Raw genomic sequence first — 144179 nt, forward strand, 5'->3', positions numbered from 1 at the left:
TAAACTGCAACTCAGGTCTGCCAAGTATTAGGGTTAAGAATTTTGTGTTTGTTTATTTCTGAGTCACATAAATTCTGATTTAAGAATGGGCTCAGCTGCTAATGCATAAAGATTGGAGTGAGTTCAAAGAGTTTTCAGCTCAACAAGTTTTAAGTTTGTTAGATAGTAGGTTGTGTACAGTACTGAAATTTTGTTTGTAATATTTTTTATTCTGTGTGTTCTCATCATAGTAAATAACGGGTGGATATTTACTGAAAACCTGTACAGACTTTTAAGAGCAAAAGGTACCAGTTTTCAGAAGGAAGACCTAGAAAATTGCAAACTATGTCACCACTTTCAGAGTAACTGTCTTTGAACTGTGTGTTTGTGAACATAAGTGGATCTTTCAAAACTGAATAATTTATTCCAATGCTAAAAGTAGCTCAAAGAAGAATGAAGCATATTAGAAAATTACAAACTTTTATTACAGGAAGTGTTTTCTTTGATAGATAACTGTCCTTTAGTGGCTGAAGTAAATTGCTATCAGTCATCATGTTTTTAAGAGAAATCCAAATATTTTACTTAAATTTGAAAAGTTTACATTTACATCAGCTTTATTAAAGAAAAAAATCTTCTTGGCTAACACTGCTCAAATATATGATATGTCATCTATGTCATAGCAAAGTTTTAAAGACAGTTTTTTTAAATACCTGATCCAGATTTGTTCATGCTATGATTTCTTAGAATTTATATTTGGCCTGTAAAGTGATAAAGAATGATCTACTCAGTCTTTGAAAATTAAATTTTTACACATCTTCTCTTTTTCTCTTTTGATTAACTTTAAGCACAATTCTTGCACAAGACTTGGACCACACAATATCATCCCCACCAATAATTTAATTGCATGGTACTGGGAAGAGGCTGAATATGATTAAGGCTTCATCACTTCCATGAAATACACCATCTTGCATTTCTTAACATCCTGCAAGGTATAATTATAAATAACTTAGGACCTGTTTCTCCAATAAAGAACCAGACTGCATTCAATGGTAGAATTATTTTTTTTTTTGTCATGTGTGATTGTTTATTTATCATTGGGGTAGCTTTCCCAGACCTTAGAATAATATATTGAAAATTCTTCTGTGGCAGTAAGGATCACAGAAGTTGTAATGGAGGCACTTTTATGCACAATCCATTTTAAGACCCTAAACTGTAGCTATGTAGTTTTCTTAAAATCTCTATGATTGAATATACCACTGTTAAGATATTCACTGTGAATATCTTGAAACAATAACAAATGCTAATTTGGAAATTTATATTTCAAAGGTTCAAAAATATGTTTTAAGCATACTTTCACTTCATCCTTTCTATGTGCTGCATGAAAAAGGAACTACCTACACTAACTCCTTGAAAAACCTCATAATAAATAAGATTGGATCAAATTTGATTGGTTAGTTGGTTTGGTTTTGTGTCAATGTATAATAAAATATATATACACCAGGGGAAAATAACTACAGAATTGTGCTCTGGGGAAGATCACGCACTTCAGAAAAGGGAATTGCAAAATACTGCACCTGGAAAATAAGCCCAGGTACCAGTTTATGCTGGTGGCTGCACAGCTGAAAAGGTTTGAAGGACCTTGGGACATTGGTGCAAAGAGGAGCCAACAATGTGCCCTTTTGTCATAGGCAGCTAACTGTACCCTTGACGGCATTAGGAAGAGCATTGTCAGCATGCCAAGGGAGGTGATCCCTGTCCTTTACTTAGCAGTGATTAGGCCAAATGTTGAGTGCCTGGATCTTCAGTAAAACAGAGACACAGGAGACAGTCTGTGAAAGTCCCTGAAGATTATTAAGAATCCTGAGCATCTCTCCTAGAAAGGACATCTGAGAAAGCTGGGGCTATTCACCCTGGAAATAGAAAGGCCCAGAAAGGATCTCATCAATGTGTGCAAATACTTGGAGGGAGCATGCAAAGAAGACTTCCAGGTTTTTTCAGTGGTTTCCAGTGATGGGATCAGAGGCAATGGACACAAAATAGAAAATAGTACATCTGACATCTGAACATCAGAAGACGCATTTGCACTGTGGGGGTAGCCTAGAACAAGCAAGGTCGGCCAGGAAGGTTGTGGAGTCCCCGTCCTTGAAGATATTCAAGAGCTCTACTTGAATACGGGAATTAAAACAGACCCTATCCAGCAGCTCCTTCCAGCTTTAACCTGTAACTCTGTAATTATGAAAATATAACTAAATGCTATAATGCAGCAACTTTACTGTTCACTACTAAGTAAAATATAACAGCATTTTACTAATCTTTATAAAAAATTCCTACATGATACCTTTTCCATTTATGGTTTGGGAAAATATAATCTAGTGATTCTACACACACACGCATACCTTTCAGAGGGCCTGTGGAGTTTTCCAGAACTTCTAAACTACCATTTGGACTGTAACTTGGTTTTCAATGTTCACTTTTTCCTATCAAATAAGGCTTGGTACTTTATGCTCTACTTCTAGTGTTTGGAAAAGCTGCCTTCTGTTTTCTGATATTGCAATGTTAATCAGCAGGAAGGGATTTTTGTAGGTGAAGGGGGAAACATTTTCTTCTTGGGAGACTTCTTCAAAGGAGAAATCAAACCTCTAAAATTGTACAGAAGTAAAAACATTACGATCTGTGGTTTTTTTGGTTTTTGGGTTATTGTTTAAAATACAAGTAAATTAATTAGATTTTTGTCTTGGGTATGTCACTTTGAAATTTGCTTTTGTGTTGCTTTTAGTCCTTGGTCAGACTGTTAATGAAGATGGGCATTCTTGCCTTATGATTTATACAGATTAGAATTCGTCTATTTCTGTATACTACTAGTAATATTTCATAGCAAAACAGCCTATTAATTTGCATTTCTAGAACTTTTTGGGTGTTGAAAATGTAAATGATTTCCCCAAGAATGAATTCCATTAAGATCCTTTTGATTTCTTTTCCAGTTAAATTTTTTTTCCCTTATTGGTCATGGATACACACATAGAAAGTATTTCTTGATAAGAGAAAAACAGGTTTGATGAATACTTTCTAACTCTGAGAGGGAAAACTATTATTTTCTAAAGAAAATAATAAAGCTTGCTTGCTAAACTTTATTTCTGCTAGTTGGCTTGCTGACTTTTTCATCCTATGCAGTACTGAGCAAAATAGCCTCCAAGAATTTGCAGTACCTCGACTTATTTGAGGAAAAAAAACCGATTTCTTTGAACAAAAAACGCTAAAGGAATGGTTCACTATGGTCTTGCACAATGGATCCACCTGTCAAATTCTGAAAATTTCAAGACATTCATAAACCAAAAAAGGCTAAATACTGTGATGACTTATTGTTCTATTTGAAGAAGTCTCAATTACTCAGATTCACCTGTTTCTTTCTGGTTATTACAGCCTGTGTATCTACAGTATACGCAAATAAAGACAGCTTCACTGCAAAATTTTGCTTTAATTTATCTTGGTTTAGTGTGTTATTGTGAAACAGTAAAAGCATAATGTATATTAAAAAGTAAGATTTTGCACTGTGTTTCACATTCAGCTCAGCAGAGATAACAGCAGTCCCAAGGACTTCTGAGAATCCAGGGCATGCTGGAAACTAGCTTGAGGCCCACCGTACTCAGATGGTTTGAATGCCTACAGCCAGTGGTGAAATGTAGGACCTGAGTCATCTACCAGCAAGAAATAAAATTATTTTTTCGTAATTACTTGACTCTTTAACATGGTCTAATCAGATCACTAGACAAATGCTGTAAATTTCAAGTACTAGTATTGCTCCAAGAGAATGCCTACAGATGGTAAATCATATGCACTCGTCTAGCTGTGACACTATTATCTTCTTAGGTCTCACTGCAAATATAAGTGGGATATGATAAAATGGTAATCAAGCATTTCATAGTGTGCCCAGCACGTCCACAGTTGTTCATATGCACCATTATGATTGTTACAGAGATTTTTGACAGTAGGTTCTCACCTCCACCAGAAAGATTTACTGGCACAGATTACCAGGTAATTATGTTATCTGGTAGCTCAAATCGATGCCTCACAAGAGAGACCCAGAACTAAAAAATCTCTTGGCAATTATAATCTTACAATATAAACTCCCTTTTCCCTCATGCAATGGTCTGGACCAACAGCAGTATTAGGATCTGGAGTCTTTTCAGTCTTCCTTGGTTTGCTCTTTCATTACCAAGGGGTCATGTCATGATCATCTTCTTTCAGGTTGCTTTCAATGAGGGTTTTCATCAGTTATATAGTCCCTGTTATAACAAGGTTGTTACAGTTTATGGGCTGTTCAGTCTAGATATTAATTTTTAAGCAATATTTAAGCTACAGCTTAGTCTATTCTAACTATTATTAGATTGTAAGCTCCAAGTTTCACTGTGATCCTTCTTTGACTTAAACATAGCTATATAGTTCAAATTGAGTTCAACTTGCTGCCTAACATTGCTACCTACTTATGTCAAGCAAGCACTTTGCTATTTTCAAGTAATATACAATTTTCCATAATGATCCTGTCAAACTATGTCATAATCTCAAGAGGTGCAGACTTCCATCTACACATTTCTATTAAGAGGTAATTTGGAAACAAAGAGCTGGGGCTGTGTTCAACGTGTAGTGCCCACTTAGTTTCCCTACTTCCACCTTAGTCTCTTAATGCACTGAGCAAGAGACAATATAACAAAAGGGGGTAGAAAAAATATTTTTTTTCCATCACTTTACTGCAAGAAAGGGCTATTTTTTATACTGTAAAACCTTATTGACAACACTTTATAACCTATCTAATCTTAGACCTTCTCTGAATAGATTAAATACTGAAGACTGTTTGCACAAAAATCACCTTTTTTCTAAAATGTTGAAATAACCGTCCCATCACTTCCAAAGTGACAGAGTTTTGTAAGAAAATAAATATATTTTTATTACTTTGATGATGATAGACATTTCTTAACCACTGCTGAGCTATACAAAGGGACAGTATCCTCAGATGTTAACACTCCATGTAAAATGCGGAAGCACTTCTAGCTTATCAAGATAAAAATAAGCTGAAATTACTCATTTAATGTATGTGAATAAAATTACTCCTAATCAAAATGAACTGCCCACATCAAGAGCCCAAATCAACAATACAAAAAAATTGAACTAAAAATAATTATGACAGCTATCCTTTTTCTCTATGGAGCATAAATATTTAGTACAGTAAACAGCTAAATATGAGCATGCCTTCACAATGACGCAGTTTGAATCTAACTTTCTTCTCCAGTCAATCTGAATTTTATCTCTGGGAGTTTAGAGGAAATTCTGCTGCATTCCACAAAACCTTTTATCTGAAACTCTTCCATTTTCCTAGATTCTAAATAAATGTTTCCTGTTAGCAAGACTTAAACATTTCATTTTGCATTTTGAAATATGTCTTCTGCTTCTTTGCTTTCAGTGTTACAATCATTAATACCAGTATTGAAATTAATCCTTAATCACAGAATCATTTAGGTGGGAAAAGACCTCTCAGATCATTGAGCCCACCTTTGGCCACTCACCATCTTGTCAGCTAGAACATGAAACTAAGTGCCACATCAAGTTGTTTCTTGAACACTGCCTGGGATGATGACTTTATAACCTCCCTGGGCAGCCCATTTTAATGCTTAACAACCCTTTCCATGAAGATATCCAATCTAAACCTCCTTAAGTTGAGAAATGACCCAGAATTTTTGGAGTTGCCAATATTTGTTCAGGAGGAAATTTTCTCATTGTATTATTGTAGTTTGAATTGTATCAAGATATGGTGTATTCTGTTTCTGTTCAATATAAACAAGTATCATCCCCTAAATTTTGTTTCTATTTATTAAACTAAAACATTTTTTCTTCAGATGTAGTATAAAATTCTTAAACCTTGCCCACAGTTAAACCAATAGCAAAAGTTCTACTGAGGGTGGCAGACTAAGCATTGCACCATAAGGACTTTGTAGATAGATACTGCAGGATATTGTGTATGGATATAATAACCTTCATCAATGCACAAGTTCTATAAATAAATAAATATAAATAAATATACTATTTATATTATATACATACATATCTTTTAATATGTTCACATCATGTATATGCCCACACAAATAAGAGATTTCTGAAACAAATTAAAATTAAACAAATAACAAAACTCTGGATGTTTTAAGGACTCCTATATATTAGGCAGAGAAAGAAAAAAAAGAAAAAGACAAAATCCTATAGTCCTAATCCAACTGAAGATTAGAATCAGAGAAAGGGAAAACAAAGAAACAAACAACAAAAAAAGACGTTAAAAAAAGAGACTCTCCTTGAAACTGGGATTTCCAGAGTTTTATTCCTAGGAAAAATGAAATGAAGTTTGGCAATGCCTAAGCCAGAAGACTCCAGTCAGTGCCTTTTTATTCTGGCAGAGGGAGAATGTGACCGAGCAGCACCCCCAGGGCAGTGAGCGGCAGGTCCAGCACTCGGGCTCCCTGCCTTTGTGCAAGCCAGAGGCCTGAGTGCCAGCACAGGGCTTCCCTCCAGCTTCCCCTGCTCAAAGTGGGTTATGGTTCTGTGGCTCCCTGCCTTGTAGGCTTATGTTCATTTTGTTTTTTCCTCTGCTAGCAGAGAATGAAACTGACAAGACCATTCCAGGAGGGCAGCCAAGAAGATGTCAGTGTATTTTTCCTAGCTGGGCATAAAAGTGATGGTAATGATACGATGATTTTTCGTCTCTGAAAATTTCCCATGCACACTTTGTTCATAAAGAAGCTTTTTCTGTTTTAAAAACATGTCAGTGGAATAGAAGGGTAAATTAAAGATTTTGAAGTAGAGGGACAGGCAGTTGTTCCCTACATGAATTAAATATTAAAGAAATTATTACAAGTCCTTGTGTTTTGAAGAACTCAGGCCTCACACTGCTGGGCTTTGTTGTTTTAAAAGAGAAAATAATTGCCTTATTTGCAGTCTTTATTATATCAGGCAACTAAATTGCATGATGAAGACATACTTATAAAATAAATATTAACAATTTATAAATTGTTAAATTTATAAAATTTAAGAATTACAGACATCCTGGTCTGCATTTCATAATACGTCCAGCACCCCAGTTTTTCCTAAAAACAGCCTTTTTACATTGGCCAAGACAATTCACATAAGGGGCATCATTGCTTTGTAGCTTTAGCCCTTTGAGACACTTTGAGTTCTGTGAGTTCTGTGAAATTTCTCCTAAGAAGGGAAACACAGCTGGTTTGCTGCTTTCCAGACTTACATGAAGCCAGTGAAACAGGCTGTAAATGGGTATTGGTGTTTGTCAGGAGACAAAAATCTAAGCAACATACCAGTTATTTCTTTCATCCTCTTCTCCCTTGCCATTTAACTAAGTTCAGAAACAGCTTCTCTTATGTTTTTTGCAACCCAAATTGGTGGCAATTTATCACTGCATTTTTTATTGCATAACTACAATTGAAGATCACCTCAGCTAGCTCTGTCAAGGCCATTTTAAGCAATAAAAAATATATACACTGGCATTTTGGAGAGAGTTATGGTTAGATTCAGTGTTTTTTAAAATTAGTTTTATTTTCCTTAATCATAACTTCATGTTAATTTTTAATTTTCTCCTGCCAATTACCGCTGTGGTGAAACTGGAAATGACAATTATAGGACTGAGCAATTTGTCTTCATTCCATATGTTCTTCATATCTTCAGTGCATTTAAGGATCCTATTATGTACTAGCTATTGACTTCTTTAAGAGTGTTTATTTATACATTTGCAAGATATTTTCTTGAATTTCTGTCCTGTTTTCTGATTAGTGTTAACACAATATTTTGTAGAAATAAATTTTTATTGATTCACAATCTTTTCAAAGATAGGTGTTTTGCCTTTGAAGACCTTTAGTTCAGTGTCTCTTATAATGGTTCTTTCTTATGCACTTTGCAATTTATCCATGTTTTGTAATAGAATTCCCCTTTGCTGGAATATACAGTGAAACATACTAAAACCACATATTTTAATCACACTTCTATGTATAATTATACATTCCATGACATGAAACATTGTGGTATACATACCAGTTAAAAAAATTTGGAATAATCACCTACTCATTTTCATAACCCTTATGGTCTTCCTTATTGGCTCAGATCTACTTTATTTTCTGGAGTGAATTGCACTGGTATATTCCAATGCATTAACTTACATTGTTGTAACATTACAAAATAATGCAGGCATAATGGCCATGGATTTCATTTTGGTAAGCAAGGAAATGAGTCAGATAGATAGCACAGTGGCCCATCAAAGGGGAGGGGTGGCTTTACAGTAATCAAATTTTAGGAAGAGGTAATAAAAATAAAGTAAGACAGTTGCATTCAAAAGTTTCAACTAATTGTTTGAGGCTAGGGTATTTTCAGGTGTAAAAATTCAAAAAATACTCAAGGACATACAAAAGCTAAAATCTAATTTCTGCTTTGAATCAGAACAGGTATTGGAATATTGTCCCTCTTCTTAAAAATCAACCATAATCTCCATACTGTAGAATTTATCTTCTATATAGCTGTTTATAGAGAAAGGAAGATATGCCAAAGAAGAATTTGACATTTTAGAACAGGCTGATGCTATAATTTGATGAGCAAGAATCTTGCCTGCTATGTGGGATGGAGTCTGTGGGAGCCTAATCTGTCATAAACAAGCAGATTGGTTACTCCCACACCCAAGTTAAATGTTCTAGCCAGTGGGTTATTGTCTGGGCATTGGGTAGGCTGAGAGAGTATCTATCACAACCTTCTCACAAAGAAAAACACATTCTCCAAAAGTGTCATTTTGATTATACATCAGAAAAGTAAGAAAATATTTTGAAACTATATTATTTCTCTCTTCTTTTATGAAACTGAAAAATATTTTTCTGATCAGGACTACAAAATAATACAATTCTCACATTCTTTCCTCAGTTTGTCAATTGTGAAATCGAGTGAAAAATAATCTAGGTTACTAAAGTTTATTTTGGGAATAACCACCATGAAATACAAGTAGAAATAAAAAAGCCAACCAAACAAGCAGTTCTGCTGGCCCTGCTTCCATCTGCAGGCAAAGGGAAAAAAAATCTTGAGTGGGCATTTATTTATAATTAAGTGCATCTATCTAAATATAAAGAGATACATTTCTATAAAGTATATACAAAAAAAAAATCCACAAACAGGTATTTTTGTAACCTGATACATACAGAAATTCCTTGAAATCAGTAGAGAATTCACTTCTTGGGGTTTATCCACATGAAACATATCTAGATATAGGGATGGATACTTAAAAATGGATATACATGGATATCTAAAAATGGATGTCATGAAAACCTCTAACTTTCCCTAGTTAAATCAAATGATTGATTTATTTTAACACTAAAGATCATCATATCACCATCTGTGAGCTTTGACCATTGAAATTAGATGGTATCATATTTTAATCAGATATGATTCTGTCTATCTTAACAAATAGTGTGGCCCAATATCATAGAGTGAAATAGTTATTTCAGAGGACAACACATCTACACTATATTTTTGGACATTTTTTGCTTCAGTTTAGCTGTAGTCTGCTCCTGTAGACTAGATGACCATAAACAGCTGGAACACATTGGATGATGTTCAAGGCATTTTTTAGCCTAGCCTCATTCAAAAAAAGAAACTGTTTTACACCCTCAACAAGAGCAGCTTTGTGAAGCCAAAGCTCAGGCTGTGAGGACTGCTGGGAGAGTAACTCCAAAAGTGATTGCCATTCTTTATAAATGACAATCATAGATACACTCAAGATAAGGAAAGAAGAATGACATGACTTAGTCCCTAAGTTAAAGGTTTCCTCATATTTAGAGAAATGCTGCGTTTAGTGAAGATAGAGGACAAGCTTGCTGCTGAGATAAGGAACTCAAGGATTAATCCTCAGTTTCAGGAATTTCTGAACTCTTTAGAGAAGGAAAATCCACCAGTCTCTGCTGATGGGAACACTCACATAGCAAAAATGATGCTATGTGGAAATGGGATTTTTCTTCCCCCATCCTTCAGTTGGAGTGGGATTTAAAATTCAAATAAAAATGCTATAAAAAGCCTGCTTTTGAAGTGAATTTCTCCATCATTCCCATTTACCAGCAACCAGTTCACATTGCAGAGCAGTTCCAGAGTTTGAGAGAGGAGTCTTCTTATATGAAATTGTAATGAAAGTGTCTGAAAGTGAACTGACTGAAGAATTACAGTTATCAGTACTTAGCTATTATGTATTTAGTCATAAGAAGATGAAAAATAGTAAACTGATAAAGCTCTTCCTCTACCCAGGGCTGGAGTAAAAGAAGTTAAAGGAAAGCCAAGGCCCCAAGGCTACCCTTAGAAGTTTTAAAACTAATGGAGATACTCAGCAGTTAAAAAACAAAGCAAAACAAAACAAAACAAAACAAAAAAACTCCAACAAAAACAAACAAAACCAAACAATACTTTACTTGAGGGATATTTTTCAACAACAACTAAAATTCTGTCTAAGAAAATGAAAAAGCATTAATAACAGTGAGAAAAATACTGCTCAGCTGTTCAAAAACTCATTTCACCTGTCATGTTGTTTTGTGACACCAGTCGTAAGTGGGCATTCATCTGTATCACCTAATAGACTTCCCTTTTTCCTTTCGTATTCCACACATCTTTTTGGCATGTGTGATAAATTTACTTGTCTGTTGTTATTCAAACATATCTTGAAGATATATTTTGTCTTTGAGTCTTTGAAAAAAGCTTCAAGAAAATCAAATTCTCTAGCCCACAAAACATATGATACTTGCATTATATATTCTGTTTCTAATGTACTCTTAAGATTTAGGTTACTGTAGAATCTGAGATTGTTGTTCAAAAATGAATATATTAAATTTTAAAATACCTTTGCTAGGTAGGTATTATGCAGAAAGTGGTGGTAGAAACTTGAATATGATTTCTGTGACACGATTCTGTGATAGAACATACTCCAAATCTGGGAAGTATAGATAACGCCATAAAGGTTTACTTCATGCTCGTTGTGCTCCACAGATTGAAGTCTAATTATTCCTGAAAGCCCACCTTTCTTTAAAAGATTTTGACCTTTTTACTGATAGAGCTAGATAGCTTGATAATTATGCTGGGAAAAGTACACTCTTTCAGATATGTTTCATGTTCTGAAGCATAGTCATAATATGTTACACTATTCCTATGCCATCCTAGATGTCAGCAGCCTTTGTTTGCATTTTCTTGGAGGATGTAAAGGAGGTTTTGTGGTAGATCTATTTATTCAATTTCCTTTTTGTGGAAACGATCTGTTTAAACTGTAGATCTGAGGTGGAGTCAAGCTTGTCAATATTCAGAGCAGTAAGAGAAGGCAATGAGCACAACCTGGAAAAAAAAAATCAGACTAGATGCAGGCAACACTTCTTTCACCATACAGATAGTCCATCAGTGGTGCCAGTTAGCAGAAAGGTTTGTGCAGTCTCTGTCCTTCATGGTGTTGAAGACCCAAGAGGTTGAAGCCCTGAGAAACCTGGTCTGAACTCTAACTGACAGCTTTGAGCAGGATGACGAATTCAAGATGTCCTAAGGTTACTTCAAACCTGAATTATTACATGATTCAAAGTTTTTGCTTTGTTTTAAAGTCACATAATTGAAATAGTATATCTATCTTTTAAATTAAGGCACACCACAGAAAGCTTGTATGGAGATAAAAATACTAAGTGCACCTTCTATTTCTTTAAAAACATAGAACTGATCAGAAAGCTAGATTAGCTGCAGAAAAGTCTGTGATGTGGGATGCTGCTGATACGGTTTTGATAAAGGATCATGAGAACAAATAAAGTCCAGTTGCAAATCATCACTAAAAAATTGATTTTCTAGACAATAGTAAAAAAAGGAATGCTGATGAAGCTCCCAAAGAGATGTTCAGCCATCTATGTAGCCTTATTGGCTATGAGACCTGATTTCTTCTTCTTCTATCTTAACATATCAGCAATAAAAAAATAAGCAACTACTTAGGAGAAAAGATTTCCCTGTGCTGACTAGTGAAAAAAAGAGAAAAATAGAGATAATTTGAGGCAATTAGAATACACAGAGAAGAAAGCATCAAAATCTATCAGTTTGCTTATCAAATTTGTAAGAGAAGTTGAAGATAAGACTTGGAAGGAACCCAGTGATCTCTAGTTTGAAAGATTTCTATAAAAAAACCATTTACTATCTCTTTTTTTAATGCCTATTCTAATGAAAATTACTAAAAACTTTGCAGTACATTGGAGGTGCCAAAAGCATTTGGCTTAATCAGCTAGAATCATTGTTACTCATAGAGATTGAAGTGCACTGAGAACGATGTGTGTAAATAAGGTGGCATTTTAATATCAACATCAAGTAGAAAGAAAGTGGAAAATGTCTGCAATGAATGTGGTAAAGACACTAACTGAAGAAATTAGCTCTTCATAGCCCCTAAAACCATAAAAAGACTAACTGAGGGATGGAGGAACAAAAAAACAGTCAAAAAGCAGATTGATAGCCTTATCATCAAGGAGCAACGCCATAAATGAGAAAAAATATAAAAAACTTGACTCTCTGAGCAGACATACCAGATATGTTGAAACCCAACTAAGACATAGTTCTGCTTAATTATAGTAGGCATAAGGTTAGTGACAAAGAAATTGCACATCAGGAGTCATTGAGTGCCACTGTATTCATACTTTGAAGTGAAATAGTTATTCATCCCTCTTGCAGGGATTTCAATTTCCTCTGAGAACCTGCTACTCCAGTTGGTGAGTAAGGGTATTTACTCAATGAGCTGGTGAGCAGCAACAGCCATCGATTGATGACCAGCAGTTATAAAGGTGTAGAACAAGAGAAAATGGCCTGATTTTCAACAATTAAAACATATATATTCAAATGTAATGAGTAAAAACCCTTTTCCAAAAAATTGAAAAAGTTATATTCTACATAGCAAAAGAATTTTTTATCTTCTCACTGATGGCTTTTGCAACTTTGTGAACATCTGGAATAGCTGATATATATTATTAATCTTCTTTGAAGCATAGGGATGGACTGCAGCTTTATAAATCTGAACTTTATAAATTATGATGAATATTATTTGTGTTAAGAAAATACAATTACGCAATCCTAAATGTTGGATTCAGATAAGTACTTTGTAGTTTTGCAAGTTTGTGTTTGTGTGTTAATTTTTTGTTACTCAAAAAAGATCTTCATTAAATGTAGACTATGAGTCTGTCCAATATAGGTGATGCCATCTGTGCTATGCAGATGTCAATGAAAGGACTCTGCTTTGTGGGAAACCATCCTAGCTCTGAAAAATCTCAATCCTTGGAAATTGAGGGTAAATTGAGGGAAAGAAATAGTGTTTCGCACTTTTACAGACTCCTCTTTGCTTTCCCTCTGAGGCTTATGAAATAGGATCCTTTTGTTTGCAAAGTTTGCTCCACATACAGGTTTTTTACTGAATGACCAGTAATGAAACTGCTAAGGAAAAGAGTTAGAAAATTATTCAGTCTATTCTGGAATACAATTTTCTTGCATTGGATTCCTAACAGCAAATTGTTGAATTCTGAACTAATCACTACCTGCTCTATTTTATTCAGTAGAGGAAGTTACATCCAGGAGAGATTCTTCTTGGCTCAAGATGACTGTCAAAACTTAATGAGACAGATTGTCCTTTGCAGGTGTCTTTTTTCACTAAGCTGCAGGAAGTACCTAGGGTTATTATTTTAGCCTTAGATAACTAATTGTTTGATGTCTAAGCTTAGGTAAGATAAATCCTATCTGCAATGCCTTTCTCATTTATTTACATTGCATTTCGGGGTAAATATTTTCATACGAATGAGTAAAAATAAACCCATTGTAAGCTGTGGCATAATATAAATTCTCATGAAGGCACTGAGAATCTTACACTTGCTGTCTGTGAGATTTGGATTAGACAAATAATTTCCTCCTTTGATGGAGTCCCTGGAGGATTCTCATTAATCTAATTATATGTGGAGTTTGTAGGCTCTAGACATTCTCTCCTTAAATCCATCTTTTCCTTTATGTACATGCCAAGCACAGACTCTAGAGATGAGTTTCAACCATACAGTTTTAGCTGCCTTACAATCATGTGGACTAAGCTAGTCATCTAGGCTTATTCAGTATCAACACAGATACATGTTCATGCCCAGAGGGCAGCCCCTCTTGGATAAGAGCCTTAGGGATAATTTGCCTTCTGGAAGTGCCTGCCTTATTACACAACAGAAGCAGGGCAAACAATTTACATTATTTTTCATAGCTTCACAGATGCTTAACAGATAAATAGAAGAGGCAGACTGGCTCATTCTCAATGCTACAAAATGAAATATTGTGTTATGGTGCAAACTGAAGCGAGACTGCAAACTTAAATTGAACTGATTGTGGGTGAACTTTTTTAGAAAAAATTCTGATACTTGTAAAATATCTTTTTACTCCCAAGAAAATGATGACTGAGTTTTCATGACATTTTCACTATTTGAACAATACAGCAAAAGAGCAAATTGCCAGCTACAGGAATATTCTGAAACACCTCAGTTCTGTTGCTTCAGCCAGCTTGCATTCAGGTGATTGTTCACCTAACAACATCTCAACACCTCTTGTTTTTGTAGTCACTATAAATGAAGGAAGAAGTAATGTGACAATATGGTTTAATGAACATTTTCAATGCACCACTTAAGTGGTTGATTGGCTTTTCAACTAATTGCATTCCAGTCTGGTTCTAGAACGTTCTGGTTCTAGTCCATCAACAAGAGTAGAAAACCCTCACAGATCTAAATAAAATGAAAGCTTTATTTGCAAAAAGCCAAAGTAAGCCTTGGCAAAAATAAGGAGATTTATTCTGTTTTCATAATAATCTTGGTTACTTATTCTACTGAAGGAAGCACTTGCAGCACAAGATGTCGTGCTGGTCAATGATTACTTAGCAAAGACTACCTAATAGAAATTCTATCATACTAATCCCTTTCACTCTTTGTATATAAGAAATGCTGTCTCAACAGAAGTAGATAAATTCTGTTTTATATTGCAGAGGTAGAAAAGTATTTCCTATTGTCCTTGAAAGTAGCTTTATGTGAATGTAGGACTTAGTGTGTGCTTGAGCTCACAGATTTGACCCTTAAAATCTGGTTAGAATTGGTCCCCTGGACTTGACTGTTTCCAATACTGAAGGAGATATTGAAGTTATTCTGGGCTGCAGTTTGTCAAAGCTCACTCTTTCCTTATCTCAGCAGCCTTTCCACTTGGATCTTTACAACATGTTTTTGTATGGGCGCTACATAATCACAGTCTGGTCTGTGTTTGCCTAGTTAGTTGTCTGACTGTTTGCACCTCAAACAATTGCTGCAGAACTAGACAATTTCAATCACATTTTCCTTTAAATTTGGCAAACGCTTGGTCTTCAAAAGGTTATTAAGTTTCTGTACTTTTTGTGAAAGATGACAGCAAAATAAAGGATATACTCCCAGCTGAGCTGTTCTTGAGAGAAAAGCTGCAGTATAAACACAACCTTTATTCAATGTCATATAATCCACACAGAAAAGAAATCATGGACACTTCAGATAAAGGGAGAGCTTTAAATTGGACTCCTCTTAGGCACCGGCATAAGGATCAAATCCATGGAAACCAGGATTCATTAGCTGAGCACTCACAAAATTACCTCTTCTTTTTCTCCTCCTGGTTTTCTCATCATGTCCTTGGGCTTCAGTTTGAGTGGCTTTATTTTTTGATTGTGTGCCGCTTTTGTTTGGATTTGTTTTTTTTGTTTTCTTTTTAGTTTTCCTACTTTAACGTTGTTTAAAGGGTATTTTGCAGTTTTCAGCATGAAGCTTATTATTCCTCCAAGTAAGGGGAAATTTTTTCCAGATGTAAAATGCATTATTATTATGCACTTTTTTAGCTCAAATGAGCCATTTCCCCCATTAATTAATTTATACATATATGGCACGTATATGTACATGGATCCAAGGTCTTACTATATGCTATGCTGTGATCCCACATTTCTGAGTCAAAAGAATGGAATATTAAATGAAGAATTAGTAAGAACTGAACAGTCCTTAACCAGTATATCCATTAACTTTGTTTCATAAACCAGATTTCCTGGGGGAATGGGGGAGGCAAAATTGTTGGGGGTTTTTTTTGGCTGAAAATCACATTTTACACATAGGAAACATGATTTTGAGAAACACATTGAAGAATGCAAGGAAAAATGTGCTTCAATTCAAAGTTTCAAAGAAAAAATTGTTAAAATATTTCTTCAAACTAATTTTGAAATTACGTGCCATTTCTAAAATTAATTTAGTAACTAAATGTATAATGACATAAAAATGTCCTTTAGTGAGAAATTTCAAAATCTCATATTTTGAGGCTCGGAATAAAAAGTCATTGGAAAATGTACACATTTCATGCAATGGAAACTCATTTTGAATTGCAACTTTTTGTAATTTATTTTTTTAATAATTCAAATACTGATAGAAAATCACCCAATTTTTGAAGGAAATCACCTAATTATGAAAGAGAAATGAGGTTCAATAGGTCTTGTAGTTTGCTTCCTTAACCTGCAGTAGGATCACTGAAGGAATATTGCCCCTGAAAGTAATTTTGGTGGTGTTTTTCTCAAGCTTGTAAAGAGAAGAATTTAAATTGTTAAAATATTCAAAGTCATATATTAAAGAATAAGTTGGAAGCCACAGGAAAGTGGTTTAAGTCTAAGAATACATAAAGATAAAACTGGTAGGATACAATTCAGTCCTGGAAAGTTAATTTATCTGGGCTTTAAAGGGACTATATAGAGGAATAATTCTCAGAGAATGTAGAAAAAGAGTCCTCCTAAAATATGACATAGGTAGTTATCTAGCTGAAATGAAAAAATCTTCCATGGAGAAAGATCACATTACTTCTCCATCCCAAATCTCTTTATCCCATGGATGTAGCTGTACTAAAGGAGCTCCAGAGCTAATTACTCATTCAGGGATATTACCTGGGATTTACCTGACTGCCATGGCTTTTCAAACATCATGCAGATTGGCTTGACAACTACATCAGTCAATTCCTTCAGGACTTTGGGCTGCATATCATGGAGTGCCACAGACTTATGTATGTTCATCTTCCTCAAGTGGTGATGAACCTGATGTTCTCTTACACAGGAGGGACTTGGCTCCCTTAGTCTCTATCTTGCAGATATACATCAGAAGCATTAATCAGTTCCACTTAATTATGTATTGGACAGCCTGTAAGAATAGTTAAAAGAAGGTACCTTTAATTTGTACTGACTCAAATGAAACAATTTGAAAAACAGAGAATTGAGTTCTCCTGTTACTAGAAATATCTAAATTAAATTCTTTCCAGATTTCACAACTCAGTAAAAATGACATCAATTTCTGGCTAGCTTATACAATAAATTTTTTCTAGTTTGAAAAAAATACCTAATTTTGTCTAATGCTATCTTCATAGGAAGCAATGATAGTTAAAAAAGGGCAGCCAAACCGCCCAAAAAATTTTAGCAAATGATCACCCCCTACATCTGCCAGTCTGCCTTGTATTTTTAAGCATATTATGCATTCCTAAGCAATTTTCAGTATAGACTACAGCAGTTTGCAGCACACAGCATGCAGCAAACTTTCAGCATGCAGCAAACTTTCAGCACTTGTTCCCCCAGGTAGTTCTCAAAAAAGATGTTTATCTGCCACATTACAGCCAAAAATTCTTTTGTAAATATGATGAATCTAAACATATTTATAATTTTGACTGGAATTAGACAAGTAATTTGTTTAAAACAATGGCTAAGACAAACTATAGATCATCCTTTACCTACATCCCTTACATGTAGATTGCCAACCAAAGTCAGACCAAGAAATTTTTCTTTATCAACCTTTTTTGTTAATTCAACTTTCTTTACTATCTTTATTAGAATTCATTAGGTCATTTAGTGAATTTTGTGCAAGTCTCATAATGACTAATGATTCATGTGCTCAGAGAATGAATGGTCTCCTAAATTACCTTTTTTTGCCTTTCAAAAATAATTTCACTTTGTGATTTAACTACTTCTCCTAGTCATCAAATAAAAGGAAACCTTAATGCTCATATGAAACATATTTAAATCAAGCAACTGTTCATGAGTAAAAAAGACCATTAAGCAGTTGAGTCAAATTCCACGTTCTAATTTGGTAAGCACTGTCTTGATCAAGATAGTATACTATTTTACAATGTCTTACCTATAATTTCCATTGAAAAATTACTTGAAATCAAGTGTGAAATCACCAGGGTTATGTCATGCTATGAAATTTGGATGATAATGTGGTTCTGAGGTATAGAAAATTCTAATATTTATTGTTGACCTATGATCCCAGTACAGCACCTAAAGTGTGAGCTCAGCCCTCTTCTCTACAGACAAACTTGTCCTATTAAGGCTCTGCCTGCTTGTCTGGCTTTAGTCCTATATTTCCAAACACTGTCTTATAGAGTAACTATCTAAGAGCTGAGAAGGCTGTTGAGATTATTTCTACTGTACTACTTCCACTCAATGTAGGTTTTCTGATGTGAAGTCGCTTTCAGAATTACCTGTTCCTAAAAATATGGGGCAATGACAGAGTTTAATGCTTACAAAACTGTTTTGATGATTAATATAAACATAATTTTTCTCAAAGTCACAGTGCTTTCTCAGCCTATTGTTGTATTGAAGAAGTTAAGCAGCTAAGACATTCAGAGTGGCTTATAATACTTTATACATGACTTTTGTCAGCTTTATTATAGTATGTGCTGTAAATCCTTTGGCATAGCCATGGTCTAGTAGGCCATCTCATTGCTGAAACGCCTCTAAATATGTATTTACATGAGAGCATATTAGTTCCAAAGAAGCAATTATGGCCAAGGAAGTTAATAACCCATGTTTAAAAAGTCCAGAAATTCTTACATTCTTCTCAGTTAATTCAGATGTTACATTTCTGTAAAGTAACTAATTTTCTTCTCAATTAACCATTCTTTTTAACTAACCTCTCATTGAATTAATACAGTAGCATGTTAAATTTAAGTTGTGTCATCCCAGCTGCTGCCGAAGGTAATGAAAACATCCCAACTAAATTTTTTTAAAACTGAACACTGTGAACAACATAAATTTCTGGGGCAAAAAAAAATCACATATATAAACCAGAGACAGGAGTGTCATACTGTAAAGCTACAATTGAAAAATGCTGTTTTAGCAGGACTGTAGATAAGAAACAGAATCATGGAATTGTAGAATTGTTTGGATGGGAAGCGACCTAAGGATAATCTAGTTCCACCCGCCCTGCCATGGATAGGGACACCTTTCAGAAGATGAGGTTGCTGAAAGCCCCATTCAACCTAGTCTTGAACACTTCCAGAGATTGGGCATCCACAGCTTCTCTGGGCAACCTGTTTGACTGCCTCATCTCTCTGACAGCAAATAATTTCTTTTTATTATCTATCCTATCTATCCTACCCTCTTTCAGTCTGAATCCATTCCCTCTTGTCCTGTCACTACATGCTCTTGCCAATCCTCTAACTTTCCATCTTTTTGCATCTTACTTCTTTTAAGATTGTAAAAAGACAGTAGCTAAACATTCAAAATTAAAATCACTATCCACATGTCAGATACATCAATGATAACCTACATACATTTGTTAGACTATCAACTTTAAAATTATTTGTATAATACAAATTTCAAACCTTTATCATAAATTTTCAAGCATGCAATAAACAGCTTTTGTTCAACATTTATTTATATTTTTTCAGTTTTCTTTTAGTCTGCTATTTTTCCACAAGGAAAATTAAACACAGATTCTTCATGGAGTTTTTCTTTATATTTTGAAAAGAAAAAAATCCTGTGCCTTATCTGTCTTCTCATACTTAAACACGTGGAAGAAAATCAAAATCTGCTATAGATATAACCAACACAGAAAAAGAAGATTTTTTATATGGTTCAGAGTGAAGCAGGCCCATTTTCAGATGAACAAACTTTTGCCTGGAATAACCATTTATCTGCATAATTCAGAGCAGTTTACAATTATTTCTGAGCACTTTGTTTCATCTAAAAGAAATTTACATTTTCATCGGCACATGAAGCTGATAATTAGTATCCATAACTGATGTAGATCTTAGCCAGAGCTTTTATACAACATGATATTCTCTTTTCATGGGATCACACCCTGGGAAATGCATTTTTACCAACATTTTCTGATTGATATGTCTAGGTTTCTGAGTAGTTTTTATTTTTTTTTTTTTTTTCCCCACATAAACTATCATTTGTAACCATTTTCACGCTTGGCAGTTTTGCATCCTGTTTTTCCTGAAAGTCTCCATTCAGACTCACCCTGGATGTTTGCCAGAACCAAAACAATTCTCATTCTACTTAAAATGCTTGCCCTCGTATACATACATGTCTGTAATAGGTAATAGATCTGAATTTAACTTTTCAGGACGATGAGCTAGGCATATCTGTCTCTCTGATCCATTAGACACTGGGGAACACAGATCACCGTAGGAGACACACTCCATTGATGCCTTCCCATTTTGCTAATACTCAGCTTTTAACTGACATCAGCACCGTGTGGTAAAATTGCTTCCAACCTCATTTAAACAGCTGCACGTTTGAACAGACTTAAATGATGGGTTTTAGTAAATTGGTGAAGCATAAGTTTGCGTATGCATAAATTAACCTGGCCAAAAGCCAGCTTTTAAGAAATCCATTCTTACTTAGCTGCTGAAAATAAATGCCTTCTGTGCACGGGTAAGGGAAAGAAGGTAGGAGCAGTAAGGGAGCTCTTACTTAACGTCCTATTGATTTCAGCCTCCCAGATGATGCACACCATTGGTGTGCCCACGCCTGTGGATTGAGCAGACCAGTGCTGACCTACTACCTCTGACCTCACAGCTGCTCGGGCTTTACTTTCTCAGTGCTCACTGAACTGAAAGAACGCTTTGGAGCTCCTGCCTGATTTTCACAGCCTTCCTATGGCAGTACAATATCCACTGCTGTTTCCCTTTCATTGAAGCGTATCTTTCATATTTCCCCCCTTTTCTCACTCACAGTAGTCTACACAGGCTTCATTATAATTTCTTTCTTTTTTCCACAGAAATTACTCTTTTGCAGCATTAATATAAACTATCCTCCAAAGATTTCTGCAGGCTGCTTATATAAATCAAAACATATGAAATCTCAAAAAATGAAAGACCGCCCTGAAATCTTACTGGAGAATCTTGAAAGCATTTCTCTTCTTCTGCCCCCCTCCTCCCGCTTTTGTTTGTGGATTTTTTTTTTAAGTTTTTTTTTTTATATTAAATTGTTCTTCAAATTGAGTTTATTTGGTAAATGAGGCCGAATCAAAGACTGCCTTGTAAATAGTAGTTGAAACAGATTGTGATTTACTTCCTTTTACCCCTAAACTTTCAGTGGCTTTAACACATATTTGTGAAAATTAACTTCTTAAATACCGTTTTTTTTCCTTTTTCCTGGAAATGCTAGATGCTCCATCTAGTGGACTAATTGAGCACGATTGTAACTTATCACAGGTGGAATCCTTTAAAGTGTCAAGAAAAAAAAATAACCTTATTGTAATAAATAAGAAGAAGGGGTGAAAAAGATAAAAATGCAGATTTCAATTTTTACACAACATGTAGACATTTGAGCAATAATTACAAGCATTATAATGCATCATAAGAATTTATTCTCTTCACAAGGAATACCTCATTGAGATGGCCCATTGTTGCCATGGCAATATGTCATAAATTTCTGTCAACTACCTAAAATAGCTGCAGATTACAAGGTATTCAGGTTTTGGTTTATTTATTTATTTTAAGTGCTTTATAGCCTTTTAAATTTCATTAGAAGTAAATTATCTTTGCTTTGTAATTTGTAGGCACCTTTGCTGAAATTTGATGAACAAATCAACATTTATTATATTTTTTACACTGTGAAATATTTTACATCTTGTACAAAAAGCTTGTGTTAAAATACCTTAAAATGTATATAGATTTCTTCCTTGACTGATAGATATTTATTTCCTCTAATTTATGCTCTGAGCTTCAATAAGACTGAAAGAATGTGCTGTGTTGTTGTGACTTCTCTATGGATCTTAGTCATCATTCCTGTCATTATTTATAATAAGATTTTCACCATGGTCAAACACTTATGGTGCCAGTGAAAGAAAAATGTAATATTGAGCTTAAAAATGCTAAAGAGCAGGCCATCATTAAATCTAGAAAGAGTCATACGTGTACAGGAAAGGATAATTAAGAGTAAGTGTGGATTCACCTACAATGTCACCTACTCACCAAGGTGCTCTACTCATCAGTGTGATTGAAAGCTGCCATGCATGACAGAAATGTTACAGAGATCTGCTTGAAATGATATCATGATATTAGGGATTGCAGCATTTGTATCACTAAAAAGGCAGTAGCATATTCTAACCCTTTGGAGAAGCATTAAAATTTATAGAAACATCCCCACAATCAATTTAAACTTTAAAAACATATTTGAATTTGGGGGAGGGGGGGATTTCAGGTTGAAAAGCAGTTTTTTTCTTTCGTTTTTCCTTTGTTTTATTTCCCCTGCCCCCCCCCCAGCTTAACCATTCTGTCTATGCATATATTTGTATTTTGTGCAACAAATCAAAGAAATCAAAGTCACTTATTTACTCTGCACCTTGGCATATGATTACAAACAGCAAGAATATGCCTTTGTCTTTTACATTCTGCTTTGATAGATGCATATTAAAACCAGGCAGCGCAACCACTGCTTATCAGAAACTTGTGCTATGTTTTTGCGATGTAATTTAGTCTGAAATACTTAATATCATTAGCATTCTACTCAAGTCTCACATACATAATGCTGCAGACTCTATAGCTACCAAAGCCAAAGACATAAACAGGCTTTAGTGTCCTGAGGAAAAAAAAACAACCTCACATTTGGTAGTTGACGACCCTATTCATTGATATAGTCAGCCTTGTTTGCTGAGCGTGAGAGGAGATTTGCAGAACAGAAAAGACTATATTCAACATTCATGAGCTGGGGCATTTTTTTTATAAATTACTCATAAAATACATATTTTGCCTATAAATGAGCCAACTGAAGGTAATTTCAATGTATACATAGCTCAGTTTCGAAGAAAACAATTACAATTACGGCAACAGCTCTCAACATTCATTGCTGCTAAAAAAAAAGGAAAAAAGACCCAGAAAATTTAGCATAAAGTCCTTTATGTTCCTTTTTTCCCTTTGCCTCCCCGCCACAGTTTTTAAAATCTCTGAAAGAAAAATCCAGAACTTTCACTATATACACAGGGTGATAAGGCACATAAAGCTTTTTTTAAAGTTCACTTATTTTCATGCTTGCAAAACATTTAAGCAATAAATAGTAAGAGGAGAATGTGATAGCAGGTAAAATTCTTGGTGTATATATATATATATATATATATATATATATATATATGTATGTATATACACACATATATACCTCCATACATGGATAAAACTGAAACACCTCAAAACTGTATTTGAGAAAAAAAAAAAAAAAAAAAGGCCAATTGTTTCAGCCTAGGCTCACCTCTAAAATATAGATCACAGAGCATACTTCCTGGAAGGGAAAAGTTGTTATAAAATTACTACATCGTGACTTACACATAGTATTAAAAGAAAATATATAATGATTATAAGAAAATCAATCTTCTTGATGACATACAAGCTGCTTTTCCAACCATCAGTGGAAAGGATATAAAAAGGGAAAAACTGTATTAAAAATAATTTATCCAGTTTTGATATTCTAATTATTAATCTGCATTCCATACAGAAATTTATATCTAGTTCCTTCCATTTGGTTAATATCTGAATCTCTAACAATGTGTTACCAATTTCACATGCAGATCAAGACTTCTCTGATGTCACAAACCCTGAAGCTTTTCCCCTTTGCCTGGCTGTCCAGTTCTGTGAATGCTGGAATCGAAACAAAACATACTGCTGGTAAAAAATTAATTATTATATTCAATAAATGTAACATTTCTTCCAGAAAAAAAACAATTTTGCTCAAGGTATGAAAAGGTTTTAAAAGAAAAAAAAATAATTTCAAATCAGAAGATATTTACTAGATGAAATTATGTTTTATCGGTTTTCATTACTTTTATGTCAGGGATTTAATTTTACATCTTCTTTTAAAATAACCATTCTATTTTCAGGAGTATATCTGAATGGAACTGAAATCCTACCCAGGGCAGTTTCTAACATAACTAGTAGTTCTCCACAGAAGGAAGAAACAGCAGAAATACCTTTTTTAGAAAACGTTATCACAGGTACTGCCCCAGCTTTAGTGGTTAAATATCTTTCATGAACGTTCTTCCACAGGGGACTGGTGTTATTTTTTCAATCAGAAAAAAGTTACAGTTTATTTATTTTTATGTTATTGTTTTATTATAATTTAGTTTAGTTTTCTAAAGTGCTTTTTATTGCCATAATACATGCCAATGCTATGGTACTCTTTTTTCCAAAATCAAAAAAATATAATTTATCTTTTTGGAAAGTTGCATGCTCATGTCTTCTGTCACAGAATATCTTGACAATCTTTTCCCATCTCCTTAGAAATCCAGCTTCATTTGGTTTAGATTGAGACCATAGAAAGCTGATCCCAACAAAAGACTGTTTATCCCAAAGACCACTTGACTATGGAGTCAAGGGAGAAGGCAATTCTCACAATAAGCATAACACTAATTTTAGGTACCTGATTGCTTCAGTTTCAAACCTAAAGTTACTTATAAGCAGGACTTTGTGAGATCCCCTTAATTCCACCCTTGGGTACTCTTGGACCTCTGGATTTATGACAAGAAATGGCTTCTCCTGAGGTGTTTGATTGATGTACTATGGCTAGTGCACTGGCTTCCTGGTGCAGGAAAACTGAACTGTGATGAGGCAGCTGAACTGTCTTACAACATAGCATATAATGCCATTGGTTTCTGTTCACCTTATCCAGAATTTGCAAAGCTTTGGTTGCCACCTATCTATCCAAACCTTTAGCCCGGCAGAATATCAGTTTCACTGACTAAAATGTCACCTAAAATCAGTGCATGAAATTCTAAAGCAGTATTACTACTCATGAATGAAAAACAGCCTTTTGAGCCCCTCCCATGTCATTGGGGCCATAACTTATTTCACTCAGTCTAGTCCTGTCCTAACTACCCTTAAAAAACCAACAACAAACCAGAGAATTTAAAAAAAATTCCAAATCCACAACCCACCCAAAAATTTAATAGAAAAAAAGGGCAATTATTTAAAGTTTGAAATACCTTATATTAATTTTTAAGTAAAGTCAGTAATATTCTTAAAATGACATTTTTATTGATTAGCTAAAATGAATGACAGATATCAATGAAATTCCTATTAGGAAAAAGCCAGTTTGGCTGACTTTCCATCTTTAAACTGCATCACAGAACTACTTGTAAGAAGGATGCAGCAATAAGGGACAAGATGAATCAATCAATCAATTGCAATATTTAAAAAAAAAAGTAAAAAGGAGTTGAACTAATAATACTAAATATTTCCTGGGTGAGCAATACAATCCATAAAAAGTATTTCTATAATCCTCCCTCAGAATTTCTACATAAAATCATAGCAGAGGTTTATTTAACTCAAGATTAGCTGTTGGGAAATATTACCTGTTCACCAATAGTATCCTGTCATGTACACTGCCTTTATTTTTACCAAAACAGTAAGCTCATTTGCCTAGCTCCAGGACTACAGTTTTTTCTTTTAGGGTTTGTGAGTTATGATACCGGAATGACAATATAATTTTTGGCAGATATGAATTATTTCTGCAACAGAGATTTTACCTAACTCAGTAAAAGCTTTCTACTATTTTTAGAGACAAATCTTTTAGAAGTAATTTTTCATTAATATTTTAACAGGCTAATAACAATAACCCTGACCCTATTGTTCATCTTTCCTTCTTTAGAAGACAAAAATATTTTTTAGGGAGCTTTAAATAATATTTTCTTAAGAAAAAAGCCACACTGGATAATTGAATTATCAAATTAATTACTGAATTATTGAATTAATTACCTATCTGATAAATATTGTATCTCCTACTGGTGAATAATAATTTTGGGCATAATTTAATAATCCAATGTATATAATAGTTATATAAATATATATATTATAGTTATCTAATATATACAAAAGGTAGAAAACACTTCATTGAAATCATTAGTTCAATGAACTTGGAGTTGTTCCCATCGATGCCCAAACATGCTATCAGTCATCACATTTCTACAATCGAATTTCTTTTTTCGCTCATTGTGTCAGAAGATATTTTGCCAACCTTCTCAAGGAGTTCTTGTTTATGATAATATTGATTTATGAAAGGAAACATTATTTTCTTTAGGTTACATCACTGCCGATTGCTGCGCGACACGGGTGTAAAAGCAAACAAAAATACGACATTCTTTCAATAAATTTTAGAAGAATATTTATTCAAAATTTTGGTTTGGTTTTTTTCTTAGATTTTTTTTTTCCACTTTAGTATATTTCTACCCTAATAAGCCGATTTTACAAACAGGAAAACTTGCGTGATCACAATATTTACTGTATGCATATGATTGTGTTCCAATCTCTCCTAAATGTCTATACCTGTAGTAGTAATATGTAACAAAAGAAACTGTTTATTTTTCAGTCTCACATACCCAAACACTTGGCACTGCATGAATCATTAAAACTAATGGAGTCCTGAAGCATTGCCAGACTCTTTCATTGTTTAGGGCTTGTTTTTGCTCACAGTGATTTCAGCTGGACTTTTGCCATTAATTTCAAATAGGTCCTTAGAATAATCTAATTTTTCCTGAAGTTTCCATAGGAGATCGCTTTGCTAATTGAACCACATCATAATTTTATCTTTGCATTGTCCATTTCTTCAAGTTTAATTATTGAATCAAATTCTTGAATTCATTGTTTATGTTAAAGATGGGTATTTTTTTGTTTTCCGTCTCTCTCAAATGAATGTGTAATTCATTTAATTAATGAATACCATGAATACTGCTGGCACATTAAGCACTTAGTTTGTTCTACCTCATCATCAATGTATCTGTGTATTATTACCTGTAGGCAGAATACCTTAGCTCTCACCATAAATGTTTATATAGTTGAGAAAATTGCAATAGTTTGGTGCATGAACCATGGCTAAAATTTTCTAGTTATGCTAAACAATGATCTAATGTGGTTCTTGACCATTTTATCACCTAGTCACATTCATAGATTCTTGGCAGGTCAATCAAGCAACATTCTTAGACCTCTAAGCAAAACAATGTAAACTCTGCTTAATGTTCTATCTGTGGTAAAAAGCCTCAGTAATTCGGATACTGGGAATTCAGACAATGACCACCAACTTTCTGTAGTAAAACTGCAGGATCATATTTAACTTCCTCAGAATATAGTTTTAGTAGGATTTCCTACAGCTAAAAATAGAGACTAGAAACTATGTAACATGTTCTTTAATTATGTTACCTTTTTAATGGTGCCCAAAATCTGAACAATATGGTATCATTACATAAATTTTGTAAAGGATCATAGAATTTTACTGCAGAATCAATTTAATTTTATCATTCAGGATCCTTGATGAGCATTAAATGGGGGTGAAAAAGATTGTAAGATAAACTTTGAATCAGGCTCTCTTCTATTTGGTTTTCAGAAAGAGCTCTCAAATTATACCAGATTTATCACTTTCATTGCAACTGTTAAGCAACATGTTTTGGCATTTCAGCCCAAAGTGCCTTTTCTTTGGACATAATTGCATTCTCTGACTCTTCTGGACTATTAAAGCCTGCTTTTGTGAACAAATTATATTTGATTAACCTATAATTTATGCATGGCTATTCAGGTGCTACTGTGTCAGGACATCACATTATTAAGAGTAAGGAACACATGTTGAACAATTTTGAGAAAGTAGAAAAAGCAATTATGGAAAATTAAATGAGATAATGGGTGTGGCATTAAAAAATGGGTTTTACTGTCATTTAAGAAATATTGTTCTATTTCTCTCCATATTATGAACAAAAAAGAGATAATTGCATTTTATTGTCCTGAGTAGAACTCTGTTCTATGGTATTTTTCATATAAAACACATAACCAGCTTTTTTTTGCAACTTTTTCATTAAATGATGTAGATCAGTATCTTGTGATCTCCCATAGAGTTTTCAAGTATGTTCAGTTTATTTATGTCAATTATTATCACTCATTTGCATTGCTTTCTGCTGGAGAAAATGAAGGACTGCATATTTTCCTTCGTAATTTGCCTGCTTAACTTTTCACTAAACATTGAATTGGGAGGTGGTAGCTGTGTTCCTTCTGTTTTACGCGTCATGAGCAAATAAATTTTTATCAAGTTATTGCTAAGAGCTTTCTCTAAAAAGCAAACTCAATGGCAATTATCAGCTGGCATTAGCGATCTAGAAGGAAGAATTTCAACACAAATCATGGGGTTTGGTCAATAAAATACTCCAAGATTAAGAGTTGAATTTCTTGGTGAAATTCTGGCTATCAAGCTCTCAATAAAAATTGTCAGTCTTTTACTCTCCACAAGACTCTTAAAACTTTGAAAAAGTAAGTCAACATTCTTTGCAATATGTTTTAAGGACTTCCGACCTCCCCTCACTTCGCAGTAAGGAACAAGAAAAGCATGTTGAAACAAGTTGTCTATCTCCAATGAAACAAGTCTTGTTCTTTCTTCTATCAGGGGAGGAACCACTGTTAGGGGAAAAAGTCAGGAATACTTGAATGAATTCTTAAAAATAATTAGTGTAAAAGACGTATTGGTGTTTTATTAGAATTTAAATATTTCACAGAATTTCATCTTGGATAGATTTCTAAAGAAATGTTCATAAATTAAGGAATTTTAATTTTTTTTTTTTTAATGCTTATGCCGTTTATCAGAATATAATAGAAACTTCTGGTAGCTATGGTACTAGGACAAGTCTGATATTGACTATTTTTGACAATAATAATATTTAACATTAAAAATGAATTACAAAAATGGTTGTTATGAACCACAGTAGAATACAGGTCAAGGTCTCTCGGACCATTGAAGTCAAATATTATTATCTACATAATTTTTTAATACTAAAAATATATTTGTTCTTCATTTCTGCAAATTCTGATCAATGTTACGGTAAATTTTCTAACTTAAGCGTAATATCGAGTAACTCATAACTAATACACAGTGAAGAAAGATTTACGAATATATTCTTGAAAGAGTCATAACTGTATGCATGAAGAAAATCGAAATATATTATATAAGTAAACCTTTTTTTACATAATAATCAAATTATTTTAAAAATAATTAAATGCAATTGAATCAGAGAAGGTGAGAATAAACTGTTTGCATATAGGGGCTTGTATACTTTTCTCAAATTGACTCCAGCCACTACTTAGACACATGGGACATTAACTTAATAATTTCTACCTAAGGAACATTTTTAGAATTCAGTGAAATAAAACTACATAGAAAAACAGAAATGTTTTTCAGCGATTCATCTATTCACCCATTGTGGATGCCTACTTTGAGAAAAGATTAATCATTTCCTTGAAGTGTCATGCCTTTTCATTATCTATAAGGAGGATCTAGATAGGTTGCACTTCACCCAAGTGTAGTAATTTCCAGTATTGGTGTCCATATATTGTTTAGCCATCTTTCGACAACACAGTCTGTGCATTTCTGCAGTCAGCGGAAGTGTAGTTTTATGATAAAATCATCTGAAAAAATACAGAAGCCTAATTCTAAACTAACTTCTTTTTCAAAATCTTATTTCTGTCGTGGGCTCTAAAGGACGCCTGCAGTGATGAACTCAGATGCAGAGAAAGCATTATTCAATATATCTGACAGCCACAAGAATTCCGACCCATTAATGTTTTGCAGTCCATTTGTGTGATCTCAGTGATACACAACGTGTAAGGAGCCAGAAAATTATTCCAGTATTACATTATATAGAGCTAAGGAACTGGGTAGTGGATGATGCTGACTGTGTGATGTCATTCTGCAGGATCATAAACAAATACTTATCTCAGCAAAATAACAAAAAAGTTGTCTGAAAAGATCATTCCACTTTCTATTAGGTGACCTAGTTAATAAATTTTCTTATTACTAGAGAGATCAAATGACTAGGAACACTGTTCTGGAAACAGCAAATATTAAACAGAAGCACTTAAAAAATGTATGTATCAAAGCATACTGATCACTGATATACCTAGAGGCAAATGAGTTTTTTCACACTGAAATTACAATCTGCATAGATCTTTGTTAGGCAATGGATTTTCTTCATTTAATTTCTTCATCAGCTCCCAATGAACATTTTTTATTATTTTCCAGATGGTTTTATTGAAAATATTTTCACTCAAAAATCCATACAGGAAGAAGATTAGCTGTATGTACATAAACACACCAACATTTTTGCACGCACACAATTACATATGGGTAACAGCTATTGTAGGAAATTTTACTAATTCTTTTTTTGCAGTGTCTGTTACAAGTATCTGGTATTTTGTTGTACAGAGGAAAAAAGGAGCTTTAACATCTTCATTACCTCTGTCCTGCACAAAATAAGGGTCTGAAGGGACAGGGCAAGTATGCTATGCAATGTGTACGGTCTCCCTGTTTTTCTCCTTCCATCATGTACTAAACAGATTGTATTCATGCACTCATCTTGCCAGAATATTTGACTTGCCTTCCAAAGGAAATTAATACATTTCAATTTTAGCATGCAGCCAGGTGCCATCCTGAATGGCAGCCTGGGTGATCCAGCAGATGGGGATGAAATTTTGACCTGTCCTGTTGTACATAGAAATTTTCTGAATGTGAAAGGTGTTGAAAGGCTGCGCAGATCCCCTTTCCTCATGCAGGTCAGAGCTCACTTCAGATATTATTTCAGTACTTGACTGACTCTTTTAATGTTTCTGTGTTTTTTCTGTAGTGTCTTCGCTGACCTCAGCACATGTAACATGGATGGAAGACCTAAGCCTTTCAAGAATGTTATTACTATACTTGTATCTAATTTCTAAATAGTTATAATATTCCTGGGACTCTTTCATCCTATTGAATGGTGTATCAGGAGTTTTTTGGTAATGGGCTTTTTGTTCTTCCCCCACCCTGGCTCTCTTCAAAGTAACTGGCACTATTTTTGTGAATAGCTCATCCTGAATAGAAATACAAAGGTTGAGAACTACAGCTAAAATACATAAATTCCTACTTCAAACCCCCTTTTTACATTATTTTCTGCATGTACAAACTTTCCCATGTTTTCTCACAATCAAGAAACAAGAATAATAATTAGCCCCATGAATATTCATAGAAATTCCTCTGTTATTTTAGCATAATTTTCATGGAACATCTATTCATTGTACCATGAAGAAACTGAAGCCACAAAAAGAGAGGAACCTTGTAGTATTGATAAAAAAAAAAAAAAACAAAAACAAAATGGGAATAGGCATTATTTGAATGATATTTATTTTCCATTTAAAAGCTGTGAATTTAAAATGTCATGCAATAAATATTTCTGTATGGACATTTCAAGGAAACCTTCTTGATTAAATTGAAAAATTAGTTTAAAATTAATATTTATTTATTTATAATATATGAAATTGATTATTTTGCTTTTCTGTTTAGCTTTAATGCTCTGGAAACTCTTCATTCATAGTAATTAAAGCTTTCTTACCCATAAACTCATATAGTCAACATATGAATGAATACCAAAAAAGAAAATAATGTCAAGAAGTCAGCAACTAAATTTAGAAAATGTCAAAATTAAGGTGAGAAATTTCTCACATATACAGACACGTAATATTTTATTTATTTACGAAATGATTTTTTGGAGAGCAGGGTAGGGGGAGGCAGGGCAGAGAAGGTAAAGGAAGGGAAGGAAAGACTTACATGTGGCATAAACATCACCCCTGCATGGGAAGACATGCAAGTTAGATGTAAAAGGACCTACATATCTCAAGTTTTCACAATTTAAAATCAGTGTCATGGTATTTTGATATTTTGATATTTCTAAGTATTTTTAATTCCAAATAAATATCAGAATTCAGTTATGAACAGACCTAATAAGGAAGTTCTCATGCCTGCAGATATTAGGCAAAAGCATAAAGTAAAATTAATATATAGAATCATGGCTGTGAAATATGGCAAAGATCCTAGGAACTGAGCTTAGGCAATACATTAACTATTTGGTACCTGATTCTTTAAAAAATAATATTACCCTGCCTAATGTTTTAGCATAGAAAGAAGCATTAAAAACCTAAATGAAGAGAAGTTTGATCATAGTGCAAATATTCATGAAGAGATATGTTTGTACATTATCAATATTTTTAAAACTCTTCTGTGACCAGACATTTTTTTCTGTCCTCGTTATGGACTTTTTTCTTTTGATACAACTGAAGACCATGAATGTTGTTATTTAAAAAAAAAAATGTCTTGGAAAGCCTCTAACAAATGCATATTGTTTTACCCAGAAACTTATCATTTCAGTGTGTTCAAAATCACAGGAGACATCATATTATTTTTTATTTAAGTGTGCAGTGATAATAGCCAGTCCATAAGCCTCTCAAGCAATTCCTTTTTGACACATGTCCCATGCAGCCATGTTTTCTGAATTTGTACATACATATTAAAAATTAACTTTATGCATTTATTTGTAATATTTATAAAAATAACTATTATTGAAGATTTATTTTTATCTATGTAATTCTCCTTAATAAAAATTTACAATTAATAATAGGAGAAATCCCATCTTTTTCACAGTATATTTTTCTTTCTGGTTCTTTGGGAAATAAAAAACTTTTATTTAAAAAATAGTCTTTTCCTGTTTTAACAAAAGTAAGTTCTTTTTTGTATTTCAGTAAATCCCCTGGGGTTTTATTCTCTTGTCTTTTTTAAATTACTATAGGCATGTATTTCAATGTGGTAGTCATTGTACATTTCAATGAAAATGACATAGGGTTAAGAGAACAATTTTATAAATAACTTTGAGGTACATTAGAGGCAGCAGTGGGTGGTAATAATGACTTCTTTGTACGGCACTAGACATCACTTACATTTGATGGTGACACACTGCTACCCAATGTGGTACTCTAGAGAATCAACATCTCCTGATGATTCACCTTTAATTGCTGAATTTTATCTTTTCTCACTAGAATGTCAAAATTTTCTTCAGTTGTGAAAGATATATAATACAAAAAAAATACCAATAGTGTATTAAGTTATTATCTAATGAACCCTTTTTGAAAAGGCAGCCTATGGAAACCTTTGGAAAGTACATTTTGTTTTAGTAACCCAAACCTCAGGAAATACAAAGAAGGAGATAGTAATGTTTTTCTTTTGCACCATGCTAGCTATATACCCACAGAAAATGATGAAAAAAATGATGTGCTATATGATGGGAATAAAATTAAACAAAATCAAAACCAACAAAACAAAACAAAAAAAGGAACACCATTTTTAAATTATATATAAATCAGTTACCTGAGGATGTAAGAAATTTTACCTGATGCAGGAAAAAAGCACCCTGGAGACTAATCCAAAGCAGAAATTGACTAATAAAATTTATTATATAATCCTAATTATTTTAAAAAGTGTGCAAAATCAAAATGTTCAACTAAATAAGAGGCAGTAATTAATTTTTACTATATTATTTTTCTCACCTTGGTCTTGTAGCTTAAATTAAAAGGATCCTGGCCTCAGTAAAGCTGTGTTAAATTTCTAAAATGTGAATTCACAGAGTGTGTTCTAAAACCTGTTTGTGTTCTAAGCCTCAGTCAATACAGTTTACTGATGATGGTAGAATGCCATTTAATTAAGACAGTTCATAGAGCATTTTGGTGCAACTTAAACAATGACAATTATGCTTCTAGTGTCCAATTCACTCAACAAAATACGACAGACATGAATGACTAAGAAATTACACTCTACTTTGGGACAGCAAATAGCTCACTCTGTACTGGGAAACACCATCTAGCTGTGAACAGAAGTTATAGTGCAACATATAAAAATCAATAGACTCAATTCACCTATGCCCTACAGCATACCTTCATGATTTTCTATAGCTATCTTTCTACCCAGCCTTTCTTTACGGCTGTCTTTGATCATATCTTTCTCTTTTCACCTGCTATATAATGTAACCAGTATTTGCTTAGCAGTTTATCAGAGACGGCCAGTTTAAATCTGAAGGCTTTCTTCCACAGCAAAAGATCCTAACAGAATTCATCTAATGTCTACACTGACAAACTACAAGTAACCTTTATGGGTATTAGGTCAGGTCCCAGATCAGCAGAGCTGTCTAGAAAGGACTGCTAAATTGCAGCCAGTAGTCTGGAATGCACTGACTTCAAAAAATAGCTTTATTTCTTACTTTGAAGCACTACAAAAACTGCTGTCTCTCCATCTATAGCCTCTAACACTGATTTTGTGACAGTACAGATCTCCTTGAACATTTAATGTCTTTTAAAAAAGTTGTACTGGAAGCAGAATAAAACACCAATTTTATCTCTTTAGTTAGAAATAAAACAAAATTCCAAAGCAAGCATTTTAACAAAAATCATCACAAAAGTCTGAAACCCTTTTTTTTCCTACAAACCAGGAAACACCAACCAGAGATAAATCATGAGTTTACAGCTTTGAAGTAAAAATAGGCTGTCAACTAGAGCACAGACTTGGTTCATGATATAAAATTCATATAATCAAACCTACTACTGTTGGAAAGGGGTTTTTTTGTGTGAACAAATGTTTGCAAGTGTAAATTTCCTTTACCTAGAAGTTCATTTGTCCTCTGTTTCCCCTTGATTTCAGATTTTCCATTCTGCAGTGTAGTAGGTTGTTCAAATTCTGATTGATCAGTGGCACTAACTAGTATTATCTTTAATACCTTATTTAATACCTTTTAATGAGTAACAGGGGCATCAAATAAAGCCAGAGTCTCTAGAGTGGAGGGATTGGCTACCTTACCTAACCCAATGGAGACTGAAGAAGCAAAAAAAATAGGCAGAGGAATCCTCTCATAATTTCTAGAAAAGTTGTAGAATTCAATGTTACAGAATGTTGTCATATGTATGGGCTGCATGGCAGGGAAGTTCATATGAAAAAATATCTGTTTTGTGACCATGAACACATAAATACTACATCTGGCTCAAAAACTTCCTGGTCTACAGATAATTGAAAGTTGAATTAAACTCCCAGAAGTAAGGCTGACCCCCTTCCACTACTGTTCTGCATATATGTAGCTTTGAACACTCCAGGAGTCAACAGATGAGCAGGTCAAACCTTTGTTCTGATTCATCATGAAAAATCTGCTAACAAATAATCCTTGAACAGTTGTGTCACCTATTTGGTTTCGTCATTATCCAAAAATATTTTAAAAATCTGATTATATTAGCAAGAAGAATTCTTAGAAACTGCTGATGTTTTTGCCTCCTCAATCAAGAGGAAGATAAAGCACTAACTTTTTTTCACTTCAAAATCTCATAACAAAATATTTGATATTAAAAAAATTTAGTCTGCTCTTCTGCTACTATATACCAGTGCCACCTTAATTTCAATGTACAGGAAAAATTTTTATTCACAATGGAGACATCCAATATTTCTTTTGAAAATTTCACACCATAAAAAAACCGAAGGATATGCTGAATAAAAAAGACCTACACATATACATAGACCTGCCCAAACATACTAAACATTGTACAGTTTAAGCGATGTGTTTTTACACATCTGTTCATTATTTACGTTTTACTTTTTCTCAGATTTATTATTCCATTTGAAAATTAGGTATACACAGGAAAACAATCTCAATTAGTAACAACGCAACTTGATTGAGGTTTCTTATCTTTTAAAATTTTCATATAAAAAAAAGTAGGTGTTTATTAAATTGATTTTTGTTTTCCTCTTCTTTTTGCTAGCAATTCAGCTCACTTCAGTTGCAAGTTAAGAAAATGTTTTGCAGGAAACCAGTTTATCCAACTGCAATAACCCTACGCTTAAGTTTCTGCCATCAAGCGCACCTAATTTGTATCCTGAGGTCTTCAGGGATATCTGCAACACCTCACTTGTGGTCAGGTAAAAATTATTTCTATCTTTATCAGTGGGGTGCCCTGGTCCTGGCGCTGACCCCTTGGAGAGATGGCTCAGCCTCATGGTGGCCTGGGCTGGGTGTCACTGGTTTAACCACTGCCCTGGGACCAGAGACTGCTGCCTCCCTCTCTCCAGCTTCAGCTCTGGAGGTTGTCTCCCTCCCGCAATCACTGCCTGAAAAAACATCCCCTTTTGGGGACCTGGAGCTGAGGGCTGGAGGCATGAGAGTATCCTGGAGAAAAGAGGTCATCCTGGGAAGGGGTGTTTTGTGCAACAGTTTCTTCTGTTTTGTTACTGAGGCTTTCCTGTGCTACTCGCTGTGTTCCCTCCCCTGCAGTCTGTGCCACACAGTTCACTATCTAAATTAGTCAGTACTTGACATGACTAGCTCAGGGATTTTTCTGCTGAAATAATGGAAATAGAAAAGAATGGTTTCAATACATTTAATATTGAAGTAGAAAGACTTGGCTTTGACAGAAATAATTGTGTCACTTTGTGTTTGGTTCATACAAAAATCTTCAAAGAATGATGAACAGCCAAATAAGTGACCTCATGACAATCTGCTTAATTAGAATAAATTAGGAGAAAATATTGTTTTAGCAGAAGAAAGTCACTAGAGTTGTCTCTAACAAGACACTTAATTATATACATCAAGGGGAATTTCTTAAGGGACATCTTTTTTCTTAATCTATGTAACTCATTTAACATATTTCCATCTTTGTAAATGTGACTAGGGAGATACATCAAACTGGATAAATTAGATCTAATTTCAGCACCCATATAAACTTTGTAAAAGTTCCAACCAATCAAGTAAGATTAAATCCCAAAGCTGATTCTGACTTTAATAAAAATTATGTTTTTTACTTGTGATGAGTGACGAAATTCGAGTGTAATATCTTAACAACACATTGAAATGAAAAATTGCCACTGTTGTACAGTTCAACCAGATGTCTAGAATTATGAATAGTAATACAGATTTGAAAAACAAAACAAAATGTAACCAAGAAGAATGAAAGAATCTTATTTTATGGTTAGGATTTTTTTCCTTTAAATCACACAACTAAAAATTTCGTTTTAGGAGAAAAATCAGAAATTGCGTCCAATTTTTTGTTTAAAAAAGATACATTGCAGGACGAATAACAGAAGAACTGAACATACTCTCAGGACTGTATGAATTAACTATCTAAACACATAGAGATAGACACATTGTCACATGTACGTGTACTTACCTACACAGGATTATACAGAATAAAAATAATCTTACATATTGCACCAAAAAATAGAAAATATAAATCCTTACATATAGCATTATTAGTATGTATTCCAATATTTCATTATACCTTCTCCTACTATTGTCTGAGACAACAAACTGCAAAACAGAAGCTGCCAGAAGATGACTACCAGAAATATTTCAGCTTCTACATATCAGTCCTGAGAGGTTTTAAATACTGGTGAAAAAAGCTTGAAGACTGAAAGGATTAATGCTCATGATTTTATTATAATACAGTTTACATAGGAGTATTGGATCATGACACTGTCTTGTATTTTAAATCAGAACAACTCAGAAAAAGACTGGAGAACTGCTTTCATAGTAGTTTCAGAGTCACATATGTTTAAATCAACTTTATAAAGCTAGTTTATCCTTTGTCCAATGTAGAGAGCATACTCTAAACTGTGCTCTTGATTCAGATTTAAAATAGCAAGCTTAAAAATTCACCAAAGTAAGAAAAAAAGTTAGACTACGTGTTGTTTCTTAGAGGATTATATCTTAAAGCTAATTTTCATGACTGAAGGCCTTTTCCTGCCCTAAACTAAGTCATCAGCTAGAACTTTCTATGGAAGAGCTCACAAAATAAAGATAGAAGACAGATTTTTTATAAAAGTGATTTCATTTGGTATATTGTGGTTTTTTGAGGTTTTTTTCCTTATCAGCTTCCAATCTATTTAATTTTCATGGTTAGAAGTATTTGGATGTCCTCCCAGCTTGATGACATAATTTTAAATTTTCTTTATTTTAATTTGTTTCACATTTAAATTGCGCCCTGATGAGTACATTCCATCTGCTTGCCGTGCAACTGACAAATAGCTTGCAAATTAATGATCTCAGGCTGTGAGGAACCTCTTTCTCCTGAGTTCAAAACTCATATGAACTCAATGTTGAAGTTCCTGACATTTTTGAGGGTCTGAAATGCCATTAGTGAACTACATAATGAGGCATATTTGGAAGCGGTTTTAGTGAAAAATTGTGTAATAACATGTCCTTGTAAGAAGATTGTAATTATTTTTTTTATGTCATCATTGCACTTTTTCCCCACAAAACTGTATACAACTTTAAGCTCTTTTTATATCTTCTATTTACATAATACCACTTGGTAGGTAAAGCTACACAGGTAATGGTTTGACCACTGACAAATCAATATCATTTCTTATTGTCTCCAGGAAAAATGAAATCAAGGGATACAGAATATTTTCTTTATATTGTGTTTTAAAATCCCTGTCATAAATAATAATTTATGACTCAGATCATCGATTCTAAGTTCTTTCAGAAACCAGATTAAAACAAGGGGACTTTTATCAATAATTTTATTGATTAGGTTGTAATGGGACATAATAGCACAAGAGTTCTAGAATAGGTAAATACCACATAATAACACAAGAGTTCTAGAATAGGTAAATACCACATAACACCTTTTTGGAGAAATGACACTATTTTGTAGACCCTAGAAATATAAAAGGAACAGTAGAATCTCTCAAATATCTTGAAAAACTTATGCTTAGATTACTGAATCCTGATTTTGGTCAACACAGCCCATTGCCATAAACTAGAACTGTGCCATGGTTGCAATGATGGGTACCACAAGTTAATTACATTAACATTGTTGCATGAAGAGCAATAAATGTCCCAAATCTCTCTACAAACTGTAATTTATTTTTCATGCTAGCAGGGTCTTGGAATTCACAGAGTTGATTTTTGATGAAACTACACTGAAAAGTTTATTTCAGGAGTATACGTAAGATATTTAGACTGCTAAGGGCTTTTTCTATCCGTGGTAATTTAAAAGGTTCTAGCCAAAGCAAATTCTCCTTACAATGAAAATATTAAGGTCGAAGGAATACAACCAAGGTGCCCACTACATGTCATCTGAGCTTCTCCTTGACTACACTGCCATTAACAATAATGTGATTCTAAATGCTTTGCCCCCATACACATAGCTCAATGGAGATATCAATCTTGAACTGAAACCTATCACAGAAAAAAATATACATGAAAAATAAGAAAAAGCACACAATAATCAACTAGTCATCTTGAATAATTACCCTATTTTCAAATGTTCTAATCTGAACAGCCTCAGGGTTTTCATATGATCACTCATCCCAAAACAGTTATGATCTTCATTTTCCTCAGATGCACTGGGGAACTCTTTTAGACTCATCTCTCTTCTATTGGAACTATTATCCAGGAAATCTCTGTAACTATAAAATTGAGAAATGTTCTTGGGCCTATGACAGCAAACATCAAGTGAAGAAAATTTTACACTGTGCTACAAGTGTTCTAGACATGAGTACTTTAAAAAAAAAATTTAGCTTCTAGTCACATTATGATATCTGAATCCAAAGCACTTTAATCAATTATGCTTCTCAGAGCTTTCTTCTAAAATACAAAAGAACATATTAATCTTGTTAAATTATCACTACAAATTTAAATCAGCTCTCCATTTCGATTCCTTTTTTTTCTCCTGGTGAAAGCAACTAATTTAAATGCAATTTTCTTATATAAACATTCTGCATTTTGCTTTGAACCTATGGTTGTGATAGCTGAAACCTTCTTTAGGAGTTTCATAAATTTGCTTATCAAGCAGGTTATCTTTGTACTTTACCTCTGTAAAGCCTATAGTGTGTTTCCAGTTAATTGTGAAGTTTACTTACATTGTCTTAATTTTTCTGTTTGTGTTTATAAATGGCACGAAGCTAAAAACCCTTAAAAATGGATTTTGACTATCCATGAGTTGAGGAATTTTCTGCTCACAAAATCTTGGCTGGCAAAGGCAGAAGTGTTTTTAGCACTGTAGTCTGTCCCATTCACTCTAGAATTCCTTAAATTTCATATGAACAAGATAAATGGATGAGGATGGGATAAGTCCGGATGAAAATATAATTTTAGAATTTAATTTTCTTTTTTTTTAAAGAAAAGGAGGACAAAATTCCATGAGGCTATGAGATAGTAATTGCAGGTACCTCTACTGCTCTCAAAGCACAGTGGCAAAAGGCAGGGACAGTATGAAAGAAGACAAGAAAGTTAGCTTTAATATGAAAGATTTCTATATGCATTAAAACACTGAATAAGAAAAGTATTAAAAATGTTGCTTTGTTTAATTTCAAAAGAACTTCTTTGCATAGGAGACATTCCTTATTCAACATTTCTTCTTTGTTTCAGAGATCAGAAAGTAATGTCATGATAATTGTATTTTTCACAATTTATTTTGCTTTCTCAAATCACCTTGCATTTATGCTATAAATTTGACTCAAACATTAAAACATTCAATCATTTAAAAAAAGAGAGACAGTGAGATTCTTTCATGAAATCCTGAAGAATTGTGTCTCAGATTAATAGACAGTGGGATAGATTGAGAACTGGTTGAGGTTATGGAGTCTCTCTACTGGAGATAGTCAAGAAGCATCTGGATACAATCCTGTGCCATGAGCTCGGGGATGACCCTGCTTGAGCAGGGAGGCTGGAGAACTTGACCCATTGAAGTCCCTTCCAACCTGATACAGTCTGTGATTCTCTAATTCTGTGATATAGGAAAAGAAACAAAACATAATTCTACTAAGTGCAATGGAGCTGGGAATGCAGATTCACATCATGGTAAGACTACTTTCTAGGAGGTAAAAATAATTAATAGTTTAGTAATTCATTTGAATTACTCATACATCCACAGAGATAAAGACATCCTGGTTTGAGATTTATTCCTCATAAGACTTGAATTATGTCCTCTTTCCACCATCTTGGAATTTAAAACTATCAGTTACAACTGGTACCGTTTATTATCTGAACATTTTAAAAATTATTAAAAATAATACAATTTTTAAAAGCAATAATTTTTTAAAGTGTCTCATAATTCATCTTCCTCTAGGATATATAATTTTTTCAAAGCCCAATTCATGTTTTGTACCCCTGATACATACTCTGTTGAATTTCTCCATGACATTTCAAGTGCTGCAATAAGTAGAAAAAAATTGCTCTCAGCAGATTGGAAGACAATATTCTGATTTTTTTCAAAAGGCTGTGTAACCTTTCTTGAGAAGTATTCCTCTGCCTTTTTGTTCGATTGTCTTAGTTTTTCTCCTCCATAGTTCTCAAGTTTAATAGAAGTCACCTAAAAAAAAAAATTAACAATAGTATAAAAACTGACTTATATAAAAATACTAGCCCAGAACTTCATGTTGATGTAAAGAATTAGCATTTTATTATACTTTGCTTTGTTTTCATTGTATTCTCCTTTTTTTTAGTTTCACACAGTGCGTATCAAATATTACCACATTAATATTTATCAGTGTTACAAATATGCTGATATTATAAACCCCCCCCCCCAACTTCTGCCTCTACTGTAAGGCAAAATGAAGAGATGTCTCTGCAAAATGGTCATTGCTGAAACAGGCATTAACAGGGATTCATCACAGAATCATTTGGGTTGGAGGGAACCTTAAAGGTCATCTAAGTTCTAACCCTCCGTCATGGATCGGGATACCTCCCACTGGACCAACTTGTTCAACGCCCCATGCAACCTGACCTTGAACACATTCCAGTAGGGAATTTCTTCCCAATATCTAACCTAAATCTACTCTCTTTCAGTTTGAAGCCATTACCCCTTCATACACATATCATTATAAACTCCCTTTCCATCTCTCCTGTCAGTCTCCTTCAGGTACTGGAAGGCTGCTCTAAGGTCTTGCTAAAACCTAATCTTCTACTTACTGAACAACCCCAACTCTCTCAACCTCTCTTCATAGGAGAGATGCACCAGCTCCGTGATCTTCTTTATGGCTTCCTCTGGACACACTCCAACAGGTTCAGGTCCTTCTTATGTTGGGAATTGTGGTGGTTTTCACAGGGGTCCCAGGATGAGAGAAGAGACGAGAATGTTGACTTCATGTTTCAGAAGGCTGGTTTATTATTTTATTATATATAATATATTAAAACTATACTAAAAGAATAGAAGAAAGGATTTAATCAGAAGGGTAGCAAAGAAAAGGAAGAATGATAACAAAAGCTCATGACTCTCAGAGAGTCCGAGCCAGATGACTGTGATTGGCCATTAATTAGAAAGAACCCACACGGACCAATTAAAGATGCACCTGTTGCATTCCACAGCAGCAGATAATTATTGTTTACATTTTCCTCTGAGGCTTCTCAGCTTCTCAGGAGAAAAATCCTAGCAAAAGGATTTTTCAGAAAATATCATGGCTACAGGGAACCTCATGAGAGTGGAGTATAGGGGCAGAATCACTTCCCTCAACCTGCTGGACTAGCTTGTCTTAATCCACCCCAAGTCCCAGGCTGCAAGTGCACATTGCCAACTCATGTTGAGCTTCCCAGTCAGCAACATCCCCAAGTTCTCCTAAGGGCTGCTCTTAATCTTTTCTCTGCACAGTCTGCATTTCTGCTTGCCTTGTTTAGCTTCCTGAGATATACACACGCCAATCTCTCAAGCCTGCCAATGTCCCCTCTGGATGCTATCCTTTCCCTCCACCCTGCTGACTGTACCACACAGCTTGGTGTTGTCTTGCAAACTCACTGAGCATGCACTCAATCCCAGTGTCAATGTCACCAACGAAGATATTTATTAGTGCCAACCCCCTGAGAAATGTTACTCATCACTGGTTCTCCATTTGGACATTGAGCCATTGACTGTAAATCTTTGAATGAGAGCCAATTCCAAGCTAGTAATAGAATTGCTGGGTTCAAAAATTACAAACTCTGGGTGACCACATAATATCTTAATTTTTCATACTGTACATCAGCAGTTAATGGGCAGTCCTTTTTCATTTTACTTGATGTTTGTTGTCTGGCTCACTGTTTTATCATTTGTTTATCTGTTTTATCACTGTTTTATCGTATGATTTAGCAGCTTTAGTGAGTTTACAATAAGTTACTTGCATTAATTAGATTTTAAATAGCAGAAAATTGAGTGAGGAGATTAAACTCTAGCAAACATGTCTTCCATCTACTATTATTTTAGGTCATGCTATTTTTAGTACTATTAGCATGCCTTCCAGGCCAAAGATTCATGCAGACACAGTACATATAGCTGCAACTATAAGCAGTGATTTATAACCTTATCCATTAATACAAAGAACAAAAACTGTCATGTATTCCAGGAGTATAACTGTGATAATGAGCACCATTGGCACAGCATAAAACTTCCTGTCTGCCTGTATTCCTATTTAAATATACATCATGCAACATATGGGAAGCATAAGTGGGTTTACAGTCATTTCTGTCAAAACATGACATTAAGGTCCCAAGTATTTTATCACTGCTGTTTGGTTTCTTAATACAAGACACTTTTGAACAACACAATCAGGTACCTTTGGCTGTGTAGTAGATTCTATGGATTTCTCAGAAAAGAAGCTTGAATAAATGATGTTTATATTAGCAGGGAATTTACACCGAATGGTTTGTTATCGGTCATGGAATTTTCATTCGGAGGAGAAAGTGAAAGTTCCTCCTATTTTTCAGCAGAAAATAATCAAATAACAAAAGAAATTATATGGCAAATTTTGTTTGCTTTCTACTCTTTTACTGCAAATCCCTTAAAAAAAAAAAAAAAAAGAAATTTCAAGAAGCAATTGTTATTTACTCTCAATTTCATTTTCATCTTCCAAACAATTAAACTTCCAAGGACAAGTAGACAATATCTTTTTGATACAATTCTGCTCAATTATTCCTAGAAAGAGTTGGGTTAAACTAGTCTTTCAGATATATGGCATAGTTTAGTGGGACTTTTTGGTATCTCCTTACTCATTATAAATACAAATGTGTGTAATTTCAAACAGATTAGCAAGTTTCATTTAACAACTGGCAATTCTCATATTTTAGCCTAATAGACTAGAAGAGCTATGGCTATTCTTTTTTTCCTGCTGACTGTGAGCTCAATGTAAAAAAAACCCCATAATCTACATTTAACATATAATTCTGTAGGTGGGATTCTGAGTGTTAATTTTACTTCTTTCATCTTGATTTTCTAGGTGCCATCTTTAAACCAAATTTAAAAAAAAACACTTGAAAATTCTTATTATGCTTAAGCAAATATTTAAGTCCCACTTAAACAGCAGAGGTACAAACTGAAAGCTAAAATCATGCATTTTATTCTCCTAAATAGGGTCTCAAATCTTGTCTAAAATAATGTTTTATCGCGACTCTTCCACTCCCAAATAGGAGCTCCAAAGCTCTCCAGTCTTTGAAGAATGATTAAAAATATTACATGAACTGTCTCATCTATTCATACAGAATATATTCATTCTGAAGGGCATCTTTATCCACATGAATGAGAAGAAGGTCTTCTTCAGAAGTACTTAGCATGGACTCACTAGAGCTTAATCTTGTTTGACCAGCCTGATCACCAAAAAACAGGACACGACGTAGTGGTGTCCATCACTGATGCTTCTTGAGCTGGGCATTGAAAAGGTAAGATTGCTGAGATGTAGTTTTCAAAAAATGAAAACAATAAAAAGCAATGCTTACTTTATCTTTATCAATTAAATTGTAGTCTAAGAGTTCAGAAGGAAGGTACAGTTCCAGAAAGACTGAGAAAACCTTCCAAAGTCATTAAATAAATATCAACATACCACTGAAAGTTGTTCCTTGGTAAAAATTCAGGAGAAACTTAAATGTACAGCTGTTCAGAGAAAAAGATTAAAGGATAAAGGAAGAAGTAGAACATCTATAGAGATGGATATAAAACTACTCCAGAGAACAGCTTTTAAGATTTACCAATTTTTCCTTTTCTTTTTCCATTTGCTTTTAGAAAGAAAGTGGAAAAATTCTACAAAAAATATTTTTCATATTATAAATTACTTTTTGAAATAAGTTTGCATACTTAATTTTTTATATGATATCTATTGTGATCACTACTTTCCTGTAGTGCCAGGCTCAGGCAATTTGGTGGTAGTATGCAACCTAAGTCTATATAATGTAAGTCACTATACAGACCAGTATGTGGGACTTGTACTGGGTAGGCTATTAATGAAACTTTCCTATGAAGGGATATGTATAATTGGGAATAACAGAAGAGGATAGAAGTTCTTAAAATTAATTTAGTTAATCCAACAGCAGGAGCTCATATCACTGTCACGTGAATTCTTCGTGTGTCACATGATGACAGAAACTTCCATTATTAAGTTCAAAGCAGGATGAAAGACAGAAGAATTTCACAAATCAAAACAGTTTAGGGCTTTATTTTTGACTGTAATAACAAATACCATCTGAAAAATTATAATGTTTCTCCCGATACTGCTCTGTGCTATGAAGACATAAAAACAGCATTGCTTCAGTTCTTAGAGGTTGTACAGATTGTATTAAATTTGAAAAGTTATAGAGCTGAGAAATTCCTTGATGTCAAAAAACACTAAACTGGAAAATCCAACCTGAGTCCTGAAATTTCCAGAATAAAAACTGCTGGTAAATTCCCCAGTTTTAGAGATCTATTGAGAACATATAAATAATTTTAAATACTAAGAAACAATTTTTTTTTTCTAGTTGATTGATTAAAAAAAGCATTGGTTGCTGGAAGAATCTAATACTTGCATCTTAAATTTCAAGTGCAATGTCATATTGGGAAGATTGTCTTGCTAATTGGTGGGTTAACATTTGGTAATACTACAGGTTTATACACCTACTCAGACACAGTAGCAGTCAAAAAGGCAAAAAAGCCCTTTTAGAACAGCAGATGAGGCATTGATGAAAGTTTGGGTTTCACTGATTTCCAAGTCTGTCTGCAAAATCACCATCAAAAAAGGAATAGGATAAAATAAATGGATCTTTCTTCAGTATGATGTTTCTCTGAAATAACAGTTGTACAGAAAACAGTACAGTGAAGGTCTTCCCTGATATCTTCCAAGATATCTTCTATTAAAGATATCTTGAGAAGAAAGATGTATACCACTATCATATTGACAGTCTCAATTTCTGTCTAAAAAAAAATACACCTATTGCAACCTAAAATTAAGGAAAAAACCCTTAGGTAGAAATACTGTGCTTTCACACAAAGACATCTTAATATTTTTAATTTTGAGATTTTTTTGTGGTTTGCAATGATTAGAGCTGAAGATTTCTAAAACAGGTAAATTGCATGATGACAAAACCAGACATTTAAGCCTTGAAGTTTAATGAAAAAAATTTAGATTGCCCAGTTTTACAAATGCATTTATTCCATAGACTAGATGGCTATACAAATGTTTCTTGTTTATGGCTTTTTATGTATATCAAACAACATAAAACTAGGTGTTTTTCTAAATAACAATTTATTGTTTCCTTTCCCATGAAAGATTATTTACTCTTTATGTTTGTGGGCTTTTTTGCGCTCTTTTTGCTTAAAAAAAATTCTATATTTCTTGAAAACACTATGTAAATAAATTTAAAGAATTCTAGAATTTTCTTCAAGAATTATGACAGAGAAAAATTAAGTTGGTCTATGGTTCTTCATTAAACAGTGCCCACAGTTTCCAATCCATCTACTTTCCAAATTTTCATTAAAAATGAATTTTTTTCTTCTCAGTATTAGTCTAGCTGACATATCTTCAGATATTTGCCACCTTTAAATTTCCAGTGTAAACAATCCATTTCAATTGTCAATTACTGTCTTACAAGGCTTTCAGCAGGTACACAAGTAGACTACTTTGACAGTTACTGTATACACAGCTAGTATATTCTTATGGAATATATGCAATACTGGAACTTTGCAACAGAGGATCATGAATGATATTGTAAAGAGTCAATGAAATTAATTTTAATTATATAGTTAATTTTGTTCTTCAATATTTTGAAATATATTGACAATTTACACAGGAAAACTAATGCCCCAAATCAGTTCTGTATGCAAATCTAAAAGGCAGATAATAGCCTAACATGAAGATCCAGATGACATATAATGTCAAGAAGAACTTCAATATCTGCACTAGATTTTATTCAAGCTTAACACACTTAAAACTAAGGGGGAAATTAAAGAACCAAAATTAACCTATAATCTATTCCTGTGGTAAATAGGAACAAAATTTTCACATATATGCTTTTCTTAGTTGCTTAATTTTCTGCTACAGGTCATGCCCAAGATTTGAGAAAAGAGAAGAATCTCAGAACCCAATTCATTGCTACTACAACTCTTAATGTTTTGTAAGTTAGCTAGCAGTAAACTTTTCCTAACTTTTGGTTCCTTTACTGTGCTCACAGTATGCCTAGCACACCCCAAACAATGTTTAACACAATTATCATAATCAATTGCCTCTAAACCAAAAAATACTTGGAGATGTCTAAGAGGATAAAGGCTGCAGGCTGTGAGAATAAAAAAAATAATTCAAGAAGAATAGAAATTTTCATCACTAATTTGTAAATTACTCTCATCAGGCTGATGAGTTCTCCATTTTTTCCTGTCACACTGCTGTCAAACTTATTATGCAAGCATCGTAAGATTAGGGAAAGTAATGAAAAGAGAGTAAATTCTATCAGTAGAACTCTCAACCAAGATAAGAGGGCCCTGGTTTCTATTGTTTAAATTGCTTTCATATTTGTATTATTCAGTCACCAAACAAAAAGTAGAAATAATTAGAGTTCTGGGTCCCATACTTGAATATTGTATATTGTAGACATCAATAGTATTAATTTCTTTCTCAGCTTCCATCTTGCTCATTTCATTCTGCACAGAACAACAGATCCATGAAGCAGCTCGAGTTTTTCATCAGAAATGTTGTAGCTCTGAGGTCAAACCTGATTCCTGACTTGCTATACTAAGGTTTTGTACAAAAAGGATAAGGAGTTTTCAAACATTTAATTCTGTAAGCACTTCTAGATGCTTCTCTATCCTTTAGTGACAGTGCTACTAAGCAAACAAAGCAGGTCCTGGACAGAACTGAAACCTTGAGCTCAAAACTAGAACCCAAGAACAACCCAGTACATCTGGAGCTACTAGACACATCTCTGGTGTTTTGTTTTTCTCTTTTTCTAAAGGAATGGGACTGATATAATTTAATTTAACTATCTAATATTTTCACATTTTTCTCAGCTTTTCACCAAGTGAATTTCTTTGAAGACAGGTATGTAAGACTCTAAAGGAAATACAGACGATTTTTGTTTAAGACAGCTTGCCTAAATTTTTAGATAAAGTTAGATTAAAATGACTCTATTTTATCAGATTCCAGATTTATGCACTTTTTTTTTTTTTTGTGTTTATTGATTGCAGTCTAGCACTTACCTTACAACTACTCATGGTTGAGTTTGCAGTACAGAGGGCTTTGAAGCACCCAATTTGTTGTGGAAAGCATGTCTAATGAAAGTCAAAATATGCATTTTCTTACAGTAGAAACTGCTTTTTAGAAAACAGCACACGCAGAAGAAAAGCTGTGGCCACCATTGTGCACTATTTTAAACAAAGCAGATTAGTGGCTAAATCATCCAGTCAGAGGAGATTGAGATTTAACTCCCTTCTTGGCCTGAAGGGGAGATTTAAAGTGGCAAAAAGAAAATGTTTTTATCCTGGAGACAGAATAATGTTCTGTACTAATTTCTAGGGTATATGAACAGGATCAGAAAGTAAGAGAAAGTGACAGTGAAGTGCAATAAAAACAGCTGAAAAATAATATTGCAGTAATACATATCACATCAATGTCTTCCACTTCTATCAGGTAGCATGAATTAAATTTTCCCCAACCAAAAACCTGATGAATAACATATCAGTGGCATTTTTTGACCTTGATAGTCAAAGTATATAAATATGAGAAAATTAATCCAATCTTATAGGTAATAGGTTTTTTCTTTCTTTTTGATTTTTCTGCTTGAAGCTTTCTTTCAATCTCTCTGAAAGTAATATTGTCCATCATTTAAATAAATAAAGTCGGTCAAAGACTAAGTTTTGAGCCCTTTCCAAAATAGTAACAAATTTGTCCTGGAGGTCACTTTTATACTGAACTATCAAAAAAAAAAAAAAAATCCTAAGTGACTGCCTGTAAACTGACTGTAAGAAGCAGGTTTTCAGCACTAATATTATTCCCAGACTAAAACTGATAAATTTTTGACAAAATATAGGTAATTTAGGCCACAGCCAAAGGGTTACCCTTACAATAAACTGTATGGACAATTTTGTATTAGTGTTCAGGTCTGTATTTTGTTCCTTTTCCTTTTTCTGCTATAGAGGTATCTATCCAATCAGCAGTAGTAATATGGATTTGTAATACCTGCAATACCCAGGTGAGAATTAGGGAGCTAACTTCACTCGTTAAGTAAATACACACATATATGCTGTCAACAAGCAATACTTCCCTTCTTACTGTGGTGATGACTCCATAGTTGTGGAGATTTTTCTGAAACACTGCATCTTTTCTGGTTAGATTTTAATGCTGCATTTTGGCTTTACAGTCCTTTCACAGATATAGAAAAAGCAATGTGACAAAAGGCAAGAAATGCATCTCAGTCCCCCCAAAAACATCTTTCAGTCTGAGGCACACTTGAGTACAACTTTATGGACTGAGGGACAAATATAAACCAAGAGGATTGCATCAGAAATAAAAAAAAAATTTAAAAATCACTAGCCTATTAATACAACATATTTAAGGAATTTGAAGCATAGAATGACTGGTTGCATTAAACACCTGGGTTTCTCTGGGTGCAAAACAGCCATCAATGTAGCATGGCATGTGTCTGCTAATTTTGAGTAGGTGATCACACTATTTTCCTTGATAATCTCTTAATTTATTAGTCTCACTTCTTTTCTTAAGAGACTCTGAAACTGTGGCAGTAAGTGTTAGGAAAAAATGGTAGGAAATTCATGGTAGAACACTTACAATACTTAAAAGTTACCAACTTGAGAAAATCTAAATGTTTATTATAAGAAAATGCACTCTGAAAAATTTTAGTGTCTGAGAGTGAAATCTCATCTTGTAAAGTACACATTTTTATTTTCAATTTTATCACTGAAAAATATCAGCTAATAGAATACTTGGCTATTTATAATTTAATTAGTGCATCCACCATAAATTAAACTAAATTATGGAAAAGAATAGGCAAATACTCTAGCAAGATATTAGATAAAACTCACATTCTTAAGTATAGTCTCAGTGAACTTACAGAAGTCTATTTCTGAGCATACACATTTATTAAGATAAAAGCCCAAAAAAGGTATGTATGGATGGATTAGTCTTGAAGGATCTTCACTCAATAGGTGGGATCACCTAAGGAATTCACCATTTTTTCTCTATTAAACAGTATGGAACAATTTTGGATTTACTTTCCACTGTAGCCAATAAAAGAAAAAAAAAATGTATTGTTGTACATTAGTTCAAATCACTAAATGCATGAAAAAGCCTTTCATCACTACCTTCTGATTTTTAACAAATTGATAATCTCAACAGTTTTTTGCACTGAGGTGGTGGAAGTATCAACAGATGAAAGGCCACAAAATGGGTGAGGTTTCAGGGTGATCTTCTTGCTTTGGAAAAAAATTGTCTGGTGCTTTTAGAAAAGCTTTCCCTGTGAGAATTGCATATAGCTTCTCCTTGTCTCCATTGAGTCAGCTGCCTGTTTCCAGCCCCTGGCCACGCTCTACTCTCTTTGTTGTAATTCAATGAAGCTCGGCCAGGGAGCAGTACCCTTCTGTCACTGCCATTTTGTCTATGACTTGGAGAAAAAAAAAAAAATAAAAAAGATCTGTGGGTTAAAATGTTCTGTTTCCTTCCCACACAGACAGGGACAGAGTTCAGTGTTACTGATAAAATGTTTATATTCCTTTATTATTTGAAGTAAGAGTAAAAAGTAGGAATCGTCCATCATCATCCATTGCTTATTGTATGTATTTTCACAGGCAAGAAACACCCTATTACTAATTTTAGTTTGCTTTGTTAATCTCATTTTACTTTTGATAGCTTACAAATGTGACTGCCTACTGTGATATGACCTAAGTTTCATGAAATAAGAACCTACTGGGACTCTACTGCATAAGGTGTGCTGTACAGCACAAAGCATATGAAATGTTTGAAATCACAATACTTCTTCAGTTCAGTTTAAATAAATGATCCTGGTTGATTAGGAGAAATCAGGAAAGTCCAGAAAAAAGGAAAGTTTTGGAGTGCTGGATTCTAAAGGATGAAACATTGATATGATCCCAGTCAATGAAATGCTATCTTTCAGCCTATTTAGGACCAGTGATTTTGCCTCTCATTAGGTGGTAGTATGCCAAACAATAGCTCAGCCTTCTGTTCTTTAGGAGATTATAGTTACTCTGTTCCTAGATGCAATATATGTAAGGAAAAAATGGAAGAGGAAAAGTTTTAGGTACTATGTGAGATTCTATATAGTCTCTTTTCTTTTTATAGTCTTTCATTTCTTATATCTGTGCATCATTTGTTATGGTAAAATCAATTGTGTATCAGGAAGTTGAATCTGTTAATTAGACTGTGTATACATGACATTTATTTTATTGGTTTGAAATACTTTTGAAAACATGTCCACGACTCTTTTCTATGAGAACTCCAACAGAACTTATTTTTGACCTTTTTTTATTTTGTCTAACTTCCTTTAGTACCTCAATAGAATATTCTTAGTGAAATACAAAGTAAAATGAACAACCAACACTCTGTGATACAGAACATCTTGTGGAATTGAAAAATCAAAAATCTGATGTTATTTGGTGAATCACTCACATTGTAAGAGAAAAAAGTGTATGCACTGTATGATTTTTTTGGTGAACTTGACACGTTCCATAACAAACCTTGTGCAACTAGGGAAAAGAAGATTCTAAAATCCAAACATCCACCCTTATAGACTGTTTCCTCTCCTCTGTATCACATGTTCTCTATCCCATATGCCTCCCATATTCCATTCATTTTCTCACTCATCCACGCAGTACCTATATTCATACCAAATAAAGCCCTTAAATAATGGACACAGACAAAGACTGAGGGAGAGAAGCTAGTCTAAAAAAAATCTTTCTCACACTATACTTCCCTTAGTGACCACAGAAAATTCTCTGCCACCAGCTTAAGGCAATGCATTTCCCAGTTTTCCCTTATTTCCCCAGGAGACACACTTAATTCTTGACTGCATTTCTCTCAACCCCTCCAGAGATCTAGGAAAAGGAACAGGGACACTTTTTTCCTCATTTAGACACTTAGGTTTGTGTATCTCACAGTCATGGAACAATTTCAAAAGAATTTCTGAAAATCATTTAGTCTAAGACCTCACTTCAAGCAGCATCAAATAGATCAAGGTATTGAGAAGCTTGAGCTTAAAATCTCTCATCCTCAGGGATGGAGATTCCATCCCCAGCCTCTCTGGGAAACTGTCCTGATTTTTGGTTATTTTGGTGGTGAAAAGCTTTATCCTGATATCTGGTTGTTTTTTTTTTTTTTTTTTCCTAATATCAGAGTTTCTGCCATTGCAATTTCTGTCTTCCAGAGCTGCTTGTTCATCACTACACATCTCCAAGAGTCTATCTCTTTTTCTCTGCAGAAAACTTCATTAATATTTTCTTAAGCCTGATCCTAACACTGCACAAACTCAGGTATCTCAGCCTCTTAAACATTTTGTGTTCCATACTCTTAACCATTGTGATAATTCTCTGACATATTCATTCCAGCACCTTATTATATTTCTTGCACCAGGGAATAAAAACTGGACACAGTACTGCAAAAGCAGACTCACAGCCACCATATAGTAGGGAATAATAGCTTTCCTTGACCTGCAGGAAACACTGTTCCTGCAAAGATATTTTCTGCTCTCCACTTGCAGGTCCCTTTCTCACATCATTACATAGTCTCTGGTGTCCTTAGATGATGTAAATACATTTTTAAGTGAGCTCTAGAAAGCAACAGGAAGGCAAAGTATGAAAATATGGTGTGTCAAGTAGTGTTTATCTGCAGTGACTTACACGTCACAGAGAATGTGAGAGTATGTAATCTCAGTTATACCTACTGGCAATAAAAATTAATACCATATAATGGCATTAGTATCTCCAGTTTGTTGGTTTTTATTTAATCTCTAAGTGACTTCTATTAATTATAGTGTCTCAATATCTTTTCATTTCATTAGAGTGTACAACACCAGCTTGCTTCGGTATATGTCTCCAGTCATTAAAGAAAAGTGGTGAATACAGGCCACTTCTGTGGCAAACATATGGTTTGTTGGCTGTGATGTTCCCATTGAGAGAGAAAGTACTTAAGTAGAATTTCTCAATAAAAATCAATTATGGGGTAAGTAGCATACTGGCTATTGTGTAAATTTTTAACATTCCAGAATATTTCACTTTGTTTCAAAGATTCCAATGTTTCTACAAAGTTAATTCTTTTTTAAGATAAGTGAGAGGGAATCTATAGGTTAAGATAAGCAAAATACCCAGAACTGTCCTTCTCATTTAATCTGTGAAATTTATATGGAAAATTTAAAGCATACTCTATCCTCAAACAACTTGTGTCCTATGAGTTTTCTTTTTTACATACACAACAGATTATAGAGAAATTCTGATATAGTGATAAACTCATTAAATAAATTGTCATAGTTTTTCCATCAAGTAAAAAGAAATAACAGAAATAAATACTAGTATGACTTTTTTTTTATCTCTGTCTCTCAATTTTTTTTTCTCATTTTTCTTTTCTATAAGAAAAATTCAGGGAGTGTAAAAAAAGATAGTGATGTGCTGCAAATATTTTTTGAAAGGATTTTCCTGAAAAATTTCCTTTTATCTTGTAATTATGATCTATCTCAATGGTGCTTTATTTTCAGATAAAATGAGTAAAAATTAGAGCATGTTTTCCCTTGGAAATAAGATTTTTTTTCCCCCAATAACTCTTAAAAAAGAATTTAACTACAGCAGTCAGTTTGAATGTATTTTTGTTGTGTTTTTTGTTTGTATTTGGCTTTTGTTGTTGTTGTTTCATGGAAATAACTTTCTATCTCTTTGCACTTCTGGTTTTTTGAGAAGAAACCTGTAGTTTTTAATGCCTTGGAAAGGCACCTCTTATATAATTTATGTTGAAAGGAATAAATAGATCTGTAATAAAAATGCATTCTAATTTTAAATCTGTTTCTTAAATCCCTTTGTATGCTCTCTTCCTATTTATTTCAAGACTATTTGTTCTGAAAAAAAGTAGGACATCACTTGTCTTCTGCTGAAGATGTAATCCGTACTTCATGTTACCTATAATCATCAAACCATAGTATAAAATATCTGCAAGCACAGCTTACCTCACAGTAGCTGAGACCCATTTTTGTATGTCTTGAAGGTAATCTTATTTGACATTTTCTCCTCAGTTAAAGATCCCCAGTAAAGTACTGTGCAGCACTAGTGTGTCAGAAACAAACACAAACACCTGACACCCAACTGTCTTGATCACCTTGCTGTTAAAAGTAAAGCTTCCAGATCAGTTGCAGATAATCTATCAACCTCTGAAGATCTGGGACATTTTCACAGAGAACTGCTAAACTCTTGATGTCTTTGCTTTGATTGCCTTCTTGCTCTCCTTATTTTTTCACAGGGTCTTAACAGAAGAGAGAAAATGGTCAGGAATGATAAAACAAAAAACAATTCAGTGGAGCAGTATCCTGCCCTGCCACAGGCTCTTCTCCCATAGCAGCAGGTTTTCCATCCACTATGCCAACATGACCAGAAGAGACAATTAAACCTTTTATGCTTGATAGGCCAGCAGACTGACTGGTTCTTTTACAATTTCTATGGGAAACAACTCAAACTTGGAAAGAAAACAAGACTCCTATCCTAAAAATCCCATTCACTATTGTTCTTCATCAATTAACGAAATATTAATCAAATTAAAACATTCCTACAGCATGAAGTATACAGAAATTGCATTACCTTCAAAATATTCAATTGCTGACTTAAGCAGTCTGTGGACAATAGATTGTCTATTAACTCTTCATGAGTCCTCAATGGTGTCTACTTCATAGTTTAAAAAGAAGCACTTAACATCATTTTTAAAATAACACAGCTTTTAAAATATGATTATTCATTGTTAAAATAAACTGTACTCCATAATGTAATATAAGAATTTGAATCTGGTCATCTCAGAACCATTTGATAGTGTAATAAAAAAATAGAGAGCTATTGGATTTAGTTCGGATGTAGAAGGAATCCCTTTTTTTTAAATGTAATGTAGAGATGTTACTTATACAGAAAACATATTGAGACAGTTTTCAAGTGAAGACAGAGATGAATCTTGCAAAGATTGTGCATCATCCTCAGTGCCTTATCTGTATATTGAGAAAATACTGCACTTAGAACTCCATACAGAAATGGTGTTGATTTATTTAAGTTTCATCTTCACTTGAAAGTTTTTGAGTTTAGCATTTCATTCCCAAGAAAGGAAGTGAAATGGTCCAGAACACTAATTGTAACAAATTGCTGTTTTCAAAACCATAGTATATCTTTAATAAATAAATTAATGTATAGTTTTTATTGTTCTTCATTATGAGAGCACTCATTAAAAAATGTCAAACACAGTATGTAAAGTTTATTTTTCTTAGGATCAATTACAGTCAGTCATAAGGGATCTACCAGCACAAGGGGTAGGCTTTGATGACAGACATCCAATCAGCAGGAGATTGCAGTGAGAAAACCACCAGACATGTGAAAATTCATAGTCTCAAATATTTTTCCCTTCAGATGCTTCAAGAGAAAATCGTTAGTGAGAGGAAAACTTTGTAAAAATATTATCAGAGGAAAATACTTATAAATAAAAGATCAATTGAACAGGAAAAATACATTTGAAAACCAAAATACTGTTAACTGTCTAAGGAATATGTGTGTACATTTATATAGTTCATACCAATGAAAGCACTATGTTAAAGCACCAATGAAACAAGTGACACTTACATTACACTTGAATATGGCATTGTTGTATGACACAAATAATGTATATAACTGAATATTTTACTTGAAATATTTCTAAGAGAGTAGTGTCAACAATAGAGTTGTGCCTGAAAATATCAGTGTGTTGGCTATTTCAGAATAAAACCATGAAATTTAAATTTGAATGAATTATTGGCCATTACATTTGTTTCAGCTATTTGAACTAAAAGAAAAATAATCTCATGACAGACAGATATAATTTTATTATTTTACTTGAATTAGAGGAAAGGAACAATGATGAACAGGGATTAAAACAATGGAATTACTATGCTGAATGTGTTTTTAAACTATTTAGCATGAAATGAAGTGCCAAGGCAAGCGTAAAACTGTTGTGTGGTAGATGTTAAGAAATGAAAATTGCATTGAATGAATGCATTGAAAATTATCTGGGCCACTTTTTGGACATATCAATTATGCAGCCAAAATAGAAGGTTATGATAGTGATTTTTCACATCCCTGCACCCTGGCAAAATAATAGATATACCTTGATCTTTTTCATGAATTTCTAATTTAACTAACATGATTATGCATCCTTTATCCATGTCTATGGGATAGTTCATGGAGTATACTAAATACTCAACTAGGCTCAGCAGCTGCAAGTTAGACTCATTTTTTTGAGTTTTTTCAAAAAATCTTACTTCTAATGACATTTCATAAAAAACCCCCACATTTTCAAGGAAACTTATGTGGGATGTTATAAATTCCATTTTTTCTGTATAATACCTGTTCTAAGCCACTCACAAAATTTAATAGCAAGCGATAACCTTTCAGAACAGAACAGAATATCTAAAGATTTCCTATACGATAATGCCATCCGGGAAAGTGAACACTGATATTTTTAAAGTGGGAGATTAGTCCTTTCTGTTTATCTAATAAAAGTTACCATCACTTCTTTCGCCACCTTTCCTTAGAAATCAATACAGTTGTAAAACCACTCTGCATTTTTACCAGGTTCAATTCATTTTCTGTGTAACTTCCATGTTCCGCATCAGGGAATTCCTGCCTGAAATGAATTCATCTATTTTCTGTGAAGGAGACACTCGAGAACGATATCATGGTCTGCATTATTTCTTAGAAGAAGTGGTTTGAAAACTATTGCCTATTGAGATGTAGTTTTAATCTTCCTATTTAAACCTGAATTTAGATAAAGGGATCAGAATTATTCCCAATCCCAGAAATACATAAAGTATTTATTCTTTTCTTCCCTCTGCTTTTTTTTCTTGCTGAAGCTACTGCTTAAGGACCTTGTTCCTCTTCAGATAAGATCTGGTTTTTGCCAGGTAAAAGTATATCTGGAAGGGTCTGCTAAAACCTGGCATAAACACACATAACTGAATTGACTTCTCAAATGGCCATCACCACAACAGAAGAGCCAATCAAAATGACAATGCATTAAAAACAGCAGAAGTCAGTCCACTGTCAATCTTGTCTATGTTGTATTATTCTGTCTACTCGCTGTTTTTCTTTGCTTCCAAGATCACTCAGCCATGTAATAAGTAGATTTTCAATGTGTGGTACTTCCTTCATTAGTTGTTCTGTCATGCATTGGTAAAATCAGAGATTTTCTACCTTTTTCCTAATCAGGATACAGTGATAAAGTAAATGCAGGTTATTCATGGTACAACAAAAATATATGCTGTGTTTGCTTATCCAGTGTTTTTCCTATGTTTTACACGTATTATCCTGTATTTTCAAATGCACCAGTTTTATGCTTCAAAACTGCCAGAACTTATGCCATAATCGATATTCTGGAAAAAAAAAAAAAAAACCCATGTGAAACTTACCAAGTTTTAGTCGTTAGTTACTTCTATCAGTACAAGAGGCAGTTCAGAAGCAGTAAAAGAAATCGCTGATTCTAATGAGACTTTGCTCTACATTTGTTTCTCAAGAGGTATCCTAACTATAAGGTTCAGACATAACTCAAGTCTCATAACTGTGGTATGTCAAGCCTAGATTCATGACAGACCTAAGGAATAGCAGCATTACTAGAGCTGTAATCTAAAGCAAAAGTGATTAAAGGATGTGGCTGGCTAACATGAGAAGATCAAATGCTCAAACCTTTCTCAGCCTTTTGGATTTCAAGCTTGCAACTTTAATCTCTTAGGAGAAAAACAGAAATAAATTATTCTGCTCTGTTCTGATTTTGGGAATGATATTTCCAATTCTCTGTCTAAGGAAAGGCAAGATAAGAATAAAAAAAAATAATCTAAGGTAAACTAGGTAAGAGGATACAAAGCAACCCAGGAGAAAGGAGATCATGGCTCCATTAAGTGCTTAAGGGTTTACTTTATATTAACAGTGAACAAAATACGAGAATGTATCTTGTGAACAAGGCTCAAAACTTATTTGCTTTATTCCAGGAATTTTTTCCATCAACCAGCTCTTTTCTTTGAGCTACAGACAGTGAGCAATCATTCATGTAGACAGTTTGCATGTGAAAACAAACCAAACTTTCAGTCGTAATGCCTATAGATATTTTTTTTTACCAGGAATGAGAGCACTAATAAGAACAGCTCTGGTAAATGAAAAAGTAAAGAGCAAAAATATAGATTATAAAAAAGCAGAAAAGTGGTGTAACTCTAGTGAAAGGATAGTTTTAAAGTTTCATTTTGCTAAATGGTCTGTAAGAAGCCAGAAAGTTGATTAAAGCTCAGGAATTTTCTAGCACATTACTTAATCTAGCAGAGGGAGAAAGAGAGCTATTCCCTTGTTGGGCCAGGTTACTGTTAGGTTATATGGGGACTCAATATGATACTAAACTGAAGGGAGAATCAAGGTGCTTAGTGGATGTGTGTGTGTGTGTGTGTGTGTGTGTGTGTAATATAGCCAGAAAAAACAACTCCTTTTTTTTTAATTTGGAAAAAGATCACAATAACAAATCACCAAACAGTTGCCTAAGACACTATTTTATCAGAAACTTCAAACACCACCTAATGTAATAATTTTTATATATATATGTATTCTGTACATAAGGAAAATAGTATCAGGAAGAGAGATTTGCTGAAAAAGCTGTAACAGGAAACACTTTCTGGCATACATAAAGCCTGTATGCCAATATTATATTTATTAACTATTCTAATAAACAAACAATAACCCTTCTAAGTCAAACCAGAACAAAAAGTTATTATCTTCAATAAAAAAGGTAGACTAGACTGTCTCATAGTTCTGTTTTCCCAATCAATCTTATAATTCTTTTGAATATATTCAGCGCATTGCTTTGTCATGTTAAAACTTACAAAATAAATCTAATTTTCTTTAACATATATTTCAGTGAAATATATCTTCCATCATAATTTAAATAATTAAATCAGTCATCATTTAAGATATTTAAATTAGTACCTCTTGAAATCATCTCAGCGAGATAAAGCTCAATTTATGTGTTAAAATTGGGTGAGATCTAACAGTTTTTTAATGCTTCGATCCCCAAAATGGAAAAGATGTTTAATTCTGAACATGAAGTTAATAATGAAATTAATAGAAGATCATACTTTCCAACTTCAGAATTCTCTTCCTTAGTCATCAGACTCTCAAAGTCAATTGGCTAATTTATTAAACAGAAACATGCAAAATATCTGGGTCAGTTTTTTAAATATAATGTTAATATTGTTTTTTGTCCTTAGGTACTCATCTGTGGCACAGCAAAGTGAGCTTTAATAGAGATAGATTTGTCTATTGAATTTTAGTTTAATGGTGGAACAATACAAATTTTTGCTGTAATATGATCTAGGATTTTGCAGAAAACAAACTCTCAAAGGAGTTTACATGGATTATTTTTGTTATAGCAAATTCACAGAAACATTATATGTATTTGCCAGCAATACAGTTATGAGTAATATAATTATGATTTAACATAATACTCACATGTCATGTAGCTTGCAGTTAATATTACATGAAAAATAACTGTAATTATTTAAAAAATTATACATAGTAGCATCGGGACAAACAGGCACAGGAAAACTAGGTTGTTATTAAGTCATAATAACCCTTAGGATGTCTCCACCAGAACCACAAGAAGGAAGGATACTGTTGTGCAGTGAGAACTAGAGCTTAAGATCAGCTTTCCCTTCAGTGTTTGTGTCAGCTTTATCCCTTCCTTGAGGCCAATAGGAATACCAAGCCCAAACCTGCAGGAATCTCTCCTCCCCTTAGTCCTTCTACAAGCTCTTATCTTCTCTCCCCCTTCTACCTGTGGGAGAAGCAGGTACCTCACAGAACCTCTTAACATTCTTAACAGCAACATGCAATTCTCCCTGCACTGCTGACATGCCATAAACTAGCTCTGAGAGGCATTACACAGCATTTCATAGTGACTTAGAACCTTTTAATGGAATTCCTAATGCTTTTTAATTCTCTCTGATTATTGGGAATTTAAGATTTGTGCAAGCATTATATTACTCCTTGAAAACATTTTTTTAACAGACTATATCAAAATATAACCAAATTTTGACTAAAAAGAAAATAAATTTTTGTTTATCAGCTGAATAGTTCTTTTTAGCTGAAGTGACATGAAGGACTGGAAGAACAAGCTAGCTTAACCACATGTTTTTTGGAGGTTTCCATTAAAAATAAACAATTCATAGCTCTGCCTCTTTCCATTTTAAATATAAACCTCTTCCTATCCTTCATATAAGCAGGTATCAGACTAATCCTCCAAGTGGAAAGTTTCATTTTCCTGAAAGTGACCATACCAAAAGATTCTGAATAGTTTCCAAATTCCTTGGTAAGACATTTTTAGAACACAGTCTAATATCGGCAGATAGGTAATTTCCACTCTCCACAGGGAAGACTCAGAACAGCTCAGTGAGAGAAATTAAATGAAAAGGTTTCAAAACACTGAAAATCCACTTCATTTTCTTGAACTAGAACTTCCATATTCTGCAAAAAAATACCTAATCTGAAATTTTATGGTTTTTTAATATGCTGGTTTATCTATCTCCATCTTTGTTCTTCCTTAAGTGTTTCCAAGAAAAGTTCCTACATTTTTTTTCCTGAAAGACTAATTTTATACTCTATTTAATAAAATAACGTTTTACCCTATTATTGATATTATAGCCCTAAAGTGGTAACATTCCTTTCTACACTGCAACAGAGTTGCACTTTGTATTGACTGCCCTGTTTTTAAATTGCAGCCAGACATTCCTCTTCTTGTATTTAATAAACAAAAATAGCAACTGAAATTTGCTCCTCAAACATCTTTGAAGAATCCCTGTAACAAACTCCTTCCATTCTGATTTCTTCCTAGACAGAATTCAGCAATTGATATGAGAGGACATTCTGAATTTATTATTCTTCTGAGTTTTACTAAGTGAAGATACTTGAAATTTTCACCTCTCATTCCTATTCTGTCTATGCTATCCTATGGTCAGTAATATGTTCCTATCACTTTCAGCTTCACAGACTTCATACCCAGCAGGTCTGCTACTTTTCCAACCGTATTTCTATTACTAAAATAGTTTCTACTTTGCTTTATTTTCCTTTCAAAAAAAAAAACCACTCTGACTTTTGAGAATGTTTACTATCTACTCATAATTTGCAATGTATGTTCAATTTTTCTGACTACTTTTAGTATTCTAGGATTTTTCTGACTACAACTAGTATTCTTCCTTAGAATGCTGTATATTCAAGTAGCTCTTACACTAAATTTTATTTTTTAAAGGTACAATCAGTTAAAATTTCAGTTGAAAAGAAATATAGAAAATCACGTTTATTTGAGTAGAATTTTCTGTAGAGCTAACATAATTTAGCAGTTCATTTAATTTATGATATTGCCATTTTTAAATACAGAACTTTAGTTGCAAACCTCACTTCTGCAGAAATTTGTTAAATAAGTTTCTCCATGTTTGTGAAATACTCCGTTGCCATAGTGATGACTGTGATAGAAAAAGCTACAAGAAAAGCAGTAACTGTCTTGAGGACATGGCTTCAATACAGTCTAATAAATGAAATATACAGCTGTACAGGGAAAGTAAAAAGATAAGAAAAAAAAAATTGAATCCTTTTTTTTCCCCCCATGAGGATCATCCATTTTACACACTGGATGACATAGTCCTGGGGGAAGAGGAGGTGGCTGGAAGGAAAAATGCAATTGTACAATTTTTATGTACTTGCAAAGTTACAAGGAGGTGCACTGTTGAAAAGCAACCTTAATTCTAGAATTTCCTAGGCGATTAGGCTTGGAGACATTTTTCTTGAATAAAGTACTGTTCTGGCCATTCCCTGGATATGCAAGAGATGTAGCTTCAATTCTGTGATACTGACATTCCTAAATTTTTTTTTTTCCTCTGGAAGATTAGAAGCTTTTCTTCTGCACCTTTTTTTTCTTTTCCTTTTGCCTCCAGCCATGAAGAAACCAGCACTACTGTACACTACCCAGGGAAACCTGGCTGATTCACAAGACCCTTTTTGTCAACACCAGCTGGTTTTGGGTTAATCTAGTTCTGCTAGCACAAATACATCATTGCTTACATAACTGTCAGATGTAGCCCAGAGATAGATATCTTAAATTATGATGATTTAAAACTGATTAAGCCCTAATCAACTTTCACATGAAAAACGGACAAACTTTGTTGGAACAACACATAAGAACAAATCTATGGCTAAATGTCCCTTGGGTAAAAATTTCACAGTTTTCTGGAGATATTAGGGAATGTGATATTTAGCTATATTCTTTGTTTTGGCAATATATGTATTAGAATACATACAAAAATATGTTTAAATTCTTAACAAGCTTTTGGTGACACAATACATGGTCAGAGGACTGCATATTTAATACCATTTTGAAATACAGCATATTTACTAAAGTAAGATTTGTTTCCAAATTTTGATTAAATGAAATGAGATAACTGAGCTGTAGCAATCATATTATGGAACAGTTTCTGCTATCCAGGATGCTGAGTCATTCTTATCAATCATGTATACTTAATTTATGCATGTGCATATCTATAGACTTTGTTTTGCTTATTTATAATAGTGAATACTAGTATTTCATAGTTGATTCAGATGACATTTTCTCCAAACATTGTAGAAGGTAAAGTACAAATATGACATTTGGGCAATGCATACACTAACTTGGAAAATTTAGATACATTTTGTCAGTTTGATGATCCTTCTGGATCCCTTCCAACGAAGAATATTATATGTTTCTATGATTTTGTGATGCATAGCAAACAGTGTGGAACAAGTATCAGATACAACAATCTAATAAAGATTAAATAAACTGCACTATTGTCTGAGTCTTTTGGCTGGAGTTTTTTAGATTAGAAACAATTTTGTGGTAATTCAAGAATCTGTCAGTAAGGTTTCTTGAAGTATGCCAGTGTCAGAAATGTAGTGCTTTTGCACAGCAAAATATTTATTAAATACATAAATATAATTTTATCTGCTCCTGCCTGAAAAAGGTGAATTCCAAAAGAAATCTATAGGCTCCTTTGCTGTAGATGTCACAGCTGACCATTCCGAGTTCACCTTTAGGAAAAAGTATGCAAAAAGTATGCGGGACTAATTTCACCCAGTCCTGCAGAATGCTAACTTTTGGGATTTAGCTATGACTTCTAAAAAACAAATTGTTTCTGGCAGTGTCTCTAAAAAAACAAGTGCTAAAATAAATAGTAATCAGCAGACTTGGTTTTATTTGAAACATTTTAGGAAACTTTGATAAAATCCATGAATGCGGGACCTGCTACTTTAAATTTTTATTACGTAGAGATGTCCAATACTCATATAGTTTCTTGGATGAGACTATTTCCTTTTGTTAAGTACAGGGTTATAGTACTAAGCATTTAACAATTGGCATTTATTTCTGTTTTTTGGTAATTACTATTTCTGAAAACCAGCTCCTCAGAAGGCTCCTCAGAAGTTTGCACAGGATTGTCATTGTTACTCTGGAGTGGAAGAACCAACCTTTTCTTAGCTGGAGAAGGGGAAGGTCAAAGACAGGAGTAATACCTTGGGAGGCCTGACTTGCTCTGTGGCTGTTGGAGGGAAGTTATGGGAATTGGGCAATGACTACTGCTGTTGGGAAGGGTCACACCTCTCTCCCCTTCCTTCATCAGGAGATGTCAGTTTATCACAGAGATTGGGATACAGGGAGAGAAATCTCTTTTTTTGGTGTCTGATAGAAGAAGTGAACAGTTTCACCAGTTTTACTGCCCCAGCAGTCTGTTCCCAAGGCAACTGTCTCATTCACCTGAGCCCAGAGCGTGAGAGGCTGAAATGTTAATGGCTTCAACATTATTATGAAGGATTTTTGTCCATTATGAAAAAACTATATAAAGAAACTGTGACCCTCAAAGCCCACCCCTCCCTGAATATGACTCCTGCCTGGAACTTTGGACTGTGAGTTAGGCCTCCTAAGGGGATATGATATCAGATAAAAATTACACTATTTTTCAGTTATCTCATGCCTAGGTGTCGAGGCTGTTACTGGGTCTAGGGTCTTCAAAGAGACGTGAGCAGTTTTTGGTCGTTATAAGGTTTTTATTGCAAGAATACATCAGTCTCGAAGACAAAGAGTTCAAGGTGTTAGAGTCCATGTTAAAGCTTTCTAGCAAAAAGTCCCAAGCAGAAGCAGCAACTGTAAGGCTGCTGTACAGAATCCCAGGTTCCACACAGGAACAGCAGCAGCAGTAGCAGTTGTTCCCTGGCACAGAGTCCAATGTCCCCGGCAGCAGCAGCAGCAGTAGAATCCAATGTTCCAAGCAGCAGCAGCAAGGACCATAGATTGCTTTCTTCTTCTTCTTCAGGTTGCTGATGTGTTGATGCTGTGATGGTTGATGATGATGATGGTGATGATCCTTGTACCCCACTATAGGGCTTTTTTTTCATAAAACATCCAATCAGCTAAAAATACGATTCTAAAACATTTTTTCTAAGCCAATCTGAACTTGATTCTGATGTGCAAAGGTAGTACGAAAGTAATATGAAAGTAGTGTCAATTCTCACCTAAAAACCTACACATAAAATATTATCTATTTATGCAAATAGACTGTTTTCTTACTTAAAAAAATACGTGTATAAATTAATTTATTTACATGAATATTTCTATCTACTTATGCATGTAGTTTTGCATGAATAATTGTATCTGTTTTACTCACAAGGTTCTACTGTTCTTTTGCTATGTCTAGGGCTAAGCTGCTGAACTTTTAACTAAACCTTAGGGCCTTTGCTAGTTAATAAAGTTTCTTAAGGCACCTACAATGTATCTCTACTTACTTAAAACCTAAAAATGAAACTTAAAACAGTAACTTACACTTCTATTTACTTAAAACTTAAACCTACACTTCTACTTCATATCTATGTGGCTTAATATATCCTAATTTCTCTAAAGGCTTTAATTAAACCCCTGCATTCATCTCCCTCTCTGAGAAACTCAGAGAGGCCTGCATTCCAACATCTAGCAAGTAAACAAGGCTGAGGAAGAAGAATGTATCTACAAGGAAAGTCAAACCCAGCAGCTGTCCTGAAAATCAGCTCTGGCTGAGTTTGTGGTGTGGGAGCCAAAGCCCAGAGGCTCATCTGCTGAGGCCAGGTTTGCACACATCCCCCCAGTCAAAGGGGGAGGAGGAGCGTTTTGGGTGTGTGGTCTAACCTCTGGCCAGAGGGAGTGATCAGCCATCCTCCCTTACACAAACTGGCTCAGTTGTGAAACCCCCACCCTGGAAGGCCACACACACACAGGACATTCACCTGAGAGGCAACTGAGGAGTCTCACAAACCATCAAAGACCCCCAAAGTGCCCGTACCCCCGACTGACTCCTGAGGTCTTGCACCAGCCCGGCACGTGACACCGTGATGCAAAGGATCCAGAGTCTGCTGTAAGAGACAATGAAACTTGTCCCCTACAGGGGAGGTATCTGGGCACTCCCACCCAGCCCAAATGTGTATTTATCTGTTTCAAGGGACCCTCACTACTGAGAATATCAAAAGAAGAAGATCAATGAGACACCATAAAGATCCATACAGTGGTAACATTTTCCTCTTAATCTGTGTCTCTGGCACTTTCTCTTCCACCACCTCTTCTTCTATTTCTTTCTCTCTCTCCTCCTCTCTCTCTCCCTCCCCCCCTCACATTTAGTCTTAAATATAATCCATACTATTGACTTTGGCATATGGTGTTGTTTTCACCTTCATTCTGGCAGAGACATCCCTCTATAATTTTAAAAACCAGATCCTAACACAGAATTGGCCTTGGTGCTTCATAAAGAAAATATTTTCTTATATGTTCCTGCCTTCATTTTTGTCACTCTCATTACAGACTAATAGAATGCACGATTTCTCTCAATTTTTTTCCTTCAATCTCATTTAAAGTAAAAAACCTTTCACTGCTGACAAAAAAATTTCCTGTGCTTGAACTCTTTGTTAATAAAGTTCAAAACATCCCAGATATGCTTTTATAAACAAAATTAAAAATTATAAAATTATTTACACTCAAAAATTCTATGAGAACATGTCAGCACTTTTTCAAGAACTCTGGGAGTTAGGGTGCCTTCCCAACGCCCTTGTGCCAAAGAGTCTTTTTATCTGTCACTGTTCACTAGAAGACAGTTATTTCTCTCCTGGAAGTGCAAGGCACCTCTCAAACTGTGTAAGTGTTGTCTTCAGAATAAAAATCCACAAACATGAACAAACTATCAGCTGTGCCCCTCAAACAAGCCACCAACAAAACCCATCTGAAGAAACCAAACAACCAAACAAAAAAAATCTCATATCAAAACTTTGGAATAACAGAGTATGCTCAGTTGTCGTTGTTCCAGTATGTTCTTTTTTTCTTTTTTATTTTTCATATGATTGTGTGAAGACAAAATTGTTTGTAGTCTGTTACCTTGATATCCACAAAAAAAATTTACAAATGAGAGAAGGGACTCAGATATTGATATGAAATATTATCATAACAACCCAACATTTGCAGTGATATTGAATTTAGGATGATGGTCTCCTAAACTTTTTACTAGGATACTCTGTAATATCTGGTTTCAATATTATTTTATTTTTTTTTCTCAACAACAAAATAGAATTTGTAATAAAAAGCTCAGAGGAACTTGGCCTCATTCTTTTTGTAAATGTTCAAGTATCTATATACTCATACAGGATATAGAAAGCACATATTCTTATCTTAGAGGAGATGTTATTTTGGCTTAGACTCTAATAATCAATAAACATAAGCCAGCTCTAAATGATTAATCTCACCCTCTCAGATTTGAGCTGTTTTTCTCCATCAAATGACTGCATTATTTCTTGAAACAAGGATGTTAACCTCAACTTTCCTTAAGTGTTCCAATTTCCAGGCTATTGAATTTGTTCTTTCACAAGTATTTAATTATTCATACCTAGTAAAACAATGTCATCAATAAACACATGCATAATTCTATCTAGTTCAACACCAAATCAAAGATAGAAAATATACAGCAAATAGGAGGAGCACTTTCATCAGTTTCATCATATCCAAGTAAACCAAACAGAAACTTGCACCTCTATTTCTCATTCTTTAATAATCACTATATATTAGGTATTTTGAAGAAGGCATATGTGTCTGGAATATGAAAAGACTGGAATATTTTTTTAATTTGGAAAAACCAAAAAAAAATCCAAAGAATGGTTTGTTGAACAGAAAAACTTTGTGTTTCTCTTTTCTGTGCATTTTAGCAAGCTCTTGGAATGCCAGCCTATGATCAAGTTCTACAGGGACTCTGTGGGAGACCACACCAAAAGCCTTTGAGAAATCCAGGTAAACAATGACTTGTGATCACACCACATCAGCTGAGCAGGTTATTTTGTCATAGAAGGCAATCAGATTTGTCAAGAAAAATTTACCCTTGATGAATCCATGCTGACTTTTCTCGAATATATGCTTTGTTTGATTTGTGATAGCCCCTAGGTGGATTCATTCCCTAACTTTCCCAGGAACTAAAGTACGACTGATGAGCTTAAAATTTCCTGGAACCTCCTTTATACCCTTCTTAGATGAGGGTGACATTAGCCTTCTCCCAGTGACTTTTCAAAGATTGTGGAGAATGACCTCACAACAGCGTCAGCTGGCTCTTCTAACAGCTCTTTTGGATGTGTATTGGCAGGGCCCATCAATTTGCAGGGATCAAGCTCCCATAGTAGTTCACATACTCAGTGATAGTGGGTCTGTGTTCTCAGCACACTGGATTTTTGTTCCCAAGGTCTGGGACCTGATAGTGGTGATAAAGACAAAGTGGTGAAAGCACTTATAACCTTTTCAGCCTTGTTGGTAACTACTTCAAATCCCTGACTGGCAAAAACCAAACGGGGTCAGTCTTGCTCACAAAGCTGCCAGGTAAAGCTGCCAGTTCCTTGCAGAGCTCTCTGTTCTTCCTTGTTTTGTTCCTGGCTTTGGAAATCCAATTGTATATCTTTATCTAACACTGAACCACAGAACTGAACATTGCCACAGTTGCACTGACAACTGTGGAAAAAGATCATAAAATATAGTGGAAAAACATGCCACACAATAATATGCAGGAGATAACCACAGAGAATGACAGGTGTTTATTACCACCTCCTCACCATGCCTGAATCATTATGCATTGCAGAGTTGTGTGTTTGGGATTTTCACTTTTAATTTCTATGTGATAAAGGCTTTCTTAATAAGATATTAACCACAACATACAAAAACTACAGATAGTTGTCAAGAAGCAGTAAGAATTTGAGAAAATGTTGAAAAATGTGGCCTATTATTCCTCTGCTCAAGTAAAGCATAGTGAAAAGCTCTTTGAGCACTTAATACACAGCTGGGACGGAAAAGGGATGAGAGCTGTAGTCAGTAGCAGCTCAAAGTATAAAATATATTGATGTTCAAAAATGTACAGGGAGTGGAGGCTCAGCTGTGCAATTAGTACAGAGCCAAATTAGAAATGACAAACACACAATATAAAACATAATATGGGTCTGTAGTCTAGAACGAAGGAATTGAAGACCCTGCCCTCATGTCTTTCATGGTTTAGAGTAAGGGAAACAGGAGGATTACTATGTTTCAACAACAGTAGTTTCAAGGATGCTATTTTTTGGTAATTCCTCCGCAGAGCAAACATTAGGGAAGCCATGGCAACAGTCTGTAATATCATCAAAATAATTTTCTAAACGTACAACAACAAAATGCTAAAACAAGAAAAATAGGAGGAGGCAGGGCTCAGTCTCCAGCAGCATGGTCTACAACCATGCACTCTCCGACTTCAGCTAATATGTAGGTGTCCACAGGTTGAACAGAGTTAGAGTTTTCCTGGTAAACATTTAGCAGATGGAAATGCAGTGTGCATGCATCTACGTCCAAGATTTCAAAGCACCAAAGAAAGTTTTATAGCTTTCCAAACTCTGTGTGGCTGATTCCTCATTCCAAAGGTGAAAAGTGTGAGAAGATTCACAAGTATGCTTTAGTTTCAAAGATCAGATTTCAATGAACTTGGGTTGGTGCAGCCTTGAGGCATCTGTTTGAACCACGCTGAGAACTTGGCTACTGCTCTGACAAGTGCTTTACAGACTTCCTACTAGCTTAAGACTAACTTCATATGTGCATCACAGTTTGCCTAACTCATCTGAACATGTTTCTACAGAAAACAAAATTTTACTTTCTTATTTCTTTAACCACAATCTAAAGGAAAAACTTCTATAACATTTAAAAGATGGATTTCTGTCACTATATTCTCACAGTGAATTGTGGTTCAGTACCGGTCAGCGGCTCAGAAAATTGTCTCTTTCCTAACATGTCTAACTACTGAAGAATTAATGACATTTGCAGGAGATAATAAATCGTGAGATACTGTAATTATCATCCAGCTCAGAAACTGTGCAGTTCAAGAGACCAAAAAGGGGTCAGGAAGTAGCAAACATTCATGACAGAAGGCTGATATATCATTTTTATTGTCCTGATTTTCACTAGTTTCTTATTGCAGATCTAAATGATGTTGAATGTAATCAGGCTAAGGAGCTTCCTACGAATTATCTCCTGTGACCTTTTACTACATATCCTGTAGTCAGCCAATGGGGAAACTGTTCTCAGAGAGAACTTTGAACTAGACAATCTGTATTGTCACACAAGGGTTCAGCCTCCAGTCCCCATGAGAATGTGTAGAAAGAGAACTGATCAGAAGAGGAAAGATCATTCTGAATCTGTGAGCTGCTGAAACACACACCTACTGAATAATATTCTACTGACTTACTGATTTAAGAAGCTCAGGGTAGGCTGTTTAAAGGTTCACCTGAAACAATATCTGGAAAACTGGAAGAAGCCTGTAGGCTACAAAAAAGAAAGATTTGTTGTGGGTAATGGCAAGCTAAAGAGTTTCTATGTGGGCTGAAACAGTCAGTGGTTGTGTAATAAGTGTAATGACTACAATTAATAAAGAACCTGTTTGATTTTAGGACCCAGAAAACTTCTATCTTATTACTCAGTAAAGGTTATTTAAAGTAATGTAGGAATTGTCAGTGTAGGTAACCCCTGTGCAAGAGAGTATACTAGGCAAACAAAGTACCTCCTACAAACAGAAAAACAGAACATTGTCAAATGAATGTTGCATTAGCATTAAAAAAACACCACAAACAAAAAAAGACTTTATTAAGCTTTGAAGCACTATCAGGAAAAACTGAGTTGCACAGAACTAATGTATGGGAGAAAAAAGGTAAAACTTTATTGTTACTTACACAAAAAAAAAAAAAAGAGGAAAAGAAAGAGGAGAAGGGCAAAAAGAAAGAGAACAAAGTGGAATTTCCAGGGAGAGTTGACAGCTTCTTAAATTCTAAAATGTGGAAGCACTAATATTCCAGATTCATAAAGGGTTCATAACTGGATGATCTTTACATTCAAAGAACTATCAAGGTCAAGTCCTGCAGTTTAGAGAATATGTCAGGGAAAGAAAAGTAACTTTATATAGTTTACTGTCGGCTGTGAGACTCAAATCTGATATAGAGAAACTACAATTGCATGGGACACCTACTAAAAAATCCTCCTTCAGACACTGAAATAATTGATTAAAGCATTTTGATAAGTTCTATGACGCATGCAAGAAAGATGCTACACTCATACAAATTTTGGGGGTTTTTGGTATGTTTTTAAAAAATTGCATCAAAAACACTAAATAAAGAAAAACCAGACACTTATGTTGGTGCTCACAACCAAACGTAACATTTAAAACACTGAAGATATTCTAATGTATAAATTTGAGATGCTGTGATTTACTTCTCTTACACCAAAAAAGCCATGCCCAAAACAATGAACTATCCTGGGAAAGCATGAAAACAAAAAGTACTATAGAATACACATGCAAGCTGAAAATAACACAGAAAAAGATGTCAGCATGAAACTGGTTAAACCGTGTCCAATGTCTCACAAATGTTGAAAAAGAACGTTGATGTTGGATAAAAAATACTCAGTAAATGGACATAGATTTCAGGGTTCTGAAAAAACCAAAACATATTTATAGCTTGAGAATGGAAATATTTCAAATACTACGCATGTTTGCTGCTGTGCCACAATTCAATCCCACAGTTAGCAAATAAACTTTGCAGAGGGCACCTGCAACCCAGTTGGCAGCTGTATCTGCACCCAAGCTACAACTTACAAACAACAGATCAGTAACCTGCTTGATTTCAGTTCTTCTTTAAACCCACCTATGAGTAATCCTAACAACACTGATTTATAAAAATATTAGACAACCTGGGACTAAAGCAGCTAAAAAAAACCAAGAAACCTCCAAACCCCCATTCTACTACGAGAATTGCAGAAGCCTGGATGCTTCCAGCAGCTGACAGAAAAACACACCATGCTCTGCTGCTGCCAGATATTTGTAGTCTACAGAGCTGCTTGAAGCAGAAGATTCACATGGACATGAAAGTCAGTGACAGCTACCATGATCTCTTACTGACAGTACAGAACATGTAACCTATTTCAAGGAGATGGACATTACATAGCAAATTGAAGTTAAAAATAAATTACAAAGACACTAATTTCAGGATGTATGTGGATACCTACAGATGGCCAATTTCGTTTCCACAATCAATGACTATTATTCAGAAACCTGTGAATATTCCACATGGCAAACAAATTGTACAGAAAAGGTCAATGATCCAAGAATTAGTACTTGAAAGAGTAGCTATCTATTTCAACTTCATCTGTAAATATCTTAAATCATGCGGCTTAAAAGAAAGTGAACTCTGCCTGATATTGACCCTGGCCTGTGGGCTGACATCCTTGTATGGGTTTGGCCTATCCTATTCCCCACAGCCTTGCCCAGACTTTATGGGAATGTGTCTAACTCTGGGCACACTCACTGGGCATAATCCTGCAACCCAACTGTGGGATCGTGTCCTGGCCTACCCCTGAGCCATTCCTGTCCCCAGGTACACACATGATGATTGGGCTGGGAGAGACCCAGTGCTATCTGGTAGCTCCAGTCCTGGCTGGAGGGATGGCATGAGTCCTGGCTGCCTGACTCTGCCCTGACAGACTGCTGGGGAGCTCCCAGCACTCCCAGTTCTCAACTTCATGGAGACATCAGTCTCAGATGTATTCTGAAAACGTTTACTGAAGACAGGTGCATCCTACACGGTGACATAAACTATATTTTCTTCTGAACAATTCACCTAAAATCATCCAGTGCCATGACAATTAATTTATACTCAGGTTTGTGGAAAGGGTAGGTGAATATTGTTACCTTATCTCCAAGCCTCAAATACCATGAAATCTTAGTAACAGGCATATGGGGTATACTGACATAAATCCAGCTGTTTAGAACATTTATTGTTCAAAAATTTTCCATACACAAGGAACTGAATAAGAGAGGCAAAAAACATGTTGTGTTTTTACTGTGCAACAGTGATCTCTGGCCATATCCAGGCCTACAATAAAAGTACAGATAAATCAGAAGGCAATAGTAACTATGGAGCAACTCAGAAAACTGCGCCTAAGTACAGTAGATAGCACTAAGAGAGATGTTAGTGCAATGATATGAGGATACAAGATCAAAAAGTAGTTTCTAGTTAAGTAAACTTTGAAAACACCACAGCCAGTCCAAAACACATCTGTATCAGTTGTGTCCACTTTCATCAAGAAAGTATTGAGGTGGAAGACCTTCTGGAGGACCTCCCGTCTTCACAGAAATTGCCACTGTAGGCAGTGCCCAGGTGTCCAGATTCATTACTGCATCCACTGAGAGCAAAAGCACTTAGTATGTATCGTCAGGAGGGCTCCCAGCTGTGTTCTTCAGGACACTGATTACAGATTAAGTGTGAATTTGCAGTAAAAAGAATATTTGTACACTGAATTACTGATGCAGACACACTTCATACCAGGCAACTGCCAAATCTGGGAAGTGTATTGCCAGGTGTAAATATGAGTTATAATTTGGTGATAGGTATGCATGTAACAAAGTTTATTGCCATACACTTCAAATAAACTGTTTTACCAGTCAAAGTTGATTCAATGAAATTGACGTTTGGTTTTTTTTTCTTTTTGTCTGTAAAATCATGGGTTTTTCAAAAAGTTATCATTAAATATATTGGAAACTTTTGAGCTTTTAACAGTTTCATTTTAAAAATTGAAAATATCAGTTCAGTTGTTAATTTATACATTTTGTTGATAACCTTTTAGTGGTGTGAACTGATAACATGGCCCAGGACAGTGCTCCAGCAAGCCCACAGCAATACCACACTCACACTCAGCAGCGGGTTTGCTAAAACGGTGGAGGCAGGAAGGGTCTTTGTATAGGTTTCCAGTGGTGATTTATTTCACCTAGACACCGAAAGAGTCCAGAAACAAAGACAGGGAGAGGTAGAGGGTCCAGGATTATATGCTGTTACAAAGGGGTGGAGCCAACAGCAACAACCAATCACCTGAAGGTGTGGGCGGAAAAAGGGTTACAATGACCAATAGGGAAACACAAGGGTAAGCGGAAAAGGATACAGACCAACAAGGATACAAATAACAAAGAAACTGCTAGAACCTTGACCATATATGGCTAACAGGGGGTTGAACAGCCAATGGGCCAACAGGGGGAGTGGCACTGGGGTTGATTGACAGCATGTTACAAGAGTCCATGGGAGAGGTTAAAGTCTAGTGGACATTCTTCCAGGGCATAGCCCCAGGAACTCCCCCAGCAGGCTCACAGGCCTCCACAGAACAAAATATCTGAAAATAAATGGCAGCAGAGAAAAGTACAGATGGGCTCCTCCCTCTCATTTCTGCTTATAAATGAGAGGAACTAAGTTTCTTAACGGCTTCTCAGAGTACCTGACAGGGATAAAGTTTAACATTAATCATAAAGAATATGATTGAACCCTCTAATGTCCTAAATGTTCCTTTTTGGGCAAACCACACACTTGCAGTAAAATGAAATCTAAATTAATGGCGGGTTTATCTTGTAGTTCTTTTAATTTTTCCAATGGCATGGGTCAGATAGAAATTAACTACGCCCTTTAATTTTAATGTAATTCAATTAACTAAAGAAGAACACACTGATCCTTTTTGTACTTCTATGATTTGTTGAATCATTTCCTGTTTTTAGCATAGTTCAATTGATTACATAACAATGCAATTTGTGACAGATGCATTCAACTCATTAACCAAGCCAGCAATAATTTCGTATAGGCTCCATGGAAGTAAAGGCCTGAGCCATAGACGGACCAAAAAGTCGTCTAGTTTCAATCCCTCCTCTGAAAAGCCACAAAGGATCGGAGAGATACAGTGAGGATAGATGTGTATGAGCTTTAAACTGATCATGTCATTAGCACATGAATAGAATGTGGCTTTTCTAAGACTCATTTATTTAGTAACAAAGTAAGTTGGTGATACAAGTGGTCACATGCCTGCTTTTCCCATCACATGCAGTTTGAGTCCACCACTTTATCCTGTAAGTATGACAGCCTGACTGAGCCTTTTTCAAGCTCTTTTTCAAGCTGTGAGTCAGTGTTGTGTCCATGGCTGTGCTCTCCCCTTGAGCTGGGATACCACTGTAAGACCTTTGGCAAAACAACCAATATCACAGATAACCGTGTAGTGTAGTAATTTCAATTTGTGCCTTGGTAACTTTAAATCATTGCTCAAATGATTGTGCTGTAATAGAGTGAACCTTGCCATCAAACTTTCCTAAAATGCACTCTTACAACATCATCATAATACAACTTTTACTAATACCTTTGGCAGTGGTTCTTCAAGCAATCTAAATCATCCGTTCATGACATTATGCAGAAAATGGTTGAATAATTAAATACTTTCTTAGTTGAATAATGAAATTTGCTCCAGGGCTCTGAGCTATTCTGTAACATGGGTACAGTGTTGCATTTCTAATGTGCTACTCCTTGTTGTCATAGGATATATATGAGAGTGTGTGTGTGTGTGTATGTGTGTGTGTGTGTGTGTTTGTGTGTGTGTGTGTGTGTGTGTGTGTGTGTGTGTGTGTGTGTTTGTGTGTGTGTGTGTGTGTGTGTGTGTGTGTGTGTGTGTGTGTGTGTGTGTGTTTGTGGAGTTCGGAAAGAGGAGGTACAGTTACTGTCATTATGCCTTTTCAGGCTAAATCAGACTTATTTCCACCAGGCTTGTTCCTGGGCTGATCACAGCTTGAGAGCTAGGCTTGAAGCTTTTGGCTGTCTTCTGACAGATTTAGTTTGTGCCTAAATCTCTAATTAGGTGCATAAGTTAGTTATTGTATCCAGCCCAATGGAACAGCCCTCCTTGACTGATATTCCAGATTCTCTAAATAAAACCAAGAAATACTCTCTAATTTTAGGAGTTGTCTCAACTATTGCATGCATAGTTGGCAAGCAATGGAAAAATAGCACCTCTTGTCACCTTGGTAAACTAAAAACAAGCCAAGTTTCTAGCACAAAGAGATTCCTGAGTTTAAAAAACTGTTCTTTCCTGAATCAGCAGCCAAATAATCCACAGGACTAGAACAGTAGCCTTTATCAGGTTTTTTTTATCCTTGCTATATACAAATGGTCTGAGCATTCTCAGGAGACCACCAGATGGTTGGATGTCAGACCAGAGAAAATAAATCTGCACATAACAAAAGATATTATTAAATCTAAATTACTCTGTATCATCCAGAAAGGAAATGGAATTTCAAGTGTAGTTAAGAGAATGAACTTGGTTTCTATAGCTATAGGAGAATATGCAGGTCATCTGCTGAGGATATGGAATCCAGGTATTTTAGGTCCTCACACAGGGATGTGGGGACTGGATACAGTGTTGAAAATGTCCATAATGATTAAAAGACCATTTCTAATTACATCCTTCTTTGGTTTACTTTGGTCTCTCTCTGCGGTAAATTACTATAGAAGTACAGCAGTTCTGAAAGCACATTGCTCACCAATGAGCTAAAAATTACTGCTATTATTTGACACTGGGTTCTTTGACACAGTTTGGTTAAACTAAGATTTCTCTAAATTCTAATATGTAATTTGGTATCTGTATGCAAGAACATTTAATTAATTAAACATTTGTTAAACTGTAATGGAGAAAGTACTTATTAGCCAACCACAACTGAATTTTCATTATTCCCAGTAGATTTATTCTCAATTGTTCTTTTTTTTTTTCTGCTGAAATTTTTGAGGCAGAGAACTTTTCATTATAACATGTTTTATTGTATAGCTCATTCACAATTTTTCAATACATACCTGTAACAATCCATTGAAAAATCCAGATGTTTTAAGCAAAACTAGATGCCTTGAAGTTAAGAGTGAAGTTGCTGAACCCAAAAACATGATTTGGACCAGGTCATCAGGGACTGCAATCAATTTACTATGCACTGAAAGAAATAGCTGCATTGAAAAGATGATCTATAAAATTCACCTTCTGTAACTACTTGATAGGGAAAAAATGTGCATTAAACTCCAATATTGGTCTTTCCAAGGCCTCAGTGCCTGAATCAGGACCTCAAGGATTTTCTTCCTAGAAGGGCCAGGTATCAGTAATAATTTTTTAAAATATTCACTTCTTTTTCAAAATTACTGAGTTATAATGTAAGTACACCCTGTAGTTAGAATACCTCACATGAATACAAAGGTTAATTTAAGTAAAATTTAACCTCCACAAGAACACAAATTAAATTCCTAACTGCCTTGTGAGAAAGACTAAAGTGAAAGAGTTAATATTCAGTTGAAATTTCAAAAATAAATAGAAGACAGTGAAACTGGACTAATACACACACAGAAAAGGAATGTACTTTCTGAAATAATGGTTTGATTTTGCTTTTAAAATCTAGGGATTTAAACATGAATAGTGTAAAAAAATCTCAAAGGCCAGCCCAGTCCTCCCTTTTTCTAAATAACTAGCTGGTAAGTCATTTGATACTTCTGATCCTCAGCACAGCCAGTACTCATTATCCTTTGGCATACTGAATCCTGTTACTTTTTGTAGAGTAGCCCTGCTTGAGCAAGAAAGAGTAGAATTACTCTAAACACATTTAATTATTATTTCTTCCCATAAATGGGTGTTTGGGTACTGCCTTGTATCCCAGAAAATGGGTTAGAATCACCTTTATCTGCAGAGAGTTTTGGTAAGAGGCTTGTATTTGTGTGGTACTCTGTTACCATGAAGTATATAAAGAAAAGCAAAACTGTTACCAAAATTTGTCATAGATAGACACAGGAAACTTTGAGGTGTGTGTTTCATATAACAATTTTTTTAGGCATACTAGGGATGACTTTATCTGGTGACTCTTTAAGAGTAATTAGAAGATTCTGTGCCTTCAGCAAATGGCTGGATATCCATGGATGTCTTCTCTGTTTTTCCTTGTTTTTTACTTTTTAATGTCTTAAAAGCTGATGATAGCCTAGCTGTTTCCATCACCCCAAATAAATTTCTGTGACTTACCCAATACCAAAAGCCAGCTGTTACACAAGTTGCTATCAACTTCTGTCCCATACCCCAAGTAGGGTATACAGATGTGGAGTTGTTAAGAATTCATCTGTAGGTTTATTTTTGGGTCTGTTTTTGTCCCCTCCCCAACCCTACTACATAAAGATATGTAATGTATATTATCAAGATATAATATATATTAGACATAAATATTATCTGTATATACACTATATATATAAAAAGCATTAGAACAGGGAAGACATAATCTACAGCTTATGGAAAAGCCTCACCTCAATTAAGTTACTACTCTTTTCCTTATTTTCCTTATTTTCCTGTCACATACCAGTATCATCTAATGATGTAGCAGTGCTTTCAGGCAGGCTTACCCCCAGTGCAGATTGTTCTTACTGATATCAACTCTCTAGGATTCAGCTGAAAGGCTGCAGAGTTCAAGTCAAAATTTTGCAAAGGGATACACAATCTGGTGTCCCTTGAATCACATAAATTTTGAAAAGTGGAAGTAGCAACTTGAGTAAAGACATTTTGAAATGAAAGTTTCTGATTTTTTCTGCTTTTGACAAGCATTCCGAGTTTGAAATCCCTGTACAAAATTAGGTTTTAAACTCCTTTTTTTTATTCAGCATGAAGATAAATTTTTATATGTAGCAGTTGTAAAATAGATGTTCCATGTTCCCTTCATTCCTCATGCTGCTTGAGTGCATATCATGAATACGTATTCCAAGTGACCTACTTTTTAGTACACATCACATGAAAACAAAAAATTCCCAGCTGCTCATCCTAGTACGTGCACTTAATGCCCAAAAAGCCAGCAAAGATGTTTGAAAGTTTAATTTCAAATGAAATTAAGATATATCAGGATTTGAGTACTCTTTATTTAAAAAAAAAATTCTTTTTGATCTGTTAATAATATTTATCTGTTAGGTAACTTAGATACTTACCTATTTGTTTGTTTACTGGCTAGAAAAAATTGTATGTGGGGATAAAGGTGATGGTACCACCAGAGGTGTGGATAAAGTGTAAACATAAAATAAAGAAGACAGGAAATTTTCACCAATAAATGCATTCCTTCCAAAAGTTCTTGTTCAATAGCTAAGATATTGGAAGTCCCAAGGTTATAGATTGTTTTCTTTAAAGTAACTAAAATTCCTGATATGAGAATGTTCGTCACTAAATCTCCAAGTCCTAGGCCACCAAAATATATCTGTCTTCTTCAATTGTTAATTGTCGTGTTCTTTCCAAATGTAAAGCTAGAAGGAAAAGACGAACTTACTGAAAAAATTTAACATTGCTCTCATCTTGAACTGACTTGTTAAACATAATTTAAAACCTTTGCATGTCTAAGTACATATTTACCAATGTAACATGCCCTTTAAAAATATGGGACAACATATTTAACTAAGAATATGGAGTGCCTTTTTAAATTACTAATGAAATTTATGAGGTGAAGGGACTGTGGAAAAGTTCTTTTTGAGAATTTTCAAAATAAGTTTCTTTAAAAATGCCTAAACTTGATTATAAAATAGAGACACACAGATTTATGGGTCATTTTAATATCGTAAACATACGTGTACTGTAGTTTTTTACAATTCTAAGTTTTCTGATGGTAAAAAAGGATAATAATTAGCAATATTATTCTACAACATTTATTCTAACATCCTGTCATTTATAGGACAAATCAGTAAAGGTTGATTCATTTTCTTAAAGAAGCACATACAATTTACTTAATTAAACTGGTAATTGGGTAGGTTGCAGTAATGTTAGGAAGACAAAAAATCTCAACCATTCCTGGAGACTCTGTATAATACTTGGGGAAAGAAACACAGCAACAACTAAACAAAATATAAGAAGTGTGGGGAAACCATGATAAGAATAAAACCTTCCTGGAGCATTGTTGGGGGAGTCCTAAATAGCATGGTGATGTCTAAAAAAGGCCTGAGGGAAAGGGAAATTTTCTAAAATTGAAAGACTAAAGCAGGAAACCTTGCTTAAGCCAAACTGTTTGCCTAAATAATTTAATATTTCTAGGAAAAGCCTTTTGACTCATCTGAAATTTTACAGCCTTATATTTTAACTTGTGGCTTTTTCATACTGCCATCTATCACCTTTACCAGGTAGTTTAAATGTTAGAAATAACTCCCATAAGAGATTGATTCTCTGGGGTTGCTAATATCTGACCCCACAGAGAACTGAGTTCAGGCCAAACCACACCTAGAATTAACAGAAGTACTCTCTTCTCCTTGCAAAATACAGTGTCAGATAAAAAAATAAAATTGAGGCAGTGAGGAAAAGAGGCAATTGAAGTTAGAGAATAATGCAATAATCTGAGTTTTAATATTACATAACATAAAATATTTGATTGGAAAATGGCAGATGAGGTTTCTAAACCTTTGTCAGTCCAAAGACTTTGATCGGAGTCTTTTTGATATTCCATGTGTGGAAGGTGCAATGTATAACATAAAATTTACTTATTTGAAGATAGTTAATGTTACACAATATTTCTGATTTATCAGAGTGATACAAAATATATTGGAAACACAGCAAAATTATAAGATGCACTTAACAAATCATAGTCATGGCAATGCACAGTTCAACCCCAGAACACATCCCAGTTACCAATCTCTGTAATATACTCACTATCACAACACTGTGTGTCCCTATTAGCTGTGAAGAAAAGCATTAGTTGGTGTCATTTTAAACTCCTTGCTGTCTTCAAAACTCTTTTGTCAGATTTTCAGGTTTTATATTCAGAGTTAGGCTGAACCATGTGTACTCTCTCCACACTGTAGGTCAACTAACTCATACATTCCCATTTTTAATGAAATAAAAAAAAAATATATAACCCACCGGCTGATCTACTCAAATGACATAGCTTTTTATCTAAAACAAAACTCACCTGCTGATGCCTTCTGTGCTGGGATGAAATCAGCCTTCATTTCAACAGCTCCGGTCAGTCACACACTACATATTCTCTGACCTTCATGGGCATATTTCCCTGCCCAGTCTCCACTGAGTTATCTTCCATTGTAGAGGTTTGCTGCTCAGTCAATGTCTTCTTAGTCAAAAAGACCTAATGCATAAATATACATAGATTGCAACAAATTGTCTAAGCATTATGTCAAAGGATGTTTAGCCATAAGCAGTCAGTGTCTGTAAGGACTACATAATGCAGGGAAAACGCAGGCAAAAATGCACAACAGGTGTCTGAGACGTTTATTTGGAAGTGAAGCACTTGAGGATATTCATTACATCAGAACATTACTGCTTCAAAATGTTATTGCTTTTTAAGTGTAATACTATTAAAAGTTTTAAAAACAATCCCTGAAATCCCCAAGTAAGCATAACAACATATCTGGCAACATAAACCTTAGGTAAATTTTCTGGTATACACACAAAAATTGTAATTTAAATAAATGAGGCATATAGATGAGTGAACTTCCAAAAGAAAAGGTAATCCTTACTGTTATCACACAATATGTCACCCAGAATCCAGTGGTTTATTTTTCTGGTGTGTCTTTCACTGTGTCACCTTGCATGTGAATCTTTTAAACTGTACTGTTTTTGCAGGGATCGAGTTGATTTTTTTACCACAGCCAGTATTGGGCTATGTTTTGGATTTGTGCTGGATAGGGTTGTTTTAGGTATTGCTGAGCAGCCCTTAGACACTACTAAGGCCTTTTCTGCTTTTATCCCCACCCCACCAGGGAGCAGGCTGGAGGTGTGCAAGGAGTTGGAAGGGAACACAGATGGAACAAATGACCAAAGGGATATTCCATAACATATGACAACTTGGTCAGCGTATGAATCTGGGAGAAAAGTTGTGCAGGGGTCTGCTGCTCTTGAACTGGTTGAATATCAGTCAGCTGGTGGTGAGCAGCCATATTCATTTACATTGCTGCTCTTTCTGGGGCTTTATTTCCCTCTCTTTTTTATCTATATTCTAAATTATTATTACTATTAATATTAGTATTGCTAAATTTTCCTTATCCCAGTCTCCAAGTTTTCTTGATTTTACTCTTCCAATTATCTTCCACCTATCCTACTGGGGCAGGGAAGTGAGGGAGCAGCTGTGTGATGATTAGTTGCCAGCTGGTGTTAAACAACACTATAAACAAAGGTATGTTCAGAGTGTTTTTAATTAGGATACCTAAAAATCCTGGAGAGATGGAGGTAAACCAGTCAGGAGTCAGTCCTGATTGTGACCCACCTCAGATATTTAGCTGTCTGGCAACCCAGAATAGGGGTTTAACAACCCGAGTGGAGTAGAGTTGTAACAATATAGCACTTCAGGGCTCCTAAATCATGAGCTGCAAGTGGCCTGAGTTGATCTCCTGGAGGACTTAAGATCATTATAACTTTGAACAGCTCTAGATTTCTCACAAAATCTCCTACAGAGAACCTGGGACTTTTTTTTTAGGCATAATCCTTCAGGTACAATCTTGAGAAGTCTCCAGAATAAACCAGGAAGGGATGTGTTCAGGGTGTTTAGTTCTCTATGTATAATAATAAATAGGACTTCTATTCAAATTTATTTATTAAGTTTTCTTTTTGGCCTTCTTGTTTCCATATTAGGTTATTATTTACCTTGATTTCTTGACAGTTCTTTCAATCAGAACCTACCTGTTCCTGCATTTCCATCTATCTAAGAGGTTGAAGTCAGTTTTCCATTTATATGACTCCCTCTACTTCCAGTATTTGGGCATTCCTGGTTAGAGATGTCCTTAATTTGAACAAGAATGGAAGCACTCACATCTTACATAAAACTTAGCCTCATGGTTAGGCAAACACTCCTGGAATCAGTGCAAGACTGAGAAAAAGCTCAGATTTGAATCATCTAATTTCTTGGGCAAGAAATTGAATAATGATTTTATTATGTATATGCTTTTATTAATTTTAATTTTCATTTTTAAAAATCATAGTGGAATTAATCAAAATATATCTTTAATTGATTCTTTTAGAGTTCCCTAGGGGGGAAGTAAGTAAATCTTCATATAAACAGAATTGTGTTAAGAATATGACAGCTTTGATTCAATTATATTCTTGTGCTCAAAGAGAACTGAAAATGCTGCATTTTTAAATACTTTCTAGTGTACGTTTTTAACTATATCATAGCTGTGATAAAGTCTGTTTTACCTCCTTTCTCTCCATGTACAATTCCAACAACAGTAAATGCTAAGCCAATTTATGATAAACATCCATTTTACTGCTAAGCACTAGTGAAGTGATTTAGAAAGAGGTGTGGGAAGGATGAGGTGTAGGATGAAGACCATAAAGTTGAAAATATATGGGCCTAATTTTAGAAAAAGATGAATATAACTGTGAAGCTAAAATCAATAAAAAAGAAAAGTGCTATGGTGGAAACAGAAAGTCAGCTTTAAGTACAGTATAGAAACTCTGCTGGGTGCTGCCGTACAGGATGATTATAATAAATCCCGAAGAGTGAAAGGAGAAAAGATCCTGAGTAGAGCCATTTCTATCCTGAGTATAACCTTACTTTGATTTGTGTCTTTATGCATGCTCATCCTTTTTTTATTGCAGATATTTTATAGTGCATTGACTGCACCATACTTTCAGTTTCAAACCGAAAAATTACGAATTTTGCTATAAGTGGCTAGATATAGGTTAACCAGATATATTAAATTGGTAAGTAGATGTACCAAGAGGTAAATTACTATATCTATGTTTAAATATTTGCTAATAGTCAGATATGTTAAGAAATATCCTCAGGATATTTTCACAGTTCTTAGATTGTGTATAGAGTTCTTACCTACAGTTGGCTATCTAGCTTTTACTTTCTTATTTTTTCCCCTAGAAAGACTTAGCAATATGGAACTAAAATTCATTGTAAGTATGATGGTCCATTTTAAGCAATACTGATTAAACATATATTTTTTTTCCTTCCAAATAATTTTAAAGCTTAGTATATTGTTAATATTCATTTAACATGATCATACTTACTGAGAACACAGTCTTCTATTTCATAAACAAAGTGCAATATATTTTCCCATCACTTCATGCATATGCTAGCTGAATGTTTTCTATGAAATTTTTTGCTTTATTTCTGAAAATCAAGTTATTAATGTGGGGATCAGTTTATTGCTTACCCAATGTTTGTTAATACTTTCCTCATTACATATAGCAAGCTAGTTTTCCACTTGCTTTGTTCCATTTGTGTCCAACCATAACTATTACTCCTCCTGAAAACCTTTAGTTATTTCTTGTTATCTTTTACCTTACTCCATCCTATCTGGTAAGCTATTGCTATCCTCTTTTCATTTATACATCTAGAAACTATTTAACTGCATCATATATTCTTTAGAAGTTATTTAAGTTTGATATTTTCCAGATTTCTCTTTATCTTTCCTGAATTTCTTGACTTCTGAAGACGCATATGCAACTTGAGGTTTTGTCGGTTTTTAATTTTTTGCTTATTCAGGTTTTTTCCAAGTTCTTTTTTAATTAGGGACTTTTTTTTTTCCTAAGTTTACTTATGACTTCAGCTCAGGAGTCCTTTCCTGTGATTGCTTCAGCATACTAGCCTGGCAGGTAGAATGGGTAGGTTGTGACTTCAAGAGCAACAAAGAATCCAAGTACAATGACAACCCTCTATACTATACAGTGTAACAAATATTCCCAAAAGAATATATAAGAAATAAAGTGTAAGATGAATCCTATTTAATGCTGTCCATCTGGAGAACTAAACTGATCCCATCCCTTCGTGGTTTGCTGTGGAAATTTCTTAAGCTACAGGCTGGGCAAGAGAAAACCTGGAAGAACAAGCATAAGGAACCTCACAAGTTCAGCACAAGGCTTATAACAAGCCTTGGCCTGAGGCCTCACAAGTTCAGTACAAGGCTTATAACAATACTGTAACCAACTACATTTTAAAGAACAGAAGTCTCTAGATTCGCAAATTGCAGAGAAATAACTATTTTGGCAGAGGAGAGGAAGCTCTTTTAATTTTTCCAGCAGTAATGAAAGTTTTCTGTGAAACCTATGCTTAGTCACTCAGGTCAGTCAACCAAAGACAAAACTGTAAGAAACCAGTCCTAAGTTCTAGTCCATATGAATCTTCTAGTTTGTTTGTTTGGGGTTTTTTTGAGGGGGCGAGGTTTGGTCTTACTGTCTGCCTACTATGTTTTTTTTTTTTACCTCATCCCTGCCAGTTACTGGCTGAATTTGGTGCTTTTTAGCTATAAAAAAACAAAATCATAATCACTGAATCTCATGCTGAGAAGGAAAAGTTCTTAAATGATTGTAATAATTTTTTATTTCTTTTAAAGCTACAACTGCTGTCTCTCCAGATGATAGTACAAAATAAAGTGTTCAGTATATGCTGTGGCATATTTTACTCCTTTTTTCTTCCTTTACATATGGCTTTTATCCTTTCAGAGGAGAATAGGAATTTATACACTACATGTCACTTTTTAAGCTGTACTGTAGAATTTACTTAATACCTGAATAAAAATAAACCGGAAGAAAATGAAAGATTTTAATAGCTGCCAAGTTAAATAAATTCAAAGAAGGGCCTAGGGTTTATTTGGGTTTTTTTTCCCCTTTACGCCTTTTAAGCATTTCAATCATGCAAGAGTAATGACTGTTTCATTTTGTTTTAACTGACTGAAGTAAGTTAGATTCAGTGTTCGTGTTGGTCTTCACAGAACAGAAAGATTTTATCTGAAGTGAAAATGCCACCAGTTTTTAGAATGGTAAAAATGCTTTTAAAGTAAATTATTTTAAAGGGGGAAATAGTATGAATCCAAATGCAATTAGACTTTTATAAGGATAGTCAATAGGCAATATTGACTTCTAAATAAAGACAAGCTACGGCCTGCTGTACTATCTAGGAACATGAATAAATGTTATATAAATACTGACTTAGCTTTATACATTGCCTTTACCATTATTCAACAAAAAGGAAGAAAAAGTATTTTTCTATAGCTAAAGGTAAAACATCTTCTGAATCAAGAACTACCTCCATACCATCTTTTCAGGCTACTCTGTAAATCATGGTAGTTACAATGTGGTATATGCAAAGTGTGTGACCATGTTACAGGTTCTAAATCCAGTAAAAGCCAAACTGTATGAATTAAGGAGGAAAAAGGAAGTTCAGTGATTTTTCAGGAGACTACCATCTTGTTTACACTTGAGCTTCATGTGCTGCCTTTATTGTGATCTCCTTCTGTGATCATGTCCAGAGTTATGAATATTAACAGTTACAGTAAGACAGCAATTCCCACTTCTGTACTGCTAATACTTGTGGTGAACATAAGGAAGATATGCCTCACTTTTGTTCCATTTACCTTTATAACCTTTGGGAATAAAATTCTGCAATTATGAATGCTTCAGTGCACAAGAAATAACTTTAACTTTTGATGCCTTCACAATAATATTTTCATATTACTCTTCAATATTATATTACACACTACAATATTACTCTGCTTTAACTTGATTCGGCTGAAGAGTTTGCCTACCTATTTGAAAATACACTATTTACATCATGTTTACCACTTCATGTTTTTGATATTACATACTACAGTCCCAGATCCACACTGGAACAGGCTCCCCAGGGTAGTGGTCACAGCACCAGCCTGACAGATTTCAAGAGGCATTTGGACAATGCTCTCACTCACTTGGTGTGACTCTTGGGGATGGTCCAGTGCAGGGCCAGGAGTTGGACTCGGTAATCCTTTTGGGTCCCTTCCAGCTCAGTAGATGTTATGATTCTGTGATTTTGTGATTGTAGTGGGAACTTTAGCACCTAGCTCCCATATAAGCATTTTGAACTACAGTGGAATCCCATGTTGAATGTTGAAAATATAATTTAGCTGTCCATATGTAGACAGCTGCATTTGAATTGTCCTAGTGTACCTGGCTGAGCTCCAGCTGTGATTCAGGCATACCTTGAGAGTGTTACCTACACATCACATCTGCCAACTCTATTCAGAAATTTTGGACACCCCACAATATTAGAGAAGCTGCTAGATGTGGCAGATAAATTAAGCCCAAATGTGGAATTAGCATGCTATATTTGTAAAGCATTCACATATTTACAATTGTCCTCTCCATATACTTGACATTATGTATTATGGGAAGATGATATTAAATAAGATGATCATAGCTAAAACAAGCTGGGTAGTATATTGCAGATCTTTAGGTTTTGAGTGTTGGAAAACAATAGCCCTGGATAGTTACAAAAAGGCAAGTCAAAGTTCTTGGCTAGATCATGCATCTGAGGTAGGGTAGACTGCAGGAGGAATAACTTGTCAACTGCCACAGCTATTCTGAGCTATGCCCCTCTTATCAGCCCAGCCACTCAGAAAATGTACAAAAGTCACAATTTTTATATTCAGCTGTCCTACTCCTTGGAAGTTTTATTTCCACTGCATCTACCAAGTTTAAGTAGCAGAGGCACCGTTCCATTGCAGTTTATAAGTGAATGTATTAAAGCTGACACCAATTTTGTGACATCTGATAGAATGAATTCAAACTGCTACAGTTCAGAAGTTGTTAGATGAATTCCTGAAGGAATTTTATACTATGCAAGGAGAAGCTACTAAATAAATGGGAAAATGAGCGGGGAAAGAGCAACCATAAACATTCTGCAGAAAGTTATACTCACTGCTATGTCAGAGCCCAAAGCTTTATTGCATTAATCTGGCTGTGGCCATTTGCTCACTAAAGCGACTAAATGTCAGCAGAAGAAAGAGTTCATTGGTTATAGCTCTTGATGCTTGGCTCACAAAAAAAATGCAGCTACATGGTCTTTAGAAAGGAAATGTCCATTGCACAATATGGCACATTATTATTGTTACAAAATTATCAGCTTATTCCCAAAGGCAGCGCCCACATACAAAAGTCAATTACAAATAAGATACATAACGGGAATGGGTAGGTTGGGAGAGCAGCACCCTTAGTATTTTTTTTTTTTTTTAATAAGACCATGCATGAAAAAAAAACTCAGAAGGGATTATTTTGCAGAAGGGAAGATGACAATGGTAGGCTGGGATATAATTAGGTCAATAGATAAAGAATTCCTAGTTTCTAATGAATGAAAGTCAGTGCTTTGTGCATTTCTATGTAAAATGAGGTAGTACCCAAAAATGTTATTTACAGAAGAAAAGCATTCCTATAATTACATAAAAAGTTATAATTCCCTCACTGTTCATGTTGTTGCTAAAGGCTGAATGGTCAACCACCTGAGTAATTACAGGGACATTCAGACTTTCAGGATGCAATTCTAAACTGAACATCTTCATTCCTGGCATGGAAAAAAAAAAAAAATGCTAATGCTTCAATTTATTTCTTTGCCCAGTAAGAATGCATCCTGTTTCACAGCAGTGTTTGCAAATTGCTGTGCAGGTCCACAACAATTCCCTTGAATGAACAAAGAATATTGTTCTTACCTAAAAAAAGACTTTTTCCAAAGCAAAAATGAGATTTATGCGTCTGCCTCAGGACACACTCTTGAGTTTCTTCAGTTAAACTGAAGAACTCAGGCTTTTTTATCATTGTGTTTTACATGCATACCAAGGACTTTTCAAAAAGAAGAAATGACCTGTGAAAATAGGAGTAATAATCCAAATAATTATTGAGGGTTGTTTTTTTGTTTTTAATTTTCCTCTTTAAAATATTTATTTCATAGATTTTATACTGTAATTTTATGCAGTAATTTGCAGGCCATATGCCAGTGCAACATCATCCCTGCCCTTCCTTTGTTCCTATACTTTGTTTTTTAAATACTGTAAATCAAGTAATTAAACTTGGCATTACGGAAAATGTAGTTAGCAAGAAGTAATTCATATTCATTTAGAGACTAATCACATAATTTTGAAATTATTATTAAAAAGATTTTGTTTTGAAAAAGTGTGCTACTTCATTTCTTCCATTCATTTCACATATTTTAAAGGGAAGAGAAAGAAAACCTTTCAGTATTTCCTTGTGACAACATCACAGAACAATTTTTTTTTGGAAATGGAAAATTTAATATATTTGCATATTGTCACACAGCTCTGCTGATGTTTGAGGGGAGAAATATATGAGTATTCACTGCTTTATGAGATTACATTAGACACATTCAGTAGTTTTGTAAAAAGCTCTGAAAATCATAGTTATACTGGGAACATGTGACAAATGAATTGTATTTTTATACACAGGTGCCAGTTTCTTTCCTTCCACAGTGAGATGTGGTAGAGAATTGAAAGAGTAAAAGTGAGTAAAGTCATGGGCTGAGATAAGCTGCATACACAAGCAAAGCCAATCAAGGAATTTATTCACTACCTTCCATGAGCAGGCGGGCTTTTAGCCATCCTCTGAAAAGAAGGGCTCCATCACGTCATAGCAGTTATCAGGGAAAACAAACACTACCACAGTGACCACCCTTCCCATTCCTTCCTTCTTCTTCACCTAGCTTTATTCTAAGCACGATACCAGAGAGTCTGGGATATCCCTTTCTTCAGCTTGGGATCAGCTTTCCTGGCAGTCCCCTGCAAGGTCCCTGTGCACCCCCAGCCTTGTAGCTTGTGGGTTGGGGTGAGGAACAGAAAAGGCCTTGGCTCTGTGTAAGGGCTGCTCAGCAATAACTAAAACAACCCTGTGCTATCAACACTGTTTCCAGCACAAACCCAAAACATAGCCCGTGCTGGCTACTGTGAAGAAAATTACCCCAGCCAAAATCAGCACATAAATGGAAAGCAAGAGCTTTTAGTTTTAGGCAGGTGCATGTACTTCAATGCACTCATGTTGCATATTTATCTCTAAATACTCTGGATATTACACATGATAAGGTGAGATAGAATAGGCCCACAATCAATGTATGATGAAAGTGTTATCTTTGCACTGTTGATGTGCCTGTGATTAGATGGAGTCCATTAGAATATTCAAACTCATGTCTCAGGGGAATTGCAAGGTTACTGATATAACAGCCTTGAAACCCAGGCGCATTCCCTTGATCTTTTTAGATCTTTTGTTAATAAACTGAAAACTTGAAAACATTATTGTTAATTAAGATCTGAAGAAAGAGTCATGACAGCAAGAAAAAGCATCCCTTTTTTGAAGCTTTCTTTTATGGAATGACTGTGCTGACTGGCAAGACCAGATGCTGTATATTAAGCATGCACCACACTAAATCAACAATTCTCTTTGTTTTGGAACCTTTTATTTCCTTAGCTCTTTTGATACTACTTGTCAAAAGCTTCCTTACATGAATATTTTTCAAATAAATACACCTTTCGAGCCTTCTTTTCTGTCAAGCTTCTTAGGATATTTTTTTCATATAGAGAATGTTTTTAGATTAATTCTCTGATATCCATCTCCTCTTGATATGCAATCAATGTTTTCATTATTTACTCCTGTTAGTTGGACAGTTCTTACTGTCCCTTCAGTGTGTGAGGACTGCAGACAATGGAAATTGGGATTCTGAATGCATATTTCCCCATGTTTGTTTGATATAGTATCTCAAATTCCCCCTTTATTTGCCAAGAAGGAATATTTTCTTTATTTTGGCTTACTAATTACCAGGTCTTCTTAGACTTACAGTCTCATTTGAACTGAAAGATAGTATTCAGTTAAAAGAAAAAAAACAGACAAGAAAAATGGACCTTGCTGTAACAGGCATTGTTTAATTTGGCTCTCTGGGGCTGCCTACAAATTCTCCTTATTCTTAGTTGTAGAAACTGCTAGCCTGGAAACAAGTCAGTGAAGAAAGGAAATCTAATTTCTTGCTGTTTAGCTTTTTACACAAAATATGAAAGTCAAGTTTCTAAGCATCTGCCTTTACTTGATTAAATTGCTGTTAAAGTTTGTGGTTCTATCTAAGCCTCTCTGAACTGATGACTTCATTATTTTGATAATACTAAGGACATATCTGTAAGGACTATATATATAGTTTTCCAATTGTATGGCAAATGAGAACAAACCTGAAAATGAGAATAATAATTTAATTCATAAATTAAAATGATCAACTGATCATTTACTGTAAGCAAATTACAGTGTTTGTGCTTGTACCAAAGAAAGTAAATAAAAAAGCCTTGAGAGCTCAAGAAGGTAGTCAGGTGTTTACCCAGCCTTTTTGGTTAAAGTCATTATTGGTCAGATTGGAGCCCAAAAGATTTTATCTCAGCTTAATATGAAACACTCTTTATGACACATTATGCATCTTCTTCAAAATTTTTGTGCTTCTGAATGTGAGTGCTCCAGCAGACTTACTGGTGATCTCTGGAATAAAGATTTGGCTCTAAAACTCAGATTCTTGTTCAACCTTATGGTATATAGGAAATAGAATCTTAGTCAGAAAGACTTTTCTTTTTTTTTTTTTTTTTGCCTTCCAGGACAGAGCATCACAAAAGAATATTGCAAACATTTCTAATATCCCAGAAATGTTCCCCAAATCTGTGAGTACCAGACTATTCTTAAAGTTTGAACCTGAAGCTGCTGAAAGGAAGCCCTGTTACTATTAGAGAATATTCTCTTTCTTAGTGATTATTCCATCTCTTATTTGCTACAAAATAACTCCACATTTTAATAAAATAGTTTAGAACAATAGTCAAGATGGATTAATAAAATGAAATTAAATTATCCTTTTATTTTCTTAGTCTAATAATAAAGTTTATAATGAGAATAGTTTCCAACAGATTGTATAATTTGCTGATTTTGCTTTTAACAAAGTGAAATATAAAAAAGAAAACATTTTTTAACATTAGCAAATAGGCCCAAACCTTGAAAGTACTGTTGATAAAATGTTTAGTGCAGGCTTTAATGTTAAAATCTAAAGTTAAATTTTTTAATGGTAAAACTGATGAACAGGAGCAACAGAGGGAGGATAGAAAAGAGTGAGAAACATTCGAAGGAACATCAAGGAAGGGCAGGAGGGGGACGAGCTCTCCATGTCAGAGCAGACATCCACACCACAGGGCATGGAGAACCCCATGCCATATCAGGTTTTCATTTTCTAAAATAATTGTAACCCATGGAGACCCCATGCTGGAGTGGAGTTTTTTTTCCCTGAAGGCACTGCAGCTAGTGTAAAGTGCCAACATTGGAGCAGGTGAAAAGTTTGAGAGAAAAGCAGCAGCAGAGAAGGAGAAATAGTGGTGTACTATCCATGCCCCTAACCATGCTGGTCAGTTGGGAATAGAGGAGTCAGGAGCTAAGGAATGAAGCTGAATTCTGAAGAGCCAATAGAGAAGGTATTGTTTCAATGTCCTTGAAGGTATTGTTTTTCACTGCCCAAATGTATTTTAATTGTCAGTAAATTAGATTATCTTTCCAAAGTTTAGTCTCTTTTGGTCCCAGCAGTAAAACAAGGGGTCTTTTCTTAGAGACATGAGTTTTCACATCCTATTTTCTCCCACTGAGGAGGGAAAAAAAGATGGAAGCAGGGTGCAAGCTTGGCCTTTATCCAACACTAGCCCTCTATTGTTGCCTAAGTCAGATGATGAACTATACATATTCTGTACTGGATACTATAAGATATCCAGTCAACTCAATGTTGGTGATTTTCATTCAGTCTTTTAACAATGAAGTAGTTAATTTGTTTCCAATCTCTTGAAAACAGTTTTCAAGACCAGATTTTATTATGTTCACTAATAAAACTAATCAAAAACGTCTTGAAAATTCTGTAAACTGCATTTATAGAATCACTGAATTTCAGAACCACAGAATGGTCAAAAGTGTGTGCTGGATGTTGCTTGGTTCAACCTCCCTGCTCAAACAGGGTCCTCTACAGCCAGTTATCCAAAGTCTTGTACAGATAATTTTTGAGTAATTCTGTGAATGGAGACCCCACAACCTCTCAGAACAAGCTCTCTTAGTGCTTAGTCACCCTCACACTGAAAAAGGGCTTCCTGTTTTTCATATAGAGCTTCCTGTGATTCACTGTGTGTCTGTTGCCTCTGCTCCTGTCACTGGTCACCACTGGAAAGAGCCTGGCCTCATCTTCTTTGTACCTTCATTTCAGGTGTATTTTGATGAAATGCCCCCAAGAATTCTTGTTTCTAGGCCAAGCAGCCTCCGACTTTTGTCTTAGGAGATCTGCTCCAGACCCTTCATCATTTTGATGGTCCTTTCCTGTAATGTCTCCTGTGTGTCCATGTCTCTCTTGAGCCCAAGGCTGGACACAGTCTGTCAGGTGTTGCATCACTAGTGCTAAATAGAAGAATCATCTCCCTCAATCTTCTGGCAGTATTCCTAATGCATCCCAGGATACTATTTGTCTTCTTTGCCACAAGGACGTATTATTGGTTCACGTTCAAGTCAGCGTCTGCCAGGACCCCTAGGCCATTTTCTGAAAGGCTGCTTTCCAGCCATATGTTGGCTTATCAGAGAATATATGGATTCACAATAGATCAAGGAAATTACCTAGTGGAGGAAAATCCATCTATTCAGGTAGTTAAAACATTTTTACATATAGTTCAGTTATCAGAAAAAAGAAATCAAAATATCCTTTACCTGGTTATTCAATACGTCAACATTTATACCTCCAGAAATGGACAACAGAAATGGGATTCCTTTGAAGACTATTAAAAAAACTCCATTCTATTAAGGTTCTGAATATTATTAAGTATATATATGTAAATAAAGTGTATGATGATCTCTACATTTCAGTGAATAGTAACATAAGGTACAGAAGATTACATAATAGATTGTGCCAACATCCATCTGTCTTGACATACCCAATAGTCTTTTGTCTTGTAAAGTCAAACTCATCCAGGAGTATAAATACAGTATCATACAAACATTAAATATATGACGGCAAATTTAAAGATTAGCACTTGAGTATTAACCCTTTTTTGTGTGTGTGCATTAATCATAGAATCATAGAATAGTTTGGGTTGGAAAGGGCCTTCCAAGAGATGACCTAGCTGGAGCAGCCCAGCCATGGACCCTCTATTAAACTGGATTGCTCAGGGCCCCATCCAACATGGCCTTGAACTATTCCAGGGAAGGAAAATTACAAAAAATGCAGCATGAGGTCTTACTATAAAAACATTGCTTGATCTAAAATTGGTTTGTTTGGTTTTTTTCATGACCTAGTTTGTAGCCATTTAGTCGGTACTTCATAAATATCAATATTAAAACATTCACCACTTCTCAGTTTGCGGTACTTGCTGATTCATATTTATTTTCTATGAATTAGTTTATCTTATTCTTAAAAGTTACTAAAGCTGCACCCCACTGTCAGAAAAGAAAGCTCATATTATTTTATAAACTAAGACTGTGAGATTAAAGATTAACCACCTCTAAAAGACAATATGTTATTCTCAGCACTTTGTTAAAATGATCACGAGAGACTGGGAAAGAAAGAATTTTCTTCCACTTGAAACTAGCGGAGTTAGGGTTTTTGTGCCTTTATCTGCAGTGTGAAGAATTCTTTCTTCTGAGGATCATCTGGGCATATTTCACTCTTTTTCAGGGGTTTAAAGCACTGCTTGAGCTTTTGATCTCTTTGGAAAGCGTTTGTGCTGGTTTGTTGGTCTGTTGGTGAACTGTCTGCTCTGTGAACTACAATATACTCGTAGGATTCTGGGGATGACTAGTCCAATGTTTAATGTCTGTGTGTTCACAACTGCAGGAGACATATTCAGTGACCAAATCACCATTCTTTTTCTCCTATTTTCTTCAGTATGAAAGATGATGAACCCTTTTAAATGTGTTTTAGTTATGTTAAAGCAGTAGAATTTTGGCATTAAAAAGTGTTCAGTTTTCATATTCTAGGAACTCTTTGTGTGTGGGGAGGATAGGTTAGGATATATTTGTGTAAACCTAAGGTTTGTTTTCTTGATTTATAGTTGAGCACAGATTTCAAAAACATATTAGGACAAAATTCATCAAATCAAGCACCCTGAAAACAAGAAAACTGTGGAAAATTTGGCAGTAGTTTGTGGCAATGTTCGCAGGGGTCTTAGGATGAGGGAAGAGACAAGAAAATTGACTCCAAGTTCAGAAGGCTTGATTTATTATTTTATTATATATATTATATTAAAAACTATACTAAAAGAATAGAAGAAAGGATTTCAGAAGAAGGCTGGCTAAGAATAGAAAAGGAATGAATAACAGAGGCTTGTCTCTGACTGAGACAGTCTGGACACGTGGACTGTGATTGGCCATTAATCAGAAACAACAACATGAGACTAATCACAGATTCCCCCTGTTGCATTCCACAGCAGCAGATAAGAATTGTTTACAGTTTGTTCCTGAGGCCTCTCAGCTTCTCAGGAGGAAAAAATCCTAAGGAAAGGATTTTTCATAAAACATGTCGGTGACAGTAGTTCAGAATTGCATGGGTATTATATCTCATGATGTTACTTCAAAGACTGTCTTAAGAATCTAATCCTTGTACTAGAGTTTGTTATAATACCTAATTGCATGCTCTCTATCTAAGTTACTTGAAAAAATATGTATTTTAAAATAGGATTCCCAAAATATACAACTCTATGAATAGTAATTTTTCAAAAGTGCATTTCAGAATAATTTTTTTCAGCTATACAGAATAATAATTTCTTTTTTTTACCTTAGCACTTCTGCAAATATAAATTTCTTCCAAACAGATCCCTTTTTTTTTTTTTTAAGATCATTAACTGTTTTATTTAAATAAATAGTAAGTAAAGCACTGGTTCTGTAACTTGCCCAAAAAGTATGCCACAGGAACTAATTTTTTTAATATAGTTTTCTTATCTACATGTGAGTATTTGAAATTTTGATTTAAGTCTTGATTCAGTCTGGGGTTTCTTAGTTTTCAACTTACAGAGCAGGTCATGTGGATGAAGTAATCAGTCTGAATCATTCAGCTGACTCATTTTTTATCCTAGACTAATTAATTAGTAGATTTGATAGTAGTTTTAGCTTCTACTGAGACAAAACTGAGCTCTGGATCCATGTCTTTTTAGTTCCAGGTAGATTTCATCAACAAGGTTGAAAACTTAAGATCTTCCAGACAGAACAACACAACTCAGCTTTACTGATGACAGTAAATATTATCAGTAAAGAAGGGTATGAAATGGCTTTAGATGAAGACAGAACAATTTTGAATTCAAAGATATTTACAAGAAGAAAAGAAACAGCCTAATCAGAAATGTTTTAGGTGTGCTTTTCCTTGGACAGAGAAATTCTTATTCAACTTTTGATTTTCACTCACATTTAGCATCTCATGCAAAGATGATTCTCTAACCCACTTTAAAGGGTCAGACTTCATGGTCTTCAGTCTTTAATAAATCTCAGATGTTTTCTATGCACTCTTACTCATTCTCCTTCATCTGTTTTCTCCTCTGGGGTCCCATCTAATAGTCTATTGACAATATGCACCGGGTATTCTGTCTGAGATATACACATCCTGTCAGCTTTTTTCTAGTCCTGGTAAAGTTCATATTCCAAATGCCTTTTATTAACTTTGTTTTTAGCCAGTTTCCTCTTACTTCTGAATTCGTTTCTTGTCTTCTTATCATAGATTTTTTTCCTCATGGTTCTCTTTCTCTAAACATTTTTCTACTTTTGTATGCATCCACGTTCAACAATCCTGATATCCTAAATTCTTCTCCTCTGTAGTTTTAAATTATATGCCTCACAGACTTCCAGTCACAAAACTTTCCCTTTATTCCAGGTAAGGGCAGTTTAGCCTTATATAACAAGCTAAATATGTAATTCCCCAGAACTGCAGCATTTTCACTCATGAAATTCTTGAGCCAAGATAATTTTTCTAAATTTCAAACACTATTATTCTAAATAAAAACAAAAAATATGCTACAACTCTTTCCAACATTCACAGAAGAAGTTGGAAGTCCAATAAGATCAACAGAAGGTTACTTAGTGAATTTTATTGTCTAATCAATGATAGGTCCTTGAATACAATTAAGCAGAAATGAAAGACAAAAATATCAAGAAGTTCAAAAAAGCAGACTAATGATCACATCCTTATTGACTTATTTATTTTATAATACTTTAAATTAAAACCGATTTTGAATTGTGCATCAAGCCATCACTGAATGGCAATGTATGCACATCAGGGATAAAAATGGCACTCCTGAAACTTTTGACAACTTAATAGTTATCCCATATAAGCTGTCCTATAAAAGAGAACATAACTTTAATGTAACCTTGGGTGAAATTCCAAGACTTTCTTTCTTGAGGATTTAAATTTGTTAGAAATGCTTATATTTCTGTTAGTAAGGTAATTTTTTCAGCAGCATCATATAAAATAAGGAAATTATTTTTTAGAGATTTTTAATATAAAACAGTCTTTACAATACTAGTTTATTGGAGTGCATTGGATTTTGCATATCATGACAGGGCAATTTTGTTACCAAAAAAAGCCAACGAATACCAATATTTAACTGAACTAAATTTTGTCAAATGTTTTTGACATGGATTTCACCAGGACCACGTTGTGTTTTAGCTGCCTGTTATCAACCAGCTATACTTAGATCACATGAAGATACTGTTTTGCACTATATAAAATATTTCACATTTAGATTTGTATGCGCATAAACTTGAGGAGTTTTTTCTCAGTGTCATTCAGTTTTCTGTCTGTGATACTTATATATCATAGCCATACACTAGTTTTTGGTTGTGATGGCAAATAATGGAAACATATTAGAAAAACATTATATCAATTTTCTTAGTTCTAAAATACTGAAGACTCAGCCTATGCTTCATGTTGCTATACTGCTACTATAGAAGTACTTTGTGATATCATGAAGTGGATTTGACTTTGTGTCCTATGCTCAGCAGTCTAATTCCTTGATAGAGTAGTAAAGATAGAATTCAACCACTGCAATACAGGGAGGATTTGCACTTTCTGAAATAGTTCTTGCCACTGAACTGAGCTACATTCAGGAAAAATCATTTTTGTTAATCATAGAAGGCAAGGGAGCATGTTAAAATATCTGTAAGTTGTAGGAAAACTCATGGTATAAGTTCAGCCTTGCTTGGTATTAACTCTGACAGTTCAAGACTCATCTTTTCTGGTCTTATGCACATATATTTTAATAATATATCTTTGTTCTCAGGATTCTATAAAATGTGCTTGAAACCTAAAATAAAATTATTGTCTTCTCCCCAGGAAACATTAATTTTAGATTTACTGTAACATCATCAACAAAGTAAGAAACAAGTAAAGGAGAAAAAGAAAATACAGAGCTTCTTATTGAAATGAGTATGTCTCAATAGTTTTCCTTTTTTAACAGAGTTCTTGCTGTTTGGTTTATTGAAGTGTCTTCAGAAGTTAACTGAATTACTAGGTCTGCTGAAAAGCTTTTCAGTATTTTGAAACAAAGGCTGCTACAATAGCATATCTTAATGTTCTGGAACATGAATAAAGAAACTTTCACTGAAACAAGGAATAAATGGCAAAGTTCCATGTGGCAGAGGAATGCTTCTTGGTATTTACTCAGGATGCGCAGTGGTATTGAAACATGCAACCACATGGGCTGCTCTGGTTGAAGAAGCACACTTTGTAAAAAAATAACCAATTATCTTTTTTATAAAATACATCACAATTATTAATTATTCCTTATTTATAATCTTTTAAATTTACATCTATAAAATGTCAATTAATAATGTCAGAAGAATTCGTAGCTTTTTGAATTCAAACACTGGCCACAACAAAACCCCAAACAAACCAACAAAAAAACCCAACAACAACAAAGTAAAAAAAAAACCACCAAAAGTTAAAAGGAATAAATTAATAAACACAGTAATACTTTACTCTGTACTCAGTGAAATGAATATCAATTAAGAAATAGCACTCTTTTTTTTGACATAATACACTTTCTCTCTCTAAATCTAACCTTTATTGCAATTTTATTCTGTATAAACTGTCTTCTTTTGATTCTTCATTACATGCAAAGAGCTTTGCAATTTTATCAGAGGCACAATTTCCACATTTTATATTTTCAGGTGCAGTAAGTAAATTACATCTGTGTATATGAAATTCTTGCTTTTGGGATTCTCCCTGCAGGTCCTTCAAATTCTCTACAATGTCCTTATCACAAGGTTTTGTATAAATGGATGCATATGAACAAGTAACATTTAGCAGGTAGTTTCCTCAAATTTTCCCATATATTGTTTATTGATAATTAGAGATACTGCAGTTTTTTTCAGAAACACACTGAAAGTAAGTAAATATTCCTTTTCCAAAACTCAAATGCCTAGAAGACACTTTTGTTATGGTACCATTTTCATGCTCGAGTATAGAGAAATTGATAATGATTCCTTAGAAAACCAGTGTAAACAGTATATCAAGGTATTCAAATATTTCTTTCTTGTCTGAAAGAAATGGAAAACATGTTTTGAGCATTTCTTTTAAAAATTAACTACTCAGCAGAGAGGAAGCAATTGACTTTATAATAAAAACTTCTTTTTGGGGAAAAGAACTTGGTAGAGACATGGAAACTGCAGCCCCTCAGTATCTTCTACTTGTGCATCAAAACTAGATTCTTTGTTTTTAAAAATTAAATAAATGCATCACAGTTTTAACCTTCTTTCATTCCAAAATGCAAAAAGACCACACACCCTATTCCTAGGTAAATGCATGTTCTCCAAATAAATATGATATTTTTCAATTGCTTTGCTAAATAAATAATTAAACCACATCCAATGAAATGTAAGTGATTTTGGAAAAGTAAATTGGAATAAATATAATCTCTTGCTGCTAAATTATTATCCTCTTGGGATGACATCACATGTGAGGATATGCAGCAGGGGCATACAAGTTACGTAACATCTACACCATTTAAGGCTTGACTCACAGAAGTGAGTCATCTTTTCTAAAGTGCTTTACAGCTATCCTCATACTACGAAATGAATAAATGGAAAAATGCTTATAGAAAACCTGCAACTTTTCAAAGCACAAAAGGTGGGTAGAACTTGAATAAATAATTCTCATTTTATTTCTTTCATTTCTCTGTTATTGTCATATTCTACCTTGGGAAACAACTTCTGCAAATGTGCGAACAAAAATTCAAAAAAAGGTTTTTTGAGTATTTTTTAATATTTTCTCACAAAAAAGAAATTTATTTGACATATCCCCATTATTAGGCAGATAACATTTGACGCTAGAAAATCTAAAGGTAAAAAAGACTATTTCCTTTGACAATTTTACTTGACATGTTTAAATTTCTCAAATCTTTTTTTGAAATTTGATGTTAATAAACTCTTCCTGCCCTGCCTCTTCTACCTGTTGGTGGTAGTGTTTGCACTAATTAATCCTGTTTTATAGAGCACATTCTATACTTTGCTTGTATTAGTTCCAGAAAGGAAGCAGTCATACTATTTTTGCTATTTTAATTCCTAACTCTTTTTATACTTTTTTTTGTGAAATTATTCAGTCATAGATTTCAGATGAAAAAAGACATGGAAGCTAGTTAGTCCTGTGCAATTGATTGTTAATCTGGATACTATGATGCTCTTTATGGAATCCCCCTATTACAGAGGAGATACAGAGAAACAGCATATATTGATCTCACAAGCCCAATAAACCTTTTAAATTTTGCTTACACAACCTATGTACAGTACTTCATATTGTTTAAAAATGAGAAAAGCTCATTTTTATGGGCTATCTCAAGAAAATGTATATATTGTTTTAATCTCTAAAAAGTTTATAGAAGAAAAAAGGATTCCACCAGGAGAAAAATATTGTTTGAGGTTCCAATTTTAGTATCAATTTCAGAAAATGACTCCCTGGAAACAAAGATAAACAGACATATAAATCTCTGTGTGAATGAAGTTGATGGCTTATAGTCTTTTCTACAGAACTGAAGCTGTGGACTCTGTCATGAAGAAATATGTCTATAATAAATTTGGAATCTTTGCTTCATTCCCTGTTTTACTATGTCAGAAAATATGAAGCAAACACCTTATGTGTGCAAGGCTTCATACAATTACCCTTATTTTACAGAATTAACTTAGGAAGACAGTATAAGTTGTTCCTACAAATCAGACAGGAGAACAGACAAAGGGCATGAACTTCTGAGTTCATTTCACCTTGCTGCTTTACTGGAGGAAAGGAGAAGCTGATTGGATACTCATTCAAGTCAGTGCTAAGTCTTCCGTGCCCTAGCAGATATTTTAAGATAAATAACAGAGTGAGTGATTTATCTAATAGGTGTTTAAAAAAGAAAAACCAATACGTGAAGGACTTTCATCAACATCTAAGTTTGTGAAACAAACTCCAACCCAATACCAAAGAGGGAAGTGGTAGAAGTTCAGCTATCTTATTAAAGGACAAAGAAAGATACTAGAAACAGAAAAATATTAAAAGCTCAGTTAGCTTTCAAATAACTTTCAATATTTCAATGCTGTTAACATTAACAGTCAATAAAATTTAACACTGGGAGTACAGAACAATCCATTTCTTTGTGCTTTTCAGATGAAAACACCAAACTTCTGCCAAGAAGAATATATGCCTCTGTGATGATTTCAAGACTGCTAAATCATTAGGTTGATCTGTGCAATTTCAAGAATGAAAATAAAGGAATATATTTCACAACCATTTGGCATTATATTCTTGCTTGTGCAGAATGCCAAAAGAGAGAACTCTATGCAACAATCTGAAATACCGGACATTTAATTTTGGGTTTATGTTAGAATATCCTGGGTTAAATTTGTTATTTATGGTTAAGATATGAAGCAATGCTGAGGAAGCCAACATTCTTGGCAGCTGTGCTTAGCTTGTTTGAAGGAAGGTAGTACATAGAAGACCATAGCCACTAGATATAATCTCCAATGCTGTAGCTGGTGTGTTTTCAGATAATGATACTACTGTACAGTAAAATATTTTTCCTGTGAGAATGCTGATTTGATGAGATAAAGCTTCAAACATGTGGGTCAAAGTTGTTAAAGGTTTAAATTACAATTTTACTATATTTCTAGAATCATTTGTTAATTTGGAATGCTTGCTTTCTAAATAAATTAAAGGCAACCAATATAGAAGAATTTTTTTTTTTAAGTTACCTTTCTAGTATTTTTGGTTTTCTTAAAATTTTGGCAGAAAATTCAAAGAATAAAATATAAATAAAGCATCTTGTATAATATTGAAATAATTCAACCATCTGTTTTCTATATTTGAATATTGCAAATTGAAAAAGTCAAAAGCTGAATTTTACTTAAATATTTTGTGTCCCATAAAAAAATATGATATGCTACATTCTATTATTTAGCTAATTGAACACTACCACCTGTTGGGAGCAATGAATAATATAATAATACTGTTACTCACAGATTACCAAAGACAGAAATTTGCTGATGATTGTCATTCAAGGCAAGCACAAATTTAAATTTTCATTTGCCTAGACTGAAGTCCTTGATTGATGCTGGAGCAGAATGAGGGCTAGTGCTGAAGCATTTGACCTAAAGTGTGCTCTCTGCAAGCCCATCCTGTGCTGGTATATACACTTACTCTGGTCTTATTGTAAGACATTGGTTTTGCCTTTGATGAATTTCATGAAATTCCTAATATCTCACCAGCAATGAAGATTCCACTGGAATGGGTTGACAGCATTCTCTTTCACATAGCCAGTTAAAGGTTTCCACACACCAGGAAGAGAAAACTCTACAAGAAATTACTCAAAAATCCTAGCAGACAAGGTATCTAGATGAAGGCAAAATATCAAAGCAGTAATTATGCATTTTTAGTAGTTCTGCATTGTGCATCAAAGCAGTAATTGTGCATTTTTAGCAGTTCTGCATCTTAAAATCTGCATTTTAAGAACTGTTGAACTCACAGGTTTGAAACTTTGTCTGAATTTCACAAGACCTCTCTGTAAACCCAAACAAACGAGGGAACAAGATGCAAACATCTTCTAGCAAGATGTTCAGCACAAATGCTTAATTTTAAATTGATATAATCTTTTTAACTTCAGTGAGGATTATGCATGCTTGAAATTAGGTATGTATTAAGTGTCTCGAAGAACTAAAAATGTGAACGACAGAAGTTCAAACAAAAATATTTATGGAAACACTATTCCAAAACCTTTCGAGGTTGAGGTCTTTGTCATTGATACCTACTTTTATACTTATGCTTAGAATCCTAGTTTTAGTATGGTAAACCACTGAGTTATTAAACATCTGTATCGGCAACAAATATATGTAAGTAATCAACATTTCCATGTTTAAAAGATCTTGAAATGCCTAATTTCTCCAGCAATACATTTCAAACAAATGAGATATGCATGGGTGGCTTATGGTTTCACATTGAAACTTTAATGAAAATAGAACAGAGGAAATTATGAGGTTTAGTGTATTTAGTATTTTGTGTCTCATAAATTTAAAATTTTTTGCTAATGATTGGATATGACTAGTGCAATATATCTCAGCTGCACTTCAGGTACAGTACAGATCAGAAATTACAGTTCCCTAGAGAAGCAAGGATAAGTATAATTAACAGAAAACCAGGAGATGACAATAATTTACAAATGCTTGTTCTCTTAAGAAAGAGAGTATTCTTTCTGTGTGGAGCAGCTTCTTAACTTAATATTTTCATTTACTCACTTTGCAAAGAATCTGCAATTGTGTAATGAAGTTCAAGAATTGCAGAAAACTAGGGAGTAATAATAATTTCAGGAAGGAAATTGTATCATACTCAGGCAAGGAAAAGAGGCTGAAAACTACGACATGTGGCTCCAAGCGCTGTGGTTTAAATAAATGGGGGATTTGCACATTGAGTTACTCTGGGGGATTTCCTTGGCTGGATGCCAGGTACCCACCAAGCTTTTCTATCACTCCCCCTTCTCAGCTGGACCGGAGAGAGAAAATAAGGTGGAAAATAACTCCTAGGTGAAGATAAAGCAGTTTACTAAAGCCAAAGTGAAAGGTTGCCTGCAAAGGTTGAAACAAATTTAAAACCCAATGATTTTATTCTCTACTCCCATCAGCACTTCTTGGGAAGTCAGGTCTCTTCCTGGGAAGCAGGGCTTTGGCACAGGTAGCAGCTGCTTTGGAAGACAAATGTAAATGATAAATGCCCCCTCTTCCTCCTTCTCTTAGCTTTTACATCTAAGCTAATATCATATGGTATGGAATTAACCTTAAACCAATTTGGGTGAGCTGTCTAAATTGTGTCACATCCCAAGACCTTGCCCACCCGCAGACTGCTGTGAAATGTTGGACAGCACTGATGCTGTGCCAGGACTGCTCATCAGTGCCCAAAACCCCAACCAAAGGGGTGTTACCAGCACCTTTCTAGCAACCAATGCAGAGCACTGCACTGTGAAGGCTTCTCAGGGAAACATGAACTCCTTCTCAGCCAGACCCATTACAGCCCCACGCACAAAATAAAGTAAAAAAAAAACCAAAAAACCCCCAAAATAACCCCAAAACAAAAAAAAAAAAAAAAAAAAAGAAAAAGATTTCTTGGCATGTTGACAGTTACTCATGCCCTGACTACACTGTTGTCACAAATGATGCAAACAATATTAGGATGCTACTAAACTCAAGAAAAGCACCATGACATTTTACAAGGCTGTGATATTACTGAAACAGAGAAAAGTTTTTAAAAAATATTCAAGTATAGCAAACAATCAGGTAAAGTTCAATTCTAAACAGATCTGAAGACTGTTAGGAGAGCAGTCTAAAATGAACCTTGGCTGTTTAGCTCAGAAAAGGAAAAGACTTTCCTGATGATGTCCCTAAATCATTAAGGAAACAAATTCTAAAGAAGAGAAGATATTTAAGCTGATGGACAAATGATATAATGAGGGGAATGCCTAAACCATAACCTTGAATTCATTGAGCTTGAAAAATAGATCTTATTAGGGTAAGAATTTTTATAATAAGAATGATCTGGGAACAACCTTGTACAAAGCTAGTGTTTCTGTCTTTCCAATAGATATGCCATAGCCAGGGACCAGTATATATGACCTCAAAGACCACTTTAATTTTCATGTTCCCATGAAAGATATCACAATTTCTTTGATGTATTGCCACTGTATCTATTGTTTTCTAGCTTTTTGCTGAGCACAGTTCAATTTCAGCGCATCTCACTGTGATGCTGAAAAGTCAATTGTTACGATTTTCTTCTGTTTCTTTGAAGATATTCCCTACTGCAATATTGTTTTGTTACATATTATTGTGCCAGTAATATTTGAAAATTTTGATATTGTTTAAAAACAAGATCATTATTGCTTGTGCTTATTTGATTTTTTTAATTGGCTGATGCCCATTGTGATTTGGTAAACAAGATGTTTAAAAAAATTATTTGTAAGTGAAAATAGAAAACTGAGAAGAGCCTAATTAACCTAACAGTGTAGAGACAAAATTATACAGAGAAAAAAAAAATCAAACACAAAACATACAGTACAGAAATTAGTGACATGTTTTCTTCTCATGAAATAATTAAAATTTGTTGTCAGAACAGAGGTGATTTTTGTGAGTCATACTTTTTTAGGAGCTATTTTTTTTGTACAGTAGTTGTTACTAATTTAGTATTGTTTCACAAAATTAAATATGTCTTGAACATGATAATTCTTAAATGCATTCTTTCCCGAAAACATGACTAAATCTATTGTCATTAGGAGTGTAACCTGTGACTGTAAGTAATTTTGTTTTCTCAAAAGCACCATAGTTCAATACTTCAGGCTTTCTCAAGATAATTAAAGTACTGTATTTGTTGTAGCTATACATAAATACAAGTAACTAAGTAGCATTGAAAGTTGGACTGACTTTAACATTATGTAGAATTTACTTCTGATGTTTACTTGTGATGATTCCTTCACCAAACACCCCACATGTGCAATGAAAGGTTTGACAGCAGATTGAACAATTTATTAGTCAGATCTAGAATGCTTTCTTTTATACACAATCACATCTGACCTCAGGACCATATGACACACAAGTATTTTTTTGGTAATTAACAGGTCTTTTTATCACACAAGTAAGGGTTCCTTTCTTCTTTTTTTTTTTTCTTTCCAAGTTCCATTTCTATAGTATTTTAGCACTTGTTTGGATTCAAAACTAAAGCTGTTATCTAGCCCACAATGGTGCAACAGGGAGTTCAGAGTACCAGAATATTTTTCTTAGGCCTTGACTAACTTTGTATTTGTATTTCAGTTCATACTGAATTGCAAACATAAACACAGCTAGAAAGCAAATCATCTCTCAAGAAAAACAATAATAAGGTACCTGATGCTTCACTGTTAAGATGAAACAAGCTTAACCTGTTGCTAGTGTTAATGCTTGCTATCCTCTGCAGCAAACATTTGTAAGAGTGAAAGAATCACTTGTTTTCAGTGTCCAGTGAAATTAATAACAAGGCAATGCCTTCAGAAAGGTTTGGGCTTATGGCCTGATGCATTTGCTGCATTTAGTATGCCCCCTACATATTTCACTAAACTTGAAGTCAAGATGAAAATGCAGTTTTGGCATTAATCCTGTTTTGGTGCAACTGGTTCTGCCTTACTGTACTTCAAATTTTATTTAATGTATTCACTTATTTCATTACTGATTAAAGGATTAATTCCTGTCTTTTGTATGCCTGAAAGGACTTTTCTATAGCCGTCAAATTTATTAACATAACAATAGTTACTCAAAAATTTTATTTCATCCTAATGTATTTACTTTGAAATAGATTCCATATGCAGATATGAAAGTTTTCCAAATCTAGGCAGGTTGTGACGGGCTGACCTTGACTGGCTGCCTGACCCCTGTGTAGCTGTTCTCTCCCTTTCTGCACCTGGACAGGAGAAAAGAGAACGAAAAACCTTCTGGGATGAGGTAAAGACAGGGAGATCACTTACAAATTTCCTTCATGAGCAAAATATGCTTTACTTGGGGAGCATAAGTTTAATGTATTGCTAGTTAAAATAGAGTAAGGTGGTGATAAATGAAGACAAAATTAAAATCACCTTTTTTTTTTGTCCACCCTTCTTCCCAATCTCAACTTCAATTCTTAACAATCCTCTGCATCCTCACTCTAGAGCAGCCCAGGAGTTGTGGTCAGTCCATAACATTTGATCTTTATTGCCCTGTCCTCCTCACCCTTTTCCCTGGTCCTGCAAAAGATGTCTCCTCAAGGTCTAGTCCTCTAGCCCCGCTCCTTTGAGGGCGCTTCCTGAGCCAAGTTCCTTCAGCAAACAACCATCCATTCCAGCAAGTGGACTCCACTGTCCTCCATAGGCTGCAGAGAAATCTGCTCTGATGCCTGGAACATCTCCTTTTCTCCTTCTTCACCGGCATTGATGCTCTCAGCATTGTTTCTCTTTCTCCCACCTTTACTCTTCACACTGCTTGTGTGGCTGTTCCCCTTTCTCTAAAACATTTTCTCAGGGGTTCTGTCACCTCAGCTGGTGGGGCTCAGCTGTGCCCTGTGGCAGATGGGCTGGAGCCAGCTGGAAATGGCCCTGTCCAGCATAATGCAGTCCCAGCCACTGCTCACTTCAGGCACTGCTGCTGCCAGCACTTGTCTATCAGCACCCTATGCAGAGAGCTAGAGGTGCTGTTTTGGGTTTGTTTTAGTCCACACTGGAAAATAGAAATGTCCGGGTTCTATATTGGATTACAGCCTGAGGGTGCTGATTGACTGCTTCACTACATGAACTGAAAAATGGCAAGAGTGAAATGGATAGCTTAAAAGAGAAAAAAAGAATGTGAATATTTATCCAGAGATACTTGAGTCATATGAGCCATTATAGTCCATCTGAGTATGACTGCTAAGTGGTGAGAGTCTCAGTATGTTTTGGATTTATAGCTCAGTTTCAATGAGAAAGACATGGCCTTGCTGGATGATTTTCTTTGCATGTAGCACCAGATTTGACCTTTGTAAATAAAAAATTTCAATAGTAGAAAATGTTTAAAGGTCGTTCTGTGATTTGTACAAATGTTTCTCTGGGACTAAGCAGAGATTATCAAACTCATTTCTCTTTTGACCCAAAGCAGATCTCTTAACCTAGTTCTTTGGTGTCGAAAGACTTGGGCACTAATCCACTAATCCTCCTAGTCTCAAAAACTATTGAAAGTCTATTATCTACAAGCTCAGACTGAAGATCTAGTGGAAAGACTGTGACCTCAGGGAAGCTCACATAATGACATATTACAGGGGGGAAAAATAGTGACTAAGGATGAGGAAAAGGCTGAGGGACTTAGTGCCTTCATTGTCCCAGTCTTTAATAGTAAAACCAGTCTCCTGAGCTGGAAGACAGGTAGAGGAAGAATGAACACCTCATAATCCAAAGGATAACAGTGACCTGCTACACGACTTAGAAGGCTCTGCATAGGGATCTGGACAAACTGGATAAATGGGCCAAGGCCATTGTTATAAGGTTCAACAATGCCCAGTGGCGGATCCTGCACTTTGGTCACAAAAACCCCTTGCAGAGCTACAGGCTGGGAGCAGAGTGATTGGAAAGCTGCCTTGTGGAAAAGGACCTGGGGGTGCTGGTCAACTGTGGCTGAACATGAGCCAGTGTGTGCCCACGTGGCTCAGGTGGGCAATGTCAGCAGTAGTAATAAATTCTTTCCACTTACCAGTCTGAATGTTCCAAACTTTTGCTTCTTTCAACTTCTTTTATATTTTTCATTCTAAATGGATAAATACCTGTGGCATTTTCAGTACACTACCAGAAAATACATAAGAACAGTGCCACGTTCTCTTCTGTTTCTTTGCCCTTTGCTAATAAATATATCACCTACCTTTATCTATGAATGTGCACCTTTAACATACAACGCTAGCTTGAAGCATTCTTCAGAACTCCTTGTTTATAGCAGTAGCTAATATGAGTTGTAGTGACATAGTTAAATGTCTAAAAAGCCTCATTATATTTCTGGGATTACACAGATATTTATGTGGAGTTTCACTTAGTAGAGAGAATGTGGATACATGAGAACATGAGAATAACAGTCTGAAAATATATTAATAGAAAAAGCGCTATGAGCAATAGCTTGTGATCAGAACTGGAATTATGTGTAGGATTGGATATATATGTAACATATTTTATGTGTAATTTTAAAGGTGTATTTACTGACACAATGCACATTTGCTGGTCCAGATACTTTGCTGAATTATTGGTCATCTAAGGAAAAAAAAAATCCCAGACCTTCACTTTAGTTGCTGTAACATGTATTGAAGCCATGTATTGAATTCATCCTGCATTCACACCTAAAGAGGGAAACAAAAAAACCAAGTGTATTAGCAATTATAGTGTCAAACCCTATTTTTCATTATTGCTTCAAAGAAACAACTGCAAGTATTCAAGGCTGGATTCAAAACAGAAGCATGAGGGACTCTGCCTGTTACACCACCACTGGACAAACTGACCAGATTTCCCTCTGCCCACATTAATTGTGATAATGAAATACTGAGAAAGGATAACACAAATTTGGGCTACCACATTTGAATCAAATTAACTATGTTTATTCAATAGAGGTAGGAGGGCTTGTCAGATCTTGTTTTCTGTCTCGGACAATGCACCATTCAAACACAATTATTCCTCTGTGAAAGTAAATTGCAGCATAGTGTATCCCTCACTAGTAATATTTCTTTCATTTGCAACAATGTCCAGAGACTTGCCCAATTATCCATCAGTGTCACAGATTTACTTCCCTTCTGCTAACTTAATCTTGACTTTGTAATGAATTTTGAGAATGAAATCTTAGTATGTGTCATTCTTATACTAAAGCTAACATGATATCAGCTAGATAGCTTTGCCTTCTTGCCAAATGCTGACAACACATTTAATATCACAGGAAGCCTGGAAGGAAGAGAGGGGCGCAGGAGAAAGTTTTCTGATTTTGTCCTAATGTATCACCTGATATATCTTACTTCATTTCATTAATAGATTAACTTAAAATTGTCCAAGTCAAGTTTATTTTGCTGTGATAAGTGATCTTAAGAGATCTCCCAATCTTTATATTGACCCATATGCTTTTTCATCCTACTTTCTTCCCATCTTCTTTTTAGGAAGAGAAGTTGTGTGAGAGTCTGGCAGTCAACCAAGGTCAACCCAACACAAAGTCACATATTTATCATTTGTAGGATGTAAGACTTTAAAGAATTTCACTGCTTTTGACTCAGACACGCAATATCAGCATGGTACTACAATAACAGGTTGCAAATCCACATGCACCTCAATTATAGGAAAACGTATTTTGCATGTGAAATGCATATCTGTAGCCCAGTGTTGTGGGATCAAAAAAATCCCAATAATTGCCATGCAGAAATTTCCATTGTTTTTTCCTAAACTACAAAATTTCCCTATCCCTGATGTAAAACTCTCAGAATATTAGCTCCAAATCTTTATTCCATGTATGTTACCTGTGAAGCCAGACTCTGGTGTAATAGATGTGTGCTAGCTAACACAGCTGCATGGCACATCTTCCAGACAGAAGTCTGGCAGAATTACCTCCCAAGGCCTTTTGCTCACAGACTCCAGTTATGCATCCCAGACTTTTATTTAAAGAACAATTCCCTCCACTAGAGCTCTGATGAGATGTATCTTGTTTCTGATAACAGGGTTCAGGTTTTTGTTGGTTTGATTTTCTTTTTTTCTGTAATATTATACAGTCTTTGATTCAAATTCTTTAATCTCATCCCTGTTTTAACATATGACAGTGTCATTCACTTAGTTCTCCAACAAGAACCTTCACTTCGAAGTGCTTAAAACCCAGGTGCTGATCTACAGAATAAAAAAAACAGCAGAGAAATTTTTCAGCTTTCTTTTTGGCACTCTCATCTCTCCATTCTTCATTTCCCAGCAGAATAATTAGCCTTTATTTCTAGGAGACCATTTATCTTCATGTGAGACCTTCTGTCTTCTTGAGTTCCCTGACTACAAAGATGATCACCAAAGCAGGAACATTCCTACCCCTTCTTTGCTCTCTGACTCTTGAGGCATGCGTAGTCAGGATAAATTTTGTGATTCCTAGTGGGGAGCTGTTTCTATAGTCCAGAGACCTGGCAGGACTTATTTAGCTCTCTGAAATCCCTCTGCTATCCAGACACAATGGTGATGATGAGAATTCACAAAATCTAAATTATATGAGAAAAAAAACCCTCCCCTATGGATTAAGTGTACTGTCAGCTTGTTTCAAGAATAGAGGAATCCAGGTACCAGAGGACACATAAGGCCAAAGTGTGATTTACCAAATTTACAGGGGGTACAGCTTATTTTGTGCCCTTTCTTCCTTGGATTTGTCCTCCAGCACTTGCAGTGCTGCAGCTGTAGTAGTCAGGATTTTCTGTTCCTTAGCAATAGAGCAACAAGCAATCAAACTCCTCTATCCCAGTTGCAGTTATATCCTGATAAAAATGTTTATACCATGCATTAGTACTCTGGAACCAAGGACTAGAATCAAAGATTATTCCTTTCCCAAACGCACGATGCCCAGTGTAGACATAGGTTTGTACATTTTTTTACACACAGGTCACAAAGCTTTAATTCTCTGCTGAATCCTGACAGAGTTTCATCAGAGAAGTAAGAGGGCATCTTCATGATTTTTACTATTGATTCATGTATTCTTCTTAGAGTAGTAGGCTTCAAGCTGTCAAATTCAGACTTGTGTTCCTGAAGTGGATCTATTACTATTTAGAAGCACTGGTAGGTACCTGTTCTGAGAAAAAGACCACCATATAGACCAGCATAAATTTTGCAGTCATGAGTTATTTTCATAAATGACAAAGAGGCATGGCTAAATCAACCAGGTACTTCATATTTCTTCAGTATAGACTGCATTAGGAATGGATTGAGGCCAACCCTACAGAAAAGGACTTGGGGTATACCAGTGGGTGAAAAATTAGACATGAGATGAAAATGTGCATTCATAATCCTGAAAGGCAACTGTATCCAGGACTGCATAAAAAGACACATGACCAGCAGATTGAGAGAAGTGATTCTTCCCAGTACCACACTTGTGAGACCTTGCATTGCACACCAAAAACAGCTCTGGGGCCCCTAGCACAACATGGACCTGTTAGAGTGGGTCCAAAGGAGGACCGCAAAAACAGTCAGAGAAACCATTTCTATAAAGAGAGACTGAGAGTTGATATTGTGTAGCCTGGCCAAGTGAAGGTTCTGGAGAGACTTAATTGATATTTAAAGGGGGTCTATAAGAAAAATGGGGAGAGATTTTTAACCAAGACTCCTAGGAATAGGAGAAGAAATAATGGTTTTAAAACTGAATGAAGATTGATTTTGACCAGATATTAGATTAGATATTAAGAACAAAGTATTTAATGTGAGGGTGATGAGACACTGGAACAGGTTGCCCAGCAAAGTTGTGGATGCCCCATCATTGGAAACATTCAAGGCTGGGTATAATGGGACTTTGAGCCATGTGCAATGGTGAAAGTAGTCCCTGCCCACAGCAAGGCAGCTGAAGTAGATGATATTTAAAGATCACATCTGGACAAGGTATAATACATTTTTCCAGAAATAACTAACACATTTTACTGCTTTAAATGTCAATTTGTAATTCGTGCCAAGCTTTTATGTGGAATGGGGCCTACAGTAAAAAGGGGACTGTAGTAAAGGGGACTACAGTATTTTAATCAAGAAATGCTGTAAGGTGGTGTTGTCGTTGCAATTCATGGGATTTTTTTCTCAGCTGAAAATTTTAGCCAGTCATCTTCACCAATAATTTCAGCCTATTAAAAACCATATTTGTACCAGAAAATCAAATCTTGACTCTGCTTTTCTGTTCTTCCTACTTAAGAATTTAATAAAGCCCATTTCAGCTTTTGAAGATCAACCATCAATCAAGTTTTAAATAGTGTGATACCATAGTGCAAAGTGAAAGTTTACTATATTGATATGGAGCTTTAGAATACTCTGGAGCTGCCAGAGATTCACAAAGCAATTAGCCAATAATGTTAAGAAGTAATGGCTAATTTAACTAATCCTTAATGAAGCCTACTAATGCTGTCAGGATTGATGAGTCCAGTGAGATTTTGTGCAAAAACACATTAAAGTAAGGGTCTTAATCTCATTTTGTCAGATTAATCACTATCCTAAATGATAGTGTTTCTTTCTGCTGATATAAAAAAATATCTATTTTCTTCTTCCTCAAATTTCTTAAAGGTGTAAGTATGTGTAGTTGAACATGGATTTTATGTCTGAAGAAACATATTCTGGTGGTCATCCATTCTTATAAAGTAGGTAAAGTATATTTGCATGTCATAATCATGGGGACAAATAACAGTATTGTGCATGTTACAGTTATTTTATTCTTAAATGAATCATTAGGATTCAATGAAAATATGAGATATTAAAATAATACTAAACAAAAAAGTACTCTAGAGGAGAATTAGCACCACAAAATAATAAAGCATAGGAAAAATAATATCTTATAGACAGAAGCCTGAAAGTTGTAGTCTGAGGGATTAACACCTTTTGAAATTTCTTTTATTAATAAAGTCATGTGTGCCTTTACAAGCTGTTTGGTTTTTCCCACACAGCTCATGTGACAGCATAGAAATCCTTCCTCTAGAAAGCTCTGTACCCACTGTGTGTATTTCACTTGCTTCCAAAGTGAATTTCCAAGTTCACAAATTCAGGTAATGCATCAGACACAGATTAACAGATAACAAAAGCTCCAATAAAGATCTGTATTCCACACTGCATATATACATGCATACTGAGACGCCAAGGGGATTCTCCCTAAAAGGAAGACTTCCATCTGGTAGGTATATTTGAAAGAATTATGCAAAGATGACCTTGGAAGGCTTCATCAAAGACCCCTGGTGACTCCCGAAGACCCCTGAATTGGGGAGGCGTAAGCACAGTGCAAAAGAACTATCTAATAACCATGAGATCATACTATGTAAATTAACTCTGGCGTGTTATGTGATGATGCTATAGCGACATAAAAACACTAAGAAATACCTCCTGTATAAATATACCACAGCACGTGACAAAGGTCAGTGAGTTAGGTGGAGATATCCCCCTCACCACCAGTGGTGCAACAAACAAGCACCTGAACTATAGACATCAGTCTACAGGGATTTATTTACAGTCTATCTTTCAGGGGTCAGAATAATTAAAGGTATGGAAAAAAGCCAATATTAGTCATTAAAGTCTAAATGAAATAAAATTGACTCAAATGAAAGCCTTATATAAAACATTGTAACCATTATTCAAATAAATATAAACAATACCACTGTAGGAAAACAGAGCTCGAATAGTCTAAGCTAGTAATTTCTGTAACAAAGGACATGCTAATAAAATAAGAAGCTTCAAAGTAAATTTGGCCTGTCACAGCAAGAACACAACAACATTGTAAGCACTTATTCTCTCCACAAAGAGAAATTGCTATAAAAGTATCACATGCAAATTATAGGGACATATTATATTGAAGATATTTATTATTAGAGTTGTTGCTTTGCATAAGATACCAAAGGATACAATTGGAAAACATCCTTACTTCCTGTTCATAAACAATTTATGTATTATAACATTGTTAGGAGCCAATGAGTTTTTTTATATCTCAACTATGGTTTTCAGAGGCATGTGGGAGAGGGGTTGCAGATGTGTCACGTCCAGGAGGCAGCAAGGAGAAGATGGAGTAATGCCTTGTATCTGGGAGGATGTTGCCTGGCCACCATGTCATGTCTCGCATGGGAAAGGCAGTCAGCAGGGAACACTGAAGACACTGTACCCCCGAGATGCTCTCCAGTCAGATGGCAAAAGGTCTCTGCCAATGGACTGCACTAGGACATTGGACTGGGCCAATGGTCTCCTGTCAGCACGCAGGCTTTGGGAAGAGCCAGGCCATAAAAAGTAACTGCACCCATGCTTTGTGGGCTGCAATGTCCTTCACCTTTTGACTCTTTGGGAGCTTTTCAAACTTGCTTTTGCAGTCCTGCCTTTTGACTCTCCTGCCCTCGCTGGCTCTTGCTTGCCCTTGAGTCGGTCCTGCCTCCCTCTGTCCCTGACCAGCACCCTGCCTGCTCCATCTCTGCATCCCTGCCTGATGCACCTGTGATCCAGTTGCCCCAAACCAGCCCACCTCCCATCCTCACCATGACCTGTCCAGGCTCCTGGCCCTCATGCCCGATCTCCCCTCACCTCGTGTTCGGCCACTTGTTGCCACAGGAGCTGTGCCCAGGCAGGCAGCATGCAAAGTCCCATCTTGGAACACCAACTGCACTCCCTGACCGCCGGTGGTAAAGCCCTCTTCTTCCCCCTCCCTCTGCCATTTTTCTTTCTCTTGCTCTGCCTTTTCTGGCCCTTTTCAATGGGGTAACTCCCTTTTATTTTGCTCTTTTGTTACCAATAAATGGTTCTTTGATACAATGCTTGCCTCATTTGGCTTAATTTTGTTGCCAACCATCCATTATTAAATGAACTCCTTGCAGTTTCCCACAGTGGAAAGCGACAAATGTTAAAAGTGTATTTCAGTGTTTCTTATATTTTAAGTGTTTCTGGATTGTTAACTCATGGCTTCCTGTAATTACATAGTGAATTCATCCTCTTCTGAGAAAATTTAGGAAGATTTTTTCAACAATGATGCTTATGTGAGCACTGTCACACTTAAGCAGAAATTTACACAAAATTCAGAACTGTTGATTTTAAAAGGAAAACTTTCAGATATCTCAGGACCATGGTCAAAATGTGATATTTTTATAATATTATTTCAGGTTTTCACACCTTAAGAAATCCTTATATTCAAATGAGAAATATTTGCACACCAGAAGATAATTAGAAACAACATTCTGTTTCTTCTAGTTAATCAAAATAAGTGCTGTCAGGTTTTTTATATTTCGCATTGTCTACCTCTCCTTTTATGCTCTCGGACATAAGTAAATTCAGTTTTTGTTTTATAATGGTGTCATTGAAACAAATAAAACAAGCAAAACCCAGACTAACTATGTAACTCTCTGAATAATGAAACACCAAGGTGAACAAGATCTGTAGGATGGGATGGCATCCAGAGGGAGCTAGAGAAATGCACTTATGGGAATGTCCTGAAGTTTTGTGATATCAAATGCATAGTGTTGCACCTGGGTCAGGACAACCCTTGCTATCAGCACAGGCTGAGGGATGTACACATCAAGAGCAGCTCTGCCCAGAGGGGCTTGTGGTGGATGACTGGCAATGTGCACTCCTGGGCTGCATCCAAAGCAGCATGGCCAGCAGGGCGAGGGAGGTGATCCTGCCCCTCCACTCCAGGCTTATGAGACCCAACCTGCAGTGTTGAACCCAGCTCTGGGGTCCCCAGCACAGGAAGGACATGGACCTGTTTGAGTCTAGAGGAAGGCCATTAAGTGGATTAGAGGGGATGGAGCACCTCTCCCATGAATAAAAGCTAAGGGAATTGGGATTGCTCAGGAAAAGAGTAGGCTTCAAGTGCCCTAATTGCAGCCTTCCAGCACCTGAATGGAGCCTACATAAAAGATTGAGAGAGAGGTTTCACACGAGCATGGAGTGGCAAGAAGTGGGAATGGCTTCAAACTGAAAGAGGGTTTTAGATTAGGTATTAGGGAGAAATTCTTTCCAGACGGTGAGGCACTGGAATAGGTTGCCCATGGTAGCAAATGTTTAATGCCAGGTTAGATGGGGTCTGAGCACCCTGGTATAGTGAAAGGTGTCCCTGCCCATAGGAGGGAGGTTGGAAGTAGATGACCTTTAAGGTTCCTACCAGTCCAGGCCATTCCATGATTATGATGATTCTGGGAGTCTATGAATTTGGACTTTTGCTGATATGAGGGAGGTAACTGAAAGGATAAAGGTGAGAAAATATGTGGGTTTACAAAAAGACAGTTTAGTATGTAAAGTCAAAGCTGTACATGCAAGCAAAGCAAAACAAGAAATTTACCCACTGCTTCTCATTAGCAGGCAAATGTTCAGCCATCCCCAGAGAGAAAAATTCCAATATGCATAAAGGCTTCTTGGGAAAACAAATACCCTCACTATGAACATCCTCCATTTCTCCTAAGATGTCAACTTTGCAATAACCTTATATACTCATTATTTTCTATATACACCTTAGTAATGTCATTGATACTTTTATGTATTTATATGAGAGAACTATATGCTGCCTTTAAGATTCTACTTTATCACCTGGTATGATCAAACCCTTAATTGAATAACACTAGTTGCAGGTTTGAAAAAAAAATTAAAAAAAAAAAAAAATAGAGAAAACCACAATGCTTTTGGTATTATATGTCAATAAATATTTAAAACTGACAATCTTGGGTTTTAACTTAAGTAATGTTATATATGTAATGTAGCGTAAATAGTGTAATCTTATGGGAAAATATAGGTAGAAAGGAAATAGCAAGAATATAAAAAGAAGCACAGTTGATCATTGTTTCAGTGATTTAGGGACAGTTTCTAAGAAGCTCTTTCATGAAAGACTGAGAAAATTTGCTAGAAAACAGGAATATTTTTTAATGTGTTTCTGAGATATAGATAAAATATTTGAGTTTTCTTCACTGTAAAAGTAAAAAGTTTGGACCTTAACATTTATACAACAATACTTATTTCAACTATATATTTACCTTTTTATATATATTTTCTTTTTCTCACTTCACCTGGAAACTGAAACCACCTCTATCTTACAGGGAAAATGGAAATAAAAAAATCAGAGAAACTCTTTCTTTTCTGTAACTATGTGAATAAAAGTTTTCTCAAGACCCGTACTTCCATTTTTGAGCCTGACCACTAAGAAAAAGTTTGTTTTCATATGCCTATTTATTGAAGAATTGGAGATTTTTTGTTAGTAATTTTTGGGTTTAGTTTTGTATTTTGGTTTGCTTTTTTATGTCCAGATTTCAAAATGCAGGAATTTAGATAACTGAAATTGTTTTGATATAAATTATTTAGGTTGTATTTAAATGTGTTCTACAATTCTGATAAAACTCAATGAAACAGCATATTAAAAATTTCAGTGTTTATACATACCTAAGGGAAGATAGAGAATCCAGCAGTGAAATGGTTGCTGTTGCAGTAAAACAGATACTTTTCCAGTGAGAATTATAATAGACGTTGTTTGCTGTTCTCCTGCAGCAGATTCCTACAAGGCAGTCTTTTACACTGATGACTGCTGACTTTAAAAAAAAATCAAGAGCACACAGTGTATTCTTTTCAGTTCTTCAGATAAGAAATTTCCAGATATGGACAAGTCCATATCTTCTTTATTTACTGCAGTGAGCAGTTCATGTTTGTTTTTTCTCTAATGGAAACTAAATTAATATATCACATATCTTTTCTTCTGATAATTATGCATATGTTCAGAATTTTACCCTTGAATAACTTCCATATTGCACATACGATTGCAAGCTGACAGCTTGTTTAACGAAACACAATTGCAGTTCGGCTGGAAATCTCATTTCTAAATGACAATGTAATGAAACATTTGCAGGGCAGTTTTTGGGTTACTTTGCTTTAGGTTTAACTTTGAAATGACTGATTGAAGATCAGATTTACATACTTCTTAATCACAGCTAATGAGTTGAATAAAGACTTTTATTTTCTCCTAATTTATGCTTAGTATGGGAAGTATTTTTCTTATGTTCATTTAGAGTAAAATTTAAATAGCTATTTCCAGGCTACAAGATTCAGTTTTATTTATCTGATAGATTGTTTTCCAAAAATAGCATATTTGCCTGCATGAGACCAAAAAGAAGTCAATATTTTTTAATATATTATTTTTAGGATCAGATTCAGAATAGTTAAATCATTTTAAGTTACTGGTTGGTTGTCCTCTTGTAGGAAAAAATGTCACCTTTTGATCCGTTCTTTCTGTGTAGGATACTCATTCAGATCCCCCACATTTATGTCTTCTACTAAGCTGAGTTCTCTATCACAAGGCATCCCTACCAAGGTCAATGGATTTTTGCAAGGCAATATTACAATCTGTTCCCTTTATGACTCAGTCATGATAAACTGTTCTAAGAAAGTGTAAAGAGAAAAGTACAAGAAGTCTTTCTGATCTCTGCTTCCTACTACACTGTTCAAAGACACTAGAACAGTAACACAGACTCAAGAAGTAACAGGATTCCTTCATTTGGGCTACATCCACATATGTACAGGACCAAGAATGCAATATCTTAAAATCACTGGAAATTATTTTGAATAGTTGACTTACTTTAGTGATGCACTCATCCCTTGGCTATGGCAATTTAGTACATGAGTGGCTTGTGGTTGGTTGGAAGATTTCTTTTATTTGGCCTGTCACATACCGCAGATCTTTGCTGCTACCTGTGCAAATGAGTCAGAAACTTTTTTCCCACAACACTTTTTATACACACAAAGCAAAGCTTTTGGTAATTTTGTTTGCAGTCATCTATGACTTCAGAAAGGTTGATCGATTTATTACAATAAAAGTGTTTGCAATATTTATAAATACTGTATTCTACCTTTTTTTTTTTTTTTTTTTGTCTTTTATATATTATGGACCCAATGGCCTATTATTGAAAGATGCCTTTCATGCCTTTCACATGGAAAATAAATTCTTCAGTTTAATTTTGGGTAGTTTACTTCCAGGTGAAACACCTAAAATCAAATTTTAAATTAAATATCATTTTGCTTTCTTTTGCATTTTCATATTTTTCTTATGCTATGATCTAATGAAGATACCAGGCCTTTGAAACATCTTTAAATGAAATTCAGGCCTATCAATGGAATTGCTACTATCTCTCATAATAGTCAAATTTCCTTTCCATGAGTAGAGTGGTACAAGGACTTTAACTTCTTTTTATTTTTGGTATTAATTGCCGCTTAAAGGTTTCTGAATCACTGAGAGCAGCCCAGGAGGCCTTGGGTAATAGGATGCTTATTCCACAGGAAGAAACCCCACTGCGAGCCCACCCAGCTGGTGCTGGGAGCCATGGTAGTGCCTGACACCACAGCAAATGCTGCTCTGCATTGCTTCAGAGCCCCTGAAATTAGTTCCACCATAGATTACAGGGAAGATGAGGCCCTAAGAACCAGATTTCTGTAGACTGGGGATGACTAGTTATTACTAAATAATAAAATAATTTAGATTTTCCAGGATCAAATTAAAGGCATATTTAGATCTAGGTGATAAACAACAAATAGCTTACATGTAATTTAATCTCTGACCAGTACCTGAAGAGTGTCACAGAACCCAAAACGCTATTACATTGCTGCAATCATTGCCTGGTTTTATCACACAAAGGTTTCTTGGAAGTCTGTAGCCATTTCTGACCCATGATACTGACAAACTTCCTACTAATTATTCATTCCATTATCATAAGCTACATAAAACAGAAATAAAGTAGAGGGTATAAGTGAAATTTAGAAAGAAGAAAATAATTTTAAAATGTAACCATCTAAAAAATTTAGGAAGTGAAACTGAAAAGACATTTCAAATTTAACTATAAAGCTAGTGACCCGAAATTCTTTGATGTTATATATCAATAAACGCTTTAGTTTTAGTCTTAATAGTAAAATATATCTCTATTGTATGGAGGTGACCAAATATTCATCAATGTAACTGTTTTTTGAAAAGCATTATTGAAAAGTAAAATACAAATATTACCATACTGTTTTCCTCTAGTCAGAGAAAGGATTAAATGCATTAAATTTATTTCAACTCACTCCTAGTGAATGACTCCATGAATGTAATAAATTTTCATACATCCAAAGTATAATATCAGCAGTTAGGAAGCCTTTATTTAACACAGATTCTTTCATTGCATACCTATGTAAAACATGAACTAAATTCCATAAACAATGAAGCTTTTAAAAAAGGGTTAAAATTTTGATGCATACTTCCATTAAAAATTCTGCAAGTTGGGGTCTTTAATAGTAGCTAAAGTCTCAAGGTAAATGTTCAGGTTAAAAAATTATGTTTAACAGAACTGAGGAGTGAGCTAAGTACATGTAGAAAGGGAAAAGATTTTATCTTATTTTGTCTTCTGATCGGGAACAAGTAACCTGTGAGATCTGGTTCTCCCCTCAGGGAAAGTGAAGACTTGCATTGTGGGGTTTTTTTGTGGTCCGCATCACCATATTTTTGAGGTACTTCATCTGAAAAAAGGTCAAGGCTTTTCTTTGCCTAGACAAGTTAAAATTCTTAGTGTATTTCTCAGATACTGAAATACCAGAGTCTCAGAGGCCAAATGTGGCAATTTTTCATCCACAAGAAAAATGTATTGAGATATACCTTCCTGAGACAGAATTTAACAACAACCCTTTGTAACTTTGTATTATAGTGGTAAGATTTTAAATTTCCTTTATCTAACATCATGCAGAAAGATAGCATTATTACTCATTCCTGGATCCTTTGGTTTATATGTCACTAATCTTTGGCTAGATGTTCTATGCACTGCTATCCCTATAAGTAGTTCAGCTGGCTACAGCAGGGTGCTAATAACATTAGGTCGTGGGTTAAAGCCCCATGTAGGTCATTTACTTAAGAGTTGGACTTCATCACCACAGGTCCCTTCCAACTCAGAATATTCTGCAAAATGCCACCATTTTAAGAAGAAGATATTGTCCTATTTTAACTACAAGCTGCACAGAAATTAATTTCACACAGAAAAAGGAGAGATTCTGAATTAAAAACTAACTAGTCCATGAACTATTTTAAATACTGATTTTTCACTATTGTAAAATTATTGGCAAATCATTTTTTTCCTAATTTAGAGTTAAATTTTTGAACCTAGGGTCTTTGAATGAGTTTTCTCTCAGGTATGTATATTTTTATCTTCCAGCCTCCAGGCTGTGGGATTTGTAATGTCTTTTTCTCTCCATATACTCTAAGAAACCCAATCAATAAAATAATCCATTTATATTCTTAACCATATCACTCAATCCCAAAGATAGCAGCATTGGAAGTCTTCACATTCTTGAAAATTATTTTTATCAATCACATTCTTGAAAAGAATTTATATCAATAACATTCATTCTTAACCTCCATACCTTGGTGCCTCCTATTAGTTAGCATTGTAATAGCTAAGAAACATCCATATTTAGCATGTTTGTGATAAAAATAATCGAAAACAAATAGCTTTAAAAATATTCATCTGTTTGAATGGTTTTTGGTGGATCAACATGTCCTTATAAATGTCTAGTGAGGAAAAATCCATAATGCATGTAGGCAATCTATCACAGGTTTTCAAAATAGCTTATGTCTTTCCTAATCTCTACCTAAAATCTCATTTGATGCCATTTACATCCATTACTTCCAGTTCACCTAACTGTGGGTATGCAAAACACTTTAATTTTTATCTTTGGTTTTTGCAACCATATTTTTGTATATTTGAAAAAGGTTATAACCTCCTTCTTGCCTCTCCACCCATGCAAGTCCAAATGCTTTCAGACTGTTCTTGTAAATTACATTTTTATAGCCCTGTATTTCCCCAGCTGATCTACACATTAGAGACAGAGTATACACTATAATTTAACAAGTTCAGTACAGAAAAACTCTCACCCTTACAGACACCACAAAATTGCACACCTCAACCTAATATTTATCTTTTTTTCAGAAGAGCAAACTAGTTCAATAGTAGTTCACCACCGTTTACTTTGTATCTTAATCCCCAAATCCTGCTCTGGTGATTGCAATCTACCCTCACGCTGCCCTTCCAGTTTCTGAAATAATTTGTTCCCTAAGTGCAGATTTATGCCATTGACTTATTGCACCTTTTTCTTCATAACAGTTTTCCAGTCTCAAAATGATTGAAATTCTACTCCAGTCCTGAAACTGAAATTTCCTCAATTGTGGTGATGTATACAGTTGTAATAAATATTAATAGAGTACTGAATAGTATTGAAAAGTGTGGGATAGAACCCAGGGGAAGAGCATCTCGGTAGGTGCTTTCAGTTTAAAGTGAACCATTGATGACACTTTCTAAATACAGTTTTTCATCTATCAGATCTAGATTAGTTGTACTCTTTGTCAAGGAATAATTTTTGAAAATTCTAAAGTGCTATGATATAATCAAATGGACAAAAGGTTTGTCAGTCCACAGGTAATGTAAACCATATTTTTAAAGTGTGTATTTTCTCTTCCTGTCTGATGGCTTATGGTTTAGATTTTGAAACTGTGTAGGTCTCAACTGAAGCAATTTCATATTCATATGCAGTATAACAGTACAAATGTATTCATTTTGTCATAGAGACTATTGTTTTTTCATAAATATCCTTATTTCTATAGATTAAATTTATAAAGTTTTTGACAAAAATGAAAAAAATCCAATAACTTTAAAAACATTTTACTGCACTGAAATTACTCCTTTCAATACTTTAAGTAATGAAAAACAAGGCATGTGTCTAGACTTTTCCACTTACAGGAAAATATGTAAATGGCATAGCAACTGTATTGAATTACAAACCCAGCTAGTAATGAAAGAAGAACTTTTGGGACCATTTTAGCAAGTAAAGATTTTAGGAAAAAAATAATATAAAGTGCTTTTCTGTAACAGAAATCATGTCAGAGTTTTTACTGTATTTGAGTATTACTTACAAAGAACTCATTATGGCAAAAGAAACCCTAAAGCAAATAAAAAAACTTATAATATTGTGTATTTACATGGTACAGTTCTGGAATAAATTACAGAAACTTTAACTATTATCAAATTTAAATTAAAAATTGCATTAGTTCAAGAACATGCATTACCATATAATTGTATTTCCCTTTCTTTTCTTATCCTTTCCTAACAGTTGAAATATAATTTCCGCAGTATTTTACTCAAAGAAGAAAATAATCACAGTTGTTTGTTTTTTGACAAAAAGAATACTTGAAAATGCCTTGAAGCTTAAACTAAGAAAACTAAGAAAACAGCAAAATTAATTTACAGTGTAAATGACAGTATATTCTCACTGCACACATCCAAAATGTCAGGAAAGAAGGATCCAAAGGATATGTCCTCTGATGATAGATGCAGGAGATCTGAGAGAAAATATGAGGATGGATAGACAGCAGCAGTAGGATCCTCTCATCTGGGTGACCACAGGTCAACAGGCCTGATTCAGCCCAGCTGCTTTGCCAAGAGCACTTCACTCTGTGCTATTACATCCTACACTCATTGCAGCCCTCAGACAGTTTAATGATTGGCAGAGCTTGGTTCATGAACTGAAATGGGCAGATGTTCTCTATTTATTTTCTGTCTATTTTTATGGATTTGCAATTTTACATATTTGTCCTTTTCAATAAATGGTGTTGATTACAAAGTGTCTTACCCTGTGAAATAGAAAAACAGAAAAGCAGAGTTGAAAATTGGTTCTACAGCTTTAAACAGTTTTAAAAGAATTTTCAATCACATGTACCCCTTTTAAATTCAGAGACATATGTCATATGCAACACCATTTAGCAGCATGTCTAATATTACTGCAAATACTCAAGGACAGGTTGATTGAGAGCTTTGAGCAACCTTGACACCTAGGGAAAGCTGTCCTGTGGTGGTGTCTGGGGGAATGGGGTTAGACTAGATGAACTTTAAGAAGATCCCTTCTGACCCACATCATTTTATGATGCTATGACTTTTATGACTGCAATACAACTTGTCTTAGTGTGCAGCCTTGAGTGAATCATGATACAGTTTTGGAGAGTGCTTTCATGCATACTTAGCTCTAACACTTCAGTTTTGGTTTTTTTTTTTTTATTTTCCAAGCTCATAACAGCTATTGTATAGTCCCCTATAGGATGCACAATTATATATCCTGAAATCCATGTTTAACTTTTTGAACATTTCTTTGGAAGTAAGCACATCTTATCTTAGCAGTGGTAAGTATTGTGTCATTTAAAATATTTTGCAGGCAGCATCCACAAAACTGCCTCTACAGACTGCTATGACTCAATATCTTCCAGGTTACTTGCTTAAAAAAAATCTTCTGAAAAACTCTTCATGTTCAGAGAATGGTTTCCTCTGCTCTGAAGGACTCTTACAATCTTAAAGAAACTTTGTGACTGGAAAAGTGGAGTTCAACCATTTTACTGTTGGTACAATCTTCTGAATGTACACATGCAATAACCAACATTTTGCCCCTAATATTTTAGCCCAGGAGGACTGAAATCATCATTTAGCATTTCAATCACTGTGTTCAGTGAAAAATGTGTTTTCAGTAATATATATATCATAGTATGATATACCTCAATTACTTTTACCTCAACCACCAAATTGCTGTTTTTCCTTTTGAATTCTTATTTGCTTTTTTGTGTGTAATCAGCTTTTTCTTGAAATGAACATGACAATTTCCATAGGAATTACAAGGAATTACAAATACCTGTGTGTGTCACAGCTAGAGTTCAGAAGGTGAAATAAGACTTAAGTGAAACTAAACTATTTTGTAATTACTTTCAGTACCAGGCCCCCTCTCCTGGAAAACACAGGAATTCTTCACATTCAGCTCGATGAATTTTGCACTCTTAAGTTTTGGAGTTATGCAAAGGAGAGCAGAAGCTGTTGGCAGTTTTTAAATAAAACATAATAATCACATTATATAATTGTACAATTTATCTATTTATTGATCTATGGTTTTTAAATCACTAAAGAATGTCATTTTATGTATCCCAAAAACCACCTGTAATCTAAGGTCTATTTAGAAAAATGGTTGCTTTTTTGTAATGCTTATGGGGATTTGAACTTTTATATCCTAGGAAATTTCCAAGTTGTAGTCTTCAGTGGAACTGTTATTTATTCTCCTTACACCTGTCATAGGTTTTTCAAAGAACTACTTCCTTTTCCTTCCTATAATACTAAATGATTGTGAGAGTTAAAAGAAAAGCAAAAACCAACCAAACAACAAATGTAGCACCTGTCAGATGGCTGTTACATTTACAAAGTTTGATATTTTACCTGAACACAATTTAAGTCAGAACTTTGAACAAGTATTTCTACAGTTAGCATACCCATTGCCCATAATTACACATTTTTATACCCAGAATTTATCAAATTATTACATATTCTAAAGACAAAAACCTCAATGGCTGCAGATATAGAACCTGGCTGAAAACACACAAGTGTGTGTTGAACCTCTAGGAGAAAGGGTTACTCTGCGGAGTACTGGCTGAGGTGTTTGGTCTCTGATCTCCTGATCCAAAGGACAGGTCTTTACTACCTATTTGATGGGACTCACAAGTAGAGATATTACCCTACAATACCTCATATTTTTTCAATTGAAGCAGACAAGGAAAGTTTCACATTCAAAGAAAATTTTATAAGTGAAGGCACAAATAAATTTACAAGTGAATTATTTGTTTATGAAACTGAATTTTTTTCAGGCATAACAGAAAATCTAGGATGAATAAATAACTCTTGTAGAAAAGTAGAGTTTGGAGTTATACCACTTCACAGAATAATGGACAGATTGTGATTTATATTCAATAAATTTTTTGTCCCTATGCAAATCTATACATGCTTATGTTAAAAGTGTAAGTCTTTAAATCCTCAGACAATGCATTACCTTAGATATCTTCATTGCATCTTTGAATGGGAAGAATAATTTTTGTAGACATAGATCTGATAAAAGTAAAAATTGTATTAGTGTGATATGACAAGAAAATAACTGGCTGGATCTATGCATTACATTTTTCTTTTTCACTCCTTTTTTTCCCTTCCCTTCACCCCTTTTTGAGGATGTTATAGGAATCTTTCTTTGTACTAGCACAGAATCACTGAGTAGTCTGAGTTTGAAGGGACTCAGAAGGATCATCAAGTCCAGCTCCTAAATGAATGGTCCATTTGAAGATCAAAACTATGACTTTTGCATTCTTAGCATCATGCTCTGACCCATGACTAAAGTCAGGGTCATGTTCTTCAAGTGTGTGTAACTGTAAATGTCACGTAAATATTTCACTCAGATTAAAGACATAGCAGGGAATCAGATCATCTAAAGCTGTGTTATCCCACTCTCATACTTAGTGGAGTCTTACTGAAACTCTAAATGGCCATGTGCCATTCCTCCCTTCTGAATCCGAAACAAAATTTTTCTGATAATGGGAGAGTGTTGAAAATTAAATACATGCTTATCAGTGTTTTCTAAGTCTATGACTGTCAAAATAAGATTCATCTACTCATTTGGAAAACTTGAACATTTTCCTAATGTGATGGTTAGTTTTCTATTTTAACCATTAATTGTTCTGTTGTAACTTTTATACTTACTGAGCTTTTGGGGTTATCTGCCTTTCAACTTTTGTGTAGTATATGTTTTATGGACATTGCCCTCTTGCTTGCCCCTGAATAAAAATCTTCACATGTTAGGTCACAGTTTCCACAAACATCTCAACTTCAGAACCATTTTAGATTTGCTTTAGTCAGGAGCTTCTTTTGTACAATTTAAGTAGAGTTTTTATACACTAATCTGTCTTTCAAGATTCTTTCAAACCTTCCCCAAACTAATGTTATTCGGACCTTTATATTTTCTTTTTTCTTATTCTTTTTCTCTTTCTTTGTATTTTTCTTTCTCTTTGTCTTTTTCACTCCTGGATAATTTTATTTTATTTTATTTTATTTTATTTTATTTTATTTTATTTTATTTTATTTTATTTTATTTTATTTATTTCTCTATACAAAGGCATCTGTGTTAACTGTGGTTCTCTTAAAACACAGAACCTTATGATGTAAGTTTTTCTGGTGATAAACTCTCCTACAAAATACATTTCTTTTTTTTCCCCTTTTTTTGTGAATATTGTTCTCTGTGAAGTTTTGAATGTGCATTGGTAACTGTTTGACTTGACACCATTGCTATCAGTGAAAGAGGAATTTATTTATATTTTGCTGTATCAGTTACTTAGAAGTATTTCTTCAGTGTCTTCAGTGTAAAGGATACAGGTTAAATCTCATCTCTACTGCCAAAACCATGAGTATTCCCTGAACTGAATGGCTGTTTTATTTCAAGATCAAAGTGATCTGAAGCAATCTAAGTCTGGCCTAGAAACATTAATAGAGTCCTGGAGTCCTACCAGTGGCCATCTGACACTGACATTTAGAATCAATTACCTCGTGGAGCTATCTCCTGTAAGAAGAGAGAAATTCTGAAGTCACACAACAAAATTCTACTCTATTTTTGTGATACTCAATAGAATATAAAACAGGAGTAAAAGGATTGCTAATTAGATGGATGCCTAGAAACTTTCCCTGTTTATTGGGCAGATTATTGTAGAAAACAAAATTTCTATGTTGTAGGGTTTTATCCTTTAGATTCTTTTCTTGTAAAAATGTTTGTACAAACACTTGTAAATGGACCAGATCAAATATTTTATATTCACTGATATGGCAAATCCAAATCTGTTGAAGAAAAAATATACTTTCATGTTCATCAAGGTTCTGTAGTTTTTAACTTAGAAATTATATATAACAAATTTAGTGTCTAATTTCTGCTTTTGCTTGATGTTTCCAGTAGTAATAATCAAATTAAAAGATTAAACAATTACCTGTAAATTACCAAACATTTAAAAACATGACAGCTTATGTATATGTATGCATGGCTAACCTAGATAAAATATTAGAAGGAGAAAGATAAAAAATAAATATATGAATGGAAAAGTTGAAGCTTTTGCCTAGTTGAAGCTTTATTTGAAAACACAACTGTTAAGGCTGGACAGAATGGGAAATAAAGTAATGTAAGAAAGTGTACCTTTGGCCACTTCTTCCTTCTCTCTCTGATCATATTTGCTTTATCTTTGCAGAAAACACTGGCAGACACCTCAGCCTAAAGCTGTCCTTGAATAAACAATCATAATGTGTACTACAACTTCATGTTAGAGATGTTATTTTCTGTCTTGGAAGAGAAATTGTAATTTTTTTAGATTTGTCTTGCAAATGTTAAACTCACAGGAAAAAAAAAAATCATCTGAAAAAGAAAAGAAAAAGAAAGAAAAGAAAAAGTCAGTCAGGATAAAGTTGAAAAAATTTACTAAAACCACCCCTGCCCCTCACATTTTAATAATGCAGCTTGGGACTTAAAACTTTCACACTGAAGATAAAAACCCTAGCCTTGATTCTCTCTAATTTTTGAGAAGAATTGATTCACATGCATTTAATTTCTGTATTCTACTAGATAGAAATCTTTACTCCCATGCAAACATGGCTTCTATTTGTGTTTGGATATTTGTGAGCTGTGGCAGCCAAAAGTAAACAGAGGTAACTACACTTTAGAGAAATTCAATGTTTCAGTATAAAATTGTATCCAAAAGCATTCAGCATTTCAAATGTAATCAGTTAATTACACTAATGTTAATTTTTGTGTTTCCATATATCTGCACTTCATAGTAAATGCCTGTAAAGTATCACTATCACTATTTGTGTTCTGACACCTTTTAAGCAAAATATTAAACAGGAAAATTCAGTAGGGAGAGTCAATGCAAACTTCAACATTGTAAAGCAAAGCACATAGTGAAAATTTTTCAGAATATTATGACACTGGAATTACAGTTTTCAGTATGTAGCAAGTGAAACCCAAATCCCTTTTTTTGGAATTTGAACAGAATAACTTCTATAAATTTTCAATTATTTACTCATCCAGATCTCTTTTTAAAGGGACTTTCCCGAAACCAACAACATTAGCTTAGGATTTAGAGTCTAAGGAGCTGTGAGTGAGAATTTTATTTTTATATATATATATATATATATATATATATAGATATATATATATATATTATATATATATATATATATAAAATCTTTGAAATAAAATCTGGAGAGAAACTTTTTTTAAAATAAGACTGTTAATCAGTATATTTGGATATAAATTTTTCAAACTCTTTTCATCATATATATGTATTGTATATGCAGAGCTGGTTTATGCAATGGATTATGTGAGGCACCCTCTGCCCTCTGTGCATCTTTTACATTCCCAAGGTGCTGTAGGAATACTGCCTTGGGCTTGAAACCAAGGTGGTTCACTTACTCATCTCACATCTCTAATCATGATCTTTATCATCATCTTTAATTTCTGTTAGGTATACGAGCAAAAAATAAAATGCTGCTAGTCTTGCACTTTTTTACAAAACACCTTATACCATTTCCTTATTAAAAGCTTCCTAAAGTCTCTTTATCCTTTCATGTTACTTCTTCAAAGATTTAATATACTTTAACTAAATGTGTTTTCTACTTAGTGATAAGCAACTACTATTCGTTATATTCACCAGGCTTTCTACCAATCTGTTTTGCTGTAGGATTTAGCAACAAATTCCTAACAATTAAAGATCAATTACGATGTCCTTGCAGGGAAACTTCACATGTAGGTTTCTAATTTAAACACATGTAATCAATTTTCTGTGATCCTTTGACTTTCCCTTCTAATCAACTTCTACTTATCAGTGGACAAACTTCTAATGGATGATAGAAAAGTTGCCTGGAATTTAGAAAAGATGCACTGAACAGCAGCACCACATCTACATAATGGTGACCTAAATCTAAATTCTGGGGTTTTTTTCCAAAAAAATGCAGTTGTAGCTGAAGAAATTTGTTTATGGCAATAAATTGAGTTTTACAAAAAAAAAAAAAAATTGGAAAATAAAATTAAATAGTAGAATGTCTTTATGAGCCAGTCTTTTGTGAGGGGTGCCTCTTCATGAGAGTCATAGTTTAGAAACAAATCCATTTCCCCATTATCTTCTCCAAAACCCTGGTGTGCCATGTAGTCTGCTTCCAGTCTACTAAGGCTGAGTTCCTTTTAGCTAAACATAACATGGAAGAGTGATTCCAGGAGATTATATCTAATGGACACCAACTGCTGACAACCACTGGCTTCATAGGACCAAACCAGAAACTGTTTAAACTAAGTCTCAAATGTGGATAATGTAGATACCAGTTCTACCAGTAAAGTTGTCTATTTCCACCTAAAGTGAGAAAACACAAGAGAAAAAAATATTTTTTCGTGCCCTCTGGCATGAATATTCTGAAAGAAAATACTATCTGGGAAAAAAAAGCAAACCATCAAACATGCTTTTCAAATACTAAGCTAATCCAATTTGATATAGGATTTCACTGGAAGTATGATCTTAATATTATAACATGAATATCAGTTAAACTATATATCTGCACAGTTTCTATGAGAAGTGTATTGAAATGCCATTGCCATCCTATTGACATATATTATTAAGACATAAACTAAAAAGTAGATTTTTATTTTATACTGTAGCAGTTACTTTTCCATAGACAATGACACAACTTGTGATATAGGACTTTACACATGGGAATGATGAGGTATCCCTTATTGCTCAGAATCCCCCAAGTACAGCACAAGAGAAAAAATGTACTTTGATAAACACTGGAGTGAGCCCAGGAAACAATGAGACTGGTCGGTCTGAAGGGAAGCAGTGTCACAGATTCATGGAAGTATTTAATACTAGTAGGGAAGACCCCTTGGAACAAGAGGAGTGGTGACCATGGTTAGGCACTGCCAAGCATCACCTCGTGGCAGCCCCAGCCTTGCCTGGGCCAGATCCAGCACCCAGCCAGACTCCATGGCACCCACCAGGCTCCAGGGTGGAAGGGGAAGTCTCCTCCAGGTTCACAGGGGATCACGTGGGGCCACATGTCCATGCTGGTGCCTTAGCGTGGTGCTAGTCAGAAATACTGTGGTGGTTAGTTAGAAATATATTTTGAAATTTCTAGATGTATAATAACATTTTCCTACTCTCTGGGATTGTGCATTATTGGTAGAATTGCTGATGAAACGGAATATGTAGTCTGCCAGATAATTTTGTGTGGTTTACTACCTCTCTGGTCCTGATCTGATTTGAGCTATGTGAATTGAACAATTTTTCTCTATGACAACAATGAAGTGGCTTAATTATAGGAGCTTAGAGTGGGAGAAACTGAAGAAGAGTTTGTTTATAAATTTTACCAATGAGTGATAAATGTTGATATCATACCCATACAGATGTAGAAGTTGACCTTTCATGATTTTGTGACGGATTATGGGTAAGAAGAGAAAGGAAACAAAAATAACTCATTCTCTATATGATAAGGGAATGAAAGCCAGTTGAGAGATCTAAAGAAGTTAAAGATTTTAAGCTAATGAAAGCCAATCTTTCTAATATGATAGTAGCTAAATGGAAAACTGAAACAATTATCATTAACATTTTTCACTTTGCCTTCATTTTTTGATTCATTAAAAGCTGTGTTTTTTTGACAAGAAAGGATTTAGTTGAAAAATATCTAACTGGATCTATTATTGTAAGAAGAATGGATTTGCTATGGTTTTACAATTTTCATATAAATGTTGGATTTCATTTTCTCCCCTTTGAGTTTGCCAGCAAAACACACAAACTCAATATTTTCCCTAAATTTTAATATGTTACTGCCAAATACTTGAATATATATTAATTAGTCCTAAATTATGGATATCTAGTGGTCCCTGAAATTTTTGCTGAGATCATTCCCAAGGGTTTGTAAATTCTAACAGTGTAACAGTTCCAATTTTCTAGTTTAGGTTTCAGTTTAAGATATTGAAATGGATTCTTTTATCCTCCATAGCTGTTTTTTTTTTAGCCCACTCTGAAGAATATTAAAATTCTGGTTCTAGTGAAGATTCTTTGCTTTAAATCAGAGAATTATATTCCTAAATCTAGATTCACTTGAAGTCCCCAAAGATTACTTTCAATTTAGTGAATACCCTACTCTTATCTCTAATTTTTGCCTATCAACAGCAATGTTAATAAGCAGCTGAGGTAAATTATTTCACATGATTCCTCTGTTTGCTTTAGACAGACCGAAACGTTTAGAGCCCTATTTTATGAGAGATAAATTTTCCTTAAGATCCATTTATCTGCTAATTTATAAAGTACTAAAATGTTTTAAACAGCTTTTTAAGTTTAGACTATAGCCAAGATCTTGATTTTTATGAGTCACCATCTGGATATCAAATTTGTACATAATATTTGAATTTTCTCTTAGAAAACTAAAACTGTGGAAGTCTTCTTGTTTTGTGGAGTTTCTTGTTGACATTTAAAGTTGATCTTCTAAATTTCAGATCTGTGCCATACACAACAGAGAACAATAGCCAGTAGTACTAGAAAGGGATTTTCCACAGTCTCAAAACCAAAAAACCAACCAACCAAAAAAAAAAAAACCAGCAAAAACCAAAGTAACAACAACAAACCACTTAAAAAAATCCACCACAACAAAAAAACAACCAACCAAAATAACCCAAAAAAGCCTTCTAATATCACACATCCAGTCAAAATTTCCATTTTTTTATTTAAAAAAAATAAATACCCAGGGAATTGTTGTATTTAAGTATTCCTTGTCTGACTGTTGTCATGCACATTATTTTAAAACTGTGTCTTATTTGCTGATGGTTATCAGACACATAATGTTCCTTCCCTGATTTCCTTAATAACAAGATATACAAGCCCACAAGGAGCAGGAGCTGTGAGGGTGAATCCTGCAATCTTTCCATTATTCTGGGGTAATTAATTTGGAATGAGACATTGCCAGTACTCTACCATTATGAATTTAAGTCTTGGTTTGAGTTCATGTCCTAACTTTATTATTTTGAAATGCATGAAACAACAATTATAAAGCCCTCTTTCAGGGTGATTCTGAAAAAGTGTTGTAAAATCTGCTTTGCATGTAAAAATCTTAGGTTTTCTTTGTCTCAATTGAACAGTATTGTACTTCATGGGACCTCCTGGGACAAAATAGTATTTTTCACTCCTGCTTCTTGTTATAACTATCTGATCAATTACCCTAAAAAGCTTTTGCTGAAAACTCAAGACAAATATTTATATATGATATTTTGATAAACAGTGAAAAATGTAATTTTCCTAAAGAAATGTTAACCCTCTTCCACAGAACTTCCTTTAAAACAGTGTAATTACAGTACCTTTACTTTTGAAATAAAGAACAAGGATTTTTAAATTAAATTGCACCTCATTTTATCTTCTTTGGTTAATTCCTTTGAGTTTGGGATACTTTTCTCAAATTCTTAAACATAAATATGGTACTTTCTAAACAGTCAAAGATTATAGTACCTGAACATTCTTTTTTTTTTTTTTTTCATGAAAATACATTTTTTCCTTCATATCTGGGCTATACTGTCTAGGTGTTCTGTTTATATGTTAAAATAGTTAACTACTCCAGCTGAGGCATGGGAATAAATACCTTTGTAACAACTAACAAGAAAATAAGGTAGATATTATTTTGAGAAACTGTGTGAAAGGATTTATTTCATAAGGGGTTTTTTTAATTGTCTTATTTACTGTGCACTTTCACTAAACTTCACATCCATTTGCTTGTCTGAATATCTGGAAAAATTGCCCTGACTTAAAAGAAAGTACAGATTACTGAAGCCTAGGTATTGCTCAAGTTTTTGATGTACAATTTAATTGCTTATTTTCTAGTAATTCCTTGAAAAGTTTTAGCTGTCAGGAACGCTGTCTGTTTCTTTTTATTTGAGTAATTGGGTATTTTAGTTTCCAGAGGCAATTAATAGATGAATAGATATGGATTTAGTTCTCTATTTTTTTTTTTCTTTATTACACTGATATTATAAAGGATATAAAATGTAATTGAAAAATTTTCTATGGAAAATTGCCCACGAGACCATATCTTTCCATGGTGGGTGATAAATTTGTATCTTTTGTATCGTTGTACATTCTATGTTGTAAAACATGTTCATTGGTAACCAGCATTTCATTTCTAATTTTATTCTATGCTACACATTAAAAAATCCTGATCTTTAAATAAATGTTTGGAACCATCAAAAGTGAATTCAATGCCAAAGCTTCTATGAAAATTTGGAATCTCAGATATTTCTGCAAATTAAGCATTCCGATTGTCTAGACAATGAAACACTTCTACTGAAAATTTTCATTTTATAATGTGAGCTGTTTGACCATATCTCTTACTCAACTTGATAAACAGTGCTGATTGACTCTGAAAGTCATAAAAATGATGTGATTGTAGAATATTTCCTCAGTAGGTATTGATAGGACCTTTAGGTCTAACATATTGGATTACTCAACTGAAAGAAGAGACAAAAAATTTATAATCTTAGGTCTCAAATATCCACCTGCTTCAATCTATCTCATATTTAAGTGCTTTTTGACTTACAGTCTCTTTTACATTGCATGTAATTCTCACATAATTTTTTGCAGTGATACTATGGTTGAAGTGACTAAAAATGACCACCTGACAATAATATTATTTAGAAAGAGTACTTCTATACATTTTATTATACATGTCATATATTCCACATGATGCTTATGAATTTTATTTTCCTTCCATTCTTATCAATGTAAAGTCTAGCCTTGTAGCATTATCATTGTAATGAGCTACATTTTTCAAATAAGTTTCAAGGATTTTCAAAGACCTGAAATACTTTTGCCATTGCAAAATATTTATCAACTCTTTTAGACCTTGGGGGTTTTTTTGTCAGTTTGTTTATTTTTACCATTCCAGGTCTCCCTCCTCTCTTCCTCGAAGAACTCTAATGTCTCCCCTCCAAAATATCTGCAGTCTGATGCTACACTTCTAGACTGTGAACATCAAATTTCTTATTTATTTGTCTCATCAAACTTTTTGATCTTGTATATATAATCTGTTCCACAACCTCGGTTTTGCATACACTATATGCATAAACTTCTGGCTAATGATGTTGCACTTTTGCAGTACTTTCAGCATTCCAGGTTTTCTAAGGTGGCTGTTATTTATTTACCCAAATTTCCTTTTTGCCTTTTTCCTTTGTTTCTTAAGTAACATTCATACTTCTCCTCCCCAGTTCTAGTCACCAGCTATAGTTAAGGTCAAGCAGTAAGAGATGTTTCATCAATATTAATATATTTCATGGTGACTTATATGTAAAAAACTCAGTCTAAATTTCAGTCAAGTTATATTATTGAGACCTATAGTCTCAATAGGTTCACTTATTGCAATTTTCAAATTAATTCTTAGACATATTGCACCTGTTTATTTCTGTCTAGACTTTTGCCCTCTCTACCCTCTTAATGAAAACTGAAATATATGCTTTTTCTGTTCAACTCCATGGGTACAATTATCCTATTTTTGCTGTAAGGGAAAGAGATATGAAAGACATGAGTGATTTTGCTTAGGTCACATAGGATAAATATTATCCTCAGGAAGTTGGTCAGATGTTAGGACCTCTTGTTTATTTGTTTTATTTCTTCTCAAGAGGCTATACTTAATCTGAACTATGTGTACATGAATGGCAGAGTAGCTGCTGCTGGCAAAGATCATTCTGCTTCATTTTAAGCATCAAATTATTATTTTTTTCCTTCATAGGGACAAATTAGGGACAAATAGGCACTGGGATTACATAGGAAATTCAAAAAGAGGGCAGTAATTGCATGTGTCTACTGCATTTGTCCACAGTTGAAAATATAGGGACAGTTTGAGAGATAGTTTTATTGCCTTGGGGAATATTAGAAGCTTTTTATTACATGTTTTTTAAAATAGTTTGATTTGATGATTTTTTAAATTTAAAAATCATTCAGCTATGAGAATAATATGTATTTTAATACTGGATTTTAAAATGCTGGAAAGTTTATGTATCCTGACTTCAGGAAAAACAAGGATTCCAAAAATCCCCAAACCACAAAGCTACATGAAAATAGATAAAGGTGTATTGAAAAGCATTAATTTGAATCAATACTCCGGAACACACAAAACTGAAGTAAAACACAAGAAATAAAGCAATTGGGAAGGAATAATAAGACTTCCTGAAGGAACAGTGCATGAGTGAGTAACAGATATCCCTGGGAATTGTTTCAGCTATGTGGTGAAGTTGGTTTTTTTTCACTCTCGAATTAAGAGTTTAACTGCATCCCAAATTACCAAAGTCATTAGGTTACACAGAGAGAGTGAAGTTTTCTAGTACTTGCCAAGGAAAATCAATAACCTGTGTCAGGTATGAAGCTGCATTTAGTTGCACTAAGCAACTGCCATTTTCTGATCATTTGCTATAGTAAATATTTTTCATGGCATATTGAAATTACCCTAAAGTTTCCACTTTGAGAAATTATTTTGTTCTTTTAGAGTTGCTAAAAAATAGCAGTCATTGATGTTTGTGGCACATTAGCCACTCAGAAAAGTTCATATGTAAATAATTGAGCATAAAACAAATTAATTTGATTTTCTAGTATCAACTCTGGTTGTTTAAAGATGTCAGAGCTGTGGAGTGAACCACAGCCATCTTATCACTTCCATCCAAAGTCGCTGCATGAAGTTAACATGGTTAAGTTCAGTTAACCATGTCAAGTGGAAAGCACTTAGGAGGAAACTGATATCCCAGCCAAGTACTTTAACTGCTGCTACTGTCAGTGATGCAAGTTCCAGATGCAACTTGTTCAAAGCAAGGTCAAGAAGTACTTCATGGGCTGTACTGTGTGCTATATTTTTACTTTACAGCCCCAAAACTATATTCCTATGTTACAGATGACGTACGGTTAAAGGCTATAAACAATTTGCTACAGATAAGAGCCAAGCAGAATTGAGCAATAAATGTATAAATTAGGTGGATTTAGATGCTTATGTCCAACAGAGAAATTGAGAAAAACCTTCCAAAAATGGTAAGCAGCATCAGGATGCATAAGCGTTTACATGAAAACTCATTTAAACAGTGGAAATTTTGCTACGATTCATGCCCTGAAGTCTCACTGTCTGGGCTGGGTTTAGCATGAGATGCTGTGTTAATCAGACTCGTAGAGGAGCAAGATACATGAACTTGAGGTAATACAGTTGCATGGCTTCCTGCCTGTATTTGCTTCTGACCTAGCCAACTCTGATCTGACTGTGACTGTCTGATATGTCAGAACAGTCAGCAAATAGCCACGTTGAGACACGAGGAATGTCACCAAGCATCTGTCTCTCTTGTTCTCATTCAGGTATGTACCAGTGTATTGCACTGCTTTTCAGTTCTATTTTTCCTTTCCCTCTTCTGTTTTGACTTCAGTGAATGTGCACTCCATAGCCATCCAAAGCTTTCAGTAACAACTGGCATTTCCTTCAGGAGTCACCAAGCAGAGGCAAGTTTATTTAGAGGAGAGAAAGGCAGAAGTATAAAAGCAATCTCTGCAGCCACAGTAGCCCTGATAGGAACAGGCTCCCAAACTCCCACTGAGGTCATGAGACAGGAGGGTTATTGAACTGGGAAATGGATCAATGTCACAGGGCTTCAGGCTGCTCTATAGCACTACTGCAATTCCTGACACAGACCAGTGGTCACATGTGCACAGCACAGCCAGCCCTACACAGTCCCTGAGGAACCAGAGATTCTCTAGAGTTATGCCATGTGTGTGATGCCAGCAGTCTGTCAGAAAGATGGGGACCTGTCACTTTCTCTGGAAATCCTTCCTTGCTGTGAAGCCCTTTTGACACACTTTTGTCCTCTTTAGGTCTGTTGTGACAACTCCCTCTTGAAATTATATTACCCATTTTTAAGGAATATTAGACACTAATTTCCAGATTTTCCATACACACACTTATTTTACAATGAATTGCCTACAGTCTGAGCTGCTGACCTTTTAATATTTTATTCCTCTTTGTTCACTTCACTGCTATACAGTACTAGAACCAGCAAACATACAACTGTGCCTGGGAAGGGCAAGACTGTTATACACTCAGAAATCTGCTCCTGCTGCTGCTGTGGCTGCAGTTCCAGTTTTGTTAGAAACTGAAGCTTTAGAAAGGCACATCATACCCAAGAAAGCCAGCATGAATGCAAACTTAATAACATTTCTAAACCCATATCCCCTGTGATCCACCTTTCTCAACTCTCTTGTGAAAACATTCTAATTAACTCCACTGTGTCTTAGATAGCAGAACACAAGACAAGACTGAGAAAATTATGATGTACACTTTCTCCTTTCACCTTTTGTCTTTTGATAGTGAAATACTTTGCTGTTCCTTTTGTATAAATATTTTTCTTTTCAAAAAAATGCAATAAACCTTCAAGAAGAGCAGCATACCAAACAGAGAAAAAAGATTCCCTCATCTCCATCCATCATGACAAGTCTGAGGGAAAGGAGGGGGACATTTTGTTTTCCTCTGGTATATGTCTAATGACACTTTATATTATATATCAAAACTACTAAAGTCATTTTTAATCTCTTAGATCCTATTATGCTGTATCATACTCGTGGGTCTGATTGAACACCAAATTTAGATTCTTGCTTTCTAGATCTTCCCGAGGAGGGAAAATGGAAAGGGAGGTGCTGAACTCTTCCCCCTGGTATCCAGTGACAGAATGTGTAGGAATGCTTTAAATCTGCATCAAGGGAGATTCAGAATGGACATCAGGAAGTATTTTATTTTTACCAAGAGGTTGGACAAACACTTGTCAAACATGCTAGGCTTCCTAGAGGGCTGATTGATAATCCAAGTTTGTTAGCGTTCAAGAGGCTTTCCAACCACACCTAAGAATATGCCTTAACTTTTGGTCACACTTGATATGGTCAGGCAGTTGAACTAGGTGATTGCTGTAACTGCACTCTTCTATTCCAATTCTCTTCTCTTCTCTTCTCTTCTCTTCTCTTCTCTTCTCTTCTCTTCTCTTCTCTTCTCATCTCTTCTCTTCTCGTCTCGTCTCGCTCGTCTCGTCTCGTCTCGTCTCGTCTCGTCTCTTCTCGTCTCTTCTCTTCTCTTCTAAATTTGCAAAGATATAATTTATAGTTTTATCCGTATTTTGTGAATGTTTCTGTAAAATGTTTATTTTCTCTAAATGTCATTACAGTCCTAAGTGAATTAAGACCACTGGAACTTTGGACCACCATATTTTATTCTACATTCTTCAGTGTAAAAGCATCGCAAACTACAATATTAAGAAAATGATTCAATATTTTGTTTACATTTTCATTAACAGTATTGTTACATTTCAAGGAAGTAATTAATCCAAAGACAGTGAATATAAGAATGAATCACAAAATTTCTGAATACAATAACTCTTTTTATTTCTGCCTTGCTGTACTATACATAAATAAGATAATACCTGTCAGGGTGACACTGGAATTGTTTTGACATTGAAGTGTATTGCTTAAATTAAAAATGTGCACTCTTCAAATCATTACTGAGTTGGGAGGCAAAAAAATTCTGAATTAATTATTGGCTTCTTGTCATTTTCTGAACAGAGGAGAGTAATTTAATTGTGAGCTACAGAATTATTGGCTAGGTATTTGACACTTGTAAATTTATGCAATTCAGGGAACTGTGATCATGCCCTCAACCAAAACAGATTGTCAGTTCATTTAAAGAAATTATAGGCAACAAAGATATTAGTTTTTAGTAGAGCTGAGCAAGAGATATTTTCTCTTTCTGTGAACAGATTTTAAACACTTTTCTGTTGTCCACTGTGAGGAAAACAAAATTTCAGAAGTCTTGTGTTAAAAATTCTTCCGAGAAAACATTCTTAGACTAGCTCAACATATAAGGCGCTTGTAGGTTTATGGAAGAGGAAGGGTTCAATTCTGTATTATATTGATTCTTTTACTGTCTATTTAAATTGAACAAGTATATTAGAAGACCTTTGGAAAATGGACCTAGATGAGGGAAATACTCATAAAAATTACATGGTATTTGTAAAACTGTAACATAGTCCAAATTCTACTTTTTTTTTTCTTTATACCAAATAAAAATCTAGATAATGACAGCCACAAAATCCATCTGGTTTTAATTGGATTTATTTCCTGGTCCAAGGAAACACCTAAAAATTATTTACTATTCATCAGAATTTTCCAATTGAAAATACCTCAACAGGTTTTTAATAGAGCCTAGTTTCCACGGGAGATGTATATATGAACTCATTTTTAAATTATAGAAGTTTACAATTTGCAAATCTGATGTTGACAGCTTGTGTGAATTCTTTGACTGCAGGCAGAAAATCTATTCTGCATTTTAAAAGTGGGGGGCTTTTGTTCTTTATTAGGAAACCCTATTCAAATAATTTTAAACAAAGTAAAATGCACCCTAACATTTTCTGATTTTTAATAACCTTAATGTTTAAAATCAGAGATAACTATCCAAGTTTTCTAGATAATTTAAATGCTTTATATTATTCTTAAACTTCAGATAACGTTTGGCAATCAATATAGTTGCAATCCTGTAATTGGAAAACACAATGTCTGTTTGCTCTTTGAGCAAGATAGCCTGGAGCAGACTCTGAACTTATCTTGATTAGCATAAAGAAATTATGGACACAAGAACCAGTTCTTCTTAAGAACACAGTTTCTTCTTAATTCTTGCTCCTAGAAAGTTATTTTTCTGCTCTTTTTAGTCCCCTCATCACACCCAGTAGTACAGAATTTTTAAAAGTTTATCTAAAAGTTTATTAATAAACCAAAGGATATAAACTCCAAGAGATATTTTAAGAGCAGGATGGACTCATTTTTACAGATGAAAGGCCTGGATGCTTGTCTTTAACTTTTGGAGAATTATGAAAGGCATTATTTTCTCACAAAGATGTATGAATACACTCATGGTCCTCACAAATTCCTAGAGAGATTAAGTCAAAAAAAGCTTTCCTAAAATGAAGAGGTAGGGAATGAGTTCTGAAACTCCTCAGTTTTTTTTTCTTGTCCTTACACTGATGCTTGCTACTGAATTGGAATTGTTGCACATTTCAAACTGGCTGTGATCTCTCACATTGAAGAGTGGTATAATTGGGCACCACAGCCTTTTAATTCTACTTTCTCCTACTGAGAGATACTTTTGCAGTCCAAATGAGGATTTTTCTTTTCTATATGGTCTTGGACTTAAGAGATGTTACTGTGCATATCTATTTCTCTTTCTATATATATAGTGAATTTAGCTCTAAATTCCTTGAAAGGTAAACAAAGAGATAAAATATTATGGTGCTTTAAAATGTACTTCCTAGAAATGAAAGATCCACGTCCCAAAATGAAGCACAAAGTGTTGTCTTAGATAACCAGGTGTTCCTGTAGCCATAATACTAGATTGGCTCCCATATAGGAGAATGACAGCAGCATTGTCCTGAGTTGGAGGGACCTCTGTGTCTGACAAAGGACAGTTGAAATTGCCTAGGAGGACTATATCAGTAGGTGCTACTGTGAAAATGAATATTTTTGATTCTAATCCACAAATTAGGGTCCTAAAAATTTAGAAGAACTTAATAAATTCACACAGAGACAAAAATAAAAACATGAAAAACACACTTATCAAGCTCAGATACTTCAGACAATTTAATATCTAAGTTTTAAGTAAACAATTAATTGCCTTTAGGGTCTGGTTTTCTTTCAGTATTTGATTACTAATTTGCATCTCAGTTCAATAATTACTAAAACAGAGTTTAGTTGTCCAGAGTTTGGAAAAATCAGTGTTTCAATCCTCATTTGTAACCATCTGATTTTAGCAATGGAGTGGAGAGCAGAAACTCTTTGCATGTTCTACAATTTAGTAGTTTGGGAACGTGTCTGGGATTTCAGAAATTATTTAGGTTTGTGAATCAAACAGACTGAAGTGGCTTACAGTTTGCTTCAACAACTGCATTGGCAAGTGCTCTCCAGTATGGGATGAAAAATGCCCTTGAGATATATGGGTGCTAGGAAGTTATTTCACAGTGGCAGCAGGGATTACAGTCAGAAAGATTCTGCCTGAAACCTTAGTTGCCAATTTACCCAAGGCACCTTAGCAGAGTTGGTGGTATGTGGGTGGTGAGCAGCAGTATCCCAAAGAATGGGTGAACTTTCTTTTCTAAACACCTGAATATTTCACTAAGAACAAATACAAGAAAAATAACATGAAAAAAAATTCCAAAACATCAACAAAAAACTCCAACCCAATTCAAGCAAAACAAAACAACAAAATCAAACACAAAGGACTTTTCACTGTAAATTGCTGTATCACAAATAACAGCACACAATATGCCAAAAATTCACCACAGAAACTGGATGAGAAAACTGAAGCAAAGGATCTCTCAGCATATTTGCAGGTCATGACCAGATTACTTACATGTTCATCCTCATTATCATAAGCTTTTAAATCAATAAGGTTAATTCCATTTCTGAAGTTTAAAAATTTGGTAAGTAATCATGAGACTTTGTTTCAGAAAATAGATAAAGAAATAGATCATTGCCTTGGGTGAGAAATTCTAGTTTCACATCTGTATGAGAATATGTTTGTTTATTTATTTAAATACAGGAGTGAGTATGAGCTTGTAGTTTCCATAATGGTCTTACTCTGGCTTAGTAGGAAAGTAATGAGGAGCATCCAGCAATCAAGTCTCAAAAATGTAGCTAAAAAGAATTCTGATGTCTTTAATTCTGAACATGAGCAACTAATCATATTTAAGTCAAAGTTCCTAATGGTGGGAGAATTTTTGCTGTAAGTTTTAAAATAAATTTCTTAAACTTTTTTCCTTTTTTTTCCTGTATAACTTTCCAAACTCAGAGTTTCAATGTGAAAGATTTAATTTATAGATATAGATAGCACGTTTTTAGTAAAGTTAAAGTTGTAGCAGTGCTGCTATTCCAAGCACTTTTCTCTTAGGAAGAAAAATGACAAACCTCCTACACACAGCCACAGATAATTTTTTTTCTTCAAATAATTTTACATCCTTTCAAATCTAGTCCATTTTACATGTGTGTTTTTTCAGTAGTTTTGCAAGTATAGTTTTATAATAAGCCAAACATTCCTTACATAAAGGCCATTTTATTCCTAATAAAGGTATGTATTTCAAAGGGACAGGATCCTGACTCCTCTCTACTCCTCATCAATTCTTCAGCTCAGGCTCCCCTCTGGAATTCTGTGACAGTATAGTCACAAAGGTAATGAGGTAGTCTCTTGAGGATTTTCTCAGGACTCTAAGGTACTCCAGTTAGAGATAGTTTCCCCAAAATGCATTGCTTGAAGAGAATGATTCTTTGACTCTTCCGTGCCCTGAGGCATTTACCAGGATAATGAGACCAGTCATTCATTTCCTAAGGCAAAATAGAGTCTGTGGAGTGCCAGTGAACCATGGTTCTCTTGATGTTGTCCCAGGGAGCACTGACTGGTTACAGGATGGCAGCTTTCCTCCTCGTTTCTAGGTGCTATATTGCACTAAAGAGAGATAAAATTACATTAGATACTTCTCTAACACTATTTTCTCTTGTAAGCAATTGCTGCTGTTGCTCCAGGGATCTGAAATGTTCTGAAGTGAGAAAAACAGTCCGACACGTTTATAAAAAGTTGTAAAGGTTAGTGAGACAATCTCTCCACTACCAAGGGTTCTAATAACAATACAAAAAAGCATCTTGTAAGTTTAGGCACAAAAACATAGCTAAAAATACAAGCATAGCAACAGCTTTCCATGTCTGTAATCTATTAATAAGGGAA

This window comes from Haemorhous mexicanus, chromosome 3 (genome assembly GCF_027477595.1).
Source record: "Haemorhous mexicanus isolate bHaeMex1 chromosome 3, bHaeMex1.pri, whole genome shotgun sequence".
NCBI lineage: Eukaryota > Metazoa > Chordata > Aves > Passeriformes > Fringillidae > Haemorhous > Haemorhous mexicanus.